This window comes from Perna viridis, chromosome 5 (assembly GCF_037379345.1).
Source record: "Perna viridis isolate PV_CMFRI_1.1 ecotype Kerala chromosome 5, ASM3737934v1, whole genome shotgun sequence".
In the NCBI taxonomy this organism is placed as follows: Eukaryota; Metazoa; Mollusca; class Bivalvia; order Mytilida; family Mytilidae; genus Perna; species Perna viridis.
The window spans coordinates 48,857,068-48,985,259 of NC_142449.1; the positions used below are offsets into that span (position 1 = coordinate 48,857,068).

General features: G+C 35.2%; 5 protein-coding genes across 14 annotated transcripts; 2 read left to right on the forward strand and 3 right to left on the reverse strand.

The window, feature by feature from the left end:
• The first annotated feature begins 5,925 nt into the window (after positions 1 to 5,925).
• Positions 5,926 to 8,964, forward strand: LOC148618064 (PI-PLC X domain-containing protein 3-like). Its single transcript, XM_088585917.1, has 3 exons — positions 5,926 to 6,070; positions 7,510 to 7,621; positions 7,997 to 8,964. The coding sequence occupies exons 1-3, from the start codon at positions 5,951 to 5,953 to the stop codon at positions 8,827 to 8,829; spliced, it is 1,065 nt and encodes a 354-aa protein (XP_088442043.1). The 5' UTR covers positions 5,926 to 5,950; the 3' UTR covers positions 8,830 to 8,964.
• Positions 8,965 to 11,175: 2,211 nt separating this feature from the next.
• Positions 11,176 to 12,785, reverse strand: LOC148618065 (uncharacterized). Its single transcript, XM_088585916.1, has one exon. It carries the CDS (start codon positions 12,406 to 12,408, stop codon positions 11,212 to 11,214), a length of 1,197 nt encoding a protein of 398 aa, XP_088442042.1. The 5' UTR covers positions 12,409 to 12,785; the 3' UTR covers positions 11,176 to 11,211.
• Positions 12,786 to 23,739: 10,954 nt separating this feature from the next.
• Positions 23,740 to 36,592, forward strand: LOC148618066 (neo-calmodulin-like). Of its 8 annotated transcripts, none has more exons than XM_088585923.1 (9): positions 23,740 to 23,762; positions 24,627 to 24,691; positions 27,810 to 27,855; positions 30,201 to 30,246; positions 31,949 to 32,092; positions 33,313 to 33,422; positions 33,846 to 33,936; positions 35,043 to 35,099; positions 36,266 to 36,592. In XM_088585923.1, exons 3-9 carry the CDS (start codon positions 27,847 to 27,849, stop codon positions 36,316 to 36,318), a joined length of 510 nt encoding a protein of 169 aa, XP_088442049.1. In that variant the 5' UTR covers positions 23,740 to 23,762; positions 24,627 to 24,691; positions 27,810 to 27,846; the 3' UTR covers positions 36,319 to 36,592. The 8 variants fall into 8 exon arrangements, with proteins under 8 accessions (XP_088442049.1, XP_088442046.1, XP_088442048.1 ...); XM_088585920.1 differs by lacking the exon at positions 23,740 to 23,762 and adding an exon at positions 24,143 to 24,269; XM_088585922.1 differs by lacking the exon at positions 23,740 to 23,762 and adding an exon at positions 24,143 to 24,264.
• Positions 36,593 to 38,077: 1,485 nt separating this feature from the next.
• Positions 38,078 to 77,908, reverse strand: LOC148618067 (ras-related protein Ral-B-like). Its single transcript, XM_088585927.1, has 4 exons — positions 77,012 to 77,908; positions 56,096 to 56,181; positions 52,079 to 52,262; positions 38,078 to 41,469 (listed from the first exon to the last, which is right to left on the reverse strand). Exons 1-4 carry the CDS (start codon positions 77,523 to 77,525, stop codon positions 41,201 to 41,203), a joined length of 1,053 nt encoding a protein of 350 aa, XP_088442053.1. The 5' UTR covers positions 77,526 to 77,908; the 3' UTR covers positions 38,078 to 41,200.
• A 23,069-nt stretch (positions 77,909 to 100,977) lies between these two features.
• LOC148618068 (N-acetylglucosamine transporter UNC93A-like) lies at positions 100,978 to 113,174 on the reverse strand. 3 transcript variants are annotated; one of them, XM_088585928.1, is made up of 6 exons: positions 112,991 to 113,159; positions 110,194 to 110,255; positions 107,717 to 109,287; positions 107,114 to 107,249; positions 105,961 to 106,092; positions 100,978 to 105,656 (listed from the first exon to the last, which is right to left on the reverse strand). In XM_088585928.1, exons 2-6 carry the CDS (start codon positions 110,201 to 110,203, stop codon positions 105,415 to 105,417), a joined length of 2,091 nt encoding a protein of 696 aa, XP_088442054.1. In that variant the 5' UTR covers positions 110,204 to 110,255; positions 112,991 to 113,159; the 3' UTR covers positions 100,978 to 105,414. The 3 variants fall into 3 exon arrangements, 1 of the variants encoding a protein (XP_088442054.1); XR_015922623.1 differs by having other exon boundaries at positions 105,639 to 105,656; positions 105,961 to 106,437; positions 112,991 to 113,174; XR_015922624.1 differs by lacking the exon at positions 100,978 to 105,656 and adding an exon at positions 106,278 to 106,437 and having other exon boundaries at positions 105,959 to 106,092; positions 112,991 to 113,174.
• Between the last annotated feature and the right edge of the window lie 15,018 nt (positions 113,175 to 128,192).

A 128,192-nucleotide genomic window follows, 5' to 3' on the forward strand; every position in this document is an offset into this window, starting at 1 on the left:
AAAATCCTTGCCGATAGGAAAAATGATGACGGGCTGGACGGTAGGATGGATGACGTAGTGCTTGGCGGTAGCATGCAGGCCGGGAGGAAGGGTGATGAAGTGCTGGCCGATAGGAAGAATACAGAAGTGCTGTCTGGTGGGAAGGGTGATGAAGTGCTGGCCGATAGGAAGGTGCTGAAGTGCGGGCCGTATGAAGGATAATAAAGTGATGCCCGGTAGAAATGATACTGAAGTGTTGGCCGGTAGGAAGAATACAAATATGCTGGCTGGTAGGAAGAATGATGACGGGCTGGACTTTATAAACGAACATTAAGAACAAACGTAAAAACAAATTAACAGAAAACACATCCCTTATATACATTATGTCTGGTTTTTAAATATTGCAAAACTAAATATTTACATGTACATATTTTATAATTCTATTTGCGTTTTCTTTTCTAATTATACACGGGTTGTTCTGTAAAATAATAAAGGAAGTATAAACGACTGACAGTTGAACGAAATGAATGTATTCTTATTTCATTTTCAATGTAACACATTAATTGAGTACAATTTTAGAAAACAAAATCATCCATCTTGAAGTTCTGTGATTATAGGACTTCTTATGTTAACTACAAAGATACATCAACGGTCTTATGTGATATTATATTAAGTACCTGTGTTTTTTCTCAAGAAGTGGCAGAGCCAGGTTGATAGAGCAAAATAAGCTGTCACAAAAGACGCGGTATCCTTTATTTAGGAGGTTTTATTAACCCATTTAGTCCATTAAAACCTGCGTACCCTGTTACTGGAACAGGATCAACATGTCTACCTAATGGTTGATTCACATGGCGTGTCTTACCTACTGGTCGATTCACATGGCATGTCTACCTATTGGTTGATTCACAAGGCAACCAAAATTTGATTCCTAATTAAGCCGCTAAATTGGAGTAATGTACTGTCTTATAACATCATGACCTTCAGTTGCCATTAAGTTTCATCTACACAAATTTCTCTTTCCGGGATATGAAAACGAGAAAACTGTTCATGACTGATGGTAAAGGACTAAACCTTGACCCTGGACCTTAGGTTGGATGAAGAGATGATACTTAATATATTTGGTTTAAAACGGCTGACTTTCGTATTTAAAAACAAATTCTGTTTTTGACTTTTTACATATCATGTTTTAAAATTCGTTTTTTTTTATGGGCATTAACTAAACAAGTTTATAGAGACGTGTATCAATAGTCTTTTCTTGTAAAACGGTGTTTTAATGGGCATTAACTAAACAAGTTTATAGAGACGTGTATCAATAGTCTTTAACTATCTTGTAAAACGGTGTTTTAATGGGCATTAACTAAACAAGTTTATAGAGACGTGTATCAATAGTCTTTTCTTGTAAAACGGTGTTTTAATTGATTTTGTTTTGTCTGTTTTGTTTTATGTTGTTTAACACATAATGAATAAATCAGTTGAAAAAAATACAAGTATTACTTTTTAAAAACTGTTTGTTCTTAACTGACTTATTTTTAACTTTTTAAATATTTTAATTTCAAAAGATCGTACCTCTGCGTTAACATGCCTCGAATGGTCATATACATGATTGTAAAAAATACAAAATTTTCTTAGATCTATTCCTAGATATTATTCTCCCAAACCACCCTGACGCCTGACTCGGAATTACAACATTCCCATATTCTTCAATTAAAGATTTTTGTATGCGGTCCATGTTGAATACAATGGATAGGAATGGCTTAAATTATTTTACGGATACCGGTATCTATACCTTCCCTTTGGTGTTGCGGCTCAATTCCTTATTTACGAGATGTCTCGCATAACTATGTAAATAAAATAAAGTAAAAAAAAAATCTTACTTTTATTTCAAGTTTACTACATCATGATCAGTTTGTCATATTGATGATAATTAATTTGATTACGATTAATTTTTCATTTCAAAATATACAAGTATGACAAATTATCCAATTGGCAGGCTAGTAAGTAGCTGGCGAAAAAAACCAAAAACAAAAAAACAAAAAACAAAATGCTAAATTAATTTTACAATTTAAAATAAAGCTGATGGTAAATAATCACTCCATCACTTATAGAAAACTACTTACTTGTTCTTCTCACTATTACTTTCATTAATTCTACTGTAAAGGGCGGGTTGAAGTATGTCATTGCAATTGCATTCGCTTGCGGCAAGCCTGGTATCCATGAAAAACTACATTTCGTTGTGGTTCTATGGGGAAGCTTGTACCCATATGGAACCCATTATTGCTGATCAATGACGCCAAAATGGTGTCATACTTGCATGTGCATTATCAAAAAAAAAAAAAAAGGAAAAGAAAAAAAAAGAAATGCAATGAAAAGGAGAAAGGAAGAGAACAAATACTTTTTATCTTATTTCTAAACCTAACTTGTTTTTTTTTCAGTATCGGCCTCATTGGCCTGGTGGCAGTTGACGGCACCGATCGGCCGAAGGCACTGAAAGATAACGTTAATGGACACATATCGGCCCCTCTAGCAGGATAAGGTTAAAATATGTGACAGGCAAAACACTTGTTCTGCTTTGTGTTTACTACAATTTGAGAAATCAACAAAATCTCAATCTTTCCAACACTGATTGAGAGTTAATTACGAGACAGGATTTGGTGCTACATCACAATTTTATATGAAAAGAAAAAAAAACGGAAAATGTGCCAAAAAGATAACAACCTACAACATCCCCTGCATGAATATTATTTAACTATTTAAAATTTTAAATACCAAGCAAACTTTTCTGTAAAACTATTTTAAACTATTCCAAAATCATGAAATCAGTTCTTTTTTTCAGGTAGTCATGACTCAGCAACATTTGATTTAGATACTAACGCAGAAAGAGCCGATGATGAATGGTCTTGCATCAACATTTCAAGAAATAAATCGGGGAAATGGTTTAAGACACAACACTTAGACTTTACGGCACAGTTCAACTCTGGTTCAAGATATTTCGATCTAAGAATTATCAAAAAAGAGTCTGGCGAAATTTATTTTGTTCATGGTTTATTTAGTAAAAAACCTATGGGCTATTATATGTCAAGTATTCGAACATTTCTCGAGGAACACAAAAAAGAAATCATTATTCTTGATTTTAATCATGTATTTGGTGTGAAAAAACGAGATAATGTGACCCTTTGTGCAGAGATTGGAGACTATTTCAGCGGATTGATGGTTAGTAAGAAAATCTGTCGAGACAATGGCCTTAAACCTTATAAAATGACGCTTCAACAGTTCTGGGATATTAAAGGTCATGTTCTTGTTTTGTATAAGAATGCTAAATATTGCCGGAAGTATGACTATATTTGGTCAAGGGGTGATATTGAAATTTTATGGCCTTACACTGCCAACAAAAAAATCGGTTATTAGTAATCTTATTACCACATATGATAGGTTATTTAGGAAGGATTTGTTAATAGTATGGCAGGGTATTTTGACGGAATATGCCGACGACAACTATAATACCACAATAAAAACGTATGTAGATCTTCAAGAGTTTACATCAGCAAGTATTAGTACAATTGTAAACTGGATACGGAAAAGACCGAAAGTTCCGATAAACATCTGCTGTGTAAACTTTATTGAAGAACACAATTTTGTTAAAACTGTTATTATGGCAAATATAGTTTAAGGTAACCAATCCAGTTATATGGAATCAAAGTTCAGGGATAGATCTAGAATACAAATAGCAAAGACAAAAAATAAATCAATTTAGAACATGTTATAAATCTTAAAAATAAAATATGGAAACAAGGTTATTCCCTTTCCCTAAATAGAAATTGGCATATTTATGGAATGACTCTTATATTTTTTCGGGCTATGAAGAAAGAACCTCAATCACGTGGTGCGCACTAATAACCTGCTATCGCTCGAGATGAAATATTCGACATAAATGGCCAGCCCGTGATAAAACTATGATAAAATGGAGCTTCCTTGATTCATTTACCACAATATGATCAACATATGATTCGGACACCATATGCTCATCATATGTGGCACATTTTGCTGTTTACACGATTGAATTGTAACACATTCAGTGAATTTGGCTCAAAACAACTGAATACTCAGACAAAACAACAAAAACTTAGAAAGAGTACATTTAAGTAGCATTCTTTCTAAAAATCAAACAGAAAGTGATTCATGCATGTCAGAAACCCACCGAATTCAGTTTTAATTCTTGTTCAGAAACAGTTACTGATCACATGACCAGTCTCAGTTTTTCATTTCGTTGTTGCGCTTTTGAGATAAAAATCATGTAGATGAACTTGGTATTTTGCAAGAGTTATCGTTCTTCGTATTGTTGCATTTGGTTGGGTATAGAGGGAGATGAATGAAAGATTTTCTAAACAGTGCAGATCTGAGTACAGAAATGATTATCAGCACATATAGACTGAAAAAACATTGTTTAGTAGGTTTTTTGTGTACACCACGAATCACTTTACCATTTGTAAATTTTTCTGAATCATATATGGACTGGTACTTAAATGAAAAAAATCATTCTCTGTTCAATAAAATTACCAAAATTATATATTGGTGCACAAAGTTGTTATATCTGTATTTCCGGACTATTTTAATTTTACAATAATGCCTTGCATGTGTTCTTTAATTTATTTTTCTGTTTTCTTATGTAATTATATTTTATTTTGTTGTCTTCATTGTGTATATATGTAGATTATCTTTGATTCCCTTTTTCACGGTTTTGCCCAGTACTTAAATGAAAAAGAGTATTTAAGGGAACCAAGGTTATAGCGGTAATCAAAAGAATGTAATCCAGGGACAAAGACCAGACATGGAAAACAGACATACACAACAAAGAACATAAAGTAACTAAAATCATACATACAAAGTAACAAAAGTAAATGAGCAACTCGGACTCCTCTAAAAACTGGGAGCATGGACCAGGTGCACCGGTAGGGTAAGCGTCCTCTGCTTTTCTAGAAACACCCGCCGAGTTGCTCATAAAAAGTCAAGTCCGGGGTAGACAAACGAGGGAAGGAAAACTATGACCCGTTGAATAAATCAGTTCTCATGATGCTGATGGATACACCATAACGATCCACGAGTTTATGATAACGACCATAAAACGTTTGTAGTGATGACTTCAATCTTGTAGCAACATAACCTTGTTCCAGAAGCCTATTTGTTAGAGTTCTAGCGCGATACAAAAAGTCTGCGTAGTTTCGGCAAGCTCTAGCATAACGTATGAGTTGTGATATGAACGCACCATACGCAGGAGCCGAAAAGATGTGTACCAAAGCACGAATCACTTTGACATTGAGGTCAGGGTCAAGGTAATATAAAGGTCATGAATGGACGCTACAAATTGTCTCATGGGGTTATTTCCATGTGCCAAATATAGTAAGGCTATGTCGAAGAACAAAGAAGTTTTGGCCCGGACACGAAACCATGTTCAAGAAAAATCATTTTAACCTGGTTGTCAAGGGTCAAGGTAATAAAAAAGACACAAATGTACGCGACATATTGTCTCATGGTGATACACGTATATGTCAAATATGGTATGTCTATGTCGAAGAACAAAGACATTGTGGCCCGGACACGAATATGCACAAATGAACAGACAGACAGAGTGATTCCTTTATTACTCCCACCGAACTTTATTCACGGAGTCTAAATGAAATTGACTCATCAATTAAATTAAAAAATATAAACATATTTTCAAACCATGCAAATATAAGAAACTAATCCCACAAAATATCCAGGAATTATTATGTTGCAAAGTATAGTACTCAGTTTTACAGTCATATTAATTTTTGTAAAAGTAATTGTTGAACTATTAAATGTGTGTAGTAAAAATAAAACATAACACAACAAACATTGAAACAAAATAAAATCGAAATCAATGGCAAGTTCTAAGTCACATATTTAGCACACAACCGGATGTATGTTGAAATAATTAAACTATATCCGGTTTGTGATGTGTAGTTGGAGACAATTGTGCTGTAGCTTGAGATGCCCATTCTTTCTATCAACGTTGTGTCTAATGTGTCTACTAGCCATTTTGTTTGAATTTACTTCCTTGTCTGATTTGTTTCAGGTAAGAGTTAACCTATACATATCTTTTACCTGATATGTGTATACAAACATACATTGATTTTTCATATAAATGTTGCTCTTAGTAGTATATATTTTTGGATCTTTCTGACATCCATGTAATTTTTATGTATAGCGTGGACTTTATGCTACGTCGGAGAGCCTATAGTTGTTTTATATTTGGAATTGTCCCTTCGTTTTTTCTCTTATTCAGCGGCCGCGACAATTTAGTTTTAGTTATCGGATTAACTGATATAACCCAATGTATTTTTACATTTTCTAGATATGTTGTTTGTTTTTGTTTTGGCCGAGATCGGTTAAAAAGATAACAACCCCACAGGGACGAAACTTGTCAGCCAGTGCCAACTTAAAGCTCTAATACTGCAATTGTACTTCCAAATTCCTTTTCGCTATAATAAGGGACGGGTTTAGAATTTCATGGTAGGGATGGTGTAAAATTCAACTGAAACCCGAGCGAAACGAGGCAACTACATTTGTAATAAAACAAGATTCCATACAAACCTTTTTGGGGAGGGGTGGGGGTGGTTTCCACACCTTTCCTTGGATACGCATCTGATGATAGGAAAGCTTCATGCAACTGCGATACGATACAAATGTATCTAGTAGCATACCAGCTTCGACATGAGGCTGTTTCTTTTTAGATTACACAAGCCTATGAAATTAGGTACATACATTTACACATATTCTCTGTCTGATTGAATTTAAATGTTAATACTTAGTCTAGTGGTAAATGGTCAGTATGAATGTATATATGTCACAGCAGTACGAGTTTGAGTCCCGCGGAGGGAACGACCAAAAATTTGCATCGCAAATTTGACAGTTCTAACATCGTTGGGAATTTTTCAGACCTTTCTATACGTTTATATATCTTCCCTGTATCAATTTGATCCGATGGACCAGTGTAGCAAATAGAGTCGTCGCATTCTGAGACGTTGTATAATATTAATTTGTTGTGACATGCATAATTAATTTGATCCTCTATCCTACATATTAACATCTAAATGAACTGTCCCGTACCACCATACATCGTGTACTAAATTACAGCCCTAGATTAATCTACGAGGAGGAATGACCCGGCCAGCGAAAACTATATTTCATATAGCCTAGCTGGCCGAGTGGTCTAGGGCGCTGGACTTTGTGCAGGCAGTGTTGCCATAGATGTCACAGCAGTACAAGTTCGAGTCCCGCGGAGGGAACGACCAAAAATTTGCATCGCAAATTTGACAGTTCTAACATCGTTGGGAATTTTTCAGACCCTTCTATACGTTTATATATCTTCCCTGTATCAATTTGATCCGATGGACCAGTGTAGCAAATAGAGTCGTCGCATTCTGAGACGTTGTATATATATATATATATATATGTATGTACTATAAAATAAAGAAGCGTATTATTTTCTACACATTTGGTTTTTAATGACAGAGAGCACACAACAAAATGGGTGATAAAATTATCGGTGACCTGAGTAGATGGATGGAGAACCTTCCAAATGAAGTGACGAAGTCAACCCAGTTGTATCGTCTTGTTATTCCAGGTATGTACCAGAATATGAAACAGTAAGTTAAACCTTCCCCTTTTTGTATAAGTGTATTTGTCATGCATACATCTCGAGTATAATACATAAAACTTTATTTTTTTTCTTCTTCGGATGATACAGAAAGGAGTTTTTGAGTAAAATCAAAAATTAAGACTGTGTATGCATTAAACAAGCATTAAAGTGCCATTTGTTAGATAACAGGAAGTGAGATGGGGGTAAGAAAGGGGTGTCATATGACAAAGACCTGAATTCAGCTTCTGGTTTTTTTTATGTTTTTGTTTGTTTTCATTTTTAAGCCTTTTTGTAAGTTTGATGCTGAGGATTTTATTTTCATATATATTATAATAACTTTAAATGTTCTATGGGTTACAGGTAGTCATGACTCAGCAACATTCGACCTAGATACTCAGGGTGGAAAAGCTGATGACTTTTCTTCTTACTTACAAATTTCAAATGATAAATTAGAAAAATGGTTTAAAACACAACACTTAGACTTTAGTGAGCAGCTCAAATTTGGCATTAGATACATGGACCTAAGAATCATAAAGTATGGATCAGGGGATGTTCGATTTGTTCATGGTTTATTTAGTAGAAAACCTGTGGGATTTTACCTGTCAGGTATACGAACATTCCTAGAAGAGAATCCAAAGGAAATAGTCATCCTTGATTTTAATCATGTATATGAAATGCAGAAAAATGACCACATGGTTCTTTGCGTGGAAATGAATGACATCTTCAAAGGAATGATGGTTAGCAAGCAAAAATGTGAAGAAAAGGGACTTAATCCGTACAGAATGACACTTCAAGAACTTTGGGATATAGATGGTCGGGTTCTAATCTTGTACAAAAACGCAAGATATTGTCGACAACTCGATACTATATGGTCACGTGATGATATTGATATTCTGTGGCCTTATACAACCGACGAAGATTCTGTTGTGACGAACTTGATGGACCATTATGCGGGGTTGTATAGAAAAGATGCTTTGGTTGTGTGGCAAGGAATTTTGACACCTCATGCCGACGACGATTATGCAGCAAGAATGGATCGATATAAAGATCTTCACGAGTATGTTACACCAACCACTAATACCATTGCCAGCTGGGTAAAGCAAAAACCCCACATTTCTATTAACATTATTTGTGCCGATTTTGTAGAGGAGCACGAGTTCGTTAAAACTGTTGTTATGGCTAATGTAATGTAAAAATACATGAGTAAATGTTGTTATAATAAGCAGCTGTAGACTGTGATATTTACATTGCAAATGTTAAGTAAGTTTACATGCACTTGTTATATTATTTGTGTTTCTACTTGTACGTACATGTATTTTTTGTCTTTAGATTTTTGGGTTTTATTTTGTATTTTGATATACAGTGTTCTTCGATGGTTACATTTATACATGCATATCACTCCCGTCATGTGATTTAAGAAGGAAGTGTATAAATTTTCGTAACACTACATTGAAACCAGAAAACAGTGAAAACCGGGCCATTTGAGTTAACCCATATTCTATCTTACAAGAGCCTAACAAAACAGAATCTTGATAAACCATAATATGTCTAAATCCTATACTAAATAAGTCCGCATGCTTTCTTAACCTAAACCCACATAAGTCAGCATGTCTAAAACCAACCCAAACCCAAATAAGAAAGTATGCTGTCTAAATCAAAACCCAAATAAGTCAGCATGCTGTCTAAACCCAAACCCAATTAAGTATGCTGTCTAAACCTAAACCCAAAATAAGTAAGTATGCTGACTAAACCCAAATCCAAACCCAAGTAAGTCAGCATGCTGTCTAAACCCAAACCCAAATAAGTCAGCATGCTGTCTAAACCCAAACCAAATTAAGTAAGTATGCTGTCTCAACCCAAACCTAAACCCAAAATAAGTAAGTATGCTGTCTCAACCCAAACCTAAACCCAAAATAAGTAAGTATGCTGACTAAACCCAAATCCAACCCAAGTAAGTCAGCATGCTGTCTAAACCCAAACCCAAATAAGTCAGCATGCTGTCTAAACCCAAACCCAAATAAGTCGGCATGCTGTCTAAACCCAAACCCAAATAAGTCAACATGCTTCTAAACCCAACCCAAATAAGTCAGCGCGCTGTCTAATCCCAAACCCGAAAAAAGTCGGCATGCTGTCTAAACCAAAACCCAAATAAATCAGCATGCTGTTTTTACGCAACCCAAAAAATGACAACATGCTGTCTACACTTAAGTACTTTAAATCATACCCTGGCACTATTAGTACTTTGTTAACAACGACAGAGTTTCGTTTTGACCAGGATTTAACATACATGTACATGTATGAGCAACTTGGTGGGTGTTTACCCTACGCATGCACCTTGTGTATTTCGTTGAGTCCGAATCTCAATTATTCTTTAGTTTATATGTGTATTCTTTTGGTTATTTTTTTATTGATAGGGTCTTGTCTGTTTTCATTATTAGTCTTTGCCCCCATACCCCCGGGTTATGATTATGACAACTCGAACGTAATCATTGTATCTTACTTTTACTTGTGGATTTTCATACTGATTTACTGCTTTAAGTCTTTAATGTTTTTGTCTGTCTTTTGTCAATAATGAAGTAGAATCTTCTATAGATCATAAGACTAGTAGTATTACAGAAGGCATGTTTAGTACATGTAGCAATCTCTGTACCTTCCCACGTAAACCAGACTACTAGTATTACAGTAGGCATGTATGGTACATGTAGCAGTCCCTGTACCTTCCCACGTAAACCAGACTACTAGTATTACAGTAGGCATGTTTTGTACATGTAGCATCCTCTGTACCTTCCTACGTACACGACTACTAGTATTACAGTAGGCATGTATGGTACATGTAGCAGTCTTTGTACCTTCCCACGTACACCAGACAAGTAGTATTACAGTAGGCATGTATGGTACATGTAGCAGTCTCTGTACCTTCCCACGTAAACCAGACAAGTAGTAATACAGTAGGCATGTTTAGTACAAGTAGCAGTCTCTGTAACTTCCCATGTAAACCAGACACTGCACAGGGACGCAATGTGATTCGGGATTTGGTTTAGTTATTCTTCTGGTATTGTGGGTACATGGCTATTTTTTCTGTGGCAGATTCGGATATTCCAAAATGTGGTCATTGTCAGACTTAAGGTGGCCCCCCGCTGCAGTGATTTTCAAACAATGGTAAAGGAGCAACCATTTGACTTTTATGGGGTTGGAGCTAAGATCAAATTTTTTATCCTGCCTTTTTATTTTCAGAAAATTAAAGTCCTGCCTTTTTTCTGCAGCGCTAATTTGTTTGGAATATAAACAAAAAGTATCAGGACATTAATAGATGCTGCCTTTTTTATTTTTTCTCATGGCCTGTCCTACCTTTTAATTTCTTGAAAATTTCAAGCCTGTCATATTTCAAATTTGATTCTACTACCCCCATAAAATTAAATATGAGATCCCTAATAAACAAAATCGAGCACAAGGGAAGAGATGTAATGCCAAAACCCATCTTGTAAAGATCTAGGCATTCCATAATAAATAAAAACAAAAACAACAAAACAAAATAAAAATACAGTTCCGCACATCATTGTATTTATTGCATGGAACTATTCGGGGAAATAGTTCGCTTTGTCCCCTCTCAAAATTTTAAACGTTCTATATCCGTCAAATTCTATAAGTTTTCTGTACCGGTTGAATATCCGTATCAAAATAATATTAAGTACAGACTGGTCAAATCTATGGCACCTTGCCCAGAGTATCATTTTATAAACATCTTTTGAACATGGCTTTAAAAACTGGGGGAATGGGTTAGACATGCAGTTCTCAGTTAGAGCACAAGCGACCCACGGTCTTATAATTGCATTCATTAGGAAAGAATTTCTGTACAGTACAATCAATCCACTTTCAAGTTCAGGATATGAGAACATACATTCTTCCTCCTCAAGGAATATGAACGTGTCTAGTTTGGTTTGATTTGACACAATCCATCGCGGACTTTTTTGAAGCTGGATTCCAGTTTTTTTCGTTCTCTGCATTATTTTGTCTAGCCTATTTTTTATCCAAAAACCAGAAAACCTTATGCATGCGTCTAAATACATTACGAAGTCGTGTTCCTTCAGAACTTCTAAAATCATGAGTGGTTTCCACGCGTAGCCCCTCAATTCCCGTATATGTGGTTCGAAGTCGGAGAATGGGAATTTCCGGACTTCGCATCTGCAATATTTTTTCATTACGGCATGTTGGTGAGCTGTTAGACCAATGTCATAGAAAATAATTTTTACATCTCTGTATAATGGCGTTAAAGTCTTGTGTATTGATTCGAATAACGCTTGGCTTTCGTGATAATGATCACTGGATGCAGCTGTCAATATTACAGGACCATCCGATTTGTGTTCTGAGATTATATGATCTCGATCATGTTTGCGATTATCGTGATTAGCTTGATTGTCAGCATTCTGCAAATACACGTCCAAGCACGGTGATTCCTGGACTAATTTAGTATTCAACAATTTTTTAATGTTAGAATAAAAATCAGAAAAGAAGTGTCCTTTACAAGAACGGGTCGACACATTATAAACAATTGGACTCGTTTCACTCACCATTTTACGAAAATCAACATCCCATTTGTGTACATCAAGTTGACGAACATCACAACTATGTGATATCTTCCAGCTGAGCGGAATCACCATTTTACCACTTGAACTATAAATGTATTTAAGAAATACAATCCAAACCACAGATAGCACTGATAAAAGAAATAATATGTTCTTTAATACCGCTCTGTAAACACGGTATGGTGGCATTTCCTTCCGGGGTCAATTTCACTGTCATGAAAGTGTGTAGTAAACATGAACTTTAGTCTTTACACAACTTTTAATCACACATGTTATTGTTGGGTCATCGTGTGGAATCAAAGCGATACAGTTATTCGTTACCTGATAACAGAAATAATATGTTCTTTAATACTGCTCTGTAAACACGGTATGGTGGCATTTTCTTCGGGGTCAATTCCACTGTCACGAAAGTGTGTAGTAAACATGAACATTACACAACTTATCATAATGAAAGTGTGTAGTAAACATGAACATTACACAACTTATCATAATCACTCGTTATTGTTGGGTCATCGTGTGGAATCAAAGCGATACAGTTATTCGTTACTTTGTAAAATTATCGGCTTACCTTTAAAAGTAAAAAAAAAATCATCGCCTATTTATTTATTCTTACATAATGATTATTTTGCATTTTTTTCTTTCCACACCTCGTTATCTACCAGTTTCGATATTTGCATAGTTCTGAGACGGCAGACTTCTACAATTTAATTATTTGAGTGAATCAGTCATGATACATCTACATGTATATAAATCAGTATTGTATATTCGGATAAAAATATGTATAATGTTTGCCTCTTGTTACAATATATATTACTGTCTAAATGTATCAGTAAATCACTTGATGTTAATTGACTGAAGGCTGATAAAACCATATAGTGACCATACATGTATTTATTGGATAAGATTTAATTAGTGGTGCATGTGGGTGATGAAAATGGGAAATAAACTAGAATTCGCAAGATTTACATGATCATATAATACCTGAACGACATATAAAAAATAGAAATATTCCTAGCCAACCCTTCATCAACATTTCCGTGAAGTGAATTTTACTTGGATGCAATTTATGTAATACATGCAATACAAAGATATTGTTACACAAGTAGATAAAATGCGTATCAATTGCCAGGTAGAATAAACAAGACGGTTAGGGGACGGACCCCTTTTAAATATACCGGTTCATTATGTAAGAGGATTTTTTTCAAACTTCGTATCAATCGATTGCAAATAAATAAATGTATTTCCCATACAAATTTCCAGGTTGGACGATTCTTGTGGGATTTACAGCACCCTGCCCACTTCGAGAGAACACATATGTTATGGGAACCCCTCCTTAACTCGCCGTGTGCATTTCATCGACTGTACTTGATTCTACATGCTTTCCCATCCAAAATGATGGTTCTCCATCCAGGGTGAACACCGCGATTCCTTACATCCGATAAGAAGTAAAATAATCTTTAAGTAATATATTCATTCGAATATTGATACTCAATCGATTTATATAAATTACAAATGAGTAACTACTTCGTTTGGGTGGGAACAAAATCACATGTTAAAAAAAAACAAAAACAATCACAGATGAAAATGAAGGAAAATGAGAATCTGACTGAGAGAAAAAAAGAACTGTCAATATTCGGCTGTGGGGATGCATATTCTCATTAAAAAACCTTTTCCTATCTTTTAAAATTACAGAAAAAAGTTAATGTCTTTTATGTGTGCAATAAAAAGTTTGTACCTTATCTTATATACTAGAAATTACTCTTAGGCATGGTTTAATGCATGAAATCAGTACAGTATTATTGTTAATAAAATAAGTAAACTGAATTAAAATTTGAGAAAAATTTCTTTATATAGGTGTCTTTTTCATCAATACATTTGTAATACAAAAGTTTATAAATGTCCTATCAGTGTTTAGCATGAAAATACACTTGGAATCCTGTCAGAATGTACGGAGGAAAGCATTTTGCATCAGACTCAAGGTTAACGTTTATGCATGAAACAACCTTACATTCCCACTTACCTTGTGATGCGATAAAGTCTCCCGACTGCGATGACACGGTTTTTTGGAAATGGGAAAACCGGACCAATATTTATTTGGAAATCAGAAAAGAAAAAAATAAAGAATCCTGTAAAACATTTGGACGCGGATATTCTATTTCATTTCTTGTCCCTCAGTGATGTTTCTTCGTCGCTTCCTTGATTTCCCTTTAATATGTGGTAAACTTGGCGCTTTGTTTAAAATGTTTATTAGAACTGATGGTCTTGTAGTTCCGTTTTGATGCGAGGATAAAACTCAAGTTTTAACCAGTTCTTACTGTGCTGTAACAAGATTTAATCGTTATGCTCACCATCTAGAAATCGATATCATCTGACATATTTTTACTAACTAGACACCAACGTAGTTCATAACAGGGTTGTGAAAGCTATAGAATAGATATCGACTAACAGCTGATTCTCAGTCACTTTCTTTTTGTTCCAAACTCTACTAAACCTTAAGTAAATATATCAACCCTGAACATTTTGTTATAATATTCCATATTTTTCAAATATTCCACCAAAAAGAACTTTGTATTCATGTAAATTTAAGTGTCGGCAAACATATACTGACAACAAGAAAGCAGATTTTTGTGTAAAATAACCCAGAGGTTCTGGATGGTAATATAGCTAAAATATTGCTGATCGGGCGTTAAACCCTAATAATCAATCAGTCATGAATTAGTCAACGAACTGGGAACGAACTGCAACTTTGTTGAACGCTCGTCTAGAATTCAATTCATTTTGTATTCGTTCTTATTCGCTGTTATTCGTTTGAGAACGTTGCAACGAACGCCAAAGAACGTTCAATGAGCCTTATGCAATTATCAAAACGTTTTTTCATAGCGCTTTCTGTGCGGTCAACATTCGTTTCCATCTTTGAAATTTATTTTAGAAATATATGGGTTGCTTTCAGTATCTTTATTTTGATATAAAAACACTTAAAACAACTGAAAGGGACTTTTTTCGTTCAAGGTAAACCATTTACAAATCTCGATACAAAAAGATACGTATTTTGGTATTTTTATTTGAAAAATCGAAAGCAACCACAGAATTTAAATAAAAGCAGATTTTGACTATGGTTATCTGCAGATCTCTCAAGATATTATTGGAGATCACGAATTTCAAAAATCAACAGAACGAAAAAAAGAAAGCAATGAAACTTACTTACTGCTTTACCACTTTGGTGAGACTGAAAGCGGCAATAGACAATCGAACTTCATGATAAATTGACTTCAAATTAAAGTTTGGTTAGTATGGCCAATTCCCTTTGATTTGCCATTTCATTTTTCAAATATATGAAGGAAAACATAATACACAGTCATTATATACTACTGATTTTTTTTAACACTGATGTACATGTATTTAAGTGTCTAATATGGCAGAGTTGTAACGATAATATCATTGTAAGAGATTAAAGCCAAAGTATCAATTAAAATTCCCGCAATCGAGTTCTACATGCAATAAGAACACTTTAGAGAAGCTTACGGAAAGACACAAGCTGTGACGTGTCAATTAAAGGGCCGTGTAAAGCAATCAACATGTAGTAGGACTCTTTGTTATCAGACAAGCTCTTACATTTATCAACAAAATATATCAAATTTAAACGACAGGAAACCATACAACTATCCAGTATACTAGTAATAGATAACCATTCGTTTTTAAGATTTCGACGTGCATTGAAGGTCCTGCAACTTCCATTACATTATTCACATTTTATAAGAAAAAAACAGTGGTGCCGTTTCCTTCCTTTTATATTGCCTCATATTTAACGTACTGATTTTTATGCATTCTATTCCCAAATTCAATGAAATCGATTAGATTCGTTATCCTTCCGCTATGTGTCCATTCCATTCGTTAGCTACCCGTTTTCAATGTGTTTATATCGTTTATGGTGCGTATACATATCCGTTTTTGCTTTCGTGTTCGTTCTTAATTCGTTCGTTAAAAATCGTACTGAATGCGCTATACTAGATTCATATTCGTTTTTAGCACGTTCAAAACAGTAACTCTTCATCTGATAGGTAATTGACAGCGGACCTTTCTGTTTTTTTTTAATCCGTTAGACGTTCGTTTGCTTAATTTGTTATAGTGTAAGGGAACCTTTACCTATTATAAACTCCATTAATACGATGTATATTTTGGTCGGGTTGAACTCGGGCAAAATGGCTTATAAAATGGTGAATGGCAATTTTCGGTGAGAATATTTTTGTAACATTTTTCTTAGCAACTATAAATCATAGCCACTAGATATTCGGTTCGCATATCCTGGAATGCGAATTCAGGTCAGTCGCGCTTCTAATTCCTGTTTACCGACTTCATGTACTTTTTAACATTTCCGGTGAACCCGGTCATTTCTGTCATGTACCCATTTTTACATTATTTTGGGACACCCTAGGCTCCTCTGCATTAAAAATTTGTGTCCGCCACGCATATGATAGTATTACATATGTACATTGTATTAATGATAATCATCGTCTCTGGTGTAAGAAATACCTAGAAGGTTATAAATAATCCAAAAAATCGAAAATCTCATTTTTTGCAACTTTTGATCAATTCTGACTTTGAAAATCGACACAAGTCATCAAAAGAACCCAAGAAATATTAATTATGATAATACTAAATAGCAAATACTAAATAAGCCATTTTTTTACAGAAGCATAATTACTCTAAAAAATCTGTCAATTTAAGCGCTTTTTGGATGGGGTAGGGGTACATATTTTTTTAACTGCAACTAATTTTTGGTACCAATGCAAAGCTAATATATTTGGCTTTGTGACAAAATGTACTTTGATTTGAACTAAGTAGAAGTTAGAAGAATGAAAAAAAAAACAGAAACAATTGATTTTTTCCTCTACGAAGTACAAAAAGTGCCCACGAAATACAAAAATGCTTCAGTTTATTTTTTGGCGATAAAATGATTTTTTAATGGAAGGTATAAGGGTTCCTGAGTATCATGTTGTGGTTAATTAGTGGGGTTCACGGAGGTTATCTCAGACCATACACTATTAAATTATGTATAGATATGTAGGTAGCTTCACAGTTTATATCATCTAAGTCGGGTTGGTCGAACGTACCTCCATCTCATGAATATTATTTAGAGATTGATTTCCTACAAGATAGTTCCAGTGTTGGACAATATTGAGTGATATCTTCACACATATTAAAAATTCAAAGCTGCATGTAGTCAGCTTGAATTGTGTGTCTATATTTTTCCCCGTCTGTCATGCAGGGTCCTACCTCTGCGGGTGTATCTAGCTGCATTTCATTTTATATTTCTGTAAGAATTTCTTGTAACTTTTTACTTTAACTATAGACTATAAAAGACCAAAATACATTTTTGATTATGTATTGGAGTAAGTTCCAATGTGTTTCATTATCGCTCTCTTTAAATATTTTAAAGCTGCATTCAGTAAAAGGTTCTTATTGTTTTCTATTAATGATTTCACTGAAACATTTTGAATGCAAAAAATACCATGTTTATATATTGTAAATTTCGATATGCTGTACACGTGTTTCAAGGAGTAACCTCTCATCAGCAGCATTAAAATCAAATATGTAGGAAGATCATAATCAAAATATTAGTTGTATACAAGAAGTACTCATAACCAAATCTATCGAAAGAGGAAGCCGAATCCATCACCGAGAGGTTCTACCATATGCAATGCAAGGAATGAAGCGTCGGCGTTTTACGTATTTTTAAATTTGGAATACTGCAAAAATTTCATAAAAATGGTAGATAATATGCGATATTATTCGGGGTCAGACAAGTCTGACTACTGGGTTGGTGAATTCCCTCGGGGACCTCAGGTCCACCAGAAATTTTAAACCTAGCCGCCGTTTAAAAACGGAAAAAATCATAAAAAAGGGAGAGAGAAAAATGTAGAGACTTGGTTTAATAGAGCTTCCGATCAACAAAATTTAAAATTTTAAAAATGGCCGCCATTCCAAGATGGCTGCAGGTCGAGAATTTTTTTTAAAGAAAATAAAAACAAAACAAAAAACAAAACAAAACAAATAAACAAATTCCTTAAGCCTTAAAAACTGATTTTGGGATCTCCTGTGGCAATAGGAATCTGTGTTGGTGTCCAACACAATCAATATTAGTTTTGGTTTTGTTTCTGAACGTGGTGAATTACAGACTCCACTTTTATAAAGCTTTGAGTAAAACATTCAAAAAATGTATGGGTGTGAGCTTGACCTTCCAAGGTACTGGGAGGTCTCTTCGTTGTTTATTGTATTACTGTATATCCAAGACTGTAGTAGAAGAAATCTGTCAACTTTAAAAACAAGGGTATCCGAGTATCACAGGTATAACTGACCAAAAAGCTGCATCTTATTTTAGTCCCTGCTCAAGTTTCAACAGATGTAATTAAAAAAGATCAGTTTTAAATGAAACTGACTGTTGACATAAACTTGGGACCTCTTGTAATTCGTCTTTCCAATAAGGTAAGTTAAATGCAAATGTTACATGAAAATCAGGAATTCCAAATACGTAAAAGAGAATTAACTTAAGGCCATCTAACGGAGATAAACGGAATCACGAGGTATAACAAAACCCTTTCTTTCTATTAGTTCAGCTGAATAGGCTACATTTTTCATGCATAAAGTTATCTAACTGATCCAAAGTCAAAAGATTTAGTCCATGGACTGGGAGGGTCCACCGTGCACCCCCCACTCATCAACTTCATGGTGATTTTTAGGTACCTTTATACCTCCCATAACCGAATCAATTTGTCGCCAAAGCATATTCTTGGATTATTTTTCATTATAAGCCGATATTTGTAACCCACTGGGTCAAAAAGCCAGGATTTTTGTGACTCAATTGTTTGAGAGTCTAAGCCTTCCTGGGATATTATGTGTGAACAAACTAAACAAAGATAGATATTATCGTGTAGTCCAATGACTCAGCTTTACAGTGGTACCAGGAAAGTTGCGGTAACACTTAGGGTTATGGGGTAAAATGGAAAAAATGTACCACTACCCCGCCGAAAAATCGCTTAAATTGACATAATTTTCAATGTCGAAACCCCTAGAGTATTTATGCTTTAGTTAAAAATGGATTATTTGGTATTTTCTGTTTAGTATTATGACAATTTATACTTCTGTTGTTTCTTTGATGATTTTTGGCGATTTTCGTAGTCAGAATTTATCAAAAAATGCAAAATATGGGATTTTCGATTTTTCGGTCGAAAGTCTCATAAATTCGACTCTTCAATTTATTATTCAACTAAAACGTCTCAAATTTGGTATCACTCGATAGATAATTTAATTTCTTACATAAATAAACCACGAAAAACTACTTTTCAAGAAAGAATTTTCAAAAAATGTTAAAATATTACCCCTACCCCTAGAAAACTGGTCTCAATATCAAATAGAATTCTCATTCACAGCATACTGACATTGTAAAACTCATATTTTAGGCATTCATGATTAAGATAATGATGTTTCCAACATGTCTGATAAAAATTCCGGCGCTTAGACTTTCCTCTTAGGGTGATAACAACTATAAAATCGTAAAAAGGGGAATTTTCTGAATTTCAGAATTTACTTCTACATCACACGATATGTATTCAGATAACCGTAGTTTAAAGAAGCTTTTGTGTGATATGGTTCATTTATACAGTTTTTTAGCTTCAAAATGAGCCCAAGTAATAAATATTTGAACTATTCCAAGTCAAGTTAGGTGAAAAATTGCCATCCCTACCCATGAAAAAAATACCTCAACATGAACCCAAATGTTAATTATTGATATATAAACGGTGTACAATAGACATGCTGGGTACTAGTATGTATAGTTATATTGATTAACAAGTTTAATTTCGTAAAATCACAGTCAAGTAGCATCTTTCGATAAGAATGGAATAAAATCAAAATTTACTGTCGTCAACGAAGTATGCACCAGACTCGAATCAGAATTACAAATTATCACATTTTAATAAGTTACGTTTTAGAACGGTTTAAATCCTATATAAACGGGAATTTGATTGGCTGACAGATTTGAAAAACTTAAAAAGTATATATAGTGTTGTCAATTATGAAATAAATCTAGTAAATGTATTCGAGGCTGTAGGTATGCATGTGTGTCTATTATTACATAAGGTCGTTGATAAATGTTAGCATGTAATGGACTGATGTTCTCGGTACACTTGAAACAAAGTTATTTTCTTGAAATGCTGATTTTGTATGTCCTTAATATATTTTTTTTTCAAACATCATCGGGTTTGTGGTTGGGGTGCGAGGGCAGATCCTAGCTTTTTCGTGTTTGAAAGGGTTTATTGAGTATAAATATCACTGCAGTGTATCCCCTACAATGTATGGGCCAGTCGGTATTCCATTTCTGAATTTCTGGATATGTCACGTTAGACTCCTTATATTTGAGACAGATTTATTTGATCGAAGTCAACTTCTACTTATATTTGTTTATGTATTTATGTAAAATTACGGTGTCAGGGCTAGGTTGTCACCTATTTCACCGATGATGTGTGTGGTTTTTTTTTGGTAATTCCTTAATGCCTTCAACTACCTGGATTTAGGGACTTAAAATTTCATTTTGTAACTAGGAAAAAAATAATAACCGATCAAATCAAAAATACATTTTGTCTTGATCCCTCCCTTTAAAATTGTAAAAAATACATTTTGTCTTGATCCCTCCCTTTAAAATTGTAAAAAAAGACATTATCTGTGCATGTACATGTAGATTAGAAACAAAACATGCAAAAGCTCAACCATTCAAATCATTTCTACAGAAAAAAACCACCCCCATTTGACCAGCCACCCTTTTTTGTAGAAAAAAAATGGCAGGTTCCTTACCATTTGGTTCTAGTAAGAATTAATTCGATTGGTAAATTAAATTGAAAACCTTTCAAAATGTGTATTTTCTATATTTTTTTGTTCGACGATGAAAACTAGTTTCCCCTTGTTTTGTGCCAATGAGTCCTAGTCGTTTCTCCATTGAATCACCACGAAAGTATAATAAAAGCACTCTGTTTTAGATTTTTGCAGTTGAGGTTCATGAATAGCTTTTTTAACATCGAAGTATAGTTTGATACTTCGTATTTCGCACAGTAATTTGCATTATGTTAGCAATCTGGACTTCTGAAAGAAAAGAGTTTCTGGAGGCAATATTTCAAAAAAAGTATTATCATCTTAATTAGGTCAAAGATTTACGAAATAATGAAGAATCTTAATATGATCGCTCATCTTAAATTTTTTTTTCGGTTGAAATGATGATTATTTTCGCTGCTTTTTTTCAAATTTAAAAACGAAAGAAACTCATCTCTACATGTAACTTTAATGCCTTGTAATTGTCTTGTGAAATATTTCATAGTTCCAGAATAGTTAAATGAAGATAAATCGTGAGAATCACCAACTGTGGGCTGCGTATATACCAACAGGATTACTACTGACTTCCTAATGCATGTACCCAAAGTACTTCGCGTGTTTAGAGTGCGTATGGGGTCTATATCAAATTCTTACATGCAACATTTATTTTAAGTACAAATTTAATGAATCGAGTTTATGTGTTGAATGTATACCTTTCATTTCTGGTAAGTTTTGTTGTCTTTCTAATTATAACATAAAAAGAAACATATTTCGGAAACTGACTTACATATGTCAAAACTCGTAAAAATTGTTAAACATGTTTTTTTTTCACCCTGTATTTACATCATTAATAGATTGTGGTAGACATGCATTTTAGGACGAGTACATTTGACCGATCGAATAGACCTTGCATTATATTTGCCCTACGCTCAGAGTCGGATTTTAATGTGCTACATGTAGCTCAAAGAAAAAACAAATAGGCATGTATCCACACTCATGCACATTATTCTATCTCCAAGCCAAACATGTATCCACACACGTGCACTTTATTCTATATCTAAGCCAACCAGTCGTCACTCTACATTGCATCTCATATTTGCGGAAAAAAAACAGGGACATTAAAAAACTTTTTGGATATGACTCGACCGGAAAATGAACCCAAGCCTCCCTTCCACAAACAAAGACCACCGGATAGTAGTCATTAACATCATAGCCCAAAAATATAATGAAAGGGTTTAAATGGTACACATACTTAGGTTATATACAATCTTTCTGTCTTGCAATTCCTCCAATACATATCAATATAAATTGATTAAGGTTCATCATATATGGCCTCAATTTCAACATAAATTCACTCTGACTTCAGACAAACCTGTATCTAGAAGAAATCATCCCCTAGATGTAAGAAAGTTACGTTAATGTTATGTAAAATTATTTAAAAAAACTGATCTGAATTTTGCTACTATAATTTTATCAAAAATGAATTAAGTCGGGATAAAGTTCTATGATGTTCCCCGTTTATTAAAGATAAACTTTATTATCTCAAGTGTTTGTTTATTTTTGCACTCTCTGCAGAATTGATAAAATTAACCCTGCAAAAATCAGGCCCATTTTTTAATATAATTTTACATAAACTTGATGTAACTTTTTCATATCAAGGCCATATTTGTCGAAAGGTATTGATGAACCTTAAACGTCAATACAACAGTGGTTATGAAATACTTGATTCTAACTTCGAATGCCAACGTCCTATGCTCTGTCGACCACTTTCATTTTTTAGAAAAGCAGAGGACGCTTACCCTACCGGTGCACCTGGTCCATGCTCCCAGTATTAAGTGGAGTCCGAGTTGCTCATTTGCTTTTGTTACTTTGTATGTATGATTTTAGTTACTTTATGTTCTTTGTTGTGTATATCTGTTTTCCATGTCTGGTCTTAGTTCCTGGGTTACATTCTTTTGATTACCGCTATAACCTTGGTCCCCTTGATTACTCTTATGTACTTGTTAAATGTTGTTTGCATTCGAGAAAGAGAGATAAATACGTTGCATGGAATTATTTGGTTTTCTTTTGATTGATTGATTTCGATGGGGTTATTAGGTCAGCGGCATAATTTATTAAAGGGTGACTTCATCCATGTTAAATCATAATGGCTCGTGTTGCATGTTAGTTGTGAGATGACAATTTAATACAACGTGTTGATCAAAAGTTTCCACAGATGAATGGAACATTTACTGAATGAAAAGTTATACAGTAAAGTTTAATTAAAAATTAATTTCTGTTTCATCCATTAATTAGGGAAATTAATTATAAGGGACCGCCTTATTAGGAACGGCTTTTTAGCCTTTTCCAAGCTTTTTTGAACTGATGCATTGACGTTCAACTATAAATGAAGATAAGTGTATCATTTAATTGGTCCTGAAAATTGACATTAAAAGACTTGAAAAAGTTGTTTTAATGTTTATCGGAATCGTGAGATTATAATTATCCAGTAAATTCACTAAACCGTCTTTTGACCATGTAATTCCCGGAGAGTTTAAATGAATGGTCTTTATTGATTAAATAGAAAAAAGTACTTCGCCGACTCATCCATAAAATCAACCATTTATCATATACAATTTACAACAGTAATTGATTGTGAACACATGTTACCATTTCGTGGCTTGAAAAGGAAAAGGTCGTGAAAGGCAAGTTTACATATTTTGTCTCTTCTTACTGTTTTCACGCTTTGGCCATGTCTTTGGATTGCCCTTCATTCTCTTGCTCTGCCGATGGTTATATTCACGCTTTGGCCATGTCTTTGGATTGCCCTTCATTCTCTTGCTCTGTCGATAGTTATATTCACGCTTTGGCCATGACTTTGGATTGCCCTTCATTCTCTTGCTCTGCCGATAGTTATATATACACATGTATTGTTTTGGTTAATTTGATTTAAAAATCTCCCTTTTTTTCATTCGTCAGAATTTAAGGCATTTTATCACTCATCCGTATTGATACTCTTATAAAATATTTCACAATCGTATAAAAGGAAAAATTGCAATATATGTTTATCTTATGTTTTATATAGGACCACTATGAAAAACATGTTTCCGACTAACGGGTAACAGCCAAATGAGTGAGGTAGGGGGTTCATCACGTCTTTGACTACCCTGTCGGGTCTCGCACGGACAGTACAGCCAAATATAAATCGTATGGTATTCATGTTTCTTTCTGTAGTATTGTTTTATATGATTTTTGAAAGCATATAATTTCAAGTATTTTTAAAAGCACAAAACACATTTTATTATACTTGTCCTATACATATGTTTCCATGTGTTTAAAGCATATGAATATTTCATGAGTATGCAGATTTCATTTAAGATTCATCATCACCTTTTGAAAAGGTGCTTTTTCCGTTTACCTACATTTTGTACAAAAAATTGTCATCTTCTGCAGGATTGGTAAAAAACACAACAACTAAATTCAGGTCAGTTTTTAAATTAATTTTACATAAACTGAATGCAAATTTCTCTTATATAGGGAGGGAATAAAACGTCTTAATTTTTTTCTAGATACACAGATTTGGCTGTAGTCAGAAGAAAATTTGTTGAGAAATTGAGCCCATATTTGACAAAAGGTAATAATTAACCTTAATCGCCTGACTTTTACATGTGCTTATACTTCAAAATACCAAAAAAAAAAGGAATTGTGCGTCATGCTGTAAGATATCAATTCAACCACTTTACATTGAGTATTGTTGGTTTATGCAAATAAGATCATTCAAGGCCAAAATAAAATGACAGTCGATTTGTGAATGTCATATAGGGATGTAATCCCATTTTAACCTGTGTACGATCTAACATCCAAATACTTAGATCGTAGGTAAGCCAATCTTATCCAATTTTTTTTGTAATAATTTCAATCTATTGGAAAATGTGCACAGTGCATCTTGTCGGCCTTCGATAATTCATACATTTAAACCCGTTTCCGTATATAACCCCTCAATGGTGGTCTTTATTAGATGGAAAATGTAAATAATTCTACGCCCTTATCGACGAATAAAACGATTTGCGAAACATTTTGTTGATTTATAACTTGAGAGTAATCAACTGGTATTTCTATATAGCTAACTCTGGATTCTTATTGATTTCCATCCGGAATAGGGAATAGTGCGATCAAAATCGGTAATCATTTTCTTCTCAGTGACTATGTAATTTGATGTGTAAAGGAAACACTGAATTCCTCATTCTGGTAAGGATTTTTTCCACATTTTTATTGTTTATTTTTGTTTTGCAATCATCCACAATTTATTAACGATGTGGTTTTACATACCAGGCTTGCAGTTCGATATGATCGATATACTGGAAGAAATTCAGTTCATTGAAATTTATGACATTTTTATCAGCAGCCCTGGTTATTTTTTCTGTTTACTTCATTCTGAAGAAGTTCCATCGTTCTGTTACTGTGGACTTTATTACTTTTGTTGTCGGGATCTTTCAGGGGGGCTTACTTGAAGGTGTGTTCACACTTGTTGGAGACCTTTTGGTGACACCTGAAATAATATGCTGTCAGATTTGTTTCTTTTCGCCATATCCGTACACATTTCTACGGTACATAAATCAGTATTTTTCCTTAATTGCTATAAGGATAGTTTTAAAACCTGACTTGTGCTTTTCATTTGGAAACTATTGAAAACGATTTCTGTTTATTGAGGAAGTCATGTTATTACGACACTGTTTATAAATGTTTATAATAGGAAATATTGGTTAACTTTCTTACATGGCCGTAACTAAAGGCTTAAGTTAGAGAAGGCAGGGATTAGCGGGCCGGCGATGAAGGCCTCTAGAAAGGGAGATTTGGGGGCAAAGCCCACCGCCGAATTTTTTTCATGTAATGGCATAAAATTAGATCTTTTTAAGGAGTTTGGGAACATAAATTCTTGAATTGATATAAATATATAGTAAAAATAAATTGTTTTTTGTATGTATCGTGGACATTATTCCACATTTTCTTTCTCTATTCTATATTTCTGTACTATTGGTCAAAGTTTCCTTTACAAAATACATGCAATTTGAATAATCTGATAGATTTGAAAAATAACAAAGATGTACATTCTATACGTTTATATTATTCTATTCTGCTCCGAATGCAATATAGATTTTCGAGGTAATGCCTAATTATATAAACGTCCTCCCGAACACCAAAATAATTCTTGAAACTGGCACTTGGTTTGCATCTAAAATAATTCTTTTAAGTATATATTTTATTTTATCCATCTTTTTGTCAAGCGATCATAAAGATTTTGAAGTATCAAATACACTTCAACTTAGCTAATCATCTGTCTACTTAACTTCTTGAGTAAAGTAATTTTGGGTCGGTAAATCATTCTTGTACATCACAGGGGCTTGCTCCGACTATCGAATATGCAGCCCCACTAGTATATAACTATAGGTTATATACAGTGTGGCTGCATATTTGATAGTGGGAGCAAGCCATTGTGTGTACATGTGATGGGGTTTCATAATATCAACAACTTCAGCGGTCAAGTTTTTTTACCAACGACGGTACCAGATAATTACCATAGAAAAGGGATTTCAGTTTCTCTGGGAATCGATCTTTCAAATGCGTAATTATATTTAGAAAATATTATTTTAATGTTGTCGACATTCTAGGGGAGGCTGTTGCCTCCGTTGCCTCAATGGTAGTTACGGCCCTAAATTAAAAGTGGTACACTACAGTTTAATCAAGAGGCCATTTTATTTTGTTTATGAAACTTGATCGATGTCATTGTATTTTCCTATTAAATCGTTACCATTTCTGACAGTCAAGATTACAAAGGAAACAAATAACGATTCATTTTGCTATTGAAAAAAAATATCAAGTGTTATAACGACAATTAAGATTTTTCATGATACCATGAATTCTTATGTGTAGAATGTTGAGCATTTTTTTTCGTCTGTCATTTTGGACCTAACTGTATTGTTACCTTTTTGAAAATCCTACCTCACTCCAAATTAGTTGACCGCATTGGTGTAACATATAAGTGCATGTTCGGATAATGCCGTCTTTTTTTAACAACTAATTTTGAATGTGTTAATTTCAGCGTTCCAATGTGAACAAAATGGCGTTTTTTATCTATAGGTTCTTATTATATATAATAACTTCAAGTCTGAATTACACGTTATACACTATAAACAATAATATTCGCGAAAAATAATTATTCCTTTACTATACACTAAAAAATGGAGGTAATCTTCGTTGTTTGCTTACATGTACATGTATCTATTTTATTTGAGAGAAGGTGCAGTGACGGATTCGGGAGTGGCCGGGTTTATGGCGCTCGGAACTCCTCCACCAATCCCTGTTCAAAATATCCGAATCCCTCCTACTTTGGATTTGTTTCAACAGTAGAATAATTCTAAAATCGTTTAAATTGTGAAATGCTTAAGTGACAAAGGTTTTAAAGGGATTTTCTGTATCATTTTTTGCTTATTCAGCATAAGGTTTATAGCTTTTAATCGATTGACTTGCTCTTTGCTTCACTTCGTATTGTCAATTCTAGTTTAAGATGCAGAGGTAAATTATATTTTACATTAAAGGAGCTATAAAACTCAACAGTTGTGAAACTTAATGTATCTACCGTAATTTGTCACCAAAAGTTGAACTAGTTTGAAGCAAAAAGGTTAAAACACATATTTAATGAATACAAAATTTTCTCCATGAATTTATTCATATGTTAGCATTCCATTTTGCAGAACGTTAGTCAGAGTTAGCATTCTACTCACTGTCAATATGGCAACGGTAAGTTTAAATTAGATTTAAAATATTTTTAAAAAGTGAATACTTCGAAGTCAGTTGAGCGACATTGTGCACAGGCAGAATAGCAACGGACGTATCAGTATTACGGACGAGAAAACTTACGCACGTAATACGACCATACTACGTAGGTCTTATGGTGGTGTAATTGTCCATCGCTATTTTTGTTGAGTCTGTGGCCTACGAACGATAATAACATATTAGCAACTCGTTACGCCACGGGCAGTGTTTTAAAATCATGTAATTTGGCTTTTAACTCGGTCTTTTGAAAACCATTTTAGCTATTTTCACCCTCTTAGCAGTTGTTTTATGAATCTATGCGATTACTTTCATTGTACTTTTACACTCACTAACTATATGCGACATTAATTTCTGTTCGTTATCTAAAAGAAAACTGCTGCTAAAAGTTCAAAGTCAGGAGATTTTGTAAGTAAGAGCAAGTACATCACGACTAGAACGAGGAAGGGAGTGATTATAATCCACGGAAAAATACTAGGCAAAGAAAACAGAAAAAAAACCACACGCATATATAACACTACAAAACTAAAAGAATACACAGAGTAACTAAAGAATAAACGAAAAACTGTGAGTATAGATCAGATACACCGGTAAGGTAAGTGTCCTATGCTTGTCAAGAAAAAAAAACACCGAGTTGCTAATATGATGAAAAATCTAGGTTAAACAAAAGAGGGAAACTACAACATGAGCTGTAATTTATCACACATATTATATACAGAAAGCCCATGCATGTATATTGGGCTGAGGGAATGTTGCCACAGACAAATGAAAAGTTGACAATTATGAATGAGAAGTCATTGCGTTTTTCGTATAGTTAGGTTATGAGTCTTCCTCCTCCATCGATCTTTAATAGGAGGTCAACATACATGGCATTCCTCTTTATGCCCTAAATTCAACGATTAAACTTCATCTTTGTTGAAACACCTCTATCATCAGAACAGTTTTAGTTAAAAAACAAACAAACAAACAAACAAACAAAAACAAAAACAAAAAAACTTTCATATATGCGAGTTGGAAAGTTCGTTGTCACAATAAAATCAAATTGTCTTTGTCGGGTAGTTAAAGCCTCGCCTCTGATTATATATCTTGCTTTGAAATAATAATAAAAAACACAAAAACAAAAAAAACAAAAAGACTTTACTTATTTTGGCTTTATTCTCAAATACACACAAAAACACTGTTAACGCATACACAAACGTAGTAGATGACAAAACAGACGTCATCAACATTAGAATTTTCGTGATGTCATCACAGCCATTGCATTTTACATGACTGCACAAAAATGTAAATAATCAATTTCCAATTGCATGAAGGACGCAAACGAATATATATTTGTTTATATTGATTACGTCTATATTCATACATGACATTACATTTTTACCCCCTGTGGACGACTGATATTTGTGGTGGTCGTACATTGAAAAGTGGGAGATTATGTTAATATAACGCATTCAAATGACTTGATCGGTACATATAATTATGCCAGTGAGATGTAAATCAGTCTCGGGTAAGAATTTTATAATACGTACTGATGTCCTTTTACGTTGCTTTCGTGTTGGTACCCATTGTTCATTCATGTACATCATCCATATTTCATGGAGCAATGCTTTCGACGCATGTTGATTACACGGTTTACTGGATTCCTTTTTTGATTTTACACAAATTGTATATTTTATGAACCATACGTTGTGCGATTAAAAACGACATGCATTGATATTTTAAAAATTATAATTTTGTTGGAGAAAAGCTCCAACTTGTCAGCATGGGACGCTGCATAACAACATTACTCTGAGTTAGCCAACACTTATACAATAGTGGCGTATCCAGAGTGGTGCAGGGGGTTGGCACCCAACTTTTATTTAAAAAATTGTCATTTTCATGTGTAAAATTGACAAAAAATGGCAAATAATTTCCTAGCACCTTTTTTTCTGAGGAAACCCGACTGGTACCCCTCTTTTTGAAAGTGTCTGGATCCGCTTCAGATTCAGTGCACATTTACATGCACTTTTCAGCTCAACAAGCAGAGTCACACACGAAAAAAGACGTCAGAAAAACAACATCCTTAATTTTGACATTTGTTTCTTTTCAGACCATCCTAATATTGTCTTTTCAGGTAACTTCTACCTAAGTCTCATAACAAAGACCTGCTCGCATAATGATATTTTACGAAAGGTTTTAGCAAGCAAAAATTATCGAATATTAATTAAATATTCATGCAATAACTCTATTTTCATTTTCAATCAAACTCGACCGTTTTCCAGAGGCTTTATGATTTTTTTCTAGCTTCATGCACGTCTCAAAAATGTTTTCAGGAGGAAAGCAGTATCTTACAGAGATATTCTGAAGCACAAATTCGTGGTACGTTTTTCGCACATTTTCAAAGTAAAACTAACCTCTTTAATGTCACCTCTTCTTTTCATGTTGTCCGCTTCTTTAAAACATTTTTGTTTTTGTTACACGCCTTGGGTTTTTAAAGCACTTTGTGTTGCGGATATGAGAAGCCCATTTTTCCTTAAATATCATGCAGCTGTTCCGACATGTATATTGTATTGATGATTAGCACTATATAATGTATCACAAGTTCTCCTTTACTCTTCCTTGTACGTCTATCTCTATAGTTGCTAGCTTTTAAAACAAATCTTGATTGCTCCGCTACCACGTACACGTGATTTTTTCATTGATATTCTTTGGAATTAATAAACAAAAACATGTACGAAATCAAATATTTGATGATACTTCCTCACCATTACCCCATTTTTGAAATTTTTGTTGTATTATGTTGATTACATTCTTTTGATTTTCGCTAGAATCTTGGTCACCCTGATTACCCTTGCAAACTATTATGACGAAACAGAACAAATAATAGCCTGAACCCCCAATTTTTCTTCCTTTTTAAAACCTCTGAATGCGTCCCTGCTTTCTGATGTGTTTTGATACTCATTTGGTGGATTAAATGGGCATTTTGAGGTGCTCCAGGAATTAGACCCCCTTTTGATGGACAATTTGTTAAATTGTGTATAATTGGGCTAAAAAATAATCAGCAACCCTCTTTTTTTCTGAAACGCACCCTTTTCAAAATGCCTGGATCCGCGCCTATAGTCATAGTTGAAATCTAAGTAGCGATAGAGAGTTATTACTTTTAGTATTTTCTTTCTTTGAGTAAAAACTCCTATACACATATTAATATTCATACATCAGTGCACATAATTCATCCCATAAGTCAATTTATTTCTGTATCTAACCTTTATGTAACGATTTTCCCTCTATTGTATAAAACATGGCTTGCTTTTTTGTTCTTATATCTGGTTGTATAACTGTGCCACTTGCTGTGTGACAAACCACTGTGAAATCTGTCTAAAGCGAACTCTTTACAAACTCACAAAAATCGATTTAGGCATGCAGGAGTTCGGATTATAAAATTTCAAAATGCATTGAAATGCATCTATTATAAAGAAACTTCAGATAAAGTCTGGTTTAAAAAGGTTCCTGATTTATTTGAATTTTGGTTTAGGCAGATTTTATTGTATTTCATTAAGGCCAAGGTAAACAATTTTTTTGGGAGATTTTCCCTCGTCCCTCCCTTTCGTTGGCCCGGAAAGGGATGGGGCTTGTTACCAATTGTTATCGCCATATCAAATAAATCTAATATAATAAGGAAAAAGGCTCTTCCCTCATATTTTTTTCTCGCCTTGAAGCATCCCCATCACCGATTTTTTTTGGGGGGGATAAAAGGGCGAATAAAAATGCCACCCTTTCTCGTACAATGTTGCTCATTGGATTTTATGAACAATGAATAAGCTTTTAATGGCCTAAATATTTACGTACTTCATGTGAAACAATCCCTCCGTGGTTTATGTATACATTCTCATGCAGCGAACTCGGATATGGTTATCTATGAAGAATTTTAACAAAAGGAGACATTGATTTATCTGCTCTTTGAATACCTGTACTTACGACACACCACCAGTATTACAGTGTTTTTTTTTTTTCGGCATTTGCATCTTTTAATAGTGGAAATGATTGTTTTAAGCTGAGTCATCTTATACAATTTGTATTTCAGAAATGCGCGAGGCCTTCCGATTGTTTGACAAAGATGGCGACGGGTCAATAAGTACAGATGAACTCGGCACGGTGATGAGAAACTTGGGTCAGTTCCCGTCTTCTGATGAGCTGTCACAGATGATAAAGGAAATTGATATTGACGGTAAAATACTTTTAAATCATTTGAATGTTCAGCATGTTAAAAGTGAATATCTTCTTTGAAATAATAAAAACAAACAAACAAACAAACGACAAACAAAACCCCAGCCGTATATCAAAGATCATAGTCTACAATGAAAACTCCAAACCAAATTTACGAAGTCATTGAATTATATGAGACCAGTCTCTTAAAATCAAATTGTTACTACTTTCACTTTATTGGTTTACTTCCTTTTGACTATAAAATATCGAATCGTCCAGCTAACGATCATGCATTGATATTTTGTTTGAATTGCCAAAGTAAACAGGAATAGACATCCATTTTTTTAATATTACCCATGTTCTTAGGAGATAAAAATTATATAGAACGCACTATAGATTTCAAAATTAAGGGTGATAACTCTGTAAATGACACTCAAATACAATAGATTCTATTGGATTTTCAATGTTAAGAGCAGACAGATTGGAATGAATAATTACACATTTCATTATATAGACCCATAAAACAACTTGATTACAAATATAAAAATATGTAGCCTTTTTTGGGGTGTATCACATTTTTCAGATTTTTGCATAATTCTTATAAAGACACCTACTTAATATTCTATAGCTACAAAAAAGTTAAAATAATGATTTTCTGATACGTCCTCCATGTTGATTTGCCATCGATCAAGATGTATAACATACAAATATTTCTTTTCTTCAATCAAGTCACGACAAAAAATAATGAATTCTTAAGAAATAGTATAAACAAGTATTGCACTCTTGAAACAAAATGAGACTTTCTAAAATTGCATGGTGCTTAAATTTTTGAAAAAAATTGAATGGCACCCACCGTTAATTACTTCCTAAATGGTATATCTCTTTTGGCCAAAGATAGCTTCAGGCATTTTATTGATGCTTTTCGTGTGAAAGCAATGTGAGATTGAAGATATATTATTGTAATGCACTGAAAAAATAAGTTATCTCCCCTTAAAATAAAAATTCCAATTGACCTTTTCCTACCAATATCGGAAAGATAATATGCAACGTTTGGTACATTCAGTGCAGAAGGATTTTTAACGTATCCAAAGCAAAAATACTTTTTTTATTTTAACGGCTCATTTCAGTGGAAGACTATCCAAGAATGTCTATTGTTTTTATAAATGCTACATTTTAAATTGACACAATGCGATAATAATTTAAATGAAACGGTTAGATAAATAAATATTTTAATGACTACAGGCGATGGGACATTCAGTTTTGAAGAGTTTGTCCAAGTAATGGCAAACATGGGAGGGATTAGTGAACAGTCGATTGAGGACGAAGAAGAGGAGTTACGACAAGCCTTCAGGGTAAGGAACCGACGTTTTGGTTTCCATGGCGCTACGTTAATATTTTTTATCCAGATTTTGTTTCCGTTGTGAATTATCTTGTTTTTTTTCATTTCTCTCTCAAAGCTTTATGTAATAGCATTTTTAACCTGAAATAAGAATTAATATGTTTGGAAGTAGAGTTGTATTGAACTTCAGTTGAGCTGATTTAAGCTGATTTGAGAGAGAAAAAAACATGACAGCATCGAACATATCTGCAAGATCTAAAAATATCTGGTTGAGGATGATCGATTGTTAAATGACTGCGTCAATATGACGAGTTGCACCATGCATGATTCAACATCTACTGCCTGTTTATCAGAGGTACACATGTAGTCTGGACACCCGCGTCCCATGGACATATTGTTAGGTTCATATGTCAGCCATTTATATTTGTTTGTTCAGGTATTTGATAAGTCAGGCTGTGGTTATATTACCGCTTCTGATCTCAGAGCTGTACTACAGTGTATTGGAGAAGATTTGACAGAGGAGGAGAGTAAGTTAGTTTAAATTATACAAGCATAATTACATGTATGTACATATGTGCATATATAAGGAGGAGAGTAATACGATACCCTTATGTATAACTAAATTTCCTTTAATCCATTGTTTTACCAAATACTCCAACCTCCACTATGAGTTAGAATTTTTCAGTCTTTTTTTTTTCGATAGTTCTACCCAAATTACTTGATATTTGGCTTTTCAGAACAATTATGATATGATATGATATGATTTATTTCGACTAAATATCAACATATTACATGTGTTACACAATTTACAACATACATATACACAATATAAAATACAAATATATATTGTCTATATAATTTTAAAAGTATAAAAGAATTGAACTGTCAAAAATATAGAACCCAAGACGTTGATATCTAATCAAGGATGGCCCATGAAAGCTAAATAGCTTATTTACAATGGGGTCCTCATAGAGTAAAAATCTTAGAGGTGAACATAAACTATAACAATTCAAAACTTTGGCAGGGTATCTTGAAAGGAAACAAATCACTAGTATTATAAATAAAATCTAAAAACTTTAAGTGTCCAAAGAAGAGTTCATGGCTGTTGACCAAAGGTAGTGTCCAGGCGGCAAGCGCCACTCTGCAACAGTAACGATGGTCCTCATCCAGTACTCATCTTCAAACACTCGAAGTACTGACGTACAGTAAAATCCACTGTATTACAATATAATAATGAAACTATTTATGCCGAGCTTGCTTCAATTGATCAAATAAAAAATCTTTTACTCCTAGTTTGAACGCATCTGAATTTTTTAAACTCTTTAAATTTGCTGGTAAATTGTTCCAGTCTTTAATTGCATTATAATAAAAAGATTGAACAGTTGGCCCCTTTATAATTGGAACATAAAAATTATTTTAACTAGATCTGGTAAAGTGGTTATGACAATCTCGAATTCTTGTGAATTTTTTTACTTAGAATATATATTATTTTTTTACAATTAGATATACATGTATATAGGTTCACCAAGCTTGTATTTTTAATTCCATTATATTTGAAATGGTATTAATTTGTGACCCATGAATGAGAAAAAAAAATAATTGTGACTTTGGTATCCCTATTTCGTACCCACAGTTGATGAAATGATAGCTGAAGTAGATATAGATGGTGATGGAAGAATAGATTTTGATGGTATGTAAACTTTTTTTCATCTGAACTATTTGTCCTTACATAATATTTTTTTCAAACAATAGATATTTTTTTAATGCTGTCATTTTTTGCATTGGTTGCAGTGGTCGAGGTTGTAGTAGCAATGTGTTCAATGGTGGACCCATCCTCTAGAACCCCCTCTATTGTAAGAAAAATGCTGATTTTGTGGAAATTTTGGTAAATGAGCCAACGATATTTGACACCCCTTTTATAAAGTTCTGGATCCACACCTGAGTAATACTGAAATTATAAGTATATTCGGTTGTACGAGTATTCTTAACCATTTGTCATGACACACAAACTGAAAAGGTTTAATGCTTCTGCCGTTTAATCTTTATAAAACGGCTTCGCAATTCATGTTTGATGTCTGATATAATTAAGCAGCAAAAACAAATACAACATATTTACTAGTTTGTGACATAATTCTACATATTAAAAGAAAAACACTTATGAGTGGAAGGTGCTAAAATTTTTCTCATGTGATCTGTCAGTAATCTGTCCTCGAGTATCTGGTAGCAAAAAAAATGTATAAATGTTTGGTATAGTTTTAGAAACGTTTTTTTCCCCCCGACATTCAAATCAGAGTTATCTCTCTTTGAATTTCTAATGATGATTTATACCAGTCACTTAATGTGGTACTGCATAACAGTTTAACTTATGTTGTACACAAATTTTACTTTACTGTGATGTTAAATATCGGAAAAACGAATCGTCAATGCAATTTAGGTACATCAAAATCCAAGTGCAAGGCACAAACGTAGCGAACAGGATAAAATAATTACCTATGAAAATGAATATAAGGTAAAGAGACACTTCCAAAAGAGCTAAAGCACCTGCAATATGATCTCATACAAAGGAAATTAAAAACTGGAGTGACCTCAGGTGCTCCGGAAAGGAAAGCATATCCTGCTTTCGTCACTGTCTACGAAATCATTTCAACAGGTACTCGTATGGTGCTTGAGTCTTTGAATGGCTGTGTTCCTTGATAGCATGTGCCTTTTTTTTAATTTGTGTTTTCTTATTCGATATTTCCTAAATTGGGCATCTCAAGGCGTACTTGAATGATTTCAATTTTCACTATGTCATCTTTGTACTTATATGTCAGAAGAAGATCATCGACCATTCTTAATCTGTTTCTTTTCTTCCAGAATTCATAGCATGTATGTGTGAAGACTCACCACAAAAAGAAGAAACAAAATAGTGTCTGCATGGATATTTATGAGAGTATGTTTTGTTCAAACTCTTCAAACTTCAAACTTCAAACTCATTAATGTGAATGTAACAATTTCATACTATGAACGACTTTGTAGATATTTAAATATAGCAGTGCTCAACTCATTAAGTCATTAGATGTAATCAGATCTTACAGGAATCTCATAAGTAGAAATTCAGTTTTTTTAGAAAAAAAAATCATTTGCTGGACACACTCTGTAATAGTTGTGAGTACTTACTAGAAAATAAAGGAAATAACCATGTTGCTCTAATTGATTGATTGGGTGAAATCAAAGTATTTAGCCCACAAGTGTAATTTCACTGCCTTATCATCAAAGTCCGCCTCTTCTGATGCGTCCATTTGTCTGTACACAACTTTCTTGTTAGAGTTTTCCCACTTCCCGTTTGAAGTCTTCATTTATATTGTGGCCATAGGGTTACTGAGGTGGGGACCTGGGGATTTACTTTATTGATCTTTGCTTATATTTTGAATTTTCATGAGCTTCGCTCAGTTTTCTGTTTCAAAGAGTATTCAAGGTTCTAGCGGACTTCAAAATATAATCCAGGGACAAAGACCAGACATGGAAAACAGACAAACTCAACAAAGAACATAAAATTACTAAAATAGTACATACAAAGTAACAAAAGTAAATGAGCAACTCGGACTCCACGAAAAACTGGGAGCATGGACCAGGTGCACCGGTAGGGTAAGCGTCCTTAATGAAGTGTTTGGTAAGTCCATACATTTCAAGGACACACAGACAATGAAAAAGGTAAAACATGAAAATGTATAACTATATTGCAGAGATATGGAAGTGTGTTAAAAATATATATATATATATATATATATATATATATATATATATATATATATATATATATATACGTTTATTTGTTTAGGTAGGCAATAGAGATATATAGAACATTTTGATCAATACATGGTGTGTGCTATACGTAATACATAGTGGTTATTCATATAGAACATTTTGGTCAATACATGGTGTGTGCTATATCTAATACATAATGGTTATTCATTTACTAATAGTACAACTCGCATAAAGTTAGTGAACACTTGTTGTCGAAACTGTCCATTAAGGTGAAATTTGGTTTTTTTATGGGAAAGCTTCTTATACATGTATATTACTTAGAGTAGTTATAATCTTAAGCACTTTTCCTGCATTCCACTAATTACAGAATGATCATGTATGCCTATAAATATCAAACAGTCCCTTAAATGAATATATAAATGTGATGTGTTAGTAAGAGAATGGCTATTAATGTTCAGTCTTTGTGTCGTTCAAAAATCGAGTATTTGCAACTTCAATTAAACAAGGATCCCGAAACCTATTTGATTTAAAAGAAATTTAAAAGTTTAAGTTGTAAAATGGATTTTAAATTAATACCAATTATTTGGGGTAGTAGAAGTGTTTAGTCGTTCCCTCTTAAATCAGTGTCAGGAGAGAAAAAAAATCGCCTAATTGTTTCTAAAAGAGCTATACCGAGGGCCATATGAGGTCGCTATACCGAGGGTCATATGAGGTCGCTATACCGAGGGTCATATGAGGTCGCTATACCGAGGGTCATATGAGGTCGCTAGTTCTACATGTACATGTGTTTAGATATTAAGGCTTCACAAAAGACGAGGTGAACCGGAGAGGTTTTGACTGCCTCCAATACACCAGTAGATTATCTTACAACATAGACGAATATTATACAATTGCGAGTTCGTTGATAGAAATGATAAAGCATATTAATTAACTTTTATTCATTATTATCATATAATATATAATATATACTTTAACACTGAGGTAAACATTTGACTACTATGAGCACATATACAAATTTTTGTTGATGGCAACGACGGAAAGAGCTTTTCCCTGGGAAAATCTGATTATCCACACTTGATACAGTGTACAGGTTAACTCTTGTTGGTTTGGCCTTTACAGACAATAGAGTCACACTTTACTCATGTGTAGTACTGAATAAATTAAATATTTACACATGAATTGAGATTGATATATATTATTTATCATCTACATATGATCCTAACACGATTTACATGAGATAGGCATAATATTATGTGATGAATCGTATTTAGAAATCGTGGGTTCGATTCCCGACCCAGTATTACCAAATGACTTTAAAATGGTTATCCACTGCTTTCCGCTAACCATGCGGCAAATATGAGATTGAATGACGACTGTTTGGTTTAGAATAAAAATAAGGTGTCTGAGTGGGTTGACATGCCTTCCTGTGGGCTATTGCTTCTGTGTGCTATAGGTAGTACATCAAAATTGACTCAGCGTGTCTGTCTGGTAGAAAACAGGGTCTGTTCGATACGTCAATCGTCCTAAAATGCGTGAAGTACCTTGCAATAGGACGTTACTCTACAATCCATCAATCTACTATAAACGAAAAGCAGGTGTAAGCGAAGAAAAAAAAATCATATTTTCATGCATGGTACATTGTATTTTGCCTGTTCAGGAAACATTGTAAATTCGTAAATTTCGTTGAAAGGGTGTCCACAGTCCTTTCAGCATTCAGATCTGTATTTTATTTTTCGAAAATCGTACATCTCCTAGCCTCAACTAAATCAAACCAAATCAAGAACGATAACTCTTGCAAAAGTGCCAATTTCATACACAATCTATAGAATTCTTGTATAGAAAGTGCAACAACCAAATGGCAAACTAAAACTGGTTATGTAGTCTGTAATAGTTACTGAACTAGAAATTTAAGTGATTCGTGTAGGCGTTTGACATGAATGAATCACCTCATGTCTGAATTTTATAACCACTAATATTTAAGCACTAAGTACATGAAAGTCTCCGATAAGGACGATATAAATAAATTCACAACACGTGATTATGAATATAAACATACTCGTAAACTCGTGACATTAAATACATGTAATATCAACACACGTACCATTCTAAAAGTAAACACACACACACACAAAACTTAATATACTTTAATGTGTGGGACAACTTTTATTGCTTTCAGGCGCTGATTTGCAGTAGTGGAGTACTACCAAAAAACATCTTCAAATTCTAATTTTTTTTGATAAAAAATCAGCTTTGTGTTTAATAAAACTGTCCGTGTACAATACACTATAAAGAACTGAATAAGAAAATATTTTTGTGCATTTTTTAAATGAAGAGCACCAAACTAAGGCACTAGAAACTAAAAGACACCTGCATACTACAATCTAATTAAATCTAATCCAAATCCAATTAACCACACCTACTAAGTGTTCCATTTAACCACACCTACTAAGTGTTCCATTTAATCACACCTACTAAGTGTTCCATATAACCACACCTACTAAGTGTTCCATTTAATCACACCTACTAAGTGTTCCATTCAAACACTATATGTAGGATCTAATGACATTTTATCTACTTTTTTTCATTTGATCTTCTCAGAATCCTTGAACATTTTTATTCATATAATGCTTTCACAATCACGAAAGCACGGATTTGATTTGCTAATCAAAACATATTCTGAAGTGTTGAAAAAATTAACATAGATTTAATTGAATGAGCTGTAATTTTCGTAGACATTTTTGTAATCTGTTTATATTCAAACGTTTTTTTTTTTTGAAGCCTGACTTTTAGCCGTCTCAACATAGGAACACGGGATTTTAGTGATATCTGTCAAAAGCTGAAACATTGTCTAAACTAACCCTGGTATATTCCCTTTTAAATCGATCCAATACTTTCATTTTCACAAACAAGGCTAAATAATACATTCAACAACTATAAACTATTTCCTGCTTTTTTTGTTATAAAGTGCATTAAAGTTAGACTATTTAACTACAAATGAACTATCTTTTCATGTTAATCTATAGCAGATGAATTTTTCACAGATTTACGCCCGAAATAGCTTCTCCCTAGACAAGAAAAGACGTAAAGATGGATATAATTATATAATCATGCACATCGTCAATGTATTACTGAACAGATACGGGAATACAATAGACATGGCTTAATATAAAACATAAGATATAACATAAAGCATTATAACAATAAAACAACAAACAATTTTAATATTTTTTTTCTGTCAAAATTACGTAAACCGTGAGAGATTTCGGTGAAACTGCCTGATGAATATGGTGATTGTAATGGTTATTTATATCGCACGAAACAATAGGGAAACATTTGATAAAAGAAGGCGAAAAAATGATACATATGCTCTTTGTCCAAACCATTAATGAAAAAAAAACTGTCTAAACCAGACACTTTTGAAAGTCTCCCTGATTTAATTTCTGTGTTTTGAACCTTGGTAAACCGAACACCTGTAAACGAATCAATTTAAATTCCATATGTGGTTCAGTTTGACAGGTTTCACTGTAAATATTTTCAAAATTATGTAATACACCAAATTTATTGATAACATCTTCTCCTGAACTTTTATTATACATGATAGAATAATCCAGAAAAAAATGGCATAGAAACTAAGCTGTATACAAAAATATCATAATACTATTGCAAATTTGGGTATGCTATACACATATTAAAGGAGTAACTATATCGTCAGCTGGAAGAGGGTCAGCAAAATGCCTGAAACATCTGAAGTCATTATCCAAAGGAATACGACCGAGTCAATCAGTAATTAGTGCATGGATTTTTGGAAAGTTACAAAATAAAAAAGTATTATACGGAGCTAAGAGAGCATTTAAAAAAAAATCTAATGATACGAATAACTATGGGTAACTGTTTGGTTGTTTACACACACATGTAAACAAAGATCAATCAACCACCCATTTACTTGATTTTTTTTACTGACAGTATAAAACATATATCCATATAACTTTGTAAATATTTGATTAGGAATGTTGACTTTGGACATCCATATTTTAAGACCAGTGATCATAACTCGTATAAATTTTCACAGGATTTGTCTCTCTTACTGTTTTTACGAAATAGTTTGTTCAAAAGTCCTTTGGCAACCTTAAATGAGCCTTTTTTCTCTTTGTGTTTTTTCGTTAATATTTCTGTGTTTTCCTGTGCTAGTTCAGGATTTTGTTTCAGTCTTATCTGGCTAAGGATACCGGCTAGAAGTTCATCAACGTGGTGGTTTAATGCTGCTGACGTTTCTGCATATTTGCAGTCAAATTTTAGAGCAGTCGATCGTGCCTCTGAAAAAGAAAATACAGATTAATCATTTGTGAAAAAGACTAATACAAGTTTGATTGAAGGAGACAGGTGAGTAACAGAAATTCATTACTAAAACGTATAGAGAAAAAAAACTTGTCTAAGCAAACAAGATGTGACCGATTTGCTTCGGTGGTTTAATTAAACCCACCTGCGAAACTTGAATTTAGAATGAACAGTTTAACGAAGTCACAAAAAAAAAAAAATTAAAAAAACAAAGTTATAACAATCAATACAATTTTTGAACATTGTTTCATATACCAGTAAATACGCTTTCAAAACGACGACTATTTAACTTATTAAAATTTATGTTAAATTCTATCTTGGTGTTTAAAAGAAGAAGAAAAAAAAAACAAAAACAAAAAACAACAAAAACAAGAACAAAAAATTCAACATCTACACATCTATTCCCATCTTTCATGTTAACCCTTAACCATGTAAACAACATCAATAATTAAATTTATCAAATACAATGCACAGACCGTCTGTTGCGAGGTCTACTCGTATGGAGAGTCAAATGCTCTCTTTGTATAATAAGGAGGTTTCTTGATGGCGTTCTATCTAAAGGCTGCACAATTACACGCCTGATTAAACCAAACATAATAATGTTATATACCTTACCAACTTCACAAGGATGATATGTTTTCTATGTTGATGATACATTGATGAATTCAATCATAAAATGAAACATGTTGCATTAAGGAAGGAATCAAATTAATAGAACTGAGTAGGAAATCCATTTTCTCAACAAAAAGATGTGGAAATCTACAACTAGGCTTTAACATGATAGAAGTGAATGATGAAAATCCTTAAAATCAAGGGACAAACATAACAACTATAAAAGAGTAATCAAGGGAACCAAGGTTATAGCGGTAATCAAAAGAATGTAATCCAGGGACAAAGACCAGACATGGAAAACAGACATACACATCAAAGAACATAAAGTTACTAAAATCATACATACAAAGTAACAAAAGTAAATGAGCAACTCGGACTCCACTAAAAACTGGGAGCATGGACCAGGTGCACCAGTAGGGTAAGCGTCCTCTGCTTTTCTAGAAACACCCGTCGAGTTGCTCATAAAAAGTATGAATAAACTAAAAAAGTCTACATAAAATGTCCAATTAGGAACTTAATGACAATTTACACCTTGTTTATTTTCATTTACTTTTCGATAGATACGAGAGTAGTCTTCTGGTGCATCTTTTGTTGTAGTTCTAGTAGCTCATTTTTGCATAAATTTTCTCTGTTGCTACTGCTTTAAGTGATTTGAATGATTTGAAGTTTTTGTCTGTGTTTTTTTTTCTTCATCATTGTCTCTGGAAAATGTACTTTGGCATTTTGTTCTATGTTTTTCGTTGTCCTTGGTTGTTACACTATCAAACACAAATTCTTATACTTCCTGATTACTAGAATATCTAATGAAATTTTTTTTTAAAGTTGATAATAAAGTAAGACCGGCAAATCTTATCCAATCAAAATATCCCTTCTACCCAATAGGTGGTACTGACGACGTACGAACAAATCGGTTTACGTCATCTTGAGATTCATAGTTATATTAGTACTTGTGTCATTGTGACGATAAATCAATTTAGCACCCAGCAATTTATGCTTCCGTGAACAATTAAAACCGTACGTAATCAGAATAAAATAACGACTTTAATTAACAGAGTTATTAACAGAGTTATTAAATCTTGTGAGACGTTATTGCAGTTTTGTGGAAAGTGAGAATGTTTCGCATCCTATTTCAATTGTAAATTGGTGACACATAAGAATCCGATTACTGATATTGAGGACAAATTATCGATAAAGAGGTAAGATGTTGTCGTTGAAGGAGACAGAACATCCGATAATAAAATTACTGCGCATAAGTCATTCCAATCTCATTTGCAGACCTATTAACTACTTCCGACTTTTCAACGTATTGCTTCGCTGGTTAATGCGATGTTTAGATATTTTGTTTTTCAAGAAAAATCAAACAATACTTATTTTCTAATTACCAAAATAAAGAGAATGTGTTTTAATTGGTATGATCGTCACGACGACCCTTTGACCTACTGACACCAAATTAATTGATGTCTTCTTTACATAATAAGCCTTTAACTGTGTAAGTTTGATGAAAGTCTATGAAGGCGTTTTTAAGATATGTCCCCGAAACCATCTGCCAACAGACGGAAAGTCGATTTCTATACACCCCTTTTCGCAAAAGTAGGGGGACGTCGAAACTATAAATGAACCGAGGTAAAAATAGGCCAATCAATTAATTAACAAGTCAAATAACATCTTTGGACATGCATAACCATCATTATATTTGAAGGCCCGACAATATCTAATGTCAGAGAATTTACCACATACATTCGTTGAGAAACGGAAAAAAATAAGTACTCTAAAAAATCTAAACTTCAGTATTGGTTCCGTTGCCAGGAGCAACCTATAGAGGAACAAAATGAATATGGCGATCCATGTGAGTTCCGGAAGAGAATGGCTAAAATTGGTGTTTGAAACGAGCAACGGAAGTCAATATTTATGGAAATGATAGCATGTAATGAGATTGTTACGACAAATACAGAGTCAGTGAGTAATAATTGAAAAAAAAGTTTTTCTGATTTATTAAAGATCGATGGTAAAGGAAAAACTATTGATCAAACTATACGACAAACGCGAAAATTTTTCATTCCGTATTATCAACTTTCCTTTGATCTGTCGCAACATCCCTTCAGCACCTGCGTATGGAGTTTTCATATCACAACTCATACGTTATGCCAGAGCTTGCCGTAACTATACAGGCTTTTTGTATCGCCCTCGACTTCTTCCATTTAGGCTTCTAGAACAGAGTTATGTTGCAACAAGACTGAAGTCATCACTACAGATATTTTATGGTCGTCATCATGAATCGTGTATCCACCTGCGCCTTTAAAACTGTTTTGTTTAACGTGTTATAGTTTTCCTTTCCTATTTCGTCTACCCTGGATATGACTTTTTTATGAGTAACTCGGCGGGTGTTTCTTGGAAAGCAGAGGATGGTTATCTTACCGGTGCATCTGAACCATGCTCCCAGTTTTTAATGGAGTCCGAGTTGGTCATTTACTTCTGTTACTTTGTATGTAATATTTTAGTTACTTTATAATCTTTGTTGTGTTTGTCTGTTTCCATGTCTGGTCTATGTCCCTGGATCGCATTCTTTTGCTTTCCGCTATAACCTTGGTTCCCTTGATTACTGTTGCGTACAATTATTTGAATTATTGGAACACGAGAATCGAAAAACTCAATTTTTACAGCTTTTTATAGATTTTAAGAAAGATTTTAGGACACTGTTAGTAGAAAGTTGTTGTTTACAAAACTAAATGACTCAGGATTAAATACATTTTTATTTGCCTTGAAGTCAATATATTCGCACTTAAAACGACCAAGTGCTTAAATATTAATTCAAGCTTGATTGATTGATTGATTGTTGGGATTTAACGTCCGAGCAGCAATATTTCAGCTATATTCAGACAATGAACATGAAATGGATGATAAAATGAACATGAATGATGATGAAAGGAAAAAAAATAAGGGATGGGACACAAGGATAATAGGGTCGACAAATTTAGATTGCCACTAGAAAAAGGGAGAGATGGGTAAGGTCGGGCAATTTAGCCTCCTATGGCGGAGCGCAAAGGTTCCTACTCCTATCGAATACCATAGCAGGGTTCTTTAACGTGCAAGGAACGTGGTATTTTTCCCAAAACGGTGCACCACTATGGTTTGCGGTCAGGTTTTCCGTAATATAGCCTGACAATCCAAGCATGTAAAACGCCAGGGTACCCATTCCACCACCTGGGGCACACATCCCAGTTGCTGGGTTTCTGAGCACAGGCTGCAGGCCTATTCTTTTAAAACCCGGACCTGCACGTGGCAATTCAAGCTTGAAAAAAGGATGTATTTTATCACTTCTTATATTCAAAATTTGTATCAATAATTTATTTGATGCCATAAAATTATTTGATGTTGGTGTAAATATTGATGATGAAACAATTCCTATTCTCTTATATGGTGATTATATTGTCATAATGGATGTTCTAAGTAAATAGTGTGCAATAAAATGTTTAAATGGTAATATAGATAATTTTAACATAATACATCTACTCAGTCCTTCTGTAAAAGTTACATCAAAGTAATTATATTTTTAACAACAATATTGTTCAGACAGTATCTAGTTATCAATATCTTGGTCTCCTGTTGATAGAATTCATAATAAGATGGCCATAGCTAGATCTGCAAGTCGATCTCTACGTTTACTTATTCGAAAAAAGCAAAGCACATGGTGGTTTTCTGTTCTTTTACGATTTTTTAGATACTCTAATCTAGTCAGTAATAAACTTCTGAGCTTCAGTTTCAGACGACGTGGGTAAGTATACACCAAACAGCACCATGAATGGCGACACTGACTGGAGACCTCTAAGTGAAAAACGATGGACGTGTCTTCAGACAATAGCAAGATGCAGTGTTATGTAAAATGACAGAATGAATTGTAAACTTTTCAGATGGTCATATAGAATAGCTATTAATAACAAGAAAAACTTGTGTTTAAGAGTTAAATTTACACTCAAAGAATGTAATTCTGATACTTATGCAAGTCTATATAATACAAGAAATAAATAATATCACATAACTTTAAAATTTCTTATCTGAAAAAAAATATTCGTGAATGCAAAATAGAACATTGTTACAAAATAATTGAAATAAGGTGGACCCCTTCAAATTATATAAGAAAAACTATAGTACAAAAACATAATTATACCAAAATTGTCTAAAAGATGCAAAAGATGACTTTTTATGAGCAACTCGGCGGGTGTTTCTAGAAAAGCAGAGAACGCTTACCCTATCGATGCACCTGGTCCATGCTCCCAGTTTTCAGTGGAGTCCGAGTTACTCATTTGCTTTTGTTACTTTGTATGTATGATTTTAGTTACTTTATGTTCTTCGTTGTGTATGTCTGTTTTCCATGTCTGGTCTTTGTCCCTGGATTACATTCTTTCGATTAACGCTATAACTTGTACAAGTGGACAGTCTTTAAGGTAGATAATTTCTGATATTTCTTGATTTTTCCCTAGTTTTTCTGGAAGATAATTTTGAACGAACTTACATATGAATTTGTATTTAACATAGGTCATCGAACTGATTTTGTAAGATGACAGAAAAAAAATGCATAAGTACATGTATGATCTACCATAAAGATATTGAATCTGGAATTATTGAATTTTTGTTTTTACAAAAATATTTTTATTTACACACAATGACTAATCATACAAAAAAAAAAAAACTTACTAAAGTGCGGCCTAAATATTACTTAAATTATTTTAAACGTATTATTTTTTGCGGTTGCTAATTTTCGCGGATTCTGTCAAGTAAACATATTCGCTGGTGTACATTCTGTCAAGTAAACACATTCGCTGGTGTGCATTTTCGCGGATTCTGTCAAGTAAAGGCTAGAAACCAGTAATTCCACTTCCCATATGCTTCTATGCTAATTTCACAATATTCAATGGCTTCTCTGGACTTTACCTTAACTTTAACCTACAGAGGACTATATATCAGCATGATTCTACATGTGTCAGCTCACAGTCCTCAGAATGGCATGTAGGGTTAGCAGACTTGCAGTGCAGTACTGGTCACCGGAAGTGAAGGATCTATAAATAGCATGGGAAATCCAAGTGTTTTTACAAGATCGGGGTATATTTAGAAATCATTATGGAGATTAGGCTTCATATTACAAGAAGCAAAATCACCTATAAAATGTACAGAAATGTTTTTCCTTTCAGAAACTGTTTAAAGTATTAAAATAAAATGAGAACTTTTTTTCACAGCACTATGAGGAACAGGGGTAATTTCTACGTAGGACTATTTTTGCGTACGTTCCAAATGCTCATTGGTTGAATTGGTGGTCTGTAACCTAAACATACTCGCTGATGTACATTCTGTCAAGTAAACATACTCGCTGGTGTACATTCTGTGTACATTCTGTCAAGTAAACATACTTGATGGTGTACATTCTGTGTACATTCTGTCAAGTAAACATACTCGCTGGTGTACATTTTCGCGGATTCCGTCAATTGTTTGTTTGTTTGTTGGGGTTTAACGTCCGAGCAGCAATATTTCAGCTATATTCAGACAATGAACATGAAATGGATGATAAAATGAACATGAAATGATAAAAAAAAGGATGGGTCACAAGGACAACAGGGTCGACAAATTTTGATTGCCACTAGAAAAAGGGGGGATGGGTAAGGTCGGGCAATTTAGCCTCCTGTGGCGGAGCGCAAAGGTTCCTACTCCTATCGAATACCACAGCAGGGTTCTTTAACGTGCGAGGAACGTGGCATCTTTCCCAACACGGTGCACCACTATGGTTTGCGGTCAGGTTTTCCGTATTATAGCCTGACAACCCCAGCATATAACACGCCAGGGGTACCCCCATTCCACCACCTGGGGCACACATCCCAGTTGCTCTGTGGGCAGAGCGCCTAGCCCCCGGCTAGGTTTCTGAGCACTATTTAGTCGCCTTTTACGACAAGCTTAGCGCTGCTGCAGGCCTATTCTTTTAACACCCGGACCTGCACAGGGCGGATTCCGTCAAGTAAACATACTCGCTGGTATACATTTTCTCGGATTCTATCAAGTAAACATACTGGCGGGTGTAGATTTTCGCGGATTCTGTCAAGTAAACATACTCGCTGGTATACATTTTCGCGGATTGTCAAGTAAACATACTCGATGGTGTACATTGTCGCGGATTCTGTCAAGTAAACATAGTCGCTGGTGTACATTTTTAAAAAATACTGATAGTTATATTATGAAATGAAATAATTTCGCGGTTACTTATTCTTCGCGCTTTTTTCTTGCGGAAAAAATTAGAACGTTGACATTATGTACTTATGATTTCATAAACTGAAGACTGATGAAATGTGGGCAAGAGCAACATGGAATCTCATATAAAGCATATCTGATTTGTCTTTAATAAGAAATGTAAATATGTAAACAGTGTGCAAAATAGATACCTTTGTAAGATTCCTATAGTTTCATAATGAGTGAAAGTTGAATATCGCAAAATATCAACTTAAGATTTTTGATTAAAATAAAAGAGCCTCGGTAAATTTTCGTTATGATGTTCAAATTAAATAAAACGAGTTGATGGTCATTGTGTAATATCGAAAATAACTAGCCTTCCAAAAGGTAGATATAACGACCAAATCATAGAGATATATTGAGTTCAAGATAACACAAAAGATTAATATTACCATTGACAACATAAAATGACAAAAAAATTACTTAGTTCAAAAATATTTAGGAATTTTGTTTTAATGGGGAAAATCCTCTTAGGGTAAATCACTATAATATATGTGAGAACAGATAGTTTAACAAAGATGACTATGAAGCCAACTAAATATTTCTCCTTTTGTAAAAATGAATTGAAGGAAACTATATTTGTAAATGTCATTGCGTTTTACCTTAATTGTTTGTTTGTTTGTTTGTTTGTTGGGGTTTAACGTCCGAGCAGCAATATTTCAGCTATATTCAGACGATGAACATGAAATGGATGATAAAATGAACATGAAATGAAAAAAAAAGGATGGGACACAAGGACAATAGGGTCGACAAATTTTGATTGCCACTAAATATGATTTTGTAGTACATGGTCAATATATAATCTATACAATTTACTTGTGTAATTGTTCATGCATGTTCTTCAGTTTAAGGTTGAGAAAGTAATGAAATTAATCAAAACAGTTCAGTTGATTTCTATAAAAAAATGTTAACCACTTTGGTTCATAGGTCATTATATACCAAAGCAGCTATTTTAGTTTTCCCCGACCTCCTTAATTACATTTTTGCTTTTTTCTCTAATCACTAACGGGACATACTGGATGCATGTACAACGTAAAAATGTAAAGATACACAGAACCTATTTCCCCAGCCATGTAAGACGGACTCAAACAAAAAAATGTAATCAAGAGAACCAAGATTCAAGCAGTAATCAAAAGAATATATTCCAAGGATAACAGCTAGACAAAGAAAACAGACACAATCACAACAAAGTACATGAAATAACCAAAATGAAACCGTTCAAGTAAATTAGAAATACTGCTAGCAAGGTCACGATGAGAATATCCCCGCTTCAAATGAACTTAAATGACAAATGTTTGTTGGATTATCTCCCTTTATCATCCTACAGCCCAGAGTAACTAAACAATTAACAGACTGTCACTATTACCGGTACACTGGACATTTTGAAAGCATTTCCTTGATTACATCATTTATTTTCCATAAAAATTAATTTAAAATTTAAGATAAAATTTGAATAAGCAGAGCTTACAAGTTCACTCCTTCTGCACCTTATTGTATTCCTACTTGACTTTTTATGAGCAACTTTGCGGGTATTTCAAGGCAGGCAGAGGACGCTTTTCTTACCGGTGACCCTGGTCAATGCTCTCAGTTTTTAGTTGAGTCCAAACTGCTTATTTACTAATGTTGCTTTGTATGCGTTATTTTGGTTATTTTATGTTATGCATGTCTGTTTTCAATATCTGGTCTTTGTCCCTGGATTACATTCTTTTGATTTCTGCTTGAATCTTGGTTTTCTTCGATTATTCTTTCATGCACAACTACATATGATACTTAAACTTTCTTTACAATATGCGTAAGAGGAAAGGAAAATTATGACACAGTGAAGTGAAAATGAATATAAATTGAATATGCTCAATGCTCATGATTCAAAATTATCAAAAGCTTGATGACGTGTTAAATTCCATTTACGTCATGAAACGAAGCAAACATAATCACTCCTTATCGTCAGGCTAGTGAATAGAAATTAGCTCCATCATTTATGACGACAATGCCTAAATCCGTCATATTAATAATACTTGACTTGTTTTTGGCCTTATCATTTTGAAATGTCATTATATCAACTCAAGATGTTTTGATGTCGATTAAATCGCTGACACAGTGTAGTAAGCAAGTGACGATGCCCAATAAATCAAACCAGAACGTCTCTCCACTGATACATGCCACAGCTCCATTTAAACTTGCCTTTGGGAGAGAACTTGATAACCGTCTAATGGATTCTAACGCATATCCAGAGAACTAATAGCATTGATTATCTTAGACAGATACAAAAATAATGACCCTTTTTTGCATACGGCTACTGTTGTTCACTGCCAGGGCAATGGAATAATTATTTTCTGGCAGGGTTAATTTCTATTATGGGAATACTTCAGTGCTATGGTAAACAGTGACTTATGTACCATTAGAGCCAACTACTTAATTGTTGTTCTGTCACAAGAATACTATTAATGGAATGTGGGTTAACGTCCATTGCTAGACATAAATGAATTCATTACGAGAACTGCCATCATGCAAGCAAATCTTGATTTAAGTAACTCTTAAAAGTAACCAATAAGGAAATAGAAAGTTACACCACTTAGATATACAGCTGTGATTCCAAAGCTGTTTTCACTTTATTACTTTATACTCAAGTAGCGACCTCTTCAAATCAAATAACTGACAGTAAATACATACAAAACAATACAGGAATTATATATAAACATTAATAATATTCAAAACTTGAAAAATACTGCAAGCTTACTTCACGGTGTTAATCTTAAATAACAAGACAGCAATATTTTTGAAGGCAAACATTGATCGTATTGATAAATGGAACGCCAGAATTAAATAACAAAATTATGCTAATTTGTAATTTTTTAGCGAATTTCCCTAAAACTGAATTTGTTCGAGGATGGTTTCAGATAATTATGTTATTTTGTCGGTAAAACACCGAAGAAAATCAATTTTATATACAGTTGTTAATGACGGTTTCGTGTATACATAATTTGTGTGAAATAAGAAACATATCCTCCGAGATCGATACTAAATTATTCAACTATTGGTATTTAATTGGTGCAAATGATTTGCTTTAGACTTTAGCTTTTGTCATATCTAATGTCTTATCACGGATTTTGCACTCATACCTACAAACAATGTTTTTTCTTTTTACTCCTCATACTTATCTTTGAAAAGGATTAGTTAATACTATATAGTCTTTACTTTCGATGATTAAAACTCAATGCCTACTGTGAAAGTAATATATATTACCCCCCCCCCCCAAAAAAAAAAAAAAAAAAAATATTAATAATAATAATAATAGACAAGTTCTCCCTTTTTTCAGTTGACTTTTTCCGTTTGTTTTATTTGATACAAATGTAAAAGAAGAATAGAGAAGGGACGTCGGAAACGAAAAACTATACCCGTTAATTACACCAGCTTGAAAAATACACTACGTAACTAAAGAATGAAATGGGAAGTAATCAAGATAAATTACCATTATTGCAGAAGTTCACATATTTATGGCAACTTTCTACAGTAAAACGTATAATCGATGTGATATAACAGTCCAAAACTATTTTTTTTTAGAAAATCTTATTTGCAATCGAAAAGTGACCAAAGACTTCCGTTCTTCTCCCAACTTCCATTTAATTGAATACTTGCATATCACAGTAAGTTTGTATATTGTGGATTTAAACAACAAATCATCAGGACTACATAAATAATGATTACCTTCAATATCTATCTTTCTCTTGCGTGCTAGGTCTATTTTGTTGGCAACAAGAATGATAGCTTTATCTGAAGCTAGTTCATCCCTTAACTGATGAAGTGTATCTACTGCCACCTCAAAAGAGTTTCTATCATTGGAGGAAAATACAACGATATAAGCATCTACTTGGGTTTCATCTAAGTCAACCTGAAATAAGAAGCATACAAATTAAAAAAAATATATATTTTTTTTAAAATTATTTAATTTACTAAACATGTTTTTTTTTTAAACAGAAGACGCTTATCCTACCGGTGCACATGGGTCGTGTCTAGGTTTTGAATAAATCCGGGTAACTTATTGTGCTTACATTGGGTATCTGTATTATAAATAATGTTTGTACTTAAGTTTTAAGCTAATCTGGCCGTAGGCCATGTGAGCTATTGCCATCACTTGGCGTCCGTCGTCGTCGTTGTTAACAATTTATCAAACAGTTTCTTCTCTAAAACGAGTACATGGATTTAGATGAAAATTAGCATAATTGTTCCTTAGGGTATCCTGCACAACATGTTCGTTTGATTTTGTGATCCGTGAAAAAAAACCCGGCTGCCTTTACTAAAAATAAAACGTGTCAGACAGAGGTTTTTTGCATATGTCTCCAAAAACCAAATTCTTACTGAGTAAAATAAGTAGTATGACTAAATCTATCTGCGGTCAAATCTTGAAAATCTAGACCCTTGTTAGAGTTACTGCCCTTTTAGATCGTTTTTGCTGCTTAAGATTTTATTATATTAAAAAAAATTTCAAAAAATTATTGTACAGAATTCAGTGAAAGTTGGAAGATTCTCTCCTAAGGTATCCTGCAAAAAATGATCGCCGTTGCTAAAACATTATGAGGGCAGACAGCAATATTTGCATATATCTCAAACAGTTTTTAGGTTTAACCAAATTCTGACATGGAGTTATAGTGTCCAGATTAATGAGATCTATCTGGTCAAATTTTGGTGAAAAATCGGTGGACCAATGTAAAAGTGATTGCCTTTTATGGACTTTTTGTTACTATTTTTTATGTTTTGACTTTTAAAATTCTTCTCCTCTGAAACTACTGAACAAGAATCAGTGAAATATGGTATGATTGATCCTAGGGTATCCTGCACAAAATGACGATTGGGAATTTTTTATCTATGAAAATATGGATGCTTTAACAAGACATTTAATGTGGATTATCAACTTGAATGATTCAGGCTCTCTAGTTATTGTCTTTATATATTGACTTGAGTTTTGAATATCGCATAGAACCATGCTAATTCATCACCGACTATGCAATCATAGCCATAGGAGACAAATGCAAAAGATGCATAAGGGGCGAACTTGTAAGCTCTACTTATTCAAACTTTATCTTAAACTTTAACTTAAATTTTATGGGAAATGAATGATTTAATCAAGGACATGTCTTCAAAATGTCCAGTGTACCGGTAATAGACAGCCTGGTAATTGTTTAGTTACTCGGGGCTATGAATGAGAACTGTTGTCTTGGGTAATATGTAACGGTTTTTTTTGGGTTTTTTTCGAAGTTCTTATGTATATCCTAAGAAAATAGTTATCACCTACAGACCATAAACAAACCACATCAGCGTCAAATAATGACATAAGAACTTTGTTACAATATTAAATGACCTTCTTGAACTTAAGAAAAAACCTATTTCACTCCTGCAGTAAATCATTGATCGAAAGCTCCTAACCATGTCTGATAAACATTTCTTATTTAACCAAACTGATAAGCAACCCACAACCTGAACTTGTCAAACATTCCATTTATTTCATAAGTCTAGCAATAGAAAATTATTATCGAACAAACATCCATGGCGATATGGCAATAACAAATCCACATCAATAACAGAAACACCAAACGTTGTTTAATAACACAATACTGATGGTAAATTACAAACACAAATGAGGTCATGTTAAGGTGAAGACCGATTGTCGTTATCAGTAGTGTCTTTAGTTCATTGTCCTTATATATCAAAAATAGTATCTACAACAGCCAGTGCAATAAGCTTAAATAATGGGTTTAACATTTAAAGCATCATCTATACCTTTTGTGTCATTGAAACAAATTATAACGTTAAAAGCAACGTCTTAGGCAATACAACCATGGAAAACAATATTTGAAGCATCAACCACAATAACAATAACAGTAAAACCACGAATATCAATTTTGAAAGAATCAACCAAAGCTCATAATGGCAGAAAAAATACAAGAATAACAATACGGAAAGATTCAACACATCTCAATGGCAGTGAAAGAACATTTAAGGCATTGACCACAGCGTAGTGAAGCAATGGATAACAGTGCTGGAAGCATCAAATACAGCTCAGAAAATGGCAGTGAAACCCTGGATGACCACACAGGAAACATTAACCAAAACTCGCAAGGGCAGTAGAATTAAGAATATCATTACTGAAAACATCAACCATAACTAACAACGTTGCTCTCTAAAATCTAGATTGCCAAATACAATACAGTTATCTCCATTCTGCTGCAACTGTCAAATATATTTGTCAAAATAACCTATGAAAATATTTAGAAATAACTATGCATTAAATATTACGACTGTCAATCGTGGAATTGACCTCCTGTAATTTACAAATTAAAGTACGCATTGCATTAGATTAATCATTTGTGCTGTGTGCAATTGAGTTTTAAAACAATGCTTTCACTCATGTATGAAATTCAATCCGAACGCGACCTACTAAACTCTTTCACCTCATTAACGGTACCAAATATAGTACCAGTAAAATTAGACTGCAATAATTTTTACAAATAAGGGAAGGACTTGGTAATTCACACGTTATTATCGATGCTGATGTAATTAGAGATATTCAAAACAATAACCCCGGTTACGACATGTTGAACTAGTCATAGAAATACAACTTCTATGTCTCTAAACAAAGAATCTTAAAATGTATGAGCATACAATTTGAAAACTACGTGCTTTGGTTGAGTTTCCTCTTGCGGTTTATTCAAACCGTCTAGCGTCTTATTTTCATAACGAGAATGTGATTATTTTTCTTAATTGTAACACATGAATGTTTATTTGTTGGGGTTTAACTTCCGAGCAGCAATATTTCTGCTATATTCAGACGATGAACATGAAATTGATGATAAAATGAACATGAAATGATGATGAAATGAAAAAGGGATGGGACACAAGGACAATGGGGGGTCGACAAATTTTGATTGCCACAGGAAATAGGGAGAGGTGGGTAGGGTCGGGCAATTTAGCCTCCTGTGGCGGAGCCCTATGGTTCCTACTCCGGGAGAATACCACAGTAGGGATCTTTAACGTGCGAGGAATGTGGCATCTTTCCCAACACGGTGCACCACTATGGTTTGCGGTCAGGTTTTCCGTATTATAGCCTGACAACCCCAGCATGTTACACGCCAGCGGTACCCCATTCCACAACCTGGGGCACACATCCCAGTTGCTCTGTGGGAAGAGCGCCCTTACCCCCCCCCCCCCGGGCAAGGGTTCTGAGCACTATTTAGTCGCCGTTTACGACAAGCTTAGCGCTGCTGCAGGCCTATTCTTTTAACACCCGGACCTGTACGGGGAGTAACACATGAACTACTTATTAGTCTTTGTAAAGTATATTTTCTAGGCTTTAGCTACTATTGGCCTTTTCTTACTCAAGATCATTAAAAGAGATAATTTTTTCGATAAACATGCACATGTACTCAGGTGCAGAAGAAAAAATACTCTTTGATCCCTAATTCGGTAAGACCCATGACCCACAAAGTTTAAGTATGACATTTGGTATGAAGCCTAGTGGTACAATTTATAAATGATCCATAATCTAATACCAAGATCATTGTGTTGACCCTAATCGTTTACGGCGACAACGCAATATAATAACACGACAAAACAGAAAAATAAAATGAACAATAATTCAATTTTGCTGTCTTAAATTTTGCTAGGGAACGCCAAAATATGGCATGGCTATATATGTACGACTCAAGAAATTAATATTGACGTACAAACCTCGTCATCTTCTGGGTCAATGAAACTCAGTGTTGATTCTTCACCATCCAACTGAACTGTTATTATCTTTTCTTCTTCTCTGTCAACTTAAAAAGAAAATGTTACTGTTAGACAAGTTACAAAAAGTTGCTCAACTCTTTAACGATGTAAAATAGAGTACGAGGCTAATCAAACCAGTGAAATAGTGTTGTTACTGCAAGTAATTGATAGTGTAAATAGTTTTGGGGAAATTAAATTACTATATATATAACAGTTGTGGCAAATCATTGATAATGAAAAACACTTGTTCAGGCAAGTCATAAGAATATAAAACAGTTGTTCTGGCAAATTATGGGCAATGTAATACAATGTTGAGGCAAATCATTAACCATGTGCGACAAATGTTGAGGCAAGTCATTGACTGTGAGACAAATATTACTGCAAGCTATTGACCATGTACCAAAATATTGAGGTAAGTCATTTACCATGTAACAAAGTATTGAGGGAAGTCATTGACCATGTAACAAATTTTTGAGGCAAGTGATTGACCATGTAACAAATTATTGATGCAACTCCTTGACCATGTAAGACAAATATTGAGGCAAGATAATGACCATGTTAGTTATGTACAAATTTTCAGTCTTCGTAAATTATTTAAAACACCAAGACCAAACTACTATCCAAAACTTTATATTTTTACCGTATATAACTCAGGAATATCTTTGACAATTTGCCGATGTAATGTGTTTCTTATGTCCTTTAACACGTACATTAAAATGTACGTATATATCCAGAAATATAGTCATTGACCATGTAAAATTGATATTAAAGCAAGATGCTGGTTATCTAAAATATGTAGAAATCTTTAAAATTTATCAAATGTTTGAACAAGTATAAAGAAAACTTATCTTGAAACAACAACGACCAAAACGTTATCAACACACGTCGAAATTATTTGACCAAAAGCTTAATTAATAAATCGAAACGTATATAATATAACAAAGAATTACAACGGAGAAAGAACACTTTTCATTCCCAATGAGACATTATTGCAGACAGATGATTTTTTAAGTCTTAAAGCATTATTCAGACGGAAGCTTTTTTCTTTATTATAATACAACATAATCTATAGACTTGATAGACTACGTTACGATTTATTACGTATTAGTCGATTAATATTTTAAAATTACTCTACTACATGTATCCAAGACTTTACAATTTTATCCAAATATAACTCAAGAAAATCTGTGTAAATTTCTCGTTGTAATGTGTTAACGATGTACTTTAGTGTTTAGGCACGTGTGTTAGCAGTGTAATATGTTAACGATGTACTTTAGTCTTTCGGCACGTGTGTTCGCAGTGCAATATGTTAACGATATATTTTAGCGTTTAGGCACGTGTGTTCGCAGTGTAATATGTTAACGATGTACTTGGGCGTTTAGGCACATGTGTTCGCACTCAAAAACTCAACTGAGGAAATCCTCAGTTAGAGATTTGTTTATAATACCCGGGCCAGACTGACAGTAGTTGTACGCTATATGACAATCAATCTCGCTCTCTAGTATGCCGCATGCTTTTGAAAAAGCTGTGATTACACAATTTAAGTGCTTATCTGTAAAAAAAATCGGGCAAAATGTGTATAAGGTGTGGCACATAAAAACATTTATTGCATTTTCCACGTTTTTTTTTCTCTCATAACCCCAGAAATAACAATAAAGTGTCTGTAAAGTTTGCCACCTTAAAATATTGATTCGTCAAGTATAGATGAAATTCATTATGAAAAATGGCGAGAAAATTTTCCCGCACTCTTTCCTAAATAAGCAGTAAAAAACATATAGGTCACAGATGTTTCGGGATAAATTCAAGCAGAATATCAGTTGTTTTTCAAATGTAGTAATTTTGGACAAACATGAATAAATAGGAAAAATGACGTGCCATCCATTACCCGATTCTTACATAGAAAGGTGCTTAAGTCTTCGTTCGCCAAACTAATGAAGGCGATTCTTACATAGAAAGGTACTTAAGTCTTCGTTTGCCAAACTAAGGCAATTCTGACACAGAAAGGTACTGAAGTCTTCGATTGCCAAAGAATGAAGGCGATTCTTACACAGAAAGGTACTTAAGTCTTCGTTTGCCAAACTAATTTAGGCGATTCTTACACAGAAAGGTACTTATGTCTTCGTCTGCCAAACTAATGAAGGCGGTTCGTTACAGAAAGGTTCTTAAGTCTTCATTTGCCAAAGAATGAAGGCGATCATGCTATCATGAGACTACCAACGTGATTTACTAAATCAGAAACGGTCGATTTTAATAACGATAATGTAGTAATAGACTAGAATATTTATCTTTAAAGCTCAATTATGAAATTAAAACGGACATTTGTAAGGATTTTTTTTAATATTTCGTAAATGTTTTGACTTGAATCTAAGACTAAAAAAATTAAACACTTGGATATGATTAAACTAAATTTAAAAAAAGAACAATACATGGCTTTAGAAAAGATTTCTAATTTGATTTTATAGATTTGAGTAGTGTAGTAGCAGTATTTGACTGATCTATAATAAGTCATTTAACAGTTCAGTAGTCAGTACAATTGAATTTTTTGGCCTAGCGGTTTAATCGTTGTTTATTATAACATGGCTTTTCGTTTCGTTGCATTTCCATTAGGCATTGTACATCAAGCTTCCGCTTGACATGCAGAGAGAGCATTGAATGGCGACTGGTTATCACCTTTTTATCTCAAACAACTGCTAATAACAAGGTTTACTGCCGTGTTGATGTATTAAAATAATGTTAGTTATAAAATAATTTTGACGTGGATATTGAGGAGTTTGTAGAGATTTGAATGCTAGAAAAAGCTATTTCTTCAAAGGTTGTTATGTTGTTTGTTGGGGTTTAATGCCCAAGCAGCAATATTTCAGCTATATTCAGACGATGAACATGAATTGGATGATAAAATAAACATGAAATGATGAAATGAAAAAGGGATGGGACACAAGGACAATGGGGTCGACAAATTTTGATTGCCACTAGATATAGGGAGAGGTGGGTAGGGTCGGGCAATTTAGCTTCCTGTGGCGGAGCCCTATGGTTCCTACTCCAGAAGAATACCACAGTAGGGTTCTTTAACGTGCGAGGAACGTGGCATCTTTCCCAACACGTTGCACCACTATGGTTTGCGGTCAGGTTTTCCGTATTATAGCCTTACAACCCCAGCATGTTACATGCCAGAGGTACCCCATTCCACCACCTGGGACACAGATCCCAGTTGCTCTGTGGGCAGAGCGCCCTAGCCCCCGGCTAGGGTTCTGAGCACTATTTAGTCGCCTTTTACGACAAGCTTAGCGCTGCTGCAGGTCTATTCTTTTGATAACCGGACCTGCACGGGGTTCTTCAAAGGTTATCTGACTTTGTTTTTCATATGATAATTTTCTCAGGTTTACTCGAAAGATAAAAAACACCGAGAGAAAGTGTGACATGTAGTTCATGAGTCCACCAATACATACGATTGAAGTTCGCAAGAATTGATGTGAAATTTAATCAGGATTTTCATGCAAAATATTGCGTGTCCATTTTGCGCATTATTTGGTTTCATTATTAATTACTAATTGAGGGGAAGTTCAACGAATTTTATAACACACATTAACAATTAGTGAATGCACTTTTCTTGAGGAATGTTTTATGAAAAATAGTAGTGTCAGTTTGTGCAGATGCAATGCAACGTTTTCATCTTTCACTACAGAAGTTTTATGGTCGTCATCATGAACTCGTGGATCGTTATGGTGTATCCATCTGCACCATGAAAACTGATTTATTCAACGGGTCATAGTTTTCTTTCCCTCGTTTGTCTACCCCGGACTTGACTCTTTATGAGCGGGTGTTTCTAGAAAAGCAGAGAACGCTCACCCTACCGGTGCACCTGGTCCATGCTCCCAGTTTTTAGTGGAGTCAAAGTTGCTCATTTGCTTTTGTTACTTTGTATGTATAATTTTAGTTGCTTTATGTTCTTTGTTGTGTATGTCTGTTTTCCATGTCTGGTCTTTGTCCCTGGATTGCGATCTATTGTTTACCGCTACAACTTTGGTTCCCTTGTTTACTCTCTCACAAAAAAACACAAAGAAAACAAAAACAACAAAAAATAAATTTAATACACTTTTTAAAAAAAAATTATTTAAAAGCCTAATGAGACGAGGTTCATATATGTCAGTTAGAAACTACCCTTATATAAAACTACTTTTACAGGTGCTAAATGTATAACATCATATAAATGTTAAAATAACAGTAAAAAATAACATTTAAAAAATAACAGAAATGAATCAGCATAACACTTCATAGAGAAGTAATTCACGAGTATCGGTTATCAAAGGTTGTTTGTAAGTAAATCGTTAGTTCAAAATACAAAAATATCAATAACATATATTGCAAATTTCGATATGCTGTATAAGTGTTTCATGGAGTAACCTCTCATCAGCATCATTAGAATCAAATATTTGGAAGATCTCAATCCAAAAAAAATAAGTATATAAATGAAGTATTAGTACCAAAAATTATCGAAATAGGAAGGCAAATCCATCACTAAGAGGTTCTACAATGTACAATACAAGGAATGGAGCCTCGCTGCTTAAGGTCTTGTCAATAGGTTTTGTTTTAAAAATTTCATTATAATATCTTCGTTTTGTCATAGCAATTTCTATAGGATAGTTGGACTGTGTCTTGATTTGTTTAAAATTAACTCACAAAGAGTAACTAATTGTACCAAAGAAAAAAAAACTATAAAAATGACTAAATATATTACAGAAGTTAAAACGACCAGTTACAGGAAAATAGCCTTAAATAACTTATATTACAAGAAAAGACATTAATTTTGTTCTTAAATTTAATCAGTCTTACCCCAATTAAAGATCGTTATTTTAAGTAATAAGGCTGTTGCATGACAAAAGGTCCTTTACAAGAGTAAAAAAGGTTTTATACCGCGCATTTATGGAATAAACGCCATATTGTAAAGTTATACATCCTTTGTTAAGATAACAGACATAAAGAAGCTCAACCTATGTGGTTAGTAGAACCCTATTTAAAGCTTCCTAGTAGACCATCAACACACTATAATTCCAATTACAGAATTTATTTAGCGATATTTGCGTTTCAAGACTCCGTGTGGTGATGAATGTCCTTCTGTAATGGATAGCTCAAACAAAATTAGTAGGCGCATATCCTTTTAAGTAAGATCAATTTGTTCTGGAATCAGATTCCCGGCAAGAAACCCTTTAGAAAATCAGTGACATTTACAGAATCTTTATTCCTGTGAGTGATCACATTATTTTACAGCACGCATCACAAATCTCTGTAATTGCAATGATATTTTCCGTTTTCTCTTTTCTGGGAAGTTCTTGTAAGAGCGTCATCTGCTTCAACAACATTGTGACAGATTTACTTGGCGATAAATATTTTACTAGACTCTCTTTTTTTTTTTATTCTTTGATTCTTCAAACTTCTACATGTGTACATTCTACCGAACGAAGTTAATGAACAATATATGAATATTATCAAAAAGACCATCATCTTAGCTTTTCAATCGAAAAAATAAAGTTATGGTCACCCTCTGTTTTTTTGTAAAATGCAGAACATTACCTCTTCCATATAAAATTGTTTTTCTAAATTAAAACGAAGTTTTGGTCTGAGTACTTGTCCATTATATTTTAACAATTTGAAAAAAAAATTACTATAAATTACGATATAGGCCCGCACAAATGAAATAAACCAAGACACGGTCTCCATATCAGAGATTTTGTCAAACTTAAACAGTTAAGAATTTAACAACTGAAGAATCACACCTTTACATACAGTGTTGTGGATCGATTTAAAAAAGAAATTTCCCAATTAATTATTATATACCTACAGTGTTGTGGATAGGTTTAAACTGATATATATCTAAACAAATTTCCCAGTTAATTATTATATGAAACTTTATAGGATTTTCACATAGATTTTGATTTTATATCCAATTAAACAAAATAATGCAAAGCAACTTTGTTAAGAAATGCGTCATGAAAAAATTAAGACGTAATATAAAATGAAGCGTGGGAATATTTCAGGATTATGTCGTTAAAGTCATTTAAATAAAGCTATTCTCATAGACCTTGCATTAATACAAGATAATTGAACTATAGTAAATAAATATTGATTTATATAATAGTATCGGAAATTTATGAAAATTAAAGGGTTTCGAGTAAACCGAGACCATTTAATATATATAATTCAGAAATTTTCCACAACAGCTAATTAGTAATGTTTTTGTTCTAGTTTTAAGCGTTTACTGTACCCACAATAGTGACGCAATGGTCTTTAGATAACATCGTTTATAATCCAAACAACAATTTTAAACCAAACAATATTAACTTTGTCCATTTAAGATCAATGTCAGACTTCCCCGAATCGTTGAAGTTTCCGGCCTAGTCCTCATACTACCCAGAACACATCCACCGTGACACACACACACATATAACTGTCCCTTACTACCATACATCGTGTACTAAGTTACAGCCTTAGATTAATCCTACCAGGTCGAATGACCCGGCCAGAGAAAGCTATATTTTATATAGCCTAGCTGGCCGAGTGGTCTAGGCCGCTGGACCTATTGCAGACAGTGTTGCCCCCGTGCAGGTCCGGGTGTTAAAAGAATAGGCCTGCAGCAGCGCTAAGCTTGTCGTAAAAGGCGACTAAAAAGTGCTCAGAACCCTAGCCGGGGGCTAGGGCGCTCTGCCCACAGAGCAACTGGGATGTGTGTCCCAGGTGGTGGAATGGGGTACCCCTGGCGTGTTACATGCTGGGGTTGTAAGGCTATAATACGGAAAACCTGACCGCAAACCATAGTGGTGCACTGTGTTGGGAAAGATGCCACGTTCCTCGCACGTTAAAGAACCCTATTGTGGTATTCGATAGGAGTAGGAACCTTTGCGCTCCGCCACAGGAGGCTAAATTGCCGGACCCTACCCACCTCTCCCTATTTTCAGTGGCAATCACAATTTGTCGACCCCCCAATTCCCATCCTTTTTTTTATTTCATCATCATTTCATGTTCATTTCATCATCAATTTCATGTTCATCGTCTGAATATAGCTGAAATGTTGCTGCTCGGACGATAAACCCCAACAAACAAAACAGGCAGTGTTGCCATAGATGTCACAGCGGTACGAGTTCGAGTCCCGCGGAGGGAACAACCAAAATTCGCTTCGCAAATTTGACAGCTCTAACTTCGTTGAGAATTTTTCAGATCCTTCTATAAGTTTACTTTATCTTCCCTGTATCAATTTGATCGGATGGAGCAGTGTAGAGAATAGAGTCGTCACATTCTGAGACGATATATATATATATGTGTGTGTGTGTGTGTGTGTCGACCAGGCTCAACACGGGGGACTTCAATGGTCTTGTCCCCGGAAAGTTGAGTATAGTATTCAAACATAAAGGTCAAAAGGGCCATAGATGTATAAATTAATGAAAGGACATTATATATTTCACAGTAGGAGACATTATATTATCTTTTTTTATCAATATAAGTATCTTAGTGATGTATCGTGAGGAATGACAATTACTTTAGATCTTGCTTATCTTTGATTGGTTATCAATATGGAGTGTCTCCACTGACAGTCAAACAAGACGGAATTACAGAACTTTTACTTCCTCTGAAACCTGTTTTCTTTTGTCAATCTATCATTGTATGGTCACGAATCAACGATATTGTGTGATGCCATTAGAAATAGTTAAATAGGAATTCAAATAGTGGGTCGGGCTGGGTTATCGACCTCTTTATCCAATTACCTCCAAAGGTATTTAGCTCCTGCACAGTATAAACAAAATATTGCAATAGATACTTAATTTAAAATCGATTACGCCATTCAACCCACAAAAACAATAAATAGGAAGTTTACCCCATACAGGACTGTAGCATACCACTTCATTGAATCAGAGTAAATTTAATACAATTAATTTACGTTTAAGTATCTTTTTAATGCTATTGGTGATTCTCCTGGGGTATTTATTTGCATATTTGAGGTCTATAGATATCCTCCTTTCATACCTACAATCATTATTTGGAAATAACCCCGTGCAGGTCGGGTGTCAAAAGAATAGGCCTGCAGCAGCGCTAAGCTTGTCGTAAAAAGCGACTAAATAGTGCTCAGAAACCTAGCCGGGGGTTAGGCGCTCTGCCCACAGAGCAACTGGGATGTGTGCCCCAGGTGGTGGATTGATTGTTTGATTGTTTGTTGGGGTTTAACGTCCGAGCAGCAATATTTCAGCTATATTCAGACAATGAACATGAAATGGATGATAAAATGAACATGAAATGAAAAAAAAAGGATGGGTCACAAGGATAATAGGGTCGACAAATTTTGATTACCACTGGAAAAAGGGGGATGGGTAAGGTCGGGCAATTTAGCCTCCTGTGGCGGAGCGCAAAGGTTCCTACTCCTATCGAATACCACAGCAGGGTTCTTTAACGTGCGAGGAACGTGGCATCTTTCCCAACACGGTGCACCACTATGGTTTGCGGTCAGGTTTTCCTTATTATAGCCTGACAACCCCAGCATGTAACATGCCAGGGGTACCCCATTCCACCACCTGGGGCACGCATCCCAGTTGCTCTGTGGGCAGAGCGCCTAGCCCCCGGCTAGATTTCTGAGCACTATTTAGTCGCCTTATACGACAAGCTTAGCGCTGCTGCAGGCCTATTCTTTTAACACCCGGACCTGCACGGGGCTAGGTGGTGGAATGGGGTACCCCTGGCATGTTACATGCTGGGGTTGTCAGGCTATAATACGGAAAACCTGACCGCAAACCATAGTGGTGCACCGTGTTGGGAAAGATGCCACGTTTCTCGCACGTTAAAGAACCCTGCTGTGGTATTCGATAGGAGTAGGAACCTTTGCGCTCCGCCACAGGAGGCTAAATTGCCCGACCTTACCCATCCCCCCTTTTCTTAGTGGCAATCAAAATTTGTCGACCCTGTTGTCCTTGTGACCCATCCTTTTTTTTTATCATTTCATGCTCATTTTCTGAATATAGCTGAAATATTGCTGCTCGGACGTTAAACCCCAACAAACAAACAAACATATTTGGAAATAAAAAAAGGACTCCATCAATAATTAGTTGTGACGCTCATTACGACTAACATTACCTTAAATTAAAACATATACATTGATCTGTTTTGAGAGCAACGTGTTTTTGGCCTCATTTCGAATTTGTATATTTTTACATAACAGGGGCGGTAAAATCGACATTGAAACAGCAATAAAAAAATGCCGAGGTATAATCAAGCCCTAGATTATAATGGAAATTGATTTGAACAATAATCATATGAATATAAAACCAACGGTGATAACTAGAAAGGGAAAATTTAAAAACACAGCCAAAAACAAAAACAAAAAACAAACAAACAAACATGAAATAACACGTACATTGGCTTAAACAACATCGAAACTGCTAAATCATGTACTTGCTATAAATGGAATATGGTTAATTATTACAGATTATTACATGGCAATTTCTGTATAGCCATCCGTATCATCCCGAGACCCCCAAATCAGACTAAGGGTTTTCTGCTCGAGGTCTGATATGGGTCGAGAGATGAGACCAGGACCAATATGAATATGCCATGTATTGATCTATTTATAAAGTCATAATGAATACAGTTTATATTCCATTGACAATGTTGAAGTTCTAGTAGTTAAATTTTCTTTATATCAGCCATTGATGATCTTGCAGTCACTTGTGGTTTTCCTCCTTATTTTAGCGTTTTTCATAATCGACGAATGTATAAGTTTCTTCTCTGAAGCGCCGGACATCCTCCGCTTAAGGCATATTTTATGTTTGTTTGTTTGTTGGGGTTAAACGTCCGATTAGCAATATTTCAGCTATATTCAGACAATGAACATGAAATGGATGATAAAATGAACATGAAATGATGAAATGAAAAAGGGGTAGGACACAAGGACAATTGGGTCGACAAATTTTGATTGTCACTGGAAATAGGGAGAGGTGGGTAGGGTCGGGCAATTTAGCCTCCTGTGGCGGAGCCCTATGGTTCCTACTCCGGGAGAATACCACAGTAGGATTCTTTAACGTGTGAGGAACGTGGCATCTTTCTCAATACGGTGCACCACTATGGTCAGGTTTTCCGTATTATTCTTTATTCCGTACGCCAGGGGTACCCCATTCCACCACCTGGGACACACATCCCTGTTGATCTGTGGGCAGAGCGCCCTTGCACCCGGCTAAGGTTCTGAGCACTATTTAGTCGCCTTAACGCTGTTGCAGGCCTATTCTTTTAACACCCGGACCTGCACAGGGCGAGGCATATTTAAGGTTGCAGACTTTTTCATTAAACAACATTATGCACATGGAGCGAATAGTCGCCCCTACATACGGTATAGCAGGTAATTTTCACAGGGTACTAAATTTAGCGTATTTTAGCGGTCTATCTAAGAACACCACGATTAAGATTAATTCCGCCAAACATTTACTCTGGCTTAAATATTATGTGCAACACTTGGCATCCGCCAAATTATGAAATGACACCATTTTCGCTTCCTTTTAGCCACAAAATCACTAAATTTTACACCCAACTAAATATTTCCCCATACGGTATTCCCGCAACACAAAAGTAAACTAAAAGTGAAAACGAAACAATACATAAAGAGGCCAGAAAGTTATCCCCCTTTTTACAATATATGCCTTTTGATACGGATTGACACCATATACTTCTATGGTTACGTTTTCCCAGAGTTACGTAATCAATGCTCACTTCCATGATGATGTAAGATTAGTAAAACTGTTGCTAGAGGAAATTCATGGGGACCAGGATTTCCATGGTAACCAAAAGAGAATACAATCCAAAGATAATGACTAAATAAGGATTAAGATTATTCAAAATTCATTTCATTATGTATTATGAACTAGGACAAAGTATTAAACAAAGCACACAGACATGTATAGCGGCCTGTAATGATATCCAGAAAAAAAGAGTAAGAAATCTAATGTATATAAATATTGCTAACTTCGACATGCTGTACTTGTTTTTTAGGCATTACCTCTCACCAGCAAAATTAAAACAAAGCACGCACAAAGTTCAAGACTTAAAAGTAACTTGCACAAGAAGTACTCAATACCAAAAAAAAAATAAAAATGCCAGAATAGGAAGCCAAGTCCAGGTGCACCAATAGGGTAAGCGTTATCTGCTTTTGCAGAAACACACATATATTTCTATGTATCAAATGCTGGCAACGTGTTAACGTGAATTAATATCAAAATATTTCTTATTAAAACTGTACACGCAAGTTGACTTGAGGCTTGACATTATAATATTACATATGCATCAGCTGTGATGTTGAGAACACCATTTTATGCATATTGATTCAACTTCAGGCCAAAAAAAAAAATAGTAAATATAAAAAAAGAATTAACCGACGTTGTACAAGACACTAAAAATTGAGGACTTTGTGTTGATGTATTGTTAGATTTACTGTAATTGTAATATATAAGTAAGTTATTATATTAAGTAAATAATTGTTTAATATAGTGTCTGTGTATATCATAATACAGTACTCATTCAATAATACAATTAGATATATATAGGTTCGATTATAGTGCATTCGGAAAGCCTTGCACAAGTCATGGTGACAGTAGGTCCAGTCGTCGAAAAGAACTATCAGAGAGAAATTATATTTCTGATTGTTGATAAATTATTTTTATAAGCCTATTTTGGTTGTAGAAATTATATGGTTAGGAAGAAAATAATTCCTTTCCGCTAACAAAAATGCGTTCAGTTTTCAGTGTTTTCATTCAAATTATACCCCACATCACGAAATGTGATATATTGGAATCTTATCCGTCCGTCCGTCCGAATATTGTTGCTATTGTCGCCACTCACCATGGATGGCTTTATTCTAATTTTGTAATAAATGTAGTTTTACAAGCGATTTTGGTTGCTGTCCTTAATCAACTTCATGTTTCGTAGGACCTTTTTCACTGTATGAAACGAGTCGGGGGATTGCCAAGCACGACAACGCGTGCAGCTATATTCACATATTTAGTTTTACTTTTACAGTAACTTAACATACAAGAATAGTTCTATTTTTTTTACGTTCTGCCATTTTTTTTTCGGCTGCATCCTCGCAAGTTTTTTTTTTTTTTTTTTGTAATTAATTAGTTAAAGATTATTCTTTCTGACTTAAACAATGCTTAACTTGAATCTCTCTGATCAGAAATATGTTTCAACCTAATTATCTCAAGTAAATTTGAAATCTTTGCAAGTGGTAATTATGGTTACTCATTCAGTTTAAGTTTATTGAACGGATCTACTTGCCGTTAATTATAAGAGGTTTTCTATGTAATGTTCAAAAAGCAGAAAGACGTATATGTTTTGTATAATTTAAGCAAGTTGGAACAGTTTAAACGTCGCAAAATTTCAACAATAATAAAATAAACGAAATTTGATTCAAGAACGATATTGCCTTTACGAGCAGTTGTATGATCGATAGTTTTGACATTTTGTTAATGTCAGAGTTTGGTAAAATGTAGGAGCATAGAATGTGTTGCTTTGCTTCCAACGTGTCTAATCCTTTCTTGTATTATCTATTGTCAACGTGTTTAATTTGCTTACAATAGTTTCTATTTAACATGTACTCATTTGTTGCCTAAGGACCAAATTACTCAAGTATAGGACAACATCAGATGTGATGTTTAGAGCACGTCTAAGTTTACTCAAAATATTATTAAGAAAAAATCAAATATTTTCCGAAATATTATTTTGAAAACTTCTACCTCTATGCAATTTAGCTCATCGACGGGAAGCAATTGGACATAAAATTCCTGGGAATCTGATGCCAAAGATTCAAGACACTTCACAACAGAAATATTGCCATGGAATAGACTAAAGGGCATTTATCTTCAATTCGTCAGAACTATTTCCGACATACGGCCTAGAGATGTGTTTCAATATCAATACCAACACTGGTGCTTTTAATCAGTGTTAAATATCAATAAACAAATCGTTGTTTAAGTGTCGGTGCTAAGTAAGTTCTGAGTGTTCACATTTTTGGTGTGTTGCCATAGCCAGAACATTTCCGTATCATACAGATGCTATTCCTTAAATAAATGAAATTTGTACTTTGTATCACCATAAGTTTTAAGATATTAAATCAGGTCGACTTAACAAATACGGTAAACAGGCATGGATATTTTCGAACGGTCTTGTTTTTGATTTTTATGCGATCGAGTCATATTTTTTCTTTCTTCTATCGTCTACCCTTGACTTGACCTTTCTTGAACAACTCGGCGGGTGTTACTAGAAGAGCAGAGAACGCTTACCATACCGGTGCACCTGGTCCATGCTCCGTTTTCTTTTGTGGAATCCAAGTTGCTCATTTACTTTTGTTACGTTATTTATTATTTTAGTTATTTTGTATTTTTCTTTGCGTATGTCTGTTTCCCATGTTTGGTTCTAGTCCCTGGACTACATTCTTTTGATTTTCGCTAGAATCTTGGTTTTCTTGATTACTAGTACTCTTTCGACTTCTCGGTTTCAAATTCTCGATCGTTTCTTGAAATGTATTAAATATATTTCAAGAAGAAAATTTTAATTTTTGCGTTACGGGTTTAAGGAAGAAAATAGCTACAAATAAAACTACTGTGACACCCTTATGATATATGTCATGTGACAGGGTTAACAAGTCCGATGAGGTAATTAAAAAGTTAAGTTTTCCAATCCTTTTATTTTCTGGATAATAAAATATGATCTACTAGTGCTGTCTGTACCAACAGTTATAGTAGTATCTAGAAGCATTGCAATCTAACCTAGTTGCAACAATGGACAACATGTATCTGCGGTAACGAAATGGAACGACTAATTTATTGTCGCCCGAGCAGCAATATTCCAGTTATATCCAGGCGATGAATATGAAATTGATAATAAAATGAACGTGTTTGTTTGTTGGGGTTTAACGTCCGAGCAGCAATATTTCAGCTATATTCAGACGATGAACATGAAATTGATGATAAAATGAACATGAAATGAAAAAGGGATGGGACAAAAGGACAATGGAGTCGACAAATTTTAATGGCCACTGGAAATAGGGAGAGGTGGGAAGGGTCGGACAATTTAGCCTCCTGTGGCGGAGCTCTATGGTTCCTACTCCGGAAGAATACCACAGTGGGGTTCTTTTAACGTGCGAGGAACGTGGCATCTTTAACAACACGGTGCACCACTATGGTTTGCGGTCAGATTTTCCGTATTATAGCCTGACAACCCCAGCATGTAACACGCCAGGGGTACCCCATTCCACCACCCGGGCCATACATCCCAGTTGCTCTGTAGGCAGAGCGCCCTTACCCCCGGCTAGGGTTCTGAGCACTATTTAGTCGCCTTTTACGACAAGCTTAGCGCTGCTGCAGGCCTTTTCTTTTAACACCCGGACCTGCACGGGTCTAAAATGAACATGAAATGATGATGAAATGAAAAATGGGATGGGATATAAAGATTATTGGGTCGATGAATTTTGATTGCCACTGGAAACTGGGAGAGGTGCGTAGGTTCAGGCAATTTAGCCTTCTGTGGCGGTGCGCAAAGGTTCCTACTCCTAATGAATACCGCAGCAAGGCTCTTTAACGTTCGAGGAACTTGGCATCTTTCCAAACACATTGCACCACTATGGTTTGCGGTCAGGTTTTCCGTATTATAGCCTGACAAACCCAGCATATAACACACCAGGGGTACCCCATTCCACCACCTGGGGCACACAACTCAGTTGCTCTGTGGGCAGAGCGCCCCAGTGTTCTAGGTACTATTTATTCGCCTTTTACGACAATTTTATCGCTGCTGTGGGTCTATTCTTTTGACACCTGAACCCACAAGGTGCAAATGGAACGAATCAAATAATTTGTTAACATCTTCGGGATATTTTAAAAGTATTAATAAAAATAAGTATTTTTTCCAAATAAAAAAATATTTTTAATGCACTGTGTTTGTCTTTCTTTAAATAAAAAAAAACATTGGTTTATTTTTACTTTAAATCTTCCTACAACTATATTGAAACATTGATGTATTACGAGCCAGCTGAATAAAGTAATTAAAATGCCAAAAGCGCGTAAACCACTTTCCTTTCAAAACACAGCTTTTCTTATATACGAAAAACCAATCCAATATAAATATCATGAATTGCGATATACTGTACAATTGTTTCCAGAAGTAACGCGTTATTAGCAGCATAAGAACCAAATATATAAAAAATTGGCATCCAAAAATAAATAATCTTAAAGATGTCCTAAACAGGTATAAAGAATGAAGCCTCAGTGTCTTGGGTAAACAATCTGAAATAAATCAAGTGAGACAAGTCTACGAACTCCCCGAATACCCTCGGATTCACCAGCAGTTGTATCGAGCAATTAGTTAAAAATCGGTATTAAAATGCGTCTAGAAATTTGCACCACGAGAAACGACGTGTTCACCGCGTCGTAGTTTTTCTATATATTTCATTTTTAGCAGAAAAGCAGATGACACTTACCTTATCAGTGCACCTAGTTCATGCTACGATATTTTAGTGGAGTCTCGATTGCTCATTTACTTTTCTTACTATATACGTGTTATTCTGGTAATTTATGTTCTTTGTTGTGTGTTTCTGTTTTCTTTGTCTGCTCGTTATCCCTTGGATCATGTTCTTTGAGGATTACCGATCGAATCCTGGTTGCCTTCATTTCCTTTACAATCTTAACCAACCTTATATCATGTTCGAATCACAAGAATTCAGAGATAACAGATTTGGAAATCTTCCGATGGCACGACCAAAGGTACATCTTTACCAAAAAGGCACCGTTTGATAAGAAAACAATACTGATAATTTTACTGCATGCATTGTGTAGAGCCCCGTGCAGGTCCGGGTGTCTAAAGAATAGGCCTGCAGCAGCGCTAAGCTTGTCGTAAAAGGCGACTAAATAGTGCTCAGTAACCTAGCCGGTCCCCGTGCAGGTCCGGGTGTTTAAAAGAATAGGCCTGCAGCAGCGCTTAGCTTGTCGTAAAAGGCGACTAAATAGTGCTCAGAAACCTAGCCGGGGGTTAGGCGCTCTGCCCACAGAGCAACTGGGATGTGTGCCCCAGGTGGTGGAATGGGGTACCCCTGGCATGTTACATGCTGAGGTTGTCATGCTATAATACGGAAAACCTGACCGCAAACCATAGTGGTGCACCGTGTTGGGAAAGATGCCACGTTCCTCGCACGTTAAAGAACCCTGCTGTGGTATTCGATAGGAGTAGGAACCTTTGCGCTCCGCCACAGGAGGCTAAATTGCCCGACCTTACCCTGCCCCCTTTTTTCTAGTGGCAATCAAAATTTGTCGACCCTACTGTCTTTGTGTCCCATTTCATGAAATGAATGTTTGTTTGTTGGGATTTAACGTCCGAGCAGCAATATTTCAGCTATATTCAGACGATGAACATGAAATTGGTGATAAAATGAACATGAAATGATGACGAAATGAAAAAGGGATGGGACACAAGGACAATGGGTTCGACAAATTTTGATTTTGATTGTCGATGTGAAAGAGATGATGTCATTTTAATCTGACTGTCATTATTATCACAGATATGGTTCATTTCGACGTCAGACTAACTGTTGAAATGGCATTTATGTAGTGAGGTCCATTGAATTTTTTCCGGCAACCAACCGGTCCATATATTGCAATTTAACCTTAAGTATCATGAACCATTTGCTTTATAATACGTTTTACATGTAGTTTGCTCTGAACCACGTGTGAAAGAAAAGAGAAAAATTTACCCAACTTCCTAATGGTGTTACGTTTTATTTTGAAAGGGAGGCAATCCATATAACTTCCTACCTGTCCACGTGACGATATATGTACCATCATTCAAATCTAACAAAATAAGCAAATTTAAAAAAGTATGATATTGACAGGGTTCATTTCGAGGTCACTTTAACTGTTGACATGACATTATTGATTCCTGCTTTACTTTAAAATACACCCACTGAGGGTTAATATTGAATGTTTGAGATAGTATGAAATTGACACGGTTGAAATTATATTGGGACAATATCAACAACGGCAATAATTGCATGATTAAATGAATCAAGAGAACCAAGATACTATCGGATATCAAAAGAATGAAATCCAGGGACAAAGACCAGACAGGTAAAACAGACACACGCAAAAAAATACCTAAGTTAACCAAAATTATACGAAAAACACACAAGAAGTCCCACACCTAGCAGAAGTCGCTTACCTCACAGGTGCACCTGGTCAATTTCCCAGTTTATAGTACTCATTAAGTTTTGTCCATGTGAATTTGGTTATTTTAGTTCTATATTGTGTCAATTTTCTTGTCTTTTTGAATACCGTTCGAATCCTGGTTACCTTGATTTTCCGTAAAATTTGTGTAGGACATAATCTAATTCCCATCAGGAACACTACCAACCAGTGAATGTTTCCCCCTTAAATGGCTTGTACAGCAAAACAGTGCCACAAATGAGAACAGCAAAAACGTGATAATGATGTGACTAACATACAATATATATGTTTCCGTTTACATATGATTACCTCTCTTGTGTCTGTCTAGATAAGAATTTGACAATTAAACATTTGACATCTGCTGGGATTCACCAGTCCAGTAGTCAAAATTGTTTGACCCAACTATATATTGTATACCTATTACTGATATTTTCTGTAGCACAAAATGTGAACCACATAATTACTGAGGCTTCATTTCTTGAAGTAAACATGGTTGCTGCAATAATGCAGCTCCTTTAAAAACTTTTGTAGAACCTTAGCTTCCTGTTTTGATATTGTTTTGTGTTTCTTGCATATACATTATTTTTGGATCATGAACTTTTGAAGTATTCAGTTCTAATGCTGCTGATGAAAGGTCATTCCATAAATCATGGGAACAACATATAAAAAATAATGTAAGTAGCATTGTTGAATTTGAAATATAAGTTTAGATGGAATAAATTAAATGGTAGCGTTTCAAGTAATACAATTTATCGGGTTAAGATAAATTAATTTAGCAAAAGTGAATGCATTTTTGAAAGAATTTATTCCGGGAGTGTTCATATGTGTCGGAACTTTAGTAAAAATTAGATAACAAATAGATTGACGTCATCATATGGTTAGACAGACAGACGACGTTCTCGTTCAAAACCGATCATCAACCACATCGACCTATTCTTCATATGTATACAACGATTTTGCTGCTGTTTTTTTTTTCAGAATGGATAGCCATGATCTCGATCGCCCTACCGCTGCAGCTCAAAAGACATGTAAAAATAAATTTAAAGATGAATCTATAGACTGACATTTAGATATTCGTTGCTCGAGGATCGGATCCATACACATGGAGCTGCAGGTCATGGACTTTCCTTCTATAATGTATAACTTCTTTGAAAACACTGAAGAGTTCGGGTAAATATTTGCTATCGTATCGGGGTTCGTGTTTCATGGTCTCTCTTGTGTGTTATCATGGGTCCAGGAGGATTATATCATTAACTGATAAAAGTAAAGCAGGGCAAGGCTTGCCAATTTACTTAATAGGCAGTCTAACTTTTGTCATCTTGCCATATCCTGTTCTCGCAATAATTTGTCACTTTGGCCGTATCTTCCACCTAAATCTTATGTTTTTGATGCCAAATAATCTATTTTGTTTGTTTGTTGGGGTTTAACGCCCGAGCAGCAATATTTCAGCTATATTCAGGCGATGAACATGAAATGGATGATAAAATGAACATGAAATTATGATGAAATGAAAAATGGGATGGGACACAAGGATAATGGGGTCGAGAAATTTTGATTGCCACTGGAAATAGGGAATGGTGGGTAGGGTCGGGCAATTTAACCTCCTGTGGCGGAACCCAATGGTTCCTTCTCCGGGAGAATACCACAGCAGGGTTTTTTAACGTTCGAGGAACGTGGCATCTTTCCAACACGGTGCACCACTGGTTTGCGGTCAGGTTTTCCGTATTATAGCCTGATTACCCCAGCATATAACACACCAGGGGTACCCCATTCCACCTCCAGGGGCACACAACCCAGTTGCTCTGTGGACAGAGCGCCCTAGCCTCCGGCTAGGGTTCTGAGCACTATTTAGTCGCCTTTTACGACAAGCTTAGCGTTGCTGCTTATTCTTTTGACACCCGGACCTGCACGGGTCTCTGAATGAATCTTTCGAAGAACCAACATTAGAAACAATCACAACCTATGTAAGTAGTTCATACATCTAATACGGTACAAAGAATAATAGACGGACAATTGCTCTGGCCCCTGGAATATTCAGAAATTTTCTATAAATTGCTATTAGTCTAAATTTGCATGTCAACAGGGACAGATCAATCTGCCATCAAACGATTTCTGATCTAAGGTTTATGAACTAGTTTCATTATTAACGAGGAAAACAAATTTAAGTTGTGTTCACAGCTGTTTCCCAATACTAAGAAAATCGACAAACAAGATTAATTTTCCTTTAGAAGCAGCTTTGGTTATCTAATGAAGATAAACAATGTAGAAGGCAATTTCATTTCACTAACGTTTACTTATGACAATTATAATCCTGCGCCGTTAAAGCTTAAGAGGGGATTTGAAAAAAAAATATATGATAATTTTTTTTTTAAGTTTTATTTTGCATTGCTTGTTATTTTTTTCTCTCTCATTTGTCGTCAAGCATTCACCTTCAACCTTAATGTAATACAAACATATACTATATTCTAAAAAAAATAGGTTATAAGTGTAACTTAAAATAAGTCTCTGAGAAAATAACTCAACAAATACAAGGTTAACATAAATTTCTATTTTCTAAACCGTTAAACATGCTATTACTATTGATTTGAGGTTGAACTATTGGTTAATGTATACTTAAAGGAATTGTTTAGTTCTAAGTTTTGTTAACATATTCACAATGTTTAGTCTTAAAATAGACGAAATATGGATTTTGGACTTGAACCAAAACTGACATTTCGTAATATTACATAAACTCGCATGGCACCAATAAAACACGGAAACCAGTATAACAATATTAAATCGGCTTTATTAAATGTCATTGTGTGGTTGTTTGTCATTCCGTTTGATACTTACTTAAACTTAACCAATATCCTCTGATTGTTACTGATAACTCTTGAATGACATCGGTTAATTCTATACTTTTGTTTACTGCAGATTTTTTCTAAATGAACTTCAAATACATTCATGTTTAAACAAATATGTTAACAAAATTTTAATATATTGTACTATGATTTTTCTTTTGCACAATTCATGTACGTTCAATGTAAACTGATACCACCGGTACGTGAAAATTTTCCATAGGTGATGTATAATAAATCTGAAAATCGTATTAATCACATCGCTTTATTTCAAAGGTTGCATTTAGTTCATGTTGTTTTGTGTCAATGGTTCTAATAAAAATCATAATATTCCATGACACAGTAATGCATATATATCAAACCTCATATGGAAAGCATTTACCTTAATCGTGTGCATTCATGAAATGTTTAAAAAGTTACCATCTAAAAATTAACGGAAGTAAATGTACGATTTATTTAACAAACAATAGTTGCTGGGATTCATCATTAATGACTTATTATTTTTTTATGTTCAAGCTTTCCAAACAATTCTTGTTATGTACGGCATCTTGTTCTTTCAGGCAGGAGAAAAGATCATTAACACTTGTGGACTATGCAACTTTTGTACTAAAGGTACCTGGCCTTTTCGGAAACTTGTGGTAAAGTAAATGTCACGTTGTACATGGCAAGCGTTCTCGTAAGACAGTTTGGTTGGACGACGTCATTTGACGTCGTTCTAATTCATATAGTATTCCCAACAAAGGTATTACAAGGTACAACAGAGTCAAGGTAGGAATTATATAGTTATACAAATATCATGAAGGAATACTTACTGCTTGTGTTATCCGTAGGCCCGATGTATTCCGACGTCATGAATTGATGTGTAAGTGATGTTTTGCCTACACCACCCGGCCCTAACATCACTACACGATATGGTGGGTTGCAACTTTTATCCGTTAAAGTTACTGTCACTTGCTGATTGTTATTTTGAACACTGTCAACGTTTTCCTGTCGTGTACTTTTCGCATTGAGCAACAGTATTTCTTTTTGAGTTTTCCTTTTAAAACTATCGCCCCTATTCACTAAAGCACCTTTAGAAGTTGTCTTAAACGAACGCACACGGCGCAAAGCGTCTTCGTTCTCTTTTTCCTTTTCTAAATCATTATATGACGATGAAAGATGAACCTTGTTCGAAGATGGCATGCTATTTCTTCTTTTTCGTTCGTAACCAAAACTTTCCTCTGTATCTCGATGACTTTGTCGCCCCTTAACCGATCTCGAGCGGTGATGATGGTGTTGTATCCCAGTATTGGGCGACAAGTATCTTCCGTTTTCTTCACCGGCCATTCTCCTATGATGAACTATCTACCTTTTTTTTAATACTCTTTTCATATTGCTAACGGAAATTAATTGTTTTCTGTTTCTCATCATCGCAGTGAAGCCTTATAAAGACTAAAACATCCATCTCAACATGTTATACACAATTGACTGTTCGATTTGGTCACGTGACAATGAATATTGATAATATCAAAGACAAACCTCGGTAACTTCGGAGACTTTTAAGCCATTAACCAAGGCACTTTTGATGATGATGTGAAAAGGGAAATGACATCGAACAAAGTAATCATGTGAATTATAGAAAATAATTATCGGTTGACCTTTTGTGAAATTATCGTTGTTAGTATAGATGTAGCTTTCATAATCACATTTGTTACAGCTAATATACACTGAAGTCCATTTACCTCCTAATCGATTTCCTTGTCAAGCGTTTAATTACTACGGCTTCTATAGCTTTAGATGATTAAACTCTTGGTTTTGCGTAATGGTAATTAATAGAGTGTATGGGATATTAAAACAAATGTGTGAAGAAAGCACCTGGTTAAATGACAGGTGTACATTGTTGTGATTGTGCAGCTTTATCGATGCCGTTCTGACGTGTATGTGCTTCAAGATAAGCCTAACTCTTTTGAAATAATATAAACTTTGGATACTGTGTGCATGTGAACTTTTTCATCAATAATTCCCAAAAGAACGTGCAATCGGAATTTCAGTTATTCATGCTGTGTATAAAAGCTTTTGAGAATGTTTGGTTAAAAGATGTCATTTGCCACACTATATCGAGGTCAATAAAACGGTTGTTGAATAATTACTTATAATAGTATTGTAGCCTTATTCACGGGTATTTAACACTTATTGTAAAGACTGTAGATGGGTGTTTGCTTGTGGAGTTTCTGTATAAAGCTGACAGAAAACTTTCGAACAAATTAAAATCAAAATAAAAAATCAATAAACCTCTCTTGAAAGATTGATTTTCCGGTCATTTACCTAAAGTCAGAGAGATATATGTCATTTTCCCGCTATTTCAATTGCCACGTCACATTTCAAAATCAGAAATTGCCTATGAAGTTTATAACCACCTATTGTCAACTATAATATCATTGATACCAGTGAAAGATCGAGTACAGAAGAGTGATTATGTTTCAAAACGTTAATTTACGGAATATTTTTTTGTTTTCAAATACTCTCATTTTTTTCTAATACAAAGTATAAGTATAGCTAACGTGCAGCATATGTATATGTATAAATATGTATATAGGTTTTCTGGGAAGTGGGCAGTCAAATCTTTTACTGCTATATTTAAATGTCTGTTGTCTGATTCATATCCAATCGCAAATATTTCTTGCATAATTAAAACGCGAACAAGTTGAACAAGAAGCAGTATTTAATAAATATATTTTTAAATAGGGAAACAATAAAATGCACATTTTGAGGGCAATGGGAAACTGAGAGATATGGATAGGAGTGGCATATTTTACCACCTATTGCGGCTTCGATGAGACTACTCGAAGATTTGACCGTTTGTGAAAAGTGACACTGCCCACACGTTGGTCCACTTTTGTCAGCGATCATGTTTTCCTCAGATCAAACTGACACAATAATGAAACATAGTATTATATGCATGTACTTATGTTAGTACTCAATTAAAGGTCTGTAACTAGAATGAAAATAAATTGTTACATTTTCGTTGGCATAAAGACGCACTTCAGATAATACTCCTTAAACATTACATTCGTATCTCAAACAGCTATTTTTTCATATTAGAAATGGAAAAAAAAATATGCAATAAAAACTTTAAGAATTACATATCACGTGCCCAAGACGTGCATCTCACATTTACCGTTCATTTCAATCGTCAATTAGTGCACCCAAAATGCACCTAAATGATCATAAAAATTTTGTATTGTTTCTGGATATTTCATTACTTTCTGCTATCGTCGAAGATACTTCTCACACACTTGGCACCTGCTTTTATGGGAATTGGTTGTTTCGTTTAAAATGAATACGAAATGATAGAATCATTTTTGCAGATATCGAGCAACAACTGGTTATAAAGAAATACGCGCATTTATGTACACCACAAGCTGCTAAAATTATCTAACATTTGTATCTGATGATATAGATCTGGTCATCATTTAACTGTATGCTACCTGTACAGTTATGATTAATGATATCATACTTGAACATGAATAAAAAATAGTCAATGACGCCATTGTTCATTTTACAGTTTTCTTTATTCTTCATGACTCTTCCCCAAACTTCCACTCTGTAAAATACATGATGCTACATGGACAAGACCCGCCGCAAGAGTCCATTTGATTGCGAAAACATAGGAGACAGTACTAATGAAAGTGCATTTTTCTAACAGAAGTGCAACCTTTGTAATACGAATAATATCAGTTAGCCGTATAACTCATCCCGTTATTAAAGGTCACTGGTAATAGGAAAATAAAGGGATTTGGTATTTCCATGACAATGGATTACTGTTGAATCCTTACACAATATGATAAAAATCGTTTCTTTGTTCTAATTTCCTTGAACAAGATTGTCTGCCTTACGTAGAAATAACTTGATTGTCATTTCTGACAATAATACAATCACTCCCCGCCGCTTTTCACCATAGACTCGTTCATTACTTCGTCATGCCGTATATGGTTTTATAATAGGTTTATTCCATCAGAGAATATCTCTTATCGTACCACTGAAATTAATTCACAAGACTTTTGTTTCCCTCAATATAATATCATTCACTTGATATGAAAACTGTATTTATTGGTAATAATGTTTGGTTTTAGTCGAACGTCATTATTTTCGTCTAAACCAGCAAACATCAGTTCTTTGTATAGAAATCAACGACAGAAGGTTCCCATGTGGAAAGCCTGACCCAAACAAATTATTATTGTCTTTATGAAAGCATTGTGGTGTCATTTTTAAACCATTTATATTTTTGATGTACAGGGTCGTAGTCGGCAAGTAACAAAGGAGAGTTAATCTTTATTTTGAAGAAGTATAATCGATGTGTTACCTTGTTTTTCATTACTTTTGTTGTCGGGGCCTTACCTGTTGGTGAGTTTGCACTTATTTAAGACCTCTCATTGATTGCAGAAAGTATTTACTATTTTGTATTTAGGTTAAAAGCATTTGTTACGTTTCATCCGTTATTTTTCCTAATGCCTTTCTCGATACGTCGATAAGTTGCCTCTGACGTACAAGTTGAGATCTCAGAAACATTTCGCAAAAAACTGAAGTCAGCAATTCATTTGTTGATTGTGCTTTCCTATTTAGTTCATTCTCACAATTTTTTTTCTCGGAGTCTTTGATCTTTTTTCACTAAATGTTTTACGGTTAAATTCTTGGTGTGCTATCTGAGGAGTTGACATGGTTGCATTTCCGTCGATTTTCTGGTGAGTCATTTCACTTCTCTTCGCTATGATGTAGATATTACAGTCATAGCTAATTGCATCTTTTTCCTTCAGTTCAATAACCAAAAAACTCCTCAAAAACTTTCGCATTTCAAACTAAAAACGCTTTTAGCAATGAACTTCAAACCCCAACTCTCAATAGCTCTAAAAAAATCAAATACATAATAATGTATGAAGTAATCTGGAAAAGTTTGTAATATACAGAAGAAGATACAACAGAACGAATAAAGGGTTTTTAATTTCTATGTATTGTAAAATCTAACGCACAAATAAAATATTCAGAATTAATGGCATTGTAAGCAAGTGTAAAGTTCAAAATATCTATTTGATGATCTCAAATGTATTGAAATAAGCTACTGTAGCCGCACAGCTTTTCTTGAAACTTAAGTACATGTATACTTTTGTCCGGGTGTTAAAAGAATAGGCCTGCAGCAGCGCTAAGCTTGTCGTATAAGTCGACTAAATAATGCTCAGAAACCTAGCCGGGGGCTAGGCGCTCTGCCCACAGAGCAACTGGGATGTGTGCCCCAGGTGGTGGAATGGGGTACCCCTGGCGTGTTACATGCTAGGATTGTCATGCTATAATACGGAAAACCTGACCGCAAACCATAGTGGTGCACCGTGTTGGGAAAGATGCCACGTTCCTCGCACGTTAAAGAACCCTGCTGTGGTATTCGATAGGAGTAGGAACCTTTGCGCTCCGCCACAGGAGGCTAAATTGCCCGACCTTATCCACCCCCCCTTTTTCCAGTGGCAATCAAAATTTGTCGACCCTATTATCCTTGTGACCCATCCTTTTTTTTCATTTCATGTTCATTGTCTGAATATAGCTGAAATATTGCTGCTCGGACGTTAAACCCAACAAACAAAACAAACAAAGGCAACATTTTTACCAATACACATCAAAGGATCAATTACATTATGAACACTTTAGTTCTAAAACTTAGATGAAACATTTCGTTTAAACCAAGTTTCCTTTACGTGTCCACAATTTTCTATTCTACCTTGTTCTTTCATATAGTGACCGGGAAATATTTGTGCCATCTTTTTTTTCGCGGTTTCTGCGATCAGTTTTGAATTTGTACCTCAAATTGTATTATAATATTCTTCAAAGAACATATTCACTACAGTTCAATTTTTGCGTAAAGGGTCTTACCGCGAATATAAAATTGGAGCAAGAAGTCCGCTGTTTACCAGTAGTGAAATAAAATGACTGGTAAGAGGCCCAGTGGCAGATCCAGTGGGTGTGCAGTGGTTTGGCACCAACACATTTTTTATTAGAAAATTTGTCATTTTTATGTGTAAAATTGACAGAAAATGGAAAATAATGTCCTTACACATCCTTTTTCTGAGAAACCTTCTTGCATCCCTTCTTTTCAAAATGTCTGGATTCATACCTGAGAAGTCATGAACGCCAGTCCCACCACAGTAAGATACAATTGAGATAAAAGATGTTACAATGTTAAAAAGATATCTTGTATGGTCGATGCTATTGATGTTTTATATGTAGCCAAAAGTTCTATGACAGAGATGCACTATGAATTGAAATAACCACCTTATTTAGAAAAAAAAGTTATATAAAACGACAAACACCAGACAGAATGGACAAAGAAATACGCAAAATCAAACCAAGGCATCCTCATTTGTATTTGGAGTAAAAATGCAAAAAAACCATATCTGATAATTATAGCTTTATCTATAAAAAACCCATAAACAATTTTTGATATGTAACATTGTAACACAATTTCTACAAAGATTTTACACATTTGTGTCTACTGATATTTTGAAATGTGTAACAAATTACTGAATAATAACCGCCCCGTGCAGGTCCGGTTGTTAAAAGAATAGGCCTGCAGCAGCGCTAAGCTTGTCGTATAAGTCGACTAAATAGTGCTCAGAAACCTAGCCGGGGGCTAGGCGCTCTGCCCACAGAGCAACTGGGATATGTGCCCCAGGTGGTGGAATGGGGTACCCCTGGCGTGTTACATGCTGGGGTTGTCAGGCTATAATACGGAAAACCTGACCGCAAACCATAGTGGTGCACCGTGTTGGGAAAGAGGCCACGTTCCTCGCACGTTAAAGAACCCTGCTGTGGTATTCGATAGGATTAGGAACCTTTGCGCTCCGCCACAGGAGGCTAAATTGCCCGACCTTACCCATCCCCCTTTTTTCCAGTGGCAATCAAAATTTGTCGACCCTATTATCCTTGTGACCCATCCTTTTTTTTTCATTTCATGTGCATTTTATCATCCATTTCATGTTCATTGTCTGAATATAGCTGAAATATTGCTGCTCGGACGTTAAACCCCAACAAACAAACAAACTGAATAATAACCGATTAGATACAAATGTACATCTGTAGGTAACACGACTGGAAAGGAAAAATTGATTTTTTAATTCACAATATAATTATAAAATGTAACACCCGATGCAAAGCAATAATAGTAAAACATAACACAAAACTGTTTGGAATAAACTAATAGATCTGTTACTACATATATCTAAATAAGCCACCGTTCAGACGCTAACAAATGAATCATCATAATGGAAACGAAGAAATTGAAGGAGAAGTAAAGGAGTAATCAAGGGAACCAAGGTTATAGCGGTAATCAAAAGAATTTAATCCAGGGATAAAAACCAGACATGGAAAACAGACATACACAACAAAGAACATAAAGTAACTAAAATCATACATACAAAGTAACAAAAGTAAATGAAATAATGCTGCTTGAGCGTTAAACACCAACAATCATTGCTAAGTACAATATGATACTTTGTTGGATGGGACCCGCCAAACATAACGGATGCTTTTTGCGAAGTGGGACATACTTTTCTGGAGCACCTCATGTCCCCGATTTATTTGGAAGTTCATAATTGTATTGCTAGTGCTTCAATTTTTGTGTGATATCTTGTTTTTCTTATTTTCAGTTTTTATTTGTAATTTATTTAATTCGATTCATTGCATTGTGTATGTAGATGTCTCTGTTTCCTGTATTATTACACACATACTGCCTGTAGTAGAGGGTGTTACGCTAGAGGATCACACGAGATAAATATATCGGCCAAAACGAAGTAGAGGGTGATATACTTAAAGTGTGATATTGTTTGTTTGTTTGTTGGGGTTAAACGCCCGAGCAGCAATATTTCAGCTATATTCAGGCGATGAACATGAGATGGATGATAAAATGAACATGAAATGATGATAAAATGAAAAATGGGATGGGACACAAGGATAATGGGGTCGAGAAATTTTCATTGCCACTGGAAATAGGGAGAGGTGGGTAGGATTGGGCAATTTAGCCTCCTGTGGCGGAGCCCTATGGTTCCTACGGTTCTGAGCATTATTTAGTCGCCTTTTACGACAAGCTTAGCGGTGCTGCAGGCCTATTCTTTTGACACCCGGAATTGCACGGGTCGATTTTTATATGAAGTATAATATATATTCATATCATGACACTATACACGCAACACTACTTTTGTTTTATTTCATGATAACTGATGCTATTAAAAGGCTCTTATGTCCAAATTTGGATTTTATTGTTCTTCCAAATATCGAAAACATTTACATGGAATAGTACCGTAGTTACACAGGATAAAAAGGCAACGTATGATATCTTATGTTTTGCATATGTTTTTCATGTTTAGGACTGACATGAAACAAGAGGCTCCTAGGAGCCTGAATTGCTCACCTGGTTAAAGTTTGTTTTTCAAGGGTAATAAATTTAACAAGGAGATGTCCAACAATTTTGACTCAAAAAGACTTTGGTAGGACTTATCATAAGGATCATTTCAGCAATTGAAAGTTTCTTTCTATCTATTATAGGTTTCAAGATATTGGCTGAAAACTGTAAAAAAACATCTTTCAAGGGCAATAACTCTTACAAGGAGTCGCCTGACAACTTTGTTCCTTGAAGTTCTTTGAAGGCCTTATAATAAGGATCATTTCAGCAATTGAAAGAGTTTGGCTAAACCTAACGGTTTTGCGATAAATGCGAAAAACGAGTCTGACCCCTATGTTCTATTTTAGTAATGGGGGCCATGTTTTTTATGGATAAAAAATCCCAACATCAGTTCTATGTAGGATATCACAAGGAACATTCATACCAAGTTTGGTTTCAATTGGTCAAGTGGTGTCAGAGAAGAAGATTTTTGAAAGAAATAACATTAAAAATAGCAAAAATCGTTGAAAAAGGGCAATAACTCCAACATGGCTTAACGGATTAAAACCAAAATTTGACCAGAGATAGATCTCATCATGCTGAACTATTACCCGATGAATTTAGTTAAACCTAACCGTTTTGGAGATATATTAAAAATCTACTGCCTGACCCCTATGTTCTATTTTTAGTAACGGCCGCCATGTTTTTCGACGAATAAAAAATCCCCACATTATTCCATGCAGGATTCCCCAAGGAACATTTATACTAAGTTTGGAGCTAATCAGTCAAGTAGTTTCAGAGGAGAAGAGTTTTTGTACGATTGTTAACGACGACGACGGACGCCAAGTGATGGCAAAAGCTTCCATGGCGTTTTGCCAGGTGAGCTAAAAAGGTAACGAAACATCAAACGTGAATTACACAGGAAAAATTATTTCACATGATTTTCACACGAACTGAGCAAATAAACTTTGTGACAGAGTTCACGTTAAATTCGTTTAATCGAGCCTTCACGTGAAATTCATACGAGTTGTTCGCAAGTCATGTTAAGTGAATTTCACGTGAAAATCACATTAATTTCATATAAAGTTCACATGAAGCTCGATTAACATGAATTTTACATGAAAAATATATGCCTGTGTGTATGTCTTCTAAAGGAATTCATGTATGAAAAATGTATGATTTTCATATAATTTAAAAAAAACCCTGTTGTTTCAATGTGATTTTATGAGCACAAAAAATCAATATTGGTCTTAAACAATATGTTTTGCATATATATATATATATATGAAAACAAATGGTGCAATTGTCCCTGTGTATATATCCTTATTGTATGGATTGTGGTTTTAATGACGCTTACCCTACCGGTGCACCTGGTCCATGCTCCTGGTTTTAATTGTCAGAGTTGCATATTTATTTTTGTTGGTTCGTACGTTGTTCTTTGATCTGTGTGTCTGTTTTCCATGTTTGGTCTTTGTCCCAGGATTACATTCTTTTAATTCCGCTAGAATATTGGTTTCCTTAATTACTCTTAACATATTCGAATATCAGGGAGAATGAAGGGTCCCTCTATGAATCAAGAGTTAGGTTTGTACAAATTTTAATTTGATAGGTTCAACGGTATCAGGAAACTTTAAATTTACATTTAAGCTATTTGCAGGTCGTTTATCCTCTCCATACTTCTAACTCACCTAGTCCATAATTCCAATTGATTGAGTCTTGATTGATCATTTACATTTAAAAACAAAATTCTAAATGTTCTTTTTGATTTTGTTCGTACAAGTAATCAAGGGAACCAAGACAAATCTTTAGTCTTTCCTTCATTCCGAGGGATGGGTAAGGTCGGGCAATTTAGCCTCCTGTGGCGGAGCGCAAAGGTCCCTACTCCTATCGAATACCACAGCAGGGTTCTTTAACGTGCGAGGACGTGGCATCTTGCCCAACACGGTGCACCACTATGGTTTGCGGTCATGTTTTCCGTATTATAGCTTGACAACCCTAGCATGTGACACGCCAGGGATATCCCATCTCTCTGCCTGGGGCACACAGCCCAGTTCCTCTGTGGGCAGAGCGCCTAGCCCCCGGCTAGGTTTCGGAGAACTATTTAGTCGCCTTTCACGACAAGCTTAGCGCTGCTGCAGGCCTATTCTTTTGACACCCGGACCTGGTGGCCATGAGCAGATCAGGAATGTTAAATGCGAAATTTTGTTATGACCACTTGCTCTTTGCGATTGCTGGATGCAAATTTATAAACGCCTAGATCGTGTTTTATGGAATTGATATTGTGTCCAATATGCCCTGCCCCATTCTTAAAATTTACAGCCCCGTCCTTGTACGGATGTCAACAGAATAGGCACCCAAGCCGAGCTAAGCTTGTCGTTAAAAGCGACTAAGTAGTAATCAGAACCTTAGCCGGGGGCTAGGGTGCTCTGCCCACAGAGCAACTGGGTAGTGTGCCCCAGGTGGTGGAATGGGGTACCCCTGGCGTGTTACATGCTGGGGTTGTCAGGCACGTTAAAGAACACTGCTGTGGTATTCGATAGGTGTCGGAATCTTTGCGCCCCGCCACAGGAGGCCAAATTGCCCGACCGTACCCGTCCCTTTCTATTTCTAGTAGCAATCAAAATAATTGACCCTATTATCCTTGTGTCCCATCCCATTTTACATTTCATCATCATTATTTCATGTTCATTTTATCATCCATTTCATGTCCATTTCCTGAATATTGCTGCTCTGGCTTTAAATCCCAACAATCAATCACTTAATCGAGAAAATGTCACGCTCCTTACCGCAACGTCGCGAAAATAATGCATTATATGATAAAGTAATTATCTTCACTTGCAACTACATGTATATCGTATTACCTTAGGTTCCACCCCGTGCAGGTCCGGGTGTCAAAAGAATAGGCTTGCAGCAGTGCTGAGCTTGTCTTAAAGGCGGCTAAATAGTGCTCAGAACTCTGACCGGGGACTAGGGCGCTCTGTTCACAGAGCGACTGGGTTGTGTGCCCCAGGTGGTGAATCGGGTAACCCTGGCATGTTACATAATACGGAAAACCTGACCGCAAACCATAGTGACGCACCGTGTTGGGAAAGATGCCACTTTCCTCGCACGTTTAAATACCCTGCTGTGGTATTCTCCGGAGTAGAAGTACTATTGGGCTCTGCCACAGGAGGCTAAATTTCCCGACCCTACCCACCTCTATTTTTAGTGGCAATCAAAATTTGTCGACCCCATTTTCCTTGTGTTCCATCCCATATTTCATTTTCTCGTCATTTCATGTTCATCGCCTGAATACAGCTGAAAAATTGTTGTCAGGGCGTTTAATTTGTTCGTTGTTTGTTGGGGTTTAACGCCCGAACAGCAATATTTCAGCTATGTTCAGACAATGAACATGACATTGATGATAAAATGAACATGAAATGAAAAAAAAAAGGATGGGTCACAAGGATAATAGGGTCACTGGAAAAGGGGGTGGGTAAGGTCCGGCAATTTAGCCTCCTGTGGCGGAGCGCAAAGGTTCCTACTCCTATCGAATACCACAGCAGGGTTCTTTAACGTGCGAAGAACGTGGCATCTTTCCCAACACGGTGCACCACTATGGTTTGCGGTCATGTTTTCCGTATTATAGCCTGAAAACCCCAGCGTGTAACACGCCAGCGGTACCCCATTCCACCATCTGGGGCACACATCCCAGTTGCTCTGTGGACAGAGCGCCTAGCCCCCGGCTAGGTTTCTGAGCACTATTTAGTCGCCTTTTGCGACAAGCTTAGTGCTGCTGCAGGCCTATTCTTTTAACACCCAGACCTGCACGGGGCCCGGGCGTTAAACCCTTACAATCAATCACTCAACCATACACAGGTGTGCAGTATCTGTAATGTGATTTTGGCAACAAAGACTTGTTTGGCGACACATTTCATATCGTATGCTGAAGTTGAAGTGCGGCGTATGAATTATTTCACAGTTTGAATTATCGAAATTTATTGCACCGGGAACACTAGATAAATAATTGTTAATGATACATTTTATGCTGTCGATTGCGTTTTTGATTTCCGGAAACTGTCGCACCAAAACTATGTACAGAAAACCCGTCTTTAGTTAGTTATAGATCAGTGCCTAATATAGAAACTTGCAAAATGAAGACCATATCCGATGCTTTAATTATCTTCCTTAGCGCAAGTCGTATTCGCTGACCAATCAATTTCATTTGACAATGTAACAATACAAGATAATAATTGTAGTCATCAGTACAATTAACGTAATGATGAATACAACTGATGAGCTATTGATTGGAGTGTGACAAAAAAGAACAGTTAAAGTCTTAATTATAATATTTGGCAACAGTGGTCTAGGTCAGATTTACATAATGCCATTTCTCATGATATGAAGTCCTAATCCTAATGTTATGTTCAATGATGTCTTGAGCACACAGAATGAAAATATATTTTGTGTTGTAGTAGGAGGGAGTAAAGATTCATTGAGAACAATAACCTTTAACAGATCGTGACCGTGATTTTCCACAAAAGACCAATGAGGCTACAAATCTTAAAACACGAAGCATGATCAGTTGATTGATTGTTGGGGTTTAACGCCCGAGCAGCAATATTTCAACTATATTCAGGCGATGAACATGAAAGGGATGATAAAATGAACATGAAATGGATAAAAGGATGGGACACAAGGATAATAGGGTCGACAAACTTTGATTGCCACTGGAAAAAGGGACGGATGGGTAGGGTCGGGCAATTACAGTAATAGGAATATTATTTTTATCTTTTTGTTTAACAGGTGTGCAGGTGATTTGTTTTCCTCATTGCATGTGTCCTAATCTTCTAATCTTCCATTAATTTTTTTAAAAAAAACCCTGTGATTTTAGTTACAGCTAATAACAATGTTTTACTGAAGAACGAGGTTTCTAACATTAGTACTTATTCCTTATTATACTTACTAGTATGTTTGTTTATTGTTGCTATTTGTGTTCCGTTTTTTATTAGGAGATCCGATGAAGGTGAACTCAAAATCCACCTTGTGAGTACGAGTGGTATGGTTCTGTTTTAAAGATATAATTAATGGATAGTTGTGTTGCTATGGTAACAGTCCCCGACGCGAAAGACTGAAATACTTAAAAAAAACGACTTGAGAATCGAAATGAAGGCGAACACCAAACGTTTAAATAACGACATTGAAGTGATAAAAGGTGAAAACAGGAAAGTAAGAAGTCAAATAAAATCATTACAAGAACAAATGGAAGAGATGAAGACTAGATGTGGACACCATAACAGTGTTGAAAAGTAAAGGGAAAAATTCGAATTATTCAGTTAAACACCTTAAAGTTGTTAATACCACTCTAACCACCGAAAAAAGACATCGCCAATAAGCTAGCTGAAACTTTTGCTAAACATTCATTTTCAACTAACTACATACCGGATTTTCAAAAAAAAAAATAAAAATTAAATCATCTGCAGAAAAGACAAAACTGAACTTTAAGTCAAATAATTCTGAATCCTACAACTCTCCATTTCCTATTGAGGAACTAAAGTCGTTATTGGCTAATGCCCATGACACAGTAAGTGGGCTAAATAATATTCATTATCAACTTTTGAATGATCTTCCTGATCCATTTCTACATACACTTATTGCGTTAATGAACGAGATTTGGGCTTCTGGTACCGTTCCTTCCATCTGGAAAACGGCTTCAGTTGTCCCTATCCCAAAACCAGGAAAGGATCATACGGATCCTTCAAATTATCGTCCGATCGCATTGACTAGCTGCGTCAATGGACCGAATAGTCAATGATCGCCTTGTGTGGTTCCGTGAGAAGCACAATTTACTCACTAATATTCAGTTTTAGGCAAGGCAGAAGTACTCTTGACCATTTAGTCTGGTTTGAAACGCTTATCAGGAATGCATTTGCCAAAAATGAACATGTTGTGTCGGTCTTTCTTCGATTTAGAAAAGCCTATGACACGACGTGGAAATATGGTATTTTAAAAGATATATTTGATATGGGTGTGAAATGTAGACTTCCTTTCTTCTTGTCTAATATTTTGTCAGATCGTCATTTAATGTTAGGGGAAATTCGACTTTTTCTGAGAAGGAGCAGGAAATGGAAGTTCCTCATGAAAGTATTCTCTCTGTCACTCTCTTCAGTATTAAAATTAATGGTTTAGCCCAACTTCTGAAGGACAGTATTGACGGTTCCTTGTATGTAGACGACTTTCTGATCTGCTACAGGGGACAAGATACGAGTAATATTGAAAGGCAGTTACAACTTTGACTCAAAAGAATTGAGAAATGGGCTTTAGAGAATGGGTTCAAGTTTTCTACATCTAAAACTGTTGGTATGCACTTTTGTCCAAAGCGGAAGCTGCGTCCAGACCCAGATCTCTTTCTTTATGGTGATAAAATCAAAATAGTAGAAGAAACAAAATCCCTTGGTTTACTTTCTGATAGTAAACTTTCCTTTCTTCCCCATATCAAATTACTTAAATCTAGGTGTCTTAAGGCACTAGATATTTTAAAAATGGTGTCCAGTACCGATTGGAGTGCTGATACCTCAGTTTTGTTAGATTTATATATATCTTTAGTTAGGTCTAAACTTGACTATGGGTCTATCGTTTATGGTTCCGCCAAAAAAATCTTACCTTAAAAGTTTAGACGCTGTTCACCACCAGGGGTTGCGATTGCCTTGGTGCCTTCAGAACATCTCCTATCGAGAGCCTTTATGCCGAGACAAATGAACCATCCCTTGGAGACCGACGTGTAAAATCAGGTGTTCAATATGTAAGTAAACTTATTGCCTACCCAAATAGCCCTTCCTAGTACTGTGTCATTAATCCTATTTATGTCGACACTTATCGAAAACATGAAAGCAAAACCCCTTCTTTTGGAATTCGAATACAAATTCACTTGGAAGCAATTCATCTAGAGACCAATGTAGTGACGCCTGTTATTACTTCGAAATGCCCTCTAGGGGAGCTTCCACACCCTTCTTTCATTTTAGAGCCCCGTGCAGGTCCGGGTGTGATAAGAATATGCCTGCAGCAGCGCTAAGCTTGTCGTAAAAGGCGACTAAATAGTGCTCAGAACCCACAGAGCAACTGGGTAGTGTGCCCCAGATTGTGGAATGGGTACCCCTGGCGTGTTACATGCTGGGGTTGTCAGGCTATAATACGGAAAACCTGACCGCAAACCATAGTGGTGCACCGTGTTGGGAAAGATGCCACGTTCCTCGCATGTTAAAGAACCCTACTGTGGTATTTTCCCGGAGTAGGAACCATAGGGCTCAGCCACAGGAGGCTAAATTGCCCAACCCTACCCACCTCTTCCTATTTCCAGTGGCAATCAAAATTGGTCCCATCCAATTTTTCATTTCATCATCATTTCATGTTCCTTTTATCATCCACTTCATGTTCATCGCCTGAAAATAGCTGAAATATTGCTGCTCGGGCGTTAAACCCCGACAAACAACCAAACAAATTAAATGTTCTTGCCGTGATATGACCCTGGTCGACGAAACGGCATTTGGTCGACGACGTAAACGATGGAATTAAAACTCTGATGAATACTAAACGTCCCCTAGTATCTAGAGGTACTGTACTTTAAATATGCAGTCACACCCAAGAAGATCTAGAGGAGCAACAATACTGATTGTATCGAACAACACTAAAACGGCCTATGACTAAAATCATAAGATAAACAGAACCTCACAAACCAAAACAACTGTTAAAATTTTGACATCAAAAATGCAACTGATATCGTATCCAATGTGAAAAATACAGTCAATGCGTAATCAAGGGAACCAAGATTCGAGCGGTTATTAATATACAAAGGGGCGCTGGGCTTTGTGCATGTGGTGTTGCGATAGATATCACATCGGTACGAGTTCGAGTCCTGCGGAGGGAACGACCAAACATTTGCATCGCAAATTTGACAGTTCTAACATAGTTGGGATTTTTTTCAGACCTTTCTATACGTTTACTTTATCTTTCTATATATAAACGTCTCAGAATGTAACGACTTTATTCGCTACACTGCTCCATTGGATCAAATTGATACAGGGAAGATATGTAAACGTATAGAAAGGTCTGAAAAATTCCCAACGATGTTAAAACTGTCAAATTTGCGATGCAAATTTTTTGTCGTTCCCTCCGCGGGACTCGAACTCGTAACGCTGTGACATCTATGGCAACACCGCCTGCATAAAGTCCAGCGCCCTAGACAGTTTTAACATCATTGGGAATTTTTCAGACCTTTCTATACGCTTACATATCTTCCCTTTTTCAATTTTATCCGATGGAACAGTGTATCGAATAGAGTCGTCACATTCTGAGACGTCTGTATAATATTGATTTGTTGTGACATGCATCATTATTTTGATCCTCTATCCTACATAATAACACCTTAATGAACTGTCCTGTACTATCATAAATCGTGTACTAAGTTACAGCCCTAGATTAATCCTACGAGAAGAAATGACCCGGGCAGTGAAAGCTATATTTTTATATAACCTAGCTGGGCGAGTGGTCTAGGGGGCTGGACTTTGTGCAGGGGGTGTTGCCATAGATGTCACAGCAGTACGAGTTCGAGTCCCGCGGAGGGAACGACCAAACATTTGCATCGCAAATTTGACCATTTTAACATCGTTGGGGATTTTTCAGACTTTTATATAACCGTAAAGAAAACAAAAAAAATTAGCAACCCGGACTCCACTAAAACTTAAGAGCATGGACCAGGTGCACCGGTAGGGTAAGCATCTTCTGCTTATACCCGCCGAGCTGCTCATAAATTGTCACATCCGAGGCAGACAAAAGATGAAATGAAAATTGTGACAGTGTGAACAAATTGTTCATTTTATATATCCTTGCATAACATTTGTATTTTTTGTCATGCAAATTAATCTTGTTGTAAAATTTGAAACGTGGGTAACAGCTCCATTACAAAGTTATCATGTCTGTCTATATGCAAAGTAATAAGTGATATATTTCATGTCGTCTCATGCCTGAAAATTTTTTTTTGCTATTTGGGTCGCAATACTGATTCATCCTCATTTTAGTTCCAGAATCTACAAGACACACAGTAGCCTTTTCAGCAGCTCTTACGCATGATGTTTCTCTAGGGTACCACCAAGCAGTCGTATTCGACGAAGTCACCACTAACATAGGAAATGCCTACGATCCAAGCGACGGTCATCTGATTGTTCCGATTAAAGGCCTTTATCTTCTCAGTGCCTCCATATTTAATAAACAAGGACACGTACAGCCAATAGAAATGGTGAAAAATTGCGTCCAAATAACTGCAATGTATGCCGATAACGAAAACTATAAGGTCTCAGTATCGTATTAATTTTCACATAGTGAAGTGCATATTTTTAGCATTTTTTTTAAATATGTAAATTGATTCAATAAAACTTTCACTAACGTAGCATTTCTAAGGACATGTGAAAAAGTAATTTCCCGCAAAGAAAATAGGGTGAGTCCACGAAGATCGGACACAAAAGTAGTCTTGAACTATAAATAGCCATTTTCTCTACTTTCACTATCGATTTGCACTCATCAAACCAACCTTTTCAGTGGTACATTTTTATGTTATGTAAGATTTTCTTTTAAAATAAGTTCTTCATCTTACAGCGTGATGTTTGCTCTATTTTATAAGTCATTGCTCATATCTTTTGACAAAACATCAGTTTGTAGATTGTAGAGAGGCAAAAAGAAAATGCACTATATTTTTACAGCATCCATGAAATACGATACTGGTACCATAATATGGCTTCTCAGACAGTAGTTGTTCTACAAGAAATCAACGACAAAATTTGGGTACGACGATTTCGAGATCAAACTCCAACTTCCGCTGACCTGTACGGTCGATCTTATGAACCTAATAATAACTTTTCCCAGTGTAATGTAGAAAAAAATATAACTGAATGAAATATCATAATGTATTTCTTTTAATAATGGGCGATACGCTTTTATCAATCTAAGAAAAATATTTAAAGACCGTGATACTAATTCGAGCGAGGCAGGCAATGACATTTCCATAGCATTGATTGACGCTTACATAAACGCTAAAGTAATGACAAAACTATTTAAAAATATGGACTGGTGTGTGCATTGTAGCTTCATTTTGATATATGTTTGGTATATGTAATGTGTTAAAAAAAAGAAATTCCTATTCTTGTTTAGACTATACTAGATTCCAAGCTTCTAGATTTCGAAAAAAAAAACAAAAAAAAAAAACAATGCACCGAACGTAGGAAACTGTATTTATTGAAGGACTGTCGGGGGGAAGGGGGGGGGTAATCGAAATCCAGACCGAACGAAGTATGCAACAGCAATTTTTTTAGGTTCGAATTGAGCAAATATATATTTCATGCAAATACAGAAATTTTTCCCCAATTTTAGGGGAGGGAGTGGCTATGTCGGGTTTGTCTATATTGAATCTGCACTTGCTACATTCTACAACCAACTTAAATCACAAATTAACTAAACAATTCAAATATATTTCTTAAAACTGATAAATAAACATGCCTAAAAAAATCAGAAAATGCTGCTAGTTAAATGCTTTTTCACTTATTAAGATATTCAGGGAATACTACAGTCATCTTAATTTTTTATTCTTATATTTATTTTCATAAGAACTGTACATTTGTTAAGTGGACTTTGATGTTTATTGTAATTAGTAAAACGAATACTGTATGTTGTCAAGGTAACTGTGGACTTGGATAGTGTTGTTTGCACATACCGTTCGTTGAAAAGTTGGTAGTGATTTTTATTGTCGTGAGCATTTTTTTCCTACGTATTAGGCTATAAGTTGATATACAAAACATTAGTCGACACTTTCCATAAACACTTACATATACCATTACATTTTAGTATCGTGCAGTAACTGCGTTTTCAGCATGAGCCAGTTGCAGCCTGTCCTGTGGTATGAGGGTTTTCTCTTCGATGGGTGGCATTGGAATGACATTTTCATCTCGACAAGGTCGTTGTCTCTCTGACATATAGCCCCGTGCAGGTGCGGGTGTCAAAAGAATAGGCCTGCAGCAGCGCTAAGCTTGTCGTAAAAGGCGACTAATAATGCTCAGAAACCTAGCCGGGGGCTAGGCCGCTTTGCCCAGAGAGCAACTGGGATGTGTGCCCCAGGTGGTGGAATGGGGTACCTCTGGTGTGTTACATGCTGGGGTTGTCAGGCTATAATACGGAAAACCTGACCGCAAACCATAGTGGTGCAGCGTGTTGGGAAAGATGTCACGTTCCTCACACGTTAAAGAACCCTGCTGTGGTATTCGATGGGAGTAAGAATTTTTGCGCTCCGCCACAAGAGGCTAAATTGCCCGACCCTACCCATTCCCCCTTTTTCTAGTGGCAACCAAAATTTGTCGACCCTATTGTTAATGTGTCCCATCCATTGTTTCATTTCATCATCATTCATGTTCATTTTATCATCCATTTCTTGTTCATCACCTGAATATAGCTGAAATATTGCTGTTCGGGCGTTAAACCCCAACAATCAATCAATCAATCTTTGACATATACACCATACCTATTCTCATTGTATTGTGTATTTTGTTTAATTTTGATTGCATTTCCAACAAATATACAATGTTTTTATCTGTACTTTCTATTGCTTTAAAAAAAACATTGACATATTTTATCTGCAAAAACATTTGTTCCCTTTATTCTGTTTTAATTAAGGTAATACTGATTTTTAGAAGCAAATTTTGTGTTAATAAGAGTAACAACAAAATTACGGAACACTAATCCGATTTATAATCATGTCGAGTCCAAACCAAATCTGACAAAATAGATATTAAACCAGTTGTCAGGTTGCATTAAGAAATAATATACAAAGGGAAGTAACTGAAAGTTATTTACAAATACTTGGTTTGCCTCTGATTTGTAGAGAAGGTGCGCAAGATATTTTTTTACTAATTAAGACACACAGAAATTAACTTAACGATTGTTTGTTGTTTATAATATATTTTTTCATCTTTAACTTGACGTACATGTACCTTTCCAAAAAGTTCAACGCTTTATTGTTTGCACCGTGCAGGACCGGTGTCAACAGAATAGGCCTGCAGTCCCTGGCGTGTTACATGCCGGAATTGTCAGGCTATAATACGGAAAACCTGACCGCAAACCATAGTGGTGCACCGTGTTGGGAAAGATACCACGTTGCTTGCACGTTAAAAAAACCCTGCTGTGGTATTCGATAGGAGTAGGAACCTTTGCTGCTCGGGCCAACAAACAAAAAAACTTTATTGTTCCTATCTTTAGTACAGTTATGACTTCTGATTTTACCGGCTTTGTCTGGTGGCAATTTGTGTTAAAAAATATACTAGAAATAATGAACCGTATTGAAAGCGAGAGGTTTAGTGCGCAATGAAACCTTGTTTAACCCTCCTTTCAGTAACTTAGTCAGGACCATTGCAGTGATTTCAAACTTTCCAGTTTATACCCTGTATTGTTATTTGTTATACGGACTTGCCTTTCGACTATTCCTTTTGACTACTGCCTGCATTTTGTTTTATTAGTACGGTATTTTGTAACAGCCCTTTTTTCGTATAACCTTTCCAACTATAAGACGCATTGCTTATAATTTGATTTCTCGATAGTTCAAACCAAAATATCAACATTAATTTGTATTCAAAACGAAATTATGACTTGAATTGCTGAGTTCTGACTAATCGGCTTTGAAGACGTCACAGGGGTCTCTCAAAGCTTACTTGAAGGTGTATTTACACTTTTTGTAAGAGTAATCAAGGGAACCAAGGTTATAGCAGTAATCAAAAGAATGTAATGAAGGGACAAAGACCAGACGTGAAAAACAGACATACACAACAAAGAACATAAAGTAACTAAAATCATACACACAAAGCAACAAAAGCGACTCGGACTCCATTAAAATAATAGGAGCATGGACCAGGTGCACCGGTAGGGTAAGCGTCCTCTGCTTTTCTAGAAACACCCGCTGAGTTGGTCACAAAAGTCAAGTCCGGGGTAGACGAAAGAGGAAAGGAAAACTGACACGTTGAACAAATCCGTTTTCATGGCGCAGATGGATACCCAGTAACGATCTCCGAGTTCATGATGACGACCATAAAACTTTTGTAGTGATGACTTCAATCTTGTAGCAACATAACCCTGCTCCAGAAGCCTATTGTTAGATTTCTAGCGCGATACAAAAAGTCTGGGTAGTCTCAGCAAGCTCTGGCATAACGTGTGAGTTGTGATATGAACACTCCATACGCAGGTGCTGCAAGGATGTTGCCACAGATGAAAGGAAATTTGACAATTTTGAACGAAAAGTCATCACGTTTGTCGTAAAGTGTGGTCAAAAGTTTTCCTTTACCATCGATTTCAAAGTGTAGGTCAAGATATGATGTTGACTTTACAGTGTCTGTAGTATCCTTTATCTCAAGTTCTTTGGGGTAGATGCGATATATCAAATCCCTAAAATTTTTAAGACTTTTTACTATTTTTTAAAGGTTATTCAATGGTGCATTTGTTGCGTTTCACCATATCTTCCTTTTTCTGCAGAACCAAAATTACCTGATTTGCTCAAACAGAATTTGCTACAAATCAAAGTTTGATCATAAATATCACGTGCACAAGACTTGTTTTTTTTTTCAACATTGATTGAATACAACGGCTACAATAATTAGCATTCATAGCTCTCAATTTTAAGGGTATTTTTGCAATTTTTAAGACAAAATTCTAAATTTGCATTTTCCCTTCACACATGCGAAATTGCTGAAAGACATAGTTGCTTTTCTATATGTAAGGTTTTTTAATAGATCAAAGACATAAGAATCAATAAATAAAGTTGAAAATAATTAATGGCATTAAAACAGTCCGAACAGGAAAGTATCCTTTGTGACTCGTGTTGGGGAGCTGTATTATTGTTGTTAGACTATTACTTACTCTCAATTTAACAATTTTTTTTTGTCTTTTATAATCTTCAATTTCTATTTAGTGTTGTATTTTATCATGTTTTCTACAGTATGTATGATGTACTTGGAATTTGATGTCTCTAAATTGTACTTATTATTTGATGTTTCGGTTTCGTTTTCGTTTTTGTTTTTATTTTTCTATATATTTGGCCCCGTGCAGGTCCGGGTGTTAAAAGAATAGGCCTGCAGCAGCGCTAAGCTTGTCGTATAAGGCGACTAAAAAGTGCTCAGAACCCTAGCCGGGGGCACGGGCGGTCTGCCCACAGAGCAACTGGGATGTGTGCCCCAGGTGGTGGAATGGGGTACCCCTTGCGTGTTACATGCTGGGGTTGTCAGGCTATAATAAGGAAAACCTGACCGCAAACCATAGTGGTGCACCGTGTTGGGGAAGATGCCACGTTCCTCGCACGTTAAAGAACCCTACTGTGGTATTCTCCCTGAGTAGGAACCATAGGGATCCGCCACAGGAGGCTAAATTGCCCGACCCTACCGACCTCCCCCTATTTCCAGTGGCAATCAAAATTGGTCGACCCCATTATCCTTGTGTCCCATCACTTTTTCATTTCATCACCACTTCATGTTCATTTTATCATCCACTTCATGTTCATCGTCTGAATATAGCTGAACTATTGCTGCTCGTGCGTTAAACCCCAACAAACAATCTTCAGATGCAAGTCATTTTAGTCATAGTAAGTCATCTAAATACATGTATATGTTTAGTTTATGAGCATATTTATTAAAGCCTTTCGATCAGAATATTGACGTAGATAACTTTTTGTTTCGATATCTTTCATGGTAAGTGTTAAATTTATCCGTTAAATGGTATGATCAAATTTCAACTGCCTGTTTGCTATTTTTTACTGTTCCTCACTTATCTTTTATCTTATTTGTAAAGAGCCCCGTGCAGGTCCGGGTGTTAAAAGAATAGGCCTGCAGCAGCGCTAAGCTTGTCGTATAAGGCGACTAAATAGTGCTCAGAAACCTAGCCGGGGGCTAGGCGCTCTGCCCACAGAGCAACTGGGATGTGTGCCCCAGGTGGTGGAATGGGGTACCCCTGGCGTGTTACATGCTGGGGTTGTCGGGCTATAATACGGAAAACCTGACCGCAAACCATAGTGGTGCAGCGTGTTGGGAAAGATGCCATGTTCCTCGCACGTTAAAGAACCCTGTTGTGGTATTCGATAGGAGTAGGAACCTTTGCGCTCCGCCACAGGAGGCTAAATTGCCCGACCTTACCCATCCCCCCTTTTTCCAGTGGCAATCAAAATTTGTCGACCCTATTGTCCTTGTGTCCCATCCTTTTTTTTCATTTCATGTTCATTTTATCATCCATTTCATGTTCATCGTCTGAATATAGCTGAAATATTGCTGCTCGGACGTTAAACCCCAACAAACAAACAAACAAATATTTGTAAAAGACCTTTTTCGACAGTTTGAACCAGAACTTGCCGAAACTACATTTTTAATCGCCCCGTGCAGGTCCGGGTGTTAAAAGAATAGGCCTGCAGCAGCGCTAAGCTTGTCGTATAACGCGACTAAATAGACTAAATAGATAGGAGTAGGAACCATAGGGCTCCGCCACAGAAGGCTAAATTGCCCGACCTTACCCATCCCCCCTTTTTCCAGTGGCAATCAAAATTTGTCGACCCTATTATCCTTGTGACCCATCCTTCTTTTTCATTTCATGTTCATTTTATCATCCATTTCATTTTCATTGTCTGAATATAGCTGAAATATTGCTGCTCGGACGTTAAACCCCAACAAACAAAACGAACAAACATTTTTAATCCATGCTAGTCCTCTTACAATTAGGCTTCTGAAACAGGACTAAGTTGCTACAAGGTTAAAGTTTGTTTTGTTTGTTGGGCAAAGGTTCCTACTCCTATCGAATACCACAGCAGGGTTCTTGAACGTGCGAGGAAGTGGCATCTTTCCCAACACGGTGCACCACTATGGTTTGCGGTCAGGTTATTATAGCCTGACAACCCCTGCATGTAACACGCCAGGGGTACCCCATTCCACCACCTGGGGCACACATCCCAGTTGCTCTGTGGGCAGAGTGCCTAGTCCCCGGCTAGGTTTCTGAGCACTATTTAGTCGCCTTATACGACAAGCTTAGCGCTGCTGTTGGCCTATTCTTTTAACACCCGGACCTGCACGGGGCACAAGTCATCAGCACATAAGTTCTATGGTCATCATCATGAACTTATTAATACTGTATCTATTTGCATCATGAAAACCGAGTTGAAACTTGATCCACTGTTGAACTTTTGCTCCCAGTTTTTATTTTACTTTTTTTTGTTTCTTTGTGCGTGTAATTTTTTTGGGTTTTTTTCGTATTTTTTGTTGTGTCTTTTCTATATCTGGATTGTGATTTATTGAACGTCTAATTCGGGTTCCCTTGACTATACAAATGTAGATCGAACACGACTTAAGACAAGATTTTTATTTCGAATTCAATATTTAAAATAAAAATATACAACAGGTCATTAACAGAAAGATGATACCAACACAACTGTGTTGCAAATGAAAGACTGAAATACTGCACCATTGAAAAGCAGCGTTCAAAATAATTGATATTACAATTTGTATTTGACAGTCAAATACAACCTGAATGAATTTAAAATGAAAACACATTTTCATATTTGTATGTACAAGACACGGTAAAAACTGTAAGTTGATAAAACACAAATTTTATTCGAAGAAATTATTTGCCAAATTTTGTACACGTGCCCTTACAAATATTTAAGTGGTGAAAACAGTTCTCTTACGTACATTTTCTTGAGTTGATACGTAATTGTCTCATTAACCAGGAATATGTTATTAACCAAACATTTTCCTTACTTTACAGTACGATTGAAACAGTGGCTGACAATAGAGATCCACGGGATACTCGGATACGTAATTATAATGTAAGAATAACAATAAAAAAAATAATCACCAAATTTGAAGCTTCAATGATTGTTTAATCATTATTACAATCAATATCATAAAGACACATGTACAATACCCTGATATTGTGTATAAGCATACTCTTGATCATTTGCACAAACTTTTGTTTCTTCTTAAAAAAAAATCAAAACATTCGACTAACCCTTGATACCCTGAAATAAAATGCAAATAAAGACATACACTTCAAAATAATTTTCCACCCCATTGTGTCCATAACTTTATTGGGTACAACTGCTAGTATTTGAAAGTTGTCCTTTACATCCTTACTGGTGTTTTGTGTGATGTATAGAAAGTTCAGACATACTGATCTTAGTTATCAAACATTAGATGGCAAGGTAAGGCTTAAGTGTATATAAGAATAATCAAAGGAACCGAGGTAATAGTGGTAATCAACACTACTGGACCAAATAATGACTGATATGACCATCCACAGTCATTTTGTGACTGATACAGACACATAATGTCTCAATCAACAATTTTTTTGTCCGTGAAAAACATTTTTCTACCACAACGGTAGAAAGTGTTGCATTAGTCATTTCTTGTCGATCTCAACATAATAAAATGTTTTGGTAGACATTTTTTGGCTATATTTTTGTTTGTTTGTTGGGGTTTAACGTCCGAGCAGCAATATTTTAGCTATATTCAGACGATGAACATGAAATTGATGATAAAATGAACATGAAATGATGATGGAATGAAAAAGGGATGGGACACAAGGACAGTGGGGTCGACAAATTTTGATTGCCACTGGAAATAGGGAGAGGTAGGTAGGGTCGGGCAATTTAGCCTCCTGTGGCGGAGCCCTATGGTTCCTACTGCGGGAGAATACCACAGTAGGGTTCTTGAACGTGCGAGGAACGTGGCATCTTTCCCAACACGGTGCACCACTATGGTTTGCGGTCAGGTTTTCCTTATAGCCTGACAACCCCAGCATGTAACGCGCCAGGGGTACCCCATTCCACCACCTGGGGCACACATCCCAGTTGCTCTGTGGGCAGAGCGCCTAGTCCCCGGCTAGGTTTCTGAGCACTATTTAGTCGCCTTATACGACAAGCTTAGCGCTGCTGCAGGCCTATTCTTTTAACACCCGGACCTGCACGGGGCACAAGTCATCAGCACATAAGTTCTATGGTCATCATCATGAACTTATTAATACTGTATCTATTTGCATCATGAAAACCGAGTTGAAAAATGATCCACTGTTGAACTTTTGCTCCCAGTTTTTATTTTACTTTTATTTGTTTCTTTGTGCGTGTAATTTTTTGGGTTTTTTTCGTATTTTTTGTTGTGTCTTTTCTATATCTGGATTGTGATTTATTGAACGTCTAATTCGGGTTCCCTTGACTATACAAATGTAGATCGAACACGACTTAAGACAAGATTTTTATTTCGAATTCAATATTTAAAATAAAAATATACAACAGGTCATTAACAGAAAGATGATACCAACACAACTGTGTTGCAAATGAAAGACTGAAATACTGCACCATTGAAAAGCAGCGTTCAAAATAATTGATATTACAATTTGTATTTGACAGTCAAATACAACCTGAATGAATTTAAAATGAAAACACATTTTCATATTTGTATGTACAAGACACGGTAAAAACTGTAAGTTGATAAAACACAAATTTTATTCGAAGAAATTATTTGCCAAATTTTGTACACGTGCCCTTACAAATATTTAAGTGGTGAAAACATAGTTCTCTTACGTACATTTTCTTGAGTTGATACGTAATTGTCTCATTAACCAGGAATATGTTATTAACCAAACATTTTCCTTATTTTACAGTACGATTGAAACAGTGGCTGACAATAGAGATCCACGGAATACTCAGATACGTAATTATAATGTAAGAATAACAATAAAAAAAATAATCACCAAATTTGAAGCTTCAATGATTGTTTAATCATTATTACAATCAATATCATAAAGACACATGTACAATACCCTGATATTGTGTATAAGCATACTCTTGATCATTTGCACAAACTTTTGTTTCTTCTTAAAAAAAAATCAAAACATTCGACTAACCCTTGATACCCTGAAATAAAATGCAAATAAAGACATACACTTCAAAATAATTTTCCACCCCATTGTGTCCATAACTTTATTGGGTACAACTGCTAGTATTTGAAAGTTGTCCTTTACATCCTTACTGGTGTTTTGTGTGATATATAGAAAGTTCAGACATACTGATCTTAGTTACCAAACATTAGATGGCAAGGTAAGGCTTAAGTGTATATAAGAATAATCAAAGGAACCGAGGTAATAGTGGTAATCAACACTACTGGACCAAATAATGACTGATATGACCATCCACAGTCATTTTGTGACTGATACAGACACATAATGTCTCAATCAACAATTTTTTTGTCCGTGAAAAACATTTTTCTACCACAACGGTAGAAAGTGTTGCATTAGTCATTTCTTGTCGATCTCAACATAATAAAATGTTTTGATAGACATTTTTTGGCTATATTTTTGTTTGTTTGTTGGGGTTTAACGTCCGAGCAGCAATATTTTAGCTATATTCAGACGATGAACATGAAATTGATGATAAAATGAACATGAAATGATGATGGAATGAAAAAGGGATGGGACACAAGGACAGTGGGGTCGACAAATTTTGATTGCCACTGGAAATAGGGAGAGGTAGGTAGGGTCGGACAATTTAGCCTCCTGTGGCGGAGCCCTATGGTTCCTACTGCGGGAGAATACCACAGTAGGGTTCTTGAACGTGCGAGGAACGTGGCATCACGGTGCACCACTATGGTTTGCGGTCAGGTTTTCCTTATTATAGCCTGACAACCCCAGCATGTAACACGTCAGGTGTACCCCATTCCACCACCTGGGGCATCTCAGTTGCTCTGTGAGCGCCCTTGGCCCCCGGCTAGGGTTCTAAGCACTATTTAGTCGCCTAACGACAGGCATAGCGCTGCTGCAGGCCTATTCTTTTAACATTTTTTGGTTATAAATGAGACAACATATGACATTTGACAAATACTTTAAAGCAATTTAAACATACATTCATTTGTCGAATATCCTTTCCATCCACTCGTTTATTTTTCATTAGGTTGGTTTTCAAACTGTATCTATTCCATCCTTCGTACAAGTATGATTTGTTTCAATAAAACTCCTTAAAAATGAAACCACGATCATATAAGTTGCTATATATATCAACTCATTTATTGTTGCCGATTCCCAATTCGTGAAAGAACTTATATACAAGATAGAAATAACTATATATGAAGTGTAGCATAAAAGCACTGCATGAAGTGTACTTACTATTAATCTACATCTTTCCAGCCCTACAGGAAACATGATAATGTTGCAAATCAATTCTATGAGAATTATTGCTATTATATACATATCAAAACATGATTCAACGTGAAACATTATATATAATTAAATATATATTCATTAAAAAACTCATATTTGAGACAGTATTTTTAATTCAACCTGACTCGCATGGCAGAGTAAAAATATTATGTACATAAACATTATGATTTACGTATGATACTTGTTCAAACAAAATGCAAGATTCTAAATGACTAAAACTATATAAAAAGCCAGTTTCTCTCTCGTGTCTGTTATATTATTAAAGGAAGTCGACATTCGTTTAAGACTTGTCACACATTGGATATATGTTATAACAATTGTCATTGTCTACATTATTCATAATGTCAACAAACGGTTATTTGTTATGAGAAATTCCCATTAAAAAAACAAACAGACTTTCAGGAGCAAGCCTCCGAAGAGAGTGATCTTTTTTTCCAGAAAGCATTCCTAATACCATCATCAACATACCACAAAACAGATACTAACGTAATATTCAAATTTAGTGATAAAAATCGGAACATTATAACTAATTACAAGAACTTAATCGATGACAAGATTTAAGGTGTAAGTCTCTCAATACTTGATCTCGTCATCTATTTCTTTGGCCAGTTTGTCTGTGCGATACCTTCGTACTATCTCTGAAGCAACGTAGACAACAGTTCCAGAGAGACAGATTGCAAACAGTATGTACATCTTGTTTGTCATACATAGACTACTGGAATAGGCAAATCCAATAGTCATTCCAAGACCGTTTACTACACGTAATGAAGCAAAGGCTTCTTCTAGTTGGTCGGGGAATAAAGTACTCACAACACCTGAAAGTGGAAAATAGAATAACTACAATTTGCATTTGTAATGATATAAATACCATGAACTAAATTGTAATAATTAACATAACTTTTTTAACAAGAAAGTATGATTGCCTGTATAAAGTTTCTTTAGATTCAACTTTGATTCTCACAAAACAATAATAAACGTCCTTTGTTACATTGTCTGCAATTAGGTGCGTTCTGTTTCATCTTATATTTACGCAAAAACACACATGAAATAGAGTAAATTCAAATGCATGTATTAAATCGTTTACAATGCAAAACGTAAGTGTTTCCGTTGAACACTTACAATTGACTTGAGACATCCAGATACCGTCCCCAATACCCCAGGCACCCAGTAGGATGAAGAAGTAATACAGCTGGTTTGGATCTGGTACCCACGTCAACATCACCGCTAGGAGAATCAGGTGGATTATGGTAGCTGTGAAAGAAAGAAACCAAACTAGAATTCTGAGCAGTAAATTGTAGAAGTTTAGAAATACAACGCGAAAGCTTAATTGTTCCCCCCTTTTACTTAAGCTTTATTTTGGAAACAATACCTGACCACCGTCGATCAGTCAAGCAAGTTTCCAGAACACCGGAAGCAGATAAAAAGTTTACACTCACCGTCTTCTTCTAAGAGAGACAAAACCGGTTTGGGCCATTCATATTACGGGACCATCAGGGTTTTCTCCGAGATTTCCAAACCTCTGGTGATATTTCTGGATTAAATCCGGCAAATTCCTGTCTGACAAGATTGCCAGTTGTGTTTATTAAACACGCAGAACTGAAATTAGAAGATTACTTAATTCAGCATCTTGTTTGGCTGGCTACAGCTGCCCAGGACAGGAAATATCTGCAACCTTTCTACTTCAAACAATGGCTTAATCTGAAAGCAACTTTTAATTAGTCAACTAAGAAAACCTGAAAGAAAAATTCCTTTTCTTATTATATTTTGCTTTTCCTTAATGTTTTAAAGGAAAAGAACATTAAACTTTTCCTAAGCGGATATTTTGATTGCAGTTTTCATTTAATACATTTAGCGATGTCTCATTTGCATACATTTTTAGCCTTCTCCATCGTGTTTTAAATTTTAAATAAAGCTTTGATATGCTGCATGAACAAAGTTGCTACTAATATCCATTTCATAAAAAATAAGTTTGTTTTAAAAAATCTAGTACAAGGGAAGCTATATCGTGCATTTTTTGTTAATTTTTGACGCCATGGAACAAAAACATTGACCGAATTCGCCTGTCATTTTTCTTCTAGCAACCTTGAAATCATATTCCTGGATGATAGCACAGATTGCATACAAGACATAAAATTTATACAATTGAAAATCTTTTCTCAATACTTTCATGTCTGGAAAATACTGAGAAAGGGTTATATATTAAAATATGATAAACTGCAAATGAAACCAAAGGCAAGGCCAAAACATGCAGGAGAAAGCAAAATCAAATTACCTATTGAAATCAGGGTAACATTTCCAACATGTTTTTCTATCCTTCCACCAATGAAGGAGCTTATACTGCCACAGATTCCAAAGCATATCATTGTATAACCAACCATGTGGATTCCAAAAGGGCATGTAATAAAGGCCTGAAACATAAAATAGAGTAAAATGAGATACCATACTAGAAAAATTAAGTAATGACACTTGATATAAATAAATATTATAAGTATATCATTTTAAGAAGTTTCTTTTCTAGCAGCTGATATCTGAACAATCAAAAAGGTGATAATACGTTTTGTAGTGATAAAAAGTAACTGCTAGTATATTATTAACGTCATCAACCTAACATTGTTTGAAGCTATCAGAACTTTTATTTCTCAAAATGCATTGCACAGCAGTACATAAAATCGGTTCAATTCATGTCTGCATCTATTGCAAATAAGGAATTATAATATCTCTAGCAAAAATCACAAACGTAGTTCTCTCTCTCATGATTGAAAGAAATTATCTTTTTTTACCTTTCTCATTTCAAATTCCAAACAACTACCGAGAGCTGGGAGAAGCAGAAGAATATGCCATAATATCTGCTAGTAATATGGAAAGATTATTTTACCTTTGTCATTTCTGCCATAACAAATCCCAACTCCATATTACTGTACAGAAATATGATGAAGCATGAGAGGAAACGGACATCCACAATACATCGAAGAACCGCAGTTGCTTGGCAACTAAGGCGTGTAATACTGACACGATTTGTTCGATAGTTCTTCAACTGGTCCATCAACAGCATTGGTAAAACAAGAGAAAGGACGGTAGCAACACCATAGATACCTAACAAATTGTATCTTGCATCTGATTCAACAGTCACAGTTTCTTGTGTAATTTTGTAAGAATGACAGTATTGAGCTCCACATATACTTGTTGATTCATGGCCCGTAATTTCGATACTTGAATTTTGATTTCTTAAATACCGAAATATCGCAGTATTGTTCTTTGAGATCTTAGATTCTGGTACATTCGTGTCTTTAAATAGCACAACAGATGAGATCAAATTTCCAACAACTACCGAGAGCTGAAAGAAGCAGAAAAATATGCCAAAATATTTGCCGGCTATGTGGACGGTTCGTTTGTCGTTTCTTATTGCATTCGATCTGGCTAAATAGGTGATGTAGGTGCTTATTGCATTCCACATCACGGCTGCACCAGCACCTTGAAGAATTGAAATGGGAATCATGATATACAACTCTGGTACAACATTTGCAGCAACAAAAAGTAAATGAGCAACTATAGCGATCAAAAAACACTTTTTCGGTCTGAATTGCTGAATGAGACTAGGGGTAAATATGCTTAAAACAGTAAATGCACCACAACTGCCTGTTAGAGAATACAATCCCACACCACCTTCGTGATTCAGACTGCTTTGGAGATTCCTCAATGAAGAAAATGCAGCATTCATCAAAGCAACACTGAAACTCATGACTAGGAGGTTCTTGATTTCGTTCCCCTCAAACAAGGACTCGGTTTCCGCTACCTCTATTTGAGGTTGGTCTGGGATCTGATTTATAACAACAGGAAGGATAGTGGATCCCTTCATCGAGCTCTTACAAGAGATATCTTGGCTTAAGCTCAACATTGCATTCTTGCATACACGCTCCAGTCTTCTTGTGCTTGGACTCGGGCAAGAGTATTCATCAATGTAGGCAGTACTTTCCCAGGGAGGCTCTTCGTTGTCATGTGAGAAATGAGGTACTATTTCGACAACTGAAACTTCAAATTCTTTGTTCTTTCCTTGAGATTCTTCAAAATATTTTTGAATGTTGATTTTCATGTAGTCAATTTCATCATTGTCATTACTTACGTCAGGTAACAGACGTGAAGATGTTTGATTTTCCAGTTTCTCGGCATCAGTGTCTGCAGGAGGGTTTTCGGATTCGTTTGGGGTCGACTCCAAAATGTCTTCACTTTCTTCCCAGATTTTATTTTTGTCTTTTGCTAATAAGGGGACATCACTTCCAACACTTGAGAATGTATCGGTATAATGGGGATTATGTAGACTGGCTAACTTGTCATTCTCTACACTGTAATCTGCAGAGTTATCGATCTTGTTGTATGTCCCTTCGGAAAACATTTCAGATGAACTGGAATGCGAGACAATGTCTTTATCAGTTCCACCATGATCCATATCTGTAAAATTATCAATATGTTTTTGTTGTTTTTTGTGGTTCTTTTTTTATTTCTTTTTTCCTTTAATAATCAGATTTTGAATACATTTATAATACATTTTGTCTAAATTATGTACCAAACATGAAAGTGTAACAGTAGATTGAAATAGAAACTTTTTCAAACTTGTGAGGAAAGATGTTCAATATATAATCATTCAAACAGAACTTCTAATTTGTTATCTTCACAGGTGATGATGTTTAGGTGAATACAAAGCAGGCTTAAATGTTATAAAACAAAAATGCTTCAATTAAATGCTTTAATAGTTTCACTAAATAACGTATTCTAGTAGTCATAAGTGGTAGAAAGAATGCGTTATTGCTACCATGAATGATCTCTGCTGAAACTTTTACACGGTTCAGATGCTTTTCAGACATCATTCGATATTCATCTTTTCAGCTGTTTCTTAAATTAGTTTAAGCTGATCCACTAACTACTATCTGGATTGCATTACATTATGCATGACTTGTATGTACTAATTGTGAGAATTTCAAGAGGAAACCATTTTTTGTTTACAAATGAGTGCAATGTTGGTGGTAATTGTTTATGACGTTGATAAGGGTTCATTACTGTTCCATCTACTGTAAAAATGGAACAGAATGAAATAAAAAACGGGAAGTTGGTATCAGCGACCAAAATCGCTTACAACGTATGCCCCGTCCATGTATAGCCAAATTTGAAATTTGAAGTCTAGATAATTGAAAGTCGGACGGGCAAACAATGTTGATTTAAATATACTACTAACTCATTAATTGCAAGGCTTCTACAAGTTTTATTTTTGCATTTACACTGATGTCGCTTTTAAGTACTAGGTATACCAAATCAACCATTCTAGTATGCTCATTCTTTTCTACATCTTAATTCACTTACCGCTATTCATGTTCAGGACTGGAACTGCACAAAGCTAGAACGTCTCCAAATTTTATTTTTTCCTAGAAATATAACAAATAGCAAGTGAACGTTTGCTTCGGGCAAAGTTTGTAAGTCACAAACGCTAGTGACTATAGGGGTTCATTTATACGTCATTGGCAATAAGGCCATCTCTATGTTCACCAATGAGTGTGTCGATATCAAATTTCAGTCTTACTTATCATCATGCTACACCTGGGAAGAAGGGATGGCTGTAGGGAATAGCGTCACCTTTACTAGGTTCATCAGAGGTCATTTACCATATCGCGTATAATAAATACCCTGCACTCCAAAGGTACCCTGATAACTTCTTTGTTTTATTATCGATTTGCATGAGAAACTGACTGGAACAGTTTGCATAACAAATGATCAGAAAAAATATCGTGATTATAATATTTATACATGGTTTGCTACAAAATTTATCTGATCATACGTGTTTTAGTAATGTCCACATAGCTTATTTTAAATCAGTTTAAAAATGTTTTATAGTATTGAATTATTTAAGTCTTTTGCTTGCGCGTTATATCTGCAATTGGAAATTTGCTTACACGTATATACGTTCGACTTAAGTAAATTGCACACATGTATATTGACTTCATTTGTTCTATAAATCCTGGTTTTGAAATGATCGTCATATTTGAGATCAATTACCGGGCGAACAAAAACGGGTTTAAAATTTTCTGTTAGGCAGAGTTTGCTTAAATTTATTTGTATCTAAAACACCGTCTTATTAAGTAGCTCAAAGTAAGTAAAGCTACTGATAAGCTTAAATCTTGTTTTATAATGGTTTTACTGCGTTTTAATCTTTTTAATCAAAATAAAAAAAAGATAGCTGGGAACGTGCGAGGTATGAAGATTCATTTGATGTTATTGCAGACACACCTTTGATGGAGCTTACATACTTTGTTTCAATAGTATACCAGTAGCTGATGAAACTTTTTTTTCGCTTGTGTTTCTGTGAACATGACTGATCAGGGTTTCAAAATCTATAAAAGTTTCATTTCGAAGCTCTTTTCATATTGATTTTTAGTCCTCAATGGTTTTCAAGGGCGCGCTGTATGAAACGTTTCGTAACAGATGTGAACGGTGTGAATGTGAACGTTACAAAGTTCCGTAGTATATTCTATCAATCACAATTAAAAAATTGTATGTGATGTACTTGGTCTATATATCTATTCTAAATTAAATACACAATTTGATTGATTGGTTAATCGAATGATTGATTGGCTTTACTTTGGCATTCATTTGTACACAATTCATGTACTTTAGGACAAGACTTTATGATCATTGACTATTGACGTTGGGTCTGATAATTTGGGTAGCTCTTACATAAGGAATATCTGCAACAGCAGGTATTGTCGCCCAGATGAAAACATTATTCTGATTCCAAGCTAACCCAAAGCCACTCCATATCAAAAATAGAATGTCTGTTGATGAAAAACGGTAATTTCCTATATAGCCTTTGATTGGATCGAATTCGTTAGCCCTCGCAACGCGCACGCTACCAAGACATCGAGGCAGTTTGTGCGATTCATAAGCAAAACGAACATACTAAAGAAGTAGGCCTATATGTTTCAATTAGCCAGCAGAATATTCATATAGTGTAATTTATAGACGGATGTCCTCAATTCTAATTCAAGTCAGAGTCAAAGATTGTATACATTCAAGTCTTGCTCTTTATTAAAACAAGTAACGACTCATGATGGGCATGATTACATAACACAACAGTTAATGATCATTAAATGTATAATGATTATGTATATTTGACTGACATTTTACAGTATGTCTTAAGTTTAATTCCCTTTCCTGTAAAAAATGACAGATTGTATTGTTGTAGTTATATTAGTATTATAATACGTCCACGTGATGTCTCAGCTTATATACAACATTTTCATTACAGCTGCTTCTCATGTAGAACAAACGTGACGTCCTTGTCGTTTATGTACTCTAAAGCGGGTGTTCTTAGCTACATATGAAATAATTAAAGTAACTCCTCACGTAGGACTTACATAACTTGTACTGCTAAGTTACTGTCTTGGAGTGGTCGCTATAGCGGGGTTAAAGTACAACAGGTTGGATTCGGGACTTGAAAGTACACTGAGCGTAAAAGCGACATAAAACTGTCCTCCCAATTTAACTACACGCATTAGAATTTGCAGCAGTACATGAAAGGTAATAACAAAATTAGCGAATGGGAATCATTTTTCCAATGGATCGATCGATGTATTTCCGTAAACTAATTCCTGTATTTTCACATCGATTGATCTGGTATGACCGGGTTACACATTTATAAATACCATAGAAATCCGGTTGTAACCAGTTGATGCTGCCTTTATAATGACTATTTATCCATTTTCATATGTCATGATAAGTACTTATTTTCACTGAATCAACGGAACACTATGATACTTAAAGTGATGCAATGAGGGAATTTAAACAACAAAATGCTTTAATAGTGAGAATTTATGCAAACCAAAACAGGCGTGAAATATTAGTATTCCTCATCATGATCATATCGTGGCTATCCATATAGATAAATTTTACCCGATTTTGTGTGAACTTAATGTGGGGAGTAAGCTGATACAAATACACAATGATCATTAAAAAGCAGACGACAACGAAACAACACAAAGAAAATCTTGAACGCGCTGACCCGGAAATTATAATCAGCTGTTTTTAAACCTACCATTGCATAATTTACAAATATAAGCTATAATGACTACTTCACATATTTATTGGAATTTCAATTCTAACTTACCCTTTTACTGTGAAATTCTTTAGAATAAGAGTACGTCTTTATGATCCTAGGCTCGAGCTTATAATGGTATGTAGCGATCAGTGTTTATATAGCTCTGCGCATGCTACTGGCGATTAATCCATACAGATGGAAAAGCAGCCTATCTTTCTACATTACAAAATCGTTACAAGCAGCTTGAGGATTTTTATTAAAGGGAAATGAAGGATTTGGGATATTAAAGTGGCTGCACATGCAAATAAATAATTGATTTAATTTTACATGGTAGTGTTCCCATAGCCAGAGTTTCTCAGTCTTACCCCTATAAGGTAGTGTAACAGCCTATTGTTGGCTAGGGAAAACTGGCTACAACCAGTTCTCGCTATTCAATCATTCTGCGATGAACTTCACATAAGTTCAAATTTAGGGGTTCAAATACGGGTCGTTTTCTTAAAATTTGTCCTTGATTTCTATTGTTTTCGGGTCCAATATTAAGAATATTATGTAATGTCATGAAATTACCTTATAGAGTGACGGAGCTTTGGTAATTGTTTAAGTTAAATTTAATGGAAGAATCCAGCCATCCATCGGAAAAAAGGCACACGCTTTGCTAGACAGACGGGTACGTTTGAACTATCAGACCATAAGCCATTACCAAAGAAAACAGAATATATACAAATAGACATTTCGTTCACATTACTAGGCGACTTACAAGTATTTAATAGCTAGTGACTCATCTGTAGAGAGTATATAGTATGTGTACTCTCTGTAGATGAATCACAAAGCTCTAACAGTCTTTAATCTAACAAGTTGAAGTGTATCGAGAGAATTAATAGGTACATGTTTATGTATAACAACAGAAACAAATGCGTTAAACGTATTTTTTTCTAAAAATTAATTATCAAAGTTCATTTTGTCAGATAAAAGAAGAAATGTTCTCATTTCAACCCCGTCGATCTGTTCTCCGTATTTGAAATCTTCAATTAATTAGAAAGTGTTTATTCAGTTATGACTATGGAAGAGAGTACATGACAGTACACGGAACGTTAAATTTTCCCTCAGTCGACTGCGGCACATAAACACATAATAATATTTTATTACCTTGTTTTATATGCAGTAGAACATAACGAGACAGATATTTGTCAGATAAAATGTTGTTTTACATGTTACTAGCGTCAAAAATTTTGCATAATCCTAAACAGGATACAATTTTTTCTAAATTTAGACTAGTTTTACACTTGGTATGATGCAATACCTTTCATGTCAGTTTTCGACCGCTTAGGTCATTGTGCTCAACATTTCTATGTTGCCGAGAAAAGCAACCTATGATCGATATCTACAAGAATGTCTCATAGTAAAACAAATAATGTAGACTTAAGAACGAAGTTTCAACAAAAGGGATTTAACATGACATGAAGGTGAAGGGTTGACATTTTTTCACTTAATCTATTGATGTCAAGATATGGTCTATCTTATGGAAGCTAATCTTATAAGATTGAATATTTCAAAAGACACTAACCTTATAAAAAGACAGACTATCTTCATACATATGTTTACTTGCATGCACATATTGATAATGTGACATTTATATAAAACCCGCATTTATTGTTACAGTGCCTTCATCATAGTAGGCAGATCCGAAGGGTTATGTTGTCCGCCCACCCCCACAGCTCCCCTTATGAAATCGATTTTATAAAGGTTTGAACTCTCAGAAAACCATATTTAAATAAATAGCTAATGAAAATTTTACAGCAAGTAACTATGATGCATATGCCTCCTTCTAATTCCGTCACTACAGTTCTTTACTTGCTAAATTCTTGACACGATTGTATTAAAAGGCTTAGCCCAATGATTTACAAATAATTTCAATATTGTATTCTGTAACATGATAAACAGCTAACTTATTGGCTCTTTGAATTGGGTGTCCTTAGGTCGCTTCCGGATCGTCTGTGTAATTTTCTGTACATGTGGGTTGTGATTACTTAAAATAACTTTACGCCAGTGACTGTGACAATACATGTGTCAGAGATCTACTCTATTTACGTTACATTAAGACGAAACACATATTCTTGATAGCTATATGTACAGTTTATGTCGTACAGTATAAGTCTGTATATTTATGTTAAAACATGCACATATTAAGACAAACTGTTATAGTTGCACACTCCTCCTTTAAATAGATTGACCTATTCTAAAGCATGGCTTAACCTAGTTTAGAGAGTATTCAATAACCTTTTAACTACAAAATAAGAGTATGACTTAGTTGAAATCTCTTTAATATTAATGACGTGGTAAAGATGCCTGAAACACACCAAGTTTAGGCTTGTCGACCTAGGACCAATACAGTGCGTCCAACTCCGATCATTTTCGTCTGGTAATTTCAGTTCTTTTCTGTCTTCACTAAATGCTGTAAGTCTATTATTCACATAAAAATTATCACTTTGCATGGCTCGTTTTCAACGAAAACAAAATCACGAACAATGCATATGGTACCATAAAATGCCCCGTGCAGATCCGGGTGTCAAAAGTATAGACCTGCAGCAGCGCAAAGCTTGTCGTAAAAGATGACTAAATAGTGCTCAGAATCGTAGCCGGGGCTAGGGCGCTCTGCCCACAGAGCAACTCGGTTATGTGCCCCTGGTGGTGGAATGAGGTACCCGTGGTGTGTTACATGCTGGGGTTGTCAGCCTATAATACGAAAAACCTGACCGCAAACCATAGTGGTGCACCGTGTTGGGAAAGATGCCACGTTCCTCGCACGTTAAAGAACCTTACTGTGGTATTCTGCCGGAGTAGGAACCATAGGGTTCCGCCACAGGAGGCTAAATTGCCCGACCCTATCCACCTCTCCCTTTTTCCACTGGCAATCAAAATTTGTCGACCCCATTATCCTTGTGTCCCATCCCATTTTTCATTTCATCATCATTTCATGTTTATTTTATCATCCACTTCATGTTCGTCGCCTGAATATAGCTGAAATATTGCTGCTCGGGCGTTAAACCCCAACAATCAATCAATCAGCAATCATGCAATCATAATACGTAGTTATCGCAAATTTTTCATAATATGTCTTAACATGACTTTTATCCCTGAATACTTGAGTTGTCTGTCTTTATAAGAAGAAGACAGTGGATAAAACATGGTACATGTATAAGAAAACTCACTTTAAAAATTATTTTGACTATTTCCACCATCATAATCAACGGAAAAAAAGACAAGATTTTTCCATATCAGTTTGGTAAACTGAGTTATAATTTCATTGAAATGCATTGAAAATGAACATTTCAAGGACAGATAACTCTATCAGCAACCTCATTTTTCTAACATTTTATTAAAAAAATTCTAAACGAATCCAATCATGCAGAGATCAAATAATGGTCTTTACATTGAATGAAATTATATTGTCAGGTCGTTGTGTTTTTGACATGCATGTTTCTGATTTTTCCTATTTTGCCTCGTTCTTACAAAAAAAAATTACACTTAATTGAAACTGACCTCAGATCAAAATTAATCATGGTTATTTAATTTGGCTTTGGTGCTAGGCCGTTTATATTTGCGGCCCAAATTGTAAATAAATCTGTAAACAATTACATTGTTATCTGTTTTGAAATTCAACAAAGTATGACAAGTCACAAGTTATGTTAAGTCATTCAAAAATATGTGACATGTGTAATAAACATGGAATATGGTACATTTTATACATGTATGATTTTAATTACACATGTAGAAGCGGAAGCCATATTTCACTTCCGACAAAAATAAACAGATGAAAATTGAATGAATGCCAACCGTTTTTGTTTGCTTTTTTTTTAAGTCGAACAATCATTTATTGGAACGGAATGTTGGTTTCTCGTACAACTGTAAGGGAATAGAGGTTTGGGGTGGTTTTTATCTCCATCCCTTCTCGCTTTCACTTCTTGTATGTCCTTTTCGATTACAAATGAAAGAAAAAGCCTTAATTTTTCTAAGTGAGATTATCAGTGATACAGGCACTTTTCGACCACCACATTTCTTCCCGAGAACAAATATTTCAATCTAATTCGTTAATTTGATAAAAAAAATTGTTTTTTTGTCAATTTCTGGGCCCAATCATTGAAAATATTACAAATAATGCCTGATACCACCGTCTTATTAAAAAATCTACACTACTACCCTAGTCGATTTTAATAAAATGGTGACATTATATGTAGGCATTCTTTTGTGATTTTTTTCAATGAATGGGCTCAGAAAGTGACAGAATACAAATTTTAATCAAATCAACGAATCTAATGGAAAATCGTGTTGCATATATACTAGGATCTTTCTTGACACTGATTATGAGTGTTTGTTAACTCTTTTACTTTATCAGCCAGGCCTACTTGTACACAAGTGCTTTAAGAGCAAGCTCGAAAAAGTTTCAAAATACAAGCAAATTGTATATGAGGCATAACTATTCCTTTTATCACAATTATTTATACATATCAGTTATTGTACACAATTTTACAGACACAAAATATAATAGGTTAAGTAAACAGTATTTTATTTTCAAATCGAAGTAAGTAAAGGGTAGACTACATGGCAAAAGTCCTCCGCTTGGTACTTTTAAGATGGAGCCAGGTAATGTGCATGCGTATCCCATGTATAATGCCCCTCTTTTTGTAGTAAGATTTTTTTGCTTGTATTTGCTATTATGTTTCATGATTTTTAACTTTTATTTTTGTTAATTATATATTTTGTTGTTTGTTTGTTTTGTTTCTCTTTGATTCTTCTTTGTTTTAGCACTAAAGTAAATAAAAGTCTTTATACATGTCATATGATAAAGTTCAAAACTATTGTTTATAATGCACATAGTACGAAAACTGGTGTGGTACGATTTGGCCTTTTTTTCATTTCCGTTCCAATAATTGACCTTCAGCCGCTCGGCGGCTTGTCCTAACCCTAATTTCGCTGCCTCCTTATTGCACTATTCTGTTGTTTTTCTCGATAAGTTTTCAGCAGAAAGAGGAGAAGCTTCAGGTTAAAACGGAAACAAAACTTGTCTTGGTCACCAACACCCCGACAATGCAGATTTGTTAGGATTTTTGTGGTAGTTTAATGTTACCTGGACAGCTTTGGTTTTCGAGCCATATTGTCACAAGGAAGCATTCACGAATTTTCTTGTAACAAAGTTCTGTATTGTTGAAGTGAACATTAAAAGCAAGTCGTAACATTTTGCCAGGTTATGTAGTAAATATCTGGCATTGTCGTCCTGCTTACATGCATACATGTGTATGTACATGTTGTCCAATTTATAATTAATCCATGTATATCTGCATTGCACTGCAAAACGATTTATGCACTGTCTGTGATCAGTATACCTTTTCTGTCTACTTGAAGAATCGTTTTTGTATATCAGATAATTATAAAAAGCCGGTCTTGGAGGTAATGATTTGATAAGCTTTGTTTGTTTGTTTGTTTGTTTGCTATACTAGCTATTATTTTGGCCGTCTTTTAATAAACTAGAATTCTTAGGTAAAGGGAGATTAATACACCTTACCTTGATTTTTCTTGTTTTGTTCAAGGATACTACTAGTTACTTCCCTTTCTTCTCTTATGAAATATTTCGGTGATTTTTTTTTTTTTAGTTATTGTTGTTTTTTCATCTGAAATGGCGTGTGTCAGTCGTGGCAGTTATTTCATTATGCCTGATTAGCATTTTTTTTCTATTTAGATATATCGTGAATGGATATGGTGAATATATCAAAGAAGCAACAACCAACTAGTGTCTTTCTAAATGTATTTCTGGAAGAAAACATTTCATTTATCAAAACAGATTCTTCCCATTTTTTTATTTTTTTTGCTGTTTATCGACTTACAATTTTAGGAGTGAGTAGGCAGGTTAGTGATTTTGTTCTGAAAAATGCCAAAGAGTGACGCCAATGTGCTACAAACAAATAATTTGAAAAATGTCTTAGAAAGGATGACAAACTATTGAGTAGGTAGGTTTTTTAATGATTAGGTAGATAAACAGCTAACCAACAATTTTTAAGGTTTGTTTGTTGGGGTTTAACGTCCGAGCAGCAATATTTCAGCTATATTCAGACAATGAACATGAAATGGATGATAAAATGAACATGCAATGAAAAAAAAAGGATGGGTCACAAGGATAATAGGGTCGACAAATTTTGATTGCCACTGGAAAAAGGGGGGATGGGTAAGGTCGAGCAATTTAGCCTCCAGTGGCGGAGCGCAAAGGTTCCTACTCCTATCGAATACCACAGCAGGGTTCTTTAACGTGCGAGGAACGTGGCATCTTTCCCAACACGGTGCACCACTATGGTTTGCGGTCAGGTTTTCCGTATTATAGCCTGACAACCCCAGCATGTAACACGCCAGGGGTACCCCATTCCACCACCAGGGGCACACATCCCAGTTGGTCTGTGGGCAGAGCGCCTATCCCCTAGCGCTAGGTTTCTGAGCACTATTTAGTCGCCTTTTACGACAAGCTTAGCGCTGCTGCAGGTCTATTCTTTTAACACCCGGACCTGCACGGGGCCAATTTTTAAGATCAGCCTTACAATTCGTTGCTATCTCCTATAAGCCGTTTGCCGGGCGTAGAAGTTTAAAGTTGCAGTGTGATTCGTCTTATTAACACATTAACTTTAGCAAATACTTCATTCATGTTACACGCGTACGATAGTAACCCTGCTGCAAGGGATTTGGACTATGTATTCCCTACTTGAGGAGCTCGGGATGCAGTCATATTTTATCCTGTTTTTGCAGAGTTACCTCCCGTAAGAGCAGGTATAATTTCGAAGTCTCTCTAATCGATGTGCGGATTCGGGTACAGAAAAAAGAGGTAACTCGAATGAAAATGGAATCCCAAGCAGACAAACACAATGGTGTTTCTAAAATTTACAGGGTGTTTCATTTTGTTGGTAGGTTACATAAGGATGATTTTCATTTGTATCCCGGGTAAAGAAAATTTATGGCAGGGTCAGTAGAATGAGAAATTCCCTTTTGACTTTCGAAATTTTCTAAAGTATTGTCGATATCGGATGGAAAACCTTACGTGTTCCGAATAGACACCTGCTCCAAAGGGAGATTAATGTTGACAAAATGTTGGTCCGCAAGTCGGGAATAGATTATTTTCCCTAGTCCCAGGTGCAACAAAACAACAAGTACTTAAGTCTGTGATATTTGCTAGTTGTCGAGGAGTCACCATGGCTACTGTTTCTTCTGGTACCATAGTCTGTTTTACAATGTATTATTTTTTTTCAATTTAAGTTTTTTATTGGTATCACAAACCCAGTAAGGAATCTAGGTGCCGTTCGGTCTAGTCCGTCCGTCTGTCACACTTATTAATACACACTTGTAGTAATCGGAATTGAAATGCCATGTGTTTGTCAGCACATATCTGCAATATGCATGAACTGTTACACTATGTTAAGTTTGAAAATAAAAATGAAAAATAAGCTAAGCCTCATTTTGAAGCAAACAAGGAGGAATCCTATTCGGATTTCTTATGGACTGCATACTTTCTCGATTATTTTCAGTACAAGTAGTTCATTTGTACCAGAAAGAGTACAATTTTAAGTAGAACTTCATATTTAAATCTAAAAGTAATAAAATATTACGAAAATATGTCTTTTAAGTTTCATACATTTCTAAAGCTGAGGTTATCACACATTTCGACAAGGTTACAAGTCTGTATAAACTGTGCGTCGAAAGGCGTTGATTTTTTGTTTTTTAAGACTGAAAAAGTTCGTGTGATAAAGCCATAACTCATAATTACTTAATCGTGATCTCGCTCTTTGCTTGTCATCATTTGATTTCAATCTAACACTATGTTTTAATAAACTTTTGGGTTTTTAGATTTATTTCTTCCTCATTAAAAATTGTCCAAACACCATGCATAACCAATGACACACATTTAACAAAATATTTTATTTTTGTAATTTTATTTATTAATAACAGAGATTCTTATGAAACTCACCAATTCTTTATCAAATGATGCCATTACATGTGCATCTATATAGCTTTTCTATCTGAATGATTTTGGGAGTTTTCTGTATCTTTTTGGTGAGGGGAGCGCGGGTATCAACTAGTTAGCTTTGCTCATAGTTTTTTTTTATTATTTATCTTTAGATCTAAACACGCTAGTGACAAGAAAATTAGAAGTAGAGTAAAAAGTGCATCCTTTTAAAAGAAGATATACAATATTATTGAGAACTCCGATGTTGATATCTACTTCTGACCTCTTATATATATTTAACAAAGAAACATGCAAATCTTACATGATATATTTACGGTAGTCTTTCATGGACATGTAGATAAAGAAAACTACACAGATTGTTCACAATTACATGAATATTGTTTCTATAGAGACAATTCAACTTTGTTTTTAGACATAATGATACAATGGTTACTTCCCCTTTGGAACACACAGATTAGATTACATTGAAAATGTATACAATCTAGCACAATGGTATATGTATCTTGTATTTTGATAGTTAACAACAGGTGTTTAAATCAAATAGGACGAAAAAAACTCGATACATAGTGTGGTGGATCAGCGGGAAAAGTTCCGTGGGTTGGAATCTTCTTTTTGTTGGAAAATTTTGCAAACTGTGGGAAATAGCAAATTTTGATCAGGCTCCCTCTTTTTAAAAAAATTCTGGATCCGCGTCTGCCATCCCAGCTTCAGGCACGAGACCACAATTAATTTTCAAGTGCATTTTATTATATATATATATATATATATATACGAACTGATTAAAAAAAATTCCACTGACGCAAACTGATTAAAACTTCCCTAGCCAAAAGATCATTAAAGCGGGGTTTTAAATTGAAAATTCGGTAAAAAAAACATCATTTAAAAAAATGCATATGACACGGAGATGAGGAACAGATGAAAAATGAAGTGAATTATAAGTCCTAAATTTTGACACTTCTTCCACCAAATTACAAGTTGTAGTCAGAATGGGTCAATAAAAATAATGTAATATTGACCTATTCTACCATTTGGTGGCATAACTTAATAAGCAAATGAGTTCCCAGAAAAAGTATCGGAAATGAAGAAGATACAAAATATAAAAGTGGGAACTCGTTTAAAAACGAATAAGTAATCAAACAATTTTTGTTAACATGCTGTGTAGTCAACTTGGGGTGAGGACACGCTGGTTTAAAACATTTTTATTAATTTTATTAGATTATACTCGCTTGCAATATGATGGGTGCCGCTGGCAGAGCGAAACATGCTTACCCTTCCGGAGCACCTGATATCATTCCCTTCTTTCTTTTTGTTTTTGGTGGTTCACATTGCTAGTGTTTTAATTTTTTTTGTATGACGTCTTGTTTTCCTTATATTCAGTTTTATTGTTATATTGATTTATTCGGTTTGCTGTATTGTGTAAGTAGATCGTCTTTGTTTCCTTTGTCCATGTTCAGGCCATGTTTTTTTTTTAATTTGGGGGTGGGGGTTGACGTATATGAATTATAAGGAGAATGAAAATGATGAATATGTTAAAGAGACAACAACTCCACCGGGATGAAAAATGTCACCCATGTGTCTTCAGTGAACGACGAGAAAAACTGAACACCACAGTGCATACTGCAACTGGCCCCAAAACAATATTATACACAAGTATAGCTACTGACCTGTATTTTTTTGCCAATATCCAACATTCCAAATGTGCGATCATGTATTATTTCTTATGTCAAGTGTGAATTGTCGCATTTTTTACAACCAATAGCCAGAGAGTAATTATTTAAAAATTCGTTTCTATAGTTTGTAATAATGATAGTATTAAGGTTTACTGCCGATTGAGGGATTCGAAATTTGAACCATCCATTTTTTAAAATGTTTCAGGGACATCGGAGATTAAACAACATTTATCTGTGATTTTGTAGATTGAAAGTGTAAAGGTCAGATATGATTTCAACAAGGTTTTTGAAATAAAAGACTATAAAACCAAAGGTGTTGATTTTTATTCTGACATTTTCAAAGATTGCGTGATTTACCATTACATTTCTCAAATCACAAAAAACGTGACCGAGTTCTTTTTGTTGCTTCTTATATTATTTCTGTTATTGAGGTGCATGTCTGAGAGAGAATTTCCGTTTTTTAGACTTTATACTGATTTCCCATTTTTATCTTTCAGCCCATGCTATTATATAGTCAAATATAGAGTGCTATCCTGATGTACCCTGTCTTTTTGTTTTATCCATTGTTGATGTCTAGTATATATACTCGGGTAATTCATGACGGATAGCACACTATAACACCATACAGTTAATCATTTTACTTAAGTCTCGTACACAGGACCAGTTTTCTATGAGTCTTTGTTTTACTTATACTATGACTTATGTGTAACATAAGTGGAATTACGCAACCGTTTACGGTAAAAAAATAATTTACTAATCCTTCTCAAGTCTCAATTTCTGAAAACATGACTAACTATTGCCAATACTTTCAATAACAAAAGTCGTTGGTACCCTTCTATCGATAAATGTCTTACCAACAAATGATAAACTTGTCCACGTCTTTCCACGAACTACCCAATAACGTCCATTGTAATGGTCGCACTTTTCTTTGAAATTTGATTCTGGTAAGGCTAATCATTTGATTTACAAACCGGGATGTGGCACTCAGTACAACGTAATGTGGGTAAAACCGGACGATGCCTATTTAAACGTACACAGGAACATCTGTATCGTTTCAACAGACCAAGAAAGTACAAAAGTGTCATTTACCAGCATTGTAAAAAGCACAATCATGACACTAAATATTTAACTGTTCAATTTTGGAAGTATTCAAGGAGTTATCAAGGGAACCAAGATTCTAGCGGAAATCAAAAGAACATAATCCAGGGACAAAGATCAGATATGGAAAAAAAAGAATCACAACAAAGAACATTAAGCAACTAAATAATACATACAAAGTAACAAAAGTAAATGAACAACTCGGACTCCACTAAAAACTGGGAGCATGTACCAGATGCACCAGTAGAGTAGATTGGTCGAATTGAAATGGAGACGTTAGTTAAAACAGTTTACCCTATCGGTCTAAATGACAATATAATGGGAATTGGAATCATCCTAAGAATAGATCCGGTCAACATTTTCGATTTAGTTTCTAAACCAATGCGAATTAAAAGGTTTCATGGACGCAGAGTAAATTGCAATAAACGGAAAAATCTAAATAACAATACTACGGTTTCAAACCTCATTTTAATTTCTAAAAACAATGGACGTCATCAACTCTTAAACTATGTTCAATACAAGTCACTAGATTACACAATATTCTTGTGGATTGTAATCACATTCCTTCAGAAGTCCAAAATATGAAACAATTATAATTACTTACTGTTATTCCAAAAATTGATATTCCAGAAAATCACAAAAACATTTTCTAAAACTTAAATATATTAATAAAGGCTTTTATTTTATCAAGACTGCTGGTATTTTTAAGTGATCATACAGTTAAAGAAAATATCCCTCCTTATTTTGATAATACTGAACTCCTTTCTATTTACTATATTTACAAATAGCCAACCCTTAAATATGTGTTTAATTATTGTGAATAATGTAAAGATGTGAACATTAAGGAAAATACGCCAGTATCTTGAAAAATATATTTATGGTCCCAGTTCCCATGTTACAACAAGTAATCTGATAGTCGTTAACGACCGACAGTTAAAAACCTAGATCCATTTCCTCTTCAAGTCATTGCCCTACAACTAGACGTTCTATTTTACTTACTATAGCACTCAATACCATAAACAATCTGATTATATTTTTTGTAACAAAGCTTATGAAAATAGTGGAATTAACTATTTTTGGAGTTTAAAAAATCGCTTGAAGTGCTTCATAAATTACATGCCCGTGTGGGATCTTTCGAATCAGTTTGAAGTTTTGATTTTTCAATTTTACACACTACACTTCCACACAATCTCATAATACAAAAAAATCATATACCTTATCAAATGGTAATTTAATAAATCGGGATGTGAATATATTTATTCGAACTCTTTTAGATAATTTTTAGTAACGAAAAAAACATAAGCTACGTTAATTGGACTTCCTTTGATATACTTACAGCACTCGCATTTCTATTACACAACATTTTTGTACGCTTTTGCGAAACCGTTTCTCAAGCTATTGGAATTCCAATGGGGACCAATTGTGCACCACTTATTGTGGACCTCTTTCTGTACAGTTACGAATCACAATTTATGGCTATGATGAATAAAGGCCCTTCCAAACAACAATTGGCAGAAAAAAATAATAACACCTTTACATATCTGGACGATATTTTGGCTATAAACAACCATAACGATACTAATATTTATACATTTGTACCAAAGATATATATCCTGCAGAAATGTCTATGAATAAAGCTAATATTAATATTAAGGAATGTCCATTTCTTGATCTTAGTATTCATATCGATAATGGTAAACTTAATATTACAATTTACGATAAAAGGGATGATTTTTCATTCAAAATTGTCAACTATCCGTATTTAGATGGTGATGTCCCCTTGTCACTTTACATATCACAATTGGTTCGATTTGCTAGTATTTGTAACAATGTTTAACGAAATAACCGAGAAATTCCTACATCAAGGTTTTCGATATCACAAACAAGTAAAAACATTCACAAATTTTTCGACCGATACAAGGAACTCATTCTAAAATACAGATGTACTTGTAAAGGATTACTACGTGCGGGTATCTCCCACCCTTTGTTTTACGGTAATATTCTACACAAAGTACGGAAAGCTCGATACTCACCCAATAAGTTAACTAAACCGTTGAATAGGCTCATTCGTAAGGGCTATAATTATGATATTGTTATAAAATCGTTAAGGATAGCATTGTTTGGTATTAATATTAATTCGCTCAAAGGGTCTTTAAGAAATTAAAACATTATATTTAAAAGGAGTCTTTGGCATGACATGGGTTGTGTCCTTTTTGAATGAGTTATGATGTACCGTGGTTCTCAACCCACATGGGAAGAATTGGGATTGATTAATACGATCGGAACATTAGTTTTTGTTTAGGTTTAAACTGGTCTGGAACTGGCATGTCAGTTAAATGCTAGTAGCCCTTAGTTTGTACATTTGTGTAATTTATATTCAGTTTCTTAATTAATTTTCGTTGTAACAAGGGACTCCGACCTTTTTGAACTGCTTTTTAGGTGTGTTCAATTGTGTAATATTTTTTTTCCACAGTGGGCAGACTTCAAAGGTGGAGGGTTGTGATCACGCCAGTGTACTTTATACCCGCCGCATTTTTTTGCGGCTGTCCCAAATCAGGAATTTCTGGGCTCTATATTTTTTTGGTTTTCACCTTTAGTTTATTTCTATGTTACTTTTGTATATATGGGCAATTCTCGCTGAACCTGTGTATAATGAAGATTAAGGGCCAGTTGTAGCCCGCCCAGTGGTGTCAGGGTTTCCTCGTCGTTCATTGAAGACCAATGGGTGGCCTTGGGCTGACATTATCATCACGGTTTGGTTGTTGTCTCTTTGACATATTCACCATACCTATTCTCGTTATATTCTTAGCTTTTCAACACTTTAATAAATTCAAGTGATGACGTATCACGAAATTCGTAGAGTAATTATTTTGATTGTTAGTGCACAAAATTATATACTATATGAACATGAATTTACATTAAATGGCAAACGATATCAATTCTCAGCCAGAGTTTTTAATACCGTATGGTGATAAAAGTTCTTTGAGAGATTTTCCGTTATTTTACATTTTCCATGTTTTCCACAGATTTTATTGGAGATTCTGCTCCAGCTTATTATTGATTTCCCCACTCAGTGATCAAATTAAGATTTTAATCTAGACGCTTACCCTACCGTGCACCTGGTCCATGTTTCCTGTTTTAGTAGAGTCTTAGTTGCTCATTTACTTTTGTTACTCTGTATGTAATATTTTAGTTACTATATGTTCTTTTTTTAACATACTCGCTACAGGTCGTGTTATTAAATTTCCCAATTTTACCATATCTTGTGTAGAAATAATTTAAATACGGATTACAAAACAGAGAATATGTATAGATAGATATATATTCAACGAACCGGATGTATTAATTGAAAATGACCGTTGTCTATTGAGACTTTTATTTACTTACTCTCCCCCATTAAATTCTGCTCGAGCCCCGTGCAGGTCTGGGTGTTAAAAGAATAGGCATGCACCAGCGCTAAGCTTGCCGTAAAAGGCGACTAAATAGTGCTCTGTCCACAGAGCAACTGGGATGTGTACCCCAGGTGGTGGAATGGGGTACCCCTGGCGTGTTACATGCTGGGGTTGTCAGCCTATAATATGGAAAACCTGACCGCAAACCATAGTGGTGCACCGTGTTGGAAAAGATGCCACGTTACTCTCACGTTAAAGAACCCTACAGTGGTATTCTCCCGGAGTAGAAACTATAGGGCTCCGCCACAGGAGGCTAAATTGCCCGACCCTACCCACCTCTCCCTATGTCCAGTGGCAATCAAAATTTGTCGACCCCATTGTCCTTCTGTCCCATCCCTTTTTCATTTTATCATAATATCATGTTCATTTTATCATCAATTTCATGTTCACCGTCTGATTATAGCTGAAATATTGCTGCTCGGACGTTAAACCCCAACAAACAAACAAACAATAAATTCTGCTCGATAAATTTTCAGCATACGGTGTTTCCATAAATTCTGTCTCCCCTCTTAAATTTTATTTATCAAACAGAAAACAGCAATTTGAAGTTAATAATGTTCCGAGCGGGTGGGCTGACATTCAAAAAGGTGTACCCCAGGGCTCCATTCTAATGCCTTTGTTATTTAACGTTTTTATGTTTTTATAAATGACATTTTCCTCTTGACTGATTGGTTTCGGATTAATAAAATGCAGGGAAATCCTGATAAATTTCAAGTTCTTGGAGTGGGAAAAAAGAAATTTGAGAAAAATCCCTCAATCAAAATTCAAAATTCAGTCCTCACTTGCAACAAAAAAAAAAAAAAAAAAAAACGGTGAGATTACCAGGAATAGAGGTTGACAATCCATTAAATTTTGATGGTCATATCAGTTTGATCTCCAGGAAGGCATCTCAGCAACTTAATGTATTAAAAAGACTAGACTCTTATTTTGGATCGTTTAAGTGAACTATATTTCATACTTTTATTTTGAGTAATTTCAATTTTTGCCCTTTGGCTTGGCACTTTTGTACAGAAAAGAATTTTAAAAAATTCTAAGAAAAAGTGCAAGAAATA

Coding starts and splice junctions, on each gene's coding strand:
- LOC148618064 (XM_088585917.1), top strand. CDS start 5,951: ATGTGTAGTTGGAGACAATTGTGCTGTAGCTTGAGATGCCCATTCTTT. Junction 6,071..7,509: donor CCTTGTCTGATTTGTTTCAG/GTAAGAGTTAAC, acceptor TTTTAATGACAG/AGAGCACACAACAAAATGGG. Junction 7,622..7,996: donor GTATCGTCTTGTTATTCCAG/GTATGTACCAGA, acceptor TATGGGTTACAG/GTAGTCATGACTCAGCAACA.
- LOC148618065 (XM_088585916.1), bottom strand. CDS start 12,408: ATGCCACCATACCGTGTTTACAGAGCGGTATTAAAGAACATATTATTT.
- LOC148618066 (XM_088585923.1), top strand. Junction 30,247..31,948: donor TTCTGAAGCACAAATTCGTG/GTACGTTTTTCG, acceptor TTTGTATTTCAG/AAATGCGCGAGGCCTTCCGA. Junction 35,100..36,265: donor TGGAAGAATAGATTTTGATG/GTATGTAAACTT, acceptor CTTTTCTTCCAG/AATTCATAGCATGTATGTGT.
- LOC148618067 (XM_088585927.1), bottom strand. CDS start 77,525: ATGGCCGGTGAAGAAAACGGAAGATACTTGTCGCCCAATACTGGGATA. Junction 52,263..56,095: donor TTGACCCAGAAGATGACGAG/GTTTGTACGTCA, acceptor TTCTTATTTCAG/GTTGACTTAGATGAAACCCA. Junction 41,470..52,078: donor GAGAAAGATAGATATTGAAG/GTAATCATTATT, acceptor TTTCTTTTTCAG/AGGCACGATCGACTGCTCTA.
- LOC148618068 (XM_088585928.1), bottom strand. Junction 107,250..107,716: donor TTATGGCAGAAATGACAAAG/GTAAAATAATCT, acceptor TTTATGTTTCAG/GCCTTTATTACATGCCCTTT. Junction 106,093..107,113: donor TGTTACCCTGATTTCAATAG/GTAATTTGATTT, acceptor TTTCTTTCACAG/CTACCATAATCCACCTGATT.